Source organism: Corvus cornix, chromosome 6 (genome assembly GCF_000738735.6).
Source record: "Corvus cornix cornix isolate S_Up_H32 chromosome 6, ASM73873v5, whole genome shotgun sequence".
NCBI classification, from domain to species: Eukaryota; Metazoa; Chordata; class Aves; order Passeriformes; family Corvidae; genus Corvus; species Corvus cornix.
This window is the reverse complement of record NC_046336.1, coordinates 28,573,317-28,690,609: the sequence shown is the minus strand read 5'-3', so window position 1 is coordinate 28,690,609 and position 117,293 is coordinate 28,573,317. Positions and strand designations below refer to the sequence as shown.

Below are 117,293 nucleotides of genomic sequence, written 5' to 3'. Positions count from 1 at the left end.
TCTTGAGATGAAAGGAAATCTGCTCCATTAATTAATCTGACCTACTTCAGTAGATGGAAGTTCAAGTTTGAAACTATGATCAAAAAGGGAGGAGAATCCTGGTTTGAAATAAGAACATTTTAAATATACTGCAGGCAGGCACTTGTAATCTTTAACCTCTAATGTTTTATTTTGAGCTTCAAGATGGCCTTTGGAAATTTTCATGGGTTCTGAGGGTGGAAAGAACTCCTGAACAGGGTTTCCAAGCTCAAACACATGTTTTAGGTACCTCCTTAACCGAGGCCCAAGAAGGAAGGAAGGTAGTGGGAATGAATCCTCCTGCCTTGTAGTTCTCCTGGGTAATTGTGCTCTTCATTACTTGGTGGACCAGATTATGTTACCGTGATGTCTAATCCTTACCAATGTGATCATCAGATGTTAAACAGCTGATGCACTGTGCAGCTGATGACTATGGAAATAGTGTCCCTAAAAGCTGTCATTGACAGCTTCCCTGTCTTCCTCATCCAGAGGCAAAGGCTTCTTGGCCGTGGTGAGCAATCCTCTGCTCTCCAAACTCAGAGCAGTGGTCTCCTGAGCCTGGAGCAGAGTTGCTTTATTGCTGTTGGGCAGAATGTCACACGTGGGGAGAAAGTGAGACAGACAGGGTAAGACATTTCAGTCATTTCCCTTCCTTTGCAACCCAGAATCAACACCCCTGGCACCTTTCCTTTGACAGAAATGTCTGGAGGTTTTAAGAGCACAACTGAATACAGCTGAAGCACAAAAGTTAATATTGAAGTATTTGTAACATCAGCTGGATTTGTGCAGTTGCTGCTTGGCCTGGGTTATGGATATTAGCTGCTGTTTCAAACAGGAATTGGCTTGTAGCAGAAGGCACTAAACATAAATGCTCCAGCTCTAAAAATCAGTTACTCAGATATTTAGTGCTAATCAGTCAATCTGAAAGCTAAAACGGTGGGTTTCTGTTAGGATTTCCAGGAGTTTTCTCTGAAGCCACAGGCAGTAAGAGCCCTTGGGTCTTGTACAATACGTGGGCTGCCCTGCATGCTTGCTCCAAGTCCTCATGGAAAATACAGTATGAGTTCTTAGTAAGATGCTGAAGGCAGAAGTAATTGACCAGAAGCTCTGTTTTAAGAAGGATTCTGAATTCGATCATTCCAAAGGAGAGCACGATCTGAAAACTTCTGAGCTGTTTGAAGTGCTGCCCTCCCCCACAGCCTCTGAGAATCGCTTCAGTTGTTGAAAGCATTTCATGACACAGGTTGGCTTTTAAAGCCTGTTACAGTGCAAGCCCCTGAAATAGTCCAAGGTGAGAGGCATTTAAAACCAGTTGTAGACATGGGAAATTCCAACAGTTACTTCATTTGGGTTTGGTTTGGTTTGGTTTTTTTTCCGAAAATTCCATAGAAATGCACCAATTTGGGAGAAGCATTTAGATTTCAGTGGAGCTTCAGATTCTGACATGTTGTTGTCAGCACCTCTCCGATCAAAACACTTACTTAGATTTTATTCTGAAGAGACCTGATAACATTGTTATCTTGGGTGCTACAGTTAGAGGCACCCTTGAAAAGCAGCCCTCATTTCCACATGAGCATCAGAGTGCCTTTTGTGTACACAGTGGTCAGTCTAGGGGTGGTAAATATATTAATTTAGCTGTATCAGAAGCATGTGCATATTAAACCTATGAGCATTTAAGGATTTGGATCATTTGGTGTGATAGATTTCAGTGCTTAGTAATACAAAAGTCGAGCTATTCCCACAATTCCATTTTAATTGCTACTCAGTTTGACAAACTGTGCTAATTATCCCATGCTACCTTTAATCTCTCTGCCTTAGTTTCCTCATAAATAAAATAAGAATAGCACCAGTGTTAGCAAAGTCAAGGCTTGCAAGATTCTATGCTGACAGCATGAAAAAATTCCCTGAGGAAATGAATCCTCCCTTGTTTTCTTGAACACTATATTAATCTTCCTGCATTTGCCTGCTCAGGAGTCTTAAAATTTTTTTTTTAAATTCCTTGCATGCAAGTTTTGTGGACCTCGTTGAGACTCTTTTATTAGATCCAGTGAATTTCCATCTTGTAAGGGTTCTGTGGCAGTTATTTACAGGAATTCATGGCATGTAAATGAGAGGGAATGGTTTCTCTGTGTGAGTTAAATATGGCACAGTGAACGAGTTCTCTGAAGCTCTATAAGGAAATCCTCATGGAAATCTCTATCCCAAACAGTGCGCTGGCAGTCTCATGGGGTGGTAGGAACCTGTGGCCCCACCTTCCAGGAGGATCCCTAAGGTGTTCATCATGTTTATACCAACAGCTGTGTGTGGGATCCTTCCTTTTTAATTCCACTCACCTTTGGCTGAGTGATTGTGTGTCACTGAGACTGCTACAGGCAACCCTGAGCTCAGCCCTGGTTTATAACTCTCTGCTAGGTAGTTTCTGGGGTTGTTGCTGTGTTTTCCTGTCCCCCAGTGGCGAGGCAGCAGCCCGCAGTGACAGGGGACAGCCCGTCATGTGAGATGCTGGATCAGGCAGGAGTAGGGAAGCAAGAGACAGCAGAAGGTTGTCAGGCTGAGCTGATCTGCCAGGATCTGAGCTTATGTTTCTAGAAAGTCTGATGTTCAAACCATATGCTGATAAGCTGTTGCAGATTTGGTATTCTCATGCAGAGAAGCCTAATGATGCACAAGCTCTCTGCTAATCATGCTCCTGTGCGTTTTATCCTGGCATTTGATTCCCGACTTCAAAGGAATTAGTTAAGGTCTGTGTGTGAGCGTTATATCAACAGCTGTTAAAAGCTCTGTGTGTGGCATTTCTGGGACATGCAGGGCACTGAAAAAATACTGTATGTTTGGAGTTTGTATTTAGGCATGAAAAATGTGTATTTCCTTTAAAATGTGCTTCTAATTACACTTTTTTGAGCTGCTTTGAGAGTGTTCATTTTCTCAAGGGATTACCTTCACAAGTTATTTTTCTGTCATGTAATATAGTCTGATATCATAAAAATTTATTTGTTGTAAAGGAAAAAAAGGGTCATGGAAGTTATTTCACAGAGCTGCATTACACTCCTTATATTGCTGACACAAAAGAACACTGCATCATCATTTGTTTCATATGTTTTCTTGTGTCCCATCCTGGAATGTGCTAGTGCGGGAACAAACTAGCAAATTTGAGGAGGGGTGGGTGTTGGAAATACACGGATGACTTCATGATAAATGTTATAGAAGGGCCTTTCAGCAGCTACTGTGAGTAGGAGCGTGGGTCTCTGTGTTGTGCTAAGCGCTCTAAGCTCAGTACCAATTGCCCAGGCCTTAACAAACATGTTTTAGGCAGCGTCTGAAGGGTAAAACCCTAAATCTGATCGTAAACATTTTCTTGGTAAAGCACTTGGAGCCCTACTGACAGGAAAAGACAAGAATTAGGATTATTACTTTAATTGTAAATTCATAGCAGGCAGGTGGGTAAGAGCGAGCAAGACGAAACACTTTGTGTGGGAAAAATCCCGTGGGGAAATACTTGGGTCTATTCCCTTTCTCTGTAGGTCAGCTCAAAGCGAATCGGTGTTTTCGGGAGGTTCGTGCTCAGGCTCCTGTGACAGCAGAGGGCAGTGCAATGCAAGCAGCCGGCCCTGCCAGCTCCTGTCCCCGTGTGTCACACACCTTCCCAGGCATAGGTGGGGCTCTGGCGCTGCGACGAGCACGGAGCAGGCGTCTCCTCGCCCTGTCCTCCTTGCTCTGATGGGCCAGCCCCAAACTAAGCACTGCTGATTCACTGTTTGCAGCGAGCAGGAGCAACGATGCTCAGTGGAAAGAAGCAATCAACTGTTAGGAGGTGGAGGAGGTAAAACAGAGTTTGGAAGCCCCAGCTGAAGAATCTGTGTAATTTGAACTGGAATAAATTAGTTGTTTTCCCTGCTTGGTCTCTGTGACAGGCTTGTCTTGTTTCAGCCGGCTGTATTTATCATTCAGCTCACTGACGGCTCAGGTGGGAAATCCGCAAGGGAGATGTGAGATAAAGACTAAACTCTCAAATGTGTTGGCAACTCTAAGCCCTTGTAGAAATCTTTGACTGCTCTTTCAGTGCACAAACCCTGCCGAGCAAATCCTGCTGGGAAGAAGTGATCATTTCACTACACCAACACAATTTGTTGTGCTGGTGGTCACTGTTGGAAAATTACTCAAGGAGAACCTCTGTGTATTTACTTTCCTGTTTAATCGTGTGTAAACTTTCCTGTACATAAGCAGAAATCAGTCTCACTATTGGGTCCTGTTTTCATTGCATTTTAAATGAGCCTGATTTCTTGAGCATACTTCTGTTGTATCTTTAAACAGAAATAATTACTTGCTCATAAGTTTCCTTTAATTTTGTATCCAGTAGGTAACACTTCCTCCTCAGACCTTCAGCAACAGAAGTCATCACTTGTGCTTGGGCTCAAAACTTTATTTGGATTTTATTCCTGTGAAACATGAGGCCTGTTGTGATCAGATTTAATTTGAAGATAAGATTTCTACAAGTACAGCAAGTACTAATCAAGGTTAGAAAAACTTACAAATTCCACATTACTGCCCTGAATTAAGATACATGTAAGCAAGCAATTTTTCAGGGAATTCAATTACTAATATATTAGACCTGGGGCTTTACATTGGGAGTCTCTTGTTTGTTTGACTTGTAGCTCTGTGAAACCTTGGACTCAACCTTTTTTATTTTTCTAGCAGTTCCAGTACTCAAGGAAAAGATTCTTAATAACCCCTACAATGCAACTGTTTAAAAATGTCCTTCTGACCCTTCAGGTAAACTGAGTCCACATTAGCCTGTCCCCATGTTCACATATAATTTTTCCCTTATACTGTTTATTCAGAAAATCTTTCCTGGTCTCTCTTCTCAGATGGAATCCTTATTTTAACCAATAGCAAGCATATCACTCTTAAATGACAATTTATTTTAATTTTAGCAGTAAGCAGCCAGGCCTTTATACCTTGACTGTTAGCTCTGTGGAAATAAAACATGGTACTCAGCAAACATGCTGCTGCTGGATCTGTGTCATCTCTCAGGACAGTTGTGTTTTGTACCATTCTGTAGAATAATTCATTTTTTCAGACTGAATCCAGCAGAGGGAGTTGTTTGGGTTTTGGTTAGATTTTTTTAAAGTAGTGATGGCTTTTTTTCTCCTATGTTCCACAGACGCTATAGTATGAGTTACTGTTGGTACCTACCAGCAGCCTGAAGAGCAGGAAGCTGGTGCTGCCTTATGTCAGTGTAGAAGGCTGACTTCTCCTCAGTCATAGATTACATTTGGTTTTTGTACTTTGTAATTTGGTTATTGGTAGCTACTTCTTTGTCCCTCTCTTCCCCACTGAGCCGTGAGCATTACTGAGTTTATCTTTTCATTGCCTCACTACAGAGGACACAAACCTTTCAACAGCAGAGTGCAGACTGACAGGGAATTAACCTCTTACTTGTGGAACCAGGAAATGTCCCGAGTCTGCTCCTCAGAGATGTGTCCTTGCTGTCCAAAGCCCTATTGTCAGCCTCTGTGCTATCAAAGATGTGGGAATAATTAATTCTCAGCTTCGGGGTTTGGGTGGTTTTGTGGAAAAACAAAGCACACACTGTCTGAATTCATTTTAACTCAGCTATTTATGAGTCTCTTTGAAGCTGCAGCTTCAGTATGGATTCCACCTCTGTTTTCTTCCTTTAATTTGCTCCATTAAAACATGCCTGACCTCTCAGCATACCTTTGGCACTTGCTGTGTTCTGACTGGCTGCAGCTGAGCCTGCTGCCATAGCAGGGCATCTGAGTGAGATCTGGTGGAAATGCACAGCCCTGACTCCCAGAGCAGCTGGCCCAGCTGCTGACAGATCTGTACAGGGCTGTGCCTTCTCTATTGCTTTTGTTTTGGAAGCTAATGGCCCTGGCTCAAACAAGACCATTTCCCAGGATGGACCATTTATTCTGACATGGTCTTCATGGTTGGTTTTTTGGGGTTCCTTGGGTTCTTTTATTGTTTTGTTTGGGTTTTTACCTGCACAACACTAAGGTGCCTTCCTGCCATGATGGAAGGTACATGGAAATCTCTGGCCACTTGCCCGCGTTGGATGTCCCTCAGACTTTGTTACTTGCCTGTTCAGCAGTTGTTACGTTCAGGTTGGATGCACACTGGTGCCTTGGCTCTCTGGTGACCACGGTGACCACCTGTCATGACTGACCCGATGAATCTCGTGATGCTCAACGTGGCCAGCAGTACCAGTGCCAGGGATTAAGGAAACTCACTCCCTCAGCCCAGGGTCTCTCTTAATTTTGTGCTTCTCTGGCATGTTTTGTGGTCTGGGGCTGATGCTTTGCAGAGGCTGTGGCTTGGTGAAGGCAGCCCTGAGATTTCTGTGATCCCTGTTAGACCAGGAGGGAGCTGCACACTGCAGCCAGGTCAAGGCAGCACTGCTCTGGTGCAAAGATCCACATCTCGGGAGGTTTCTGGAAGGGGAATTGCCATTGGTAGGCATCATACCAGTGGGTGACAGCCCCCAACTCCCTCCTCGTTGGCCATTTCACATGTGTGACACAGGGCACTCCCAGGGGCAGGAGCCAGGGGTCTCTCTGGGTGCTTGGGAGAGTGGGGAGAACTCCCTGCACTGCACTGCAGAAAAGGCTGTGAATAACCAGCTGCTGGGGCAGTTTCTGGAAGAGGTGCTGTAGCCCTTTGGTCTTGAGGTGCAGAGGCTTTTAGCTAAAACATTGCAGCTGGAGCACCTGGTGTTGGACCAGATTCAAGGAAAGGATTAGTGATGTGTGTTATGGTACGTGGGTGTAATTCATGAGGAGTTTGAAAGGTACAGAGGGTTTCTTGGCACTTTGAAAGGGCTGTTACCTTTTCCCCCTAAATAAGGGGATTGAAGAAAATAGTTGCTCAGTTTTAAAAAAGGAAATGGTTTACCTTTTCTTGTCTTGGTGCCTCAGATACTCCATGGAAGCCAGTTCAGTCTCTATTTACCTTGCACAGCATCGGTCATTCAGGTGACATTTCCATTTGTTTCACTGCCAGCTGAACAGCACCTTATGGGCTCTCGAGGAGCTCAATGACATGAGTGCCCTGACTACAAGATGCTCCTTTTCCCTCTTTGGGTGCCAGAACTTTGAGCCAAGCAGATTGCTGAATGTCAGACTTGGTGGTAGATTTGGAGATTAGCTGGTGTATTCCTGAGGATGAAGCTGGGGACAAAATTCTGACCTGGCATCACCACTTGTGCTTTAGTGGATTTAATTCTGCAAGCAAGTGATCTGCTCTATGCAAATAGCTGATGCTGGGTGTCCTGCACCAAAGTGGAACGATTCCTGCCTAACATGAGCATTCAGTGGGCTTTCTGTCTTTATTTGTGAGTAAATGCTTTTGCATCATGCTAATGAGTCATGAATGGCCTCAGTTTTTTCCTCCTTTCCAGAAGGTTCTGCCACAGGAAAAAAAATGCATTTTATTTCTCAGGTACAATGAGCTTGCTCACTGCTCTTTGATAGCTTATTAATGAGTTATGGCTGTGAAAATTAGGGATGCAGCCACTTCCGGGCAGGTTCATGAGCTGTGGTGCTTTGCTAAAGCCCAAAAAGATGTTATTTTTGGCAGTGCTAGAGACATTTTGAAAGAACATCAAAGATACAAAGATGCATCTTTTGTAAACACTGTCTCTTACTAATCTCTGTGCTTCTGCTTCTGGCTGGATAAAAGTTGCCTGCTGAGATTCCTGCTTCAGCTGGTGCCCCTTTGGGGTCCGATGAGTGTGAGGCTTCTGAGCTGGTGCTCATTATTATTAATTAAGGAGCAACTCTGTTCTTGGCAACCTGAGGCATGGTTTCATGAATCAAATGCAAACTGTGCTGAGCTGATCAATAAGAGTCTGTTGCTTTCTAAAACTGGAACCACTGGTTTATACAGCAGTGATTTTGGGTTACTTTATTTGTAAGTTAATTGCTACATGATCAGCCATAAAAGGTGGTCCAGGAAGATCCACTTTCTCTTGACAATCATTGCCCTATAATTGTCCTTCACTTTCCATTTGACTGATTTGGAGGCAGGTGTGTAGTTTTTAGTTGGTTTTTAATTCTCCTCGGCTCTGGGAGGTGGTGACTGAACAGATCTCCAATTTATTTATTGATTTGAGTTCACAGCTCTAAATTATTCTTTTATCAGCCTTTATTGCTGGTTCTTCTCCTAGCTCATGCAGGAAGCTAACACTTTTTTTTTTCTTTTTTCAAGAAAGAATTAATAGAAAACAGTTAAGTAAAACAGCAACTGAGAGTTTTGAGCTGGTGCTCAGCTAAGTTCCCATCTGTCTTTTCCAGAAGCCAAACTCAGGACTGAGCACAGCTTGTATGAAGGAGCCAAGGGTGAGTCACTTCTGGAGCCAAGAATTGAAGGATCAGATCATAAATTCAGGCTGACTAAGTGTTTGCTGGAGTTCCTTTACCAGAAGGTCTTAATATCCTTCCTGATAGACTGTGGTGGCTTCTGTACACACTGTTTACCACGCTGCAGTTTGAGACCCATAAAGCTGCTATCTGAGGCTCACTTTGAACCCTTGCAGAGCAGGGTTTTCTCAACACAACTGCAGCTGGACTGGAGGCACTGTCCAGAGGGGCTGAGCAGTGCTGGGTCCCTGTTTCAATCCATCCTATCCCCTGCCTTTTGCTGCGAGGTTGTTACTGCTGGCTGGTGTTGCAGAGTGCAGGCTGTGCACATGCATGCTCTAAAGGTGAAAATACAATTGTTTGCATTGTTTCTGTTTTCTGCATGCCTTGCTGTGTTTGATGTGGACTTAGATGGTCCCTCTCCTCCACTATTTAACACTTTTAGGCTGTTTTGAGTCAGGGCAGCAGCTGGACCCACCAGGGATATTCATTCTTCTTCAGGGCTCTGGGCATGATCTCCTGTAGTGAAAGGGCTGGGGCCTGGGATGTGTGGGTTCCTGTCTGCCCCCTCCCAGGTGTAACTGCTTCCAGGCTGCTGAGCTCCCATCAGGATGTCTGGTCTTGCCCAAGTCCACTTTAGACACCAACCATGGGCGTGTTTCAGGAGGGGAACAGCAGACTCCTGGAACATTTGAACTTCCTACCCTACCTTTTGGGGAGTTAGAAGAAGAGAAATCTGAGAACTGGGGGAGAGAGCATCAATATGGACATTGCCCATCAGGAAAGTTGCAAGGATTTTCCTTGCCATCAGCAGCACTCCAGCTGTGGGGTGACCAGCTGTGCCAACCCCCTGCTTGAGCAGGAAGAGGAACAGGCAGAAAGACCTCTCTGCTTCCACCAGCAGCTGCTTTCCCGGGTTGAGTGCCACAGGATGACACTGCTGTGTCATTGAACAGCATTTTGTGAGAGCTCCTGCTGCAATGGCCAAGCTGGGTCACTCTTGGTGGGAGCCTGGTAATTAAATCTTGTTGTTTCCACCCCTCGCATGCATGTAGTAATTAAAAAAGCTTGTAATTAATGGGGACTGGGGAGGGAAATCAACTGGAACCTGTCAATTTGAGCTCTGCTCTGATGGTGAAGATTTACTCAGCCAAGTAGCTGGTTTTCTTTTACAGCTTTCTTGGGTCACAGCTGTACCTGGCCCTGTGAATAGCCAGTGAGGCTTGTCATACTCTGCCTGTCTGACCAGGGGAAAAAACCGGAACTCATTAAGGATTTTAACTATCCCAGACATTTCATTTTACCTGTAAGTATCTGAGACAGCAACTCTGATGGTATAAGAACATATATGTATGAATGTTGTGGGAGGGAATCCTTGATTTAAATACATGTATATTTCCTTTAGCAATAAGAAAAGCTACTAAAATAATAATTAAAATAAACTGCATTTGTATTCAAAAAGGGGTACATATATGTGACTCTGAATGGAGCCAAGAATCTTTAGAAATCACTGTAAAAAACCACCCAAAAGAATTTTTCTGCTGTAAAATAGCCATGAAACTTATGCCTAATTTTGCATATTTTGGTGGTTTTCTTCCCTTTTTGCAACAGAGACAAACAAATTCCCCGTATTTGTAGGAGCCATAGCTTGCAGGTTCCAATGGCTCCTGTGTTGGGAATCATTCCTGGCCTTCCCAGCAGTCCTTAAACAACTGAGAGAGTAACCAACCCTCTCAGCAGGAGTGGCCACAATGGGGTTTCTGCTGTGATCTTTCTAGGAACCTGCTGCTGCAACAACCACCTGAATTTGTACTTCAATGCAAATTTTACAGCATTGTTCCCAGCCCCCAGAAGCCTGCATCAATCAGGAGAATTGATTTACAACTAGGTTAAGAAAATAATTATCTGTACTGGCCAGAGACAAATCAGGCTCCAGGGCAGTGAGAGGAAGAATGTTGGTATTTCATGCGAGTGGACAGACTTGTCTGTATCTGAGATAATTACCTCACTGAAATGACGTGTCACCACTCTGGGATTTCGGAAGTGTTCTATTGGAAGGCATCCATCCTCCTTGCTCTAAGTAGTCCTGAGAACCAGTTCACAGGATGGCCTGAGCCATGACACGCATTGCAGGGCTTCCAGCTGCTGATCCTCCTGCCAGAGATGCTTGGAGGCTCCACCCTGCCCTGGAAGCTGCTGAGGCAGTTTTACAGGCTCAGTGTCAAAATGCAGGATGCAATGGGCAAAAAGCCCAAGTCAAACTGCAAAAGCCCAAATCAAACTGTCTTGGAAGAACAGAACAAACTGCTGCTTCAGAAGCCTCAGTAACTTTTCCCACATCTGGGAAGCTCCGCAGAAGAACAGTACCCGGTGTAATGAGGCACGAAGGGGAGCTGGCAGACTCTTCCTCAATGTCTTTTTAGAGCTGCTCGTTTCACAACAGCCAAACTCAGCTCATATATTCCTCCTGTCCCCTTTCCTACTCTAACTGCTCCCTCATTCCTCAGCCTGCCCTCCCTCCTGCCACCTGCTGACTTGCAGAGAGACACCTGAACATTTAGCGAGTAGCTTTCAAAGCCTTTTTGGGGGTTTTAACTGCTCACGTCCTGCTGTTCCTAGTGGAGCCAAGCAGTTAAATCCTGAACTTGAAAACCTGAGAAAGTCAAAGGAAGTTAAATTCCAGGTTAGTGGTGTTCCGAGGTTGTCCCTGTGCGCCGCAGGAGCAATGGTGACTGTGTTTAGTACACAAGCTGCCTGTCTGCTGAGCCTTTCCTTAAGCCTCTGTGGCACTGATATACCAGCAGGGCCATCAGTCATCATGCTGCTCAAAGTACCAAACTTGCCCTGATTGCTGTGGGAAGAGAATGCACAACACAAATTTATCCAGGTAGGCGTGGTTCTAGCAAGTACAACCTTTTGAAAACAACTCAATATGGACTTGCTTTCAGTTTTCTAACTGGAAAGTGTCTTAGCCAAATATGAAGTGAGCTGGAAAAACCTCAGCTGCTGGATGAATGGCAGAGAGGCTGTTTTGTGGTGTAAGCTGGAAAACAACTTTTCTACGGGAGGAATATTTACAGGCTAAATCTGTACCTTATTAGCGTGGAGTGACTTGATTGCAGAAGCACTTGAACAAATTCCCTAGGAATTTATGTGAAAGGGTCAAGTAAGACAGATGGCTTTAGTGAAGGATTTATGTCTTTAAGTATTTTAATTTGCTAAGTGTTTTTTAGAAGAATTGCCTTCAAATTCCAATCTTCCTATGGAATTTCTCTCCAAGGTTTTTACAAGTAGTAATGTTATCTCAATTTGGGCCAGCTGGCTGAAATGTGTATTGCCTTGTGATGTACTCCTTGTTTTGCAGTCCTAATTAGACTATTGAAAGAGTTAATAGATGCCCATTTCAGAGCCTGCTTTTGACATCTTAATTGCAGTATAACTAATTCAAGCCTGTTCGAGGTGTACTTATCGATGTAAGGTAATGAAAGCAGCTTGAAAAGTGCTAGTAAGTGTTTAAAGAATTCTCCCTCTCATTGATATTATGAATCTTTTCAGTTTGTGTAGGAGTCATCAGTGCTCAGTGTATTGGCAGGTCAAATATTGTGATTGACACTGTGTGACCTTCCTATCTCCAAAAGCTACTCAATGATTTCCTTCTGGATTTTGAATACTTGGCTACTTCCAGTGAAGTCTCTGTTTGATTTTATTATTCTTCTCTGTCCTGGAATGAAAACAACTGCTCAAAGCTTATTCCATCTTATTTGGTGTTATTTTTATGTGTTCTGTTTGTTTTGTTCATGGACTTCACAGAATTCAGTGGAAGTAAGATGATATATCCCCTCACAGATGAGGATATTTAAAGGAGGAGGATGCTGAAGCACTTTAGTTACTACCAGTATTTCAGACATTTTCAGATATTTTATCACTGAATTTCATTGCATATTTCTTGCCATTTTGAAATCATAAAGAGATCTTGTATAAAGAATGATAAGACAGGAGATAGCAGCTTTCTTTAGTCTTTCAACCATGCACATTCCTTCAAAGATAAAATGTGTTGCTGCTGGTTTTAGCTTTTACAAGCTTGATGGTGGGTACAAATAAGATAGAGATTTAATGCTGTGTCAAAGTAATATAACTGAAAAAGGTTAAAGGGTCAGAAGGAGAAATGTTAATTTCAATATTCTGTTAATCACCCCTTAACAGCAAGCTGATGATATGCTCTTTCATTCACAAGAAGAAATTGCTATTCACCTTGAGGGACTCAGAGCTGAGCATCCAACCAAACAAGAAGATGGGGCTTTACAACTCTGCCACTCTCACTGCATCACCCTGTGGAACAACTGGGTGTACCTTAGTCTGTGTGAACTGTCTATACATATGTTTCCCATTTGCCCATCTGCTTCTAGTCCTGCATTTGGCTCAAGGTACTGACTATGGCACAGATTGGTTGTTCTCCAGTCTGGGAGGTACCTGTTTCTGTGCTTTTAGCAGTTTCATGCTTTTAGCATGCTGTTGGCATGGCTGAACTGAGTCTCAGGGCTGACAGCACTGAGAATGGCTTCAGATGCATGGGTCTACTTTCCCTTTTCCAGATGTGTTTCACCAGCCCTCAGCCAGCGCTCCCTACTTTCCCCGAGTTTTGTTTCCACAAACCAAATTGACCAAATTATGCTCAGGGATGCAGGCTTGCTGATTAGTTTTAGATTGTGAAAAGCTGCCAACTCCATAAAAGCCTTAGCAGCATTTTGGACCATTCCCTTGAATTTAAATCTTAACTGTGGATTAGCTGCTTTAGAGGATTAGGACTGTGACACACCCAACTTGCCACCTTGAGATTCCTACCTTAAGTGGCTCTGAACTGAGCCTGGGTCACTGATGAATGTGTTTTGCTGCACGAGGCCTAGGTCCACATACTGATCTATCACCTGTGCCAATCCCTTCATGGACAGCTGTTCGCAGTTTAAACCTATCTTTCTGATCAGTGAAATTGCTGCCTAATGCACAGCGTCTCTCAGTCTGTGGCATTTATGCTGCTGTGATAAACAATGCCCTTAATTCTAAGTTAATGAATCGATGTTAATGAGCACTCATTGTCCACAGACGCCCACACTCCTTCAGAAGGGGGAGAGAACAGTCACTTAACATCCCAGCGGCCACAGGAGGCACAAGGGAGTTCTGTTTGTCTGCAGCTTTTGTTGGAAGCTTCTAAAAATACTCTCTTTCCTTGCCTTGAGCTGACTCTCCAGCATTTCTTTGTTGTGCCTTCCTTGCAGCAGCTTTCTGCTCCCATGGACACGTGGACATCTAACACACATCCAGCCTCTGTGCTTTGTGAGGTACTTCTGGCTGTGAGCCTGCTCTGTGCCTGAGGTTGGCTTTCTGACTCCTGCTGCAGGGTGATGATCCTGGTGAGGAGCTCTGCAGGGCAGTTCTGGGTTTGCTGGAGAGCTTTGTGTGGGAGTTTAAAGCTGCTTTCACAGCTTTGGTAATGGGACTGTGTGGGAGGGACTGCCAAAAGAGATGAGAAATCTGCACCCAGAGCTATCTCTGAAGGATTGGAAGGAGTGCCCCAGAAGATGTGAGCTTGTGGAGCTGAAGGTTCACGTGCCATGTGACAGTGTGGAAGGGAGCGACCCTCAGCATGTTTGAATCTCTTACAGCCTAATGTGTTGTACAGGAAAGCACTCTGAAGAAGTTAGAAGCACAATATATAAAACCAGAGAGCACTGTTTCTAGGCAGTATGAAACAGCATTCACAAGCCTTGTCTCATGGTTTGTGTGAAGGTTTAGTGCACATCTTAATCTGTGGTGCTGACAGTGCTGACTGTTTTAGACATTTGCATCTCCTTGTTTTGATAGTGAGCACATCCTGGAGTAGGGGTCATTTTTTCTCCACAGAAACAACACTTTCTCCAACAAAAGACTTCTGGATGCATGTTTATAAAAGGTAAATCTCCCTGGGTTTTATTCTGAAATATTCTGGGGTATGTGCTTTTCTGTCTTAATATCCTGAGTCAGGCTTGAAGAATGAGAGTCCTCGATCTGGTTTCACTGACTTGCATAGAAATAACTCTTCCCTATACCAATTTACCAGGTTAAAAAAAAAAAAAAAGAGATCTGTGAAGCTTTTTTTCTCCTTACTGAACTCTATTAGCAAGTCTCCGAGTAATTCTGCAGGTTTTGCCCCATTTTCTGTACCCCTGGATCTTTGCAAATCAGCTTAGAGGAGACTTCAGAGAGGCAAGGTTAAGAGCTGCCTGGTAAGTGAAAGTGTGTAGTCAAAGGCTGCCTCAGTCTGTTCACTCTTTCTTCTTTTTTGGGGAAAGAGAATGGAGCTGAGCTCCAGCAGTGATGGAAATGAACACTTCTAAATGAGGGGCCATTATGAACACCGGTGCTTAAAGGAAGATGGACAGTGAGACTTGACTACCTCTTCTAGACCACAATTTTGTAGGTTATTCAGAGTGTATTGATTGCCAAGAAGTAGTCTCTGAGCCAAGTGGATTTCTTTTTCTTTCTTATTTTCAGGTCCGTATTTATTATTGCAATAACAAAGATTGTGAGAACAGCTAATACACTTGTCACTGCACCAGAGTGAAGCCAGAAGGGGTCTTTATTGCTCTGTTTTTCTACTTGTTACTGTGGCAGGGAGGCTGTTTCTAGCAGGGCATGTCCATGACTGTCTATTTTCTCACTTAATGTTTAATGCAGTTATTAATTGTGAAATCACAATGTTTTTGCAATGTAAGGTAGGTCATGTATTGTTGTAGCTCTGCTGGTTAGACCTGAGGTTGTCTGAGCTGTCAAAAGGACCTACGTGTGCAGTGGAAAGGAGATACATGAGAGGCAAGATGGTGATGGGATGGCAGCCACGCCCTAAAGATGGAAGTGGCACTGTGGGTTCTTTCAGTCTGCCTTGCTATGGGCTCAACTGTGAAAAGATCATTTTGCAATGTAATGGCAGGGAGAGTGTACAAAGGACAGAACCAGCATCTTCCTGGAGCTGTTTAAGGAAAGAAAGAAAGGCATCAGAGACAAATTACAGCAAGGGAAATTCTCATTAGTTATTAGGGAAGAAAAATTGGTCATGACAGTGGTGAAATACTGAAATAGGTTATCCTAAGAGCAAGCTCAGCTGACTAACCTGACCTTAGAGCACCCTGCATTGAGGAGGTCTGGATTCCTCCTGCACTTACTTTTTCTATATTTTTTGCTTCTAAATCTGAGAGTTCCTGTGCCTTTTGAAGAAGTAATGTGAAAGCCCAGTTGAAAAAATCACGTATCTTTAATGAAGCCTGCTTGTGCCCTCTGAGCAATCCTGAGGGAATAGCCAGTGCAGAAAGCAAGGCCTGCTGCTGAGTCTGGTGTGAGCAGGCTCCAACTGTTCATTCCATAAGTATTTCAGTGATATTACAAGTTTTGCTGATATAAATCAAAGTGCTCCTTGAAACCCAGTAAATAACAAATCCAACCATATTTTTAGCCCCTACCAGCAAGAGACAATCACCCCCCACAGTTAAACACATCCCTGAGGCAGCTCCCCCAGCATTAAACACAACCCTTTGCTGCCTGGGCCTCACTCACTGCACGCTGTAAATCCAGGAGGAGAGGGAAGGTTTCTGATATTTGCAGATATGTAGTAAAATATGTCAGGACCACCATGGAACCATGCAAAAAGAAAATTGTGGCACAGAAACAATGTCTCTCACAAGCTTTCTGGATCTGCTGAAACTAACCTGGGCTGGGCATGCCAAGCAGAGAGGGGTGGTGTGGGTTAGTTCATGTTGCTGTCCCACAGCACTGCCTTGAGCATTCCTATAGGGAAATTAGTTTCAGATGACTGTTTTCTTTGTTCCCGTAGTGAAGGTAACATGGAAGTTGTCCCTCTGAACAAAGTTCCTCAGTAGCAGGTGACAGTCTCACTCTTGGGGCTGGAAGGAGCTGTGCTGCATCCGTGCCAGAAAGCAGCAGGACTTGAGGTAATACTACCAAATCTAACAGAAAGAGATGGAAACAAAACAAGCAGGAGGGGAAAAAAAGTGGCAATCAACAATTCCAAACCAGAGCCTAAATCAAAGAAAAAAAGGGTATATTAGTTGTGAACAAGCTCTGGTCTGTTGGAATTTCATTTTTGGACATGTTGGTATGGGTGGGGAAATGGATCATAAGGCAGAAACCATAACTTTAATATGGTTTCTATGATGCCAATTTTGAATTCAAATCACAGAGCACTTACTCATTGTCAGATATAGAGGACTGTTGACTTCCAGGCCATTAACAAAATGATATCATGTCCCAGACAGGAAATAAATCATCCTTTGGAACTTGTCAGGTTGGGTTAAACAGCTGAGGCTGGCTCTCCTGAAGGCTCCCTGCAGCTGTGAGGTAGCTGGGACTGGATTCAGAGTCCTCAGCTTCTAAATCAGCCATGGAGCAAGAGAGCTGGAGCACTGGCCCTGTCACTGTGTGCCTGGCAGGGGCTGCATGGCCCTGCCCACCCCTGGTGGAACAGAGGGCTGACAGCAGGGGCAGAACAGCCAAAAGCAGTGTTCCCTGGCCTGTCAGGCTTGTCTGCAAGCTAACATGGACTGTCTGTAGCAATCTTCTCCTAAATGCTGCACTTCCAATATTTTCAGCCATGTTCATTTACTTGTTTTGGCCTATGATGTATAAGAAGAAGTGTTGTCTTCCAGAGAGAAATGCATCCATCCTGGCTTCAGCTGGAATAGAGTTCATTTCTTCTCAGTAGCTGATACAGCGCTGTGTGTTGGACAATTTGTGTTTTAGACTTTATCAGCCTGTGATGTTTTACTTACTGTGGGAGTTGGAATGAGAACCAAACATAAAACTTTTCTTGACCCATTTTAAGCACAGCTGCAGTTTATCACCAGACAATGGTAAATAAATAATACGGGGCAGCAGGGCCGGGTGTATAGTGTGGTGATTCTCACCCATTTCTCAGGTTTCTCAGCACTCAGACACAAGCAGTGTTTTGGAAAGCTGATCAGTATTGTGTAGTGGGTTGAACCTGAGTTGATGGACAGTCTTTTAGATTAATGACGCTTCCCACAATTTCCATGTTTAAACCGCGTGGAAAGGCGGGAATTGCCTTTCGTTTGAGCTTGACTGCTGGAAGGTGGGGGGGTCTTTGGGCCCTGGCCCTTCCCTGCCCCCTTTCCCAACGCCATGGCATGGACCCTGGGTCGCTGCTGGGGGAACTGTCCCCAAGCTGCAGGCAGCTAAACCCAGCCATGGAGTGCCACACAGCTAAACCCAGCCATGGAGTGCCACACAGCTAAACCCAGCCATGGACTGCCACAGAGCTCAAACCAGCCATGGAGTGCCACACAGCTAAACCCAGGCATGGACTGCCACAGAGCTAAACCAGCCATGGACTGCCACAGAGCTCAACCCAGCCATGGACTGCCACAGAGCTCAACCCAGCCATGGACTGCCACACAGCTCAAACCAGCCATGGACTGTCACACGGCTAAACCCAGCCATGGACTGCTCACAGTTAACCCAGGCATGGACTGCCACACAGCTAAACCCAGGCATGGACTGCCACACAGCTAAACCCAGCCATGGACTGTCACACAGCTAAACCCAGCCATGGACTGCCACACAGCTCAAACCAGCCATGGACTGCCACACAGCTAAACCAGCCATGGACTGCCACACAGCTCAAACCAGCCATGGACTGCCACACAGCTAAACCCAGCCATGGACTGCCACAGAGCTAAACCCAGGCATGGACTGTCACACGGCTAAACCCAGCCATGGACTGTCACACAGCTAAACCCAGCCATGGACTGCCACAGAGCTAAACCCAGCCATGGACTGCCACACAGCTAAACCCAGCCATGGACTGCCACACAGCTAAACCCAGCCATGGACTGCCACAGAGCTCAACCCAGCCATGGACTGCCACACAGCTAAACCAGCCATGGACTGCCACACGGCTAAACCCATCCAGCGCGGCTTCCTGGGACCAACGGGTCCCTCTCCTCGCCACACGGAGCCCACGGGAGCCGCCGCAGCCTCCTGTCTGCAGCCAGCACACTTCACACTGAACTGAAGGAGACCCCATGCAGCCAGCAGCACAAAGGGAGAGAGGCTTTCTCTACCGTAAAGCCTGAACAAGAACACTCTTCAACATGGCAGCTTCAGAGTCAGAGAGAAAGAGAAGTGAGTCACGTGGGACGGAGCTGAGCATGGCGACGGGAGAAAAGAGGGCGGTGCCGCGATTCTCGCACGTAGCTTAAAAAACTTCTTGCAGTCCGTGGTAAGGAACTGTAATATCACAAACTGTTTGTCTCTTTAATCCATTTGAAGAACATGGGGGGATGGAGAATTCACGTGTGGCCCGTGAAGATTGTGAAGAGTGCCCGTACCAGGCTATATAGAAGCAGTGAGAGGCTTTTAGAGACTTGTGGCGAAGAAAGCCTTTGTGTGCAGGCCAAAATAACTCATCCTTAAAAAGATTAATAACCCCATGTGATGGCCCATGTTTTGCAGTGTGAAGGAACTGTAAGATTTTTCATGGGAGAGATGTTTTACACCACAGCAGATTGTTTCTTTCCGGGCAGATCTGCTGTTGGTGGCAGTTTGGGAACCATGTAAAGCAGAAGAAAACCCTTCTTTTTCCTTAAGCATAATAAAGATGCTTTTCAAGAACTGCAACACTGACTAACATCCCATGTTCTGTTATCCTTTGTATGAATTGGGTAAAAGGAGGAAAGTGCTGGAAGGGGGAGTGGGTTTGCTCTAATTTCTTGTTATTTCTTTCTACTTTTAATTCTATTAGTAATAAAACTCTTTCTTTGTATCGCAACCGTTTAAGTTAGAACCTGTTTTGCTTTCTCCTAATTCTTATCTCATAGAAGGGAAATAAGTAAGTAATGGATATTTCGAACCAAACCACTACATGTTCTTATTGGGTTTCCCCCCATCGTTTTAATAATAACACCTTATCTTCAAGCTTCCTGTCTTTGTCCCATCATCGTGCTGATAGTCTCAAACTATGTTAAGACCCCTCTGCTAATATTAATGGCAGGTTTCAGTTCTGTGGAACTGCTCTGGATGCTGGAAGAAATGAGGGTAGAAAATGGCAAAATTGGCTTTCCCAGCTACGTTCTGATGAGATGTGCACAAATTGTTTCTGTGGCACTTGGAATCAGGACTCAGTAGCAAAGAAAAGGAGTAGAAAGGTGTGTGCACACATGTGGGTTATGGGGGTGGGCCAAAATCTGAGGACGCCTGGAATTAAAATTTATATTTACAGAGCGTGGTCAGGTTTTGCTTTTAGATGTTTTGCTGCCTGCTCTTGCCTTTGCCTCAGGGAGTAGTGGAAGACACAATTCTTGTTACTTGAGAGGATGAATTTTTTTGTCTTAGTTTTGTCATTTGACATAATAACATGCAGCTAGAGACAGTAGCTTTCTGGGAAGGAATAAATAATTAGCAGAAATATGTGGGCTGTGCCTCTACAAAGCTTATTTGTATTTCAGACCAGGATGGGAGCAAGATCACAATTGTTCTTGCACCACAGCTGTCTTGTCTCCTTGTCAACAAAATTCCCATGTCTTTTCTTGGTCCTTCCTCTATTGTGTCTCTCCAACAGTTCCTCTGCTGGGGAAAAGAGAAACCTTGGACTTGTGTTTGCGTTAAAGATTTTGTTATACATTTGGAGCAGCTTTTCTGTACAGAATTCTTTACTCCCTCTGCTCTAAAATGCCAGCATTTCTCTTTCCTTGAACTTGTTTCTTTTGAAGAGCATTTTGCAATGTTACAGAGAAGAATGTGACACAAATTTAAACTGTATGGAATTTCCTCAGTGTATTGCTCATATTGCAGCTCAGACCAGGTTATATTCTGGCCAGGAACAAGGCAATCACATGAGAACCTAGTGCTGACTGTACAGTGTTATTTTTTATTATAGACAGAATAATAGGCTCAACCTTCTGCCAAATGCCCTTTCTTTGCCACACCCTTCTTACCTTCTTCTGTTTGTATAAGATTAGTGAAGTATAGAGAATGTTTAATTAAGTTTAATTGCATGACAGCTTAAAAGTGGGAAGGTAATTACTCATTTAATTATTGTGCTGCTTCGTGCTTGAAGTGTGTGTGTAATTGCTCTTTTTATAAGGACAGTCAACTTTGCAAGCTTGCATGAAATTATAACAGCCCCATACCTTTTTAAAATGAAACTAAGCAAGGAGAGAGGTGCATTCTGTTACCCCAGGCATTCCCCCTTCTGTCAGTTTTGCCCTCCCTCCATGACATTTCTGCACAGGGAAGGACTGTAACATTAATCACATAGCCCATTCTCTTTTGCCTATTTTTCATTAACAGTTGTAGAACATGCTGAGAACTTGGGATTCCAGACATGCCAGTGTAAATTATTATTTCCTGCACTGTCTTCCTTAATTATTTCTACCGTGGCAACCCAATATATCATGGAATTTGGCTCTGTTATACAGTCAAAGGTTAAGTGATTCCTAGTTATGAGTGCTAATAGGAAGAGACTTTTCCAGTGTGCATAAGGATTCTCAAAGGTGTCTAAACAACTGCCCTTCTTTGCAACAGTTCAATTCTCTTCTGCCCTGACTAGTACTAGCAGCGAGGCTGAGATACTGAGCTTTGGACAACCCAATAATGCCTGGAGCATCTACTCGTGATGTCCAAAGGATGATTTCCCTGTAGAAGTCACCAGAGTGGAAAGAAGCAGAGCAGTGAAGGAGAAAGCCAGCTACTCAAACACAATCACTTTTGTAATTGCAAGGGGACTCAGTCCAAGGTAGTTGCAGGCTCTAAAAGATTATTTTTTGTTTAAATAGCAAACAGTTAGATTATATGAAATCCCAGTGCAAAAAGTCCCTCTGTAGCCATTAGGCAAGCCAAAGAATTCCCCGCACTCTCTCAAGGTTACTGTCAAATTAATTTGTGTTGATGAGTTCTCTTCCCTTTCGCAAGTGAGAGGTGATGGGGGGTTGCCTGTTGTTGTGGTGAACCATGGCCAAAGCCAGGGTCAGAGGGATCAAGTGGACCCAAAGGTCCATTGGTTTGATGCTGCCACAGCCCAAAAGCCTTGAGCATTCATAAGGCTGTGAAAAATACATAAATCCGTGCCATACCATTGGCTACAGCCCTCCCCTCCCCTTATTTCTCATATTTGGTTGCTTTCCAGAGAGTTCTATGTTATTCGGTAGTTAATTGGTCCTCGTTATTCCTCCCCGCCTACCCCTTCTCCCATTTGCTGTAATTCCTTCTCCCCACCTTGGTAACACCCTGTGGCTGATGTTCCATTGGTTACTGTGTGTTTTCCCTGCCCATATTGTCGAAGTACAGGACCCCCTGCAAGCCATCTGGCTTTGGCTTTCTCTGTGGGTTTTTCCAGTCTGATAAACCCTCTCCCAGCACGTAGGAGTCCCTCCGCTCTTTCCTTCCTCCTTTGCGCGCCCTCGCCATTGGCGGGCAAGGCGAACCCGGCCCGAAGCTTCGCCTGCTGTCCCCACGCCGTGATTCGGCTCCCGGCCGCCCCTTCGGAGCAGGCCGAGGCTGCCCGGTGCCCAGGACAGCGGGCTAGCCGCATGGCACCGGGGCAGCCTGTGGCAGGAGGTCTTCATGGTGAGTTAGTGCTTTGCTGTGGCGACTCTGGTGTGACACAGCTGTCACAAGGCCAGTACTGTGTGAAAGCTCCTGCAGGAGCTGCAGACACCCAAAAGACGGTGAATGTCTGGACTGGGGCCCTGTCCGGCCTGCAGCTACCCTGGTCACTGTCCCGGTGCCTCCAGGCACTTTCCCTGCTTTTGACAGTGAGGTGGTCTGGAGTGATTCGGGCCTGTCCCCTTGGTGCAGTCCAGAGCCCCTGTGGGACCTCTCTGCTGTGCGGAAGAGAATATTCCTTGTCACTGGCAGCAGCTTTCAGCCTTTCCAGTCCCTCAGTCTGTATCCCTGACTCCTCTCCCACCCTTTGATACTCCACTTCACTGGAGTGCTTCTCCACTGCAGCACTCCTCCTGCAGCTCAGGCTTTTGTTTCTGAGTCAGTACATGAAGGAGGTGATTTGGCCTTTCAGTAGCTCTTCAGGAGCTGCTGGCATTCAGACCATATACTTCCCACTGTGAATCCTATGGATGTTATGGAAACTTTTGTCAGCAAGATAAGGTTTAGTGATAAGGCAGTAAGCACATTTGTGGCATGAGCACTAGGGTAAGAAAATTTTAGTTAAATACATCTCATCCTTTCTTGCCTCATTCTTTTACTACTGTCAGAGGGGAAAAATACTTGCTGTTTCCTGACAAGAAATTAAGAGAGCACCAGACTTGATGTTTGGATATTTCAGCTTTTGTCAGATACTTGAAAGATCTGTAGGAACATATTGCCCAGTGATAAGTAATTCCTACTAGTCTGTCTGCTGCAGGAGTGGAGAGGCAGGATTTAGAGGGTGGTGACCTGAGAAAGCAAGTTTCTTTGCATGGTCTGGAAAAGAGAGTGGGTAGTTGGCATTAAAAGTGGCATAGGGGAAGAGGAGGATTCCAGAATCAGTAGGACTCCTGATGTGTTTGTAGAGACGAGGAAAATTCTCCTTTGTGCAGGGCTGTGCCCGCCTCCGGTGAGGCCCAGCGCTCCTGGGAGAAGCACTCTTGATAAGGCAGCTCCATTTAAGCACTGGCTCCTGGCACCACAGGATATTGCCAGTTCTCCGCCCTCTACAAGTCAGCATCTCCCAGCTCTGGATGGGCTTGGAGCGAGCTGTTCTGGGAAATGTCCTCTCAAAGGCAGTAGGCTTCAGAGTTAGCAGAGCTGGAGCAGAAACTAAGGCCCAGAAGATCGTAATGTTTACAGCCTAGTACTGCTGTTAAATCTGTGTTAAATTTTTTTCTAGGAGAAACTGTGAAGAGGAATAGAGAGACTCTGCTGTAGAAAAATGAATTTTTTAGTTTTATTTTTGGTTACCTAGAATAAAACCATAACCACAGGGTGTGCAGAGGTGTGGGAGCAACAGAAATTGTGCTTAGTGAATGATTAGGTAATGAGGTAACTTCAGGCAGAATTGACCAAAATGAGTGACATGTGAATGTCATTAATGTCATTAATGTTGAATTAACCTCATATGAAGATTGTTTGGGTAATCAGCTGCTTCATTTGATGAGCACCAGGTGATCTTGATTTTCTTCCACTGCCACTTGAACCTCATCTGCTGATTTGGAACACCAGGTGATCAAGTGCTAATTTCATCAGCTGTGTGGCCTGGGCATTTATAGTCTCTGGAGGGTTCTGTTGACCATTTAGAGGCTGTGGTTCTCCAGATTTGGATGTTTTATTTGTACATGAGTGCTCTTTACTGTGTTTAAAAAGACTGTCTCCAGGTACAGCCATTTATCTAAGAGTGTTTCTGGAAAATAGGCATTGCCTGGTGTGGTGGGTACAGCATTACTGCAGAAACAATTAGAGGTAAAGATCAGCAGTTGGAATGTGCCTGAATGCTTTGCTTGAATCCTTAATTTGAATTGTTTGAACAAATGGGGTTTATTTTTTCAGAGGAAGAACAATCAAAATCTTTCTTAATGGGTGTATTGCAGATAGTAATAGTGTCACAGAGTCAATAAAGTTAATAAGGGTGTTCTACTCCTGAGATGCTTTTTGATCAGAAGCTCTGTTGGCAATTGTGATTTTAGATAAGCTGTGCTAATCCTATGCACTTTTTCTCTCCATTATTTTTTCATTTGGTGCAAAGAACAGATCCTCACCTCAGTCCAAGTAGCAACATGGCAACTAAGATTTTTTTTTTCTCCAAGAAAGGAAAATTTTCTCTTATGCTTCATGTTGAAAATACAAAAAGAAGTTGATAAATTTAATGCCAGTAATTTGCTTTCTTGGAAATGTCACACAGACTAACTAAAAAATCTTGAGTTGAAAGACCTATAGAAATAAGTCTTGATAGATGGTTTTTATTATTATTATATATGGTTTCTTTAAAAATGTAGAAATAACATGCTGGAAAAGGAAAGGTCAAGGGAAGGTGGTTCCATCTAATTTTGCTCTTGGAATGCATGAAGCATGACCGGAATTTAAAGCAATCTTCTGGAGGTGGGTCCAGTTACCTAGGGGTCTGAATGAGTATAAGAGATGGGATGTGTGATGACAGGCTCACTTTCCGGGAGAAAATAGATTAATCTTGCACAATGATTTCTGAGAAGTGAATTCACTTTATAATTTCAGTTCTTATTTTACTTTTTATTCGGAAAGATTTCAGGAACACCTGAAATTTTCTGCTGAAAAACTCTTCTATATGGGAGAATCACACAAGCATAAGAAGCTGAAAACAAATCGATTTATACTACAACTTATTGGATACAGTAGCTTAGCAAAATTAGCTGTTAGGTTTCTCAGATGCTGCTGGCCTGAAGGGTAAACATTATTTCTGTGTGGTCATTGGTGCTTGCCATCCCATGAAGTGTAGGTTTGTTGGCCGAGGTGGTGCAAATGCTGCCTTTATCTAGGAACAAAGCAGCTCTAGATCCCCTGAAGTAGCTTTTGTATTTCTAGGCTGGCCCGGGCGTTGTTTTGATCTCAACAACTATTTAGGCACTTTCCTTTGCCTTTAATGGCAACCATGCAGTTCTGCTGGGCAAGTTCTTGTTGCTTTTCCAGATGCAGTGCCCCTCGCCAGGAATGTGCCCAGGAAGGCCCTGGGCTCCCAGGGCTTTTATTTGTTGGAGGAAAGTTGATATTCCCCTCCCAGCAACTGCAGAGCAGAGAGGGGCTTGGAAGGAAAGCTCCCCAGCCAGGGAATAGGCAGGAGAAGCTGGCAGAAAGTGCTGTGCAGCAGGAACACAGGAGCTGATTTGTTGAGGGAAAGATGAGGGAAGGAGAGGTTTTCAAAGGGCAAGTACTTACAAAGATTAAATGTTACAGAGCTTGATCCGCAGCTGGTAAACAGGAAAATGCCAGGGTGATATTTCTGATGTGAATGTCTCTGCAGATTAACAGTAATTAAAGCTGGTTTTAGTCTTCTTGGGGTTTTCTTTTCCCTCACTGTCCACGTGCTTAGCCATTAATGTTAAGAATCAAGTATATTAATACCATTTTAAAATGTCTATATTTTTTTCCTCATATAAAAGCTCTAGTAGATTATGGATCAAGTCTGTACTGTGTAAGCCCAATTGCTCCAGAGCGATACTTCCTCTGTAATCATATTTCTTTTTAACTGCATTTCTCATTTATAATCCCATATATTTATGACATGACATCCTTAAACTTCCCCATACAAACCACTCAAAAATCAATAATATTAGCTAAACTGGTAACATGAGTTGCAGACAAGTTGGGTATCATTACTAAATTCTCCTTTGCTGTAAACAGGAGCAGATTTTTTTTTTTCTGTTTTGTTGGTTGGTTGCTTCTTTCCTCCCTTCTCCTGCTTTTGCCTCTTTTTTTTCTCTTTCCAAGAATATTTGCATTGAGGAAGAACACAGTGGTCTCTTGAAGATGCTCTTTTTATGCAGGATGGCTTGTTCTTGGGAACATAGAATCCATACAGCTGCAGGCTTGTTAAATGCGTGCAGAATTGTGCCCTGCATGTTCTCACTGAGCCATGTGGGGATGAGTTAATCTCCTTGACCTGGGCCCTGATGTGAGTCCAGCTGAGTGTTTCTCTGTGTTCACCCCCTGCAAAGCATGAGAAATATGATTCTGCCATCCTGGACACAGCTCTCTGTCTATATACAACAAGGCAATTGCATCAAATTCCAGGGACAAGGATTGCAGCTAAAGCCCTGTATTAGCATAGTATTGCATATGTACATATTCTAGCACCATCTAGCAGTTTTCCAAGGTAATGTCTGAAATAATAAACATAAAATAATAAAGCAATGCCTAATCAAAGTTCATATGTAGTCTGGAAAGAAAAGCCCACTGGGTTATCTCTCATGTCCAAGCTTATGTACAGATGTAATCTTACTGCTAGACTGGGACTGTTGGATCCTGTTTGTTTCCCGTTCAGGTGGCATTTGGAATCAAGCAGTTCCAATCTGCCTAAGCTGTTCTACGGATAAGCAAGGTCACACCACCAAAGTATTTGCACTTCTCAGAGTATCTGTTTGGCCACTTTGCTGTCTTCCACCTGAGAGCTGTGAAACATCATGTGAAAGATGAAGTGCTGTTCTGAGCCACAGCAGGGGGAAGCTGGAGTTTCAGCGACCGAGTCCTTCCAGGAGGTGCAGTGGAGTCTTCCTGAAGCCCTGTGTCTCTAATAAAGCTTTTGTGAGAGATGCAGATTGATGACACACCTGGTCTAATGCACAACTCTTCCCCCCTTCCCTCAGGTGGTATCCTGTCCTACATGTGCAGTGGGGCTCGCTTCCAAGAGCTAAACTGGCAGGATTTAACCTCACAGAAACAGTTTTAGCCTGTGAAGAATGTCAGTGTGCTCAGCAGCTATGCTCAGTGTATCAGACCCATTAGACCATAATTACCTGGTGGTGGGGAGGAGTGTCAGTGGATTATTCACTTTAGGCAGTTTTGAATCAAAAAATAAGAAATGCACAAATCATTGCATGTGACGTGATATGAAATGAGACCCATGACAGATTAAAACCTGTGATTTTTATTTTTTTTTACTGAGCATATACCTCTGGGATCCACCCTGTTCTCACTGCATGTAATAAAGTCAAGTAAAGGGCAGAGAGATAACTCAACAGTTGCTGATATAAAAGGTTAGGATATAAATGCTATAAATATTAGGTTGCAAGATTAGGCTGTGTAAAGCATAAGGTATGGCTGTCTTTTTTTTGGAGGCCAATCAAAGAAACAGACAAAAAAACTCCAGCCACAAGTATCAGATTTTTTTAAAAAAGCCCCAAACATTACTTTAAAATAACTAATAAAACTAAATTTCTACTGGCTTGAAACAAACTACCTAAAGCCAAACAAACAAAAATAGCAAATCAACAAAAAGATAAAACAAAGCCCAAGCAGGCAAGTTTTGGGATCTTTGTAAATCACAGCTTCCTCAACTTATTTCTAACAGGCAATTCAAGACCTCAGCAGTTGTCCTTCTGATGAGCCTTTAAATCACTAAGCCCTTATCAGTGCAGAGTAGAGCAACTTTTCTTCCAGCAGATCTATCCTGCCATTTCATTTGGATGCAGCAAGGCACAGCACAGAGTCACTCCCCTCAGAGTTACTGCAGCTGGTTTATATTTGTCTCTTTTTGGGGTGGGGGAGGCTTTACTCTGCTTCTCATAATCTTGTCTGTAATGTTGCCCTCATCCTTATAGGTTTATCCAAAAAAGCAGATTACAGGTGCTGTGCTCTGATTTGGGATGTCTGTTGGCCATTTTGGCTGAGTGTTAACAGGATTTTTGGTTTTGAAGGAAGCTGTTTGGATGTTTCTCTGCATTCTCCCAGTCAGTGTCTTGGATGAGGGTGGAAGCTCAGATGAAATATGGCAATGTGTGTTTTGATAAAAGGTGGGGGGGTTACGTAGAGGGCATAAAGTTTTACTTAGCTAGAAATAGTAGCAGCAGACTGAAGCACTTTGTTCAGCTTTGTCCTTTGGGCCGGGGTAGGAGCGTCTGAGTGATGTCTCTGAACTTTTTCTCAGGCTGAATTGTGATTACATGTTGAGGTATGCACCTTAGGGCTTTAGAACCTTGAGACTATCCCAAAACAAGGCCTGTGATCCCATTCATCACTGCAGAAGGGAGAAAACTTGTCACACTTGACCTTATTAGACTGCTCTGTGTCCCTGTAGTCCTAACAGGTATCCAGGAGCTGCCTTTCCTAACACACTGTCCTAAAGCAGTTTATTCTCAACAGTGGGAAGTGAAAGTCAAAACCTTCTGCTTCAAAACCATGATCTTTTCTTGTACTTCCAGGTTTTCACATCTGACCAAAGATCTCCTTACCTACCACTGCATCTTCCAAAATTACTCAAACCCACTGGATTTTAACTTGCTATTACTTCTAGTGCAAATGAAAATGTGGCAGGCTTCCAATTCCTAAATTCAAGTAGCGTTGGGAGACAGATGTCTTTTTTTTCCTGTGGTATCTTACATGGAAAAACAAAAAGTGTGTGTGTTAAATCTGAATGGGAATTGGAAACAGATTGTCACCTTAAGGTGTTCTGCCTTTGAGACCAGCTGGTTTTGTCACACCTGTGGTTAAATTCTGACATCAGGTTTAATTAGTTGTTGGGACTTTACAAGATTTCAAGAGGAGGAAAATATATTTCTTTCCATGAATTGTGAAATGACATAATGATGCCTTTTTGTAGATATTCTTCACTGGAAAGGGAATAGACTCAAAGATCCTCTAACCCTAAGCGTCTCGGCCAATAAACCTGCACACAGGTATCAGTTTTACCTGGGCTCTAGAAACAGCTCTGAGTATTTCTCTGCTGCCTTAGTCTGAGGAAAAGAAATGCAATTTCTGTAACACATTCTTAGTGTGTGTACACACTTGTAATGCTGTTCCATTTTACCTCCTGTCCCCTTTGTTGAGCTTTTGTGTGCAGGAGGGTCCTTTATCTGTCTCCTGTACAAGTTAAGGAATTGCTCAGTTGTTTTTTCAGAAGGCACTGGGAGAAGGAATTCCTTGGCGTCCTTTGAAAGAAAGACTCCTGAGGCTACCTGTGCTCAGTCTGAGCTCTTACCTAATCTGCCCTTGAGACTGTGCACTGGCCTGTGGTTGCTCCTCTGTGCCCTGAAAATTACCTCTGTAGCTGGAGTTGTCACAGTGGCTGCTCCTAAGTGCCATGACCTGTTGGTGAACATCATGTAAATGAGGTAAATGCTTCCTGCAGGTTTTCCACATGCCACTGAACTCTACAAACTTGCTATTCCTCATACTCCTCTAGCCCAGTTTTCTTGGTTTTACTGCCAGCTCCTCTGAAGCATTCCTCTGGTGCCTCTACTGCCTTTCCAGATAAAGAAGAAAGTCTGAAACTAGACATAATATCCTTTTGCTGTTGCTTAAACTGCAGATTTCAAGTGTTCAGGTAAATAACCTGTTTATCTGAAGTTGCATAGACAATGTACTACTTTCTCACCTTCTACTCTGCAGTTTAAAGGGAAACCAAAGAGGCAGAGCAAACTCTGAGGTTTAGAGTAGGAGCAGTGAGTAGAGTGAACATGAAGGAATGAAGTATTTCATGACACGGAGTCTCACCAATCACCTCTTTGTGATGATGTAAAATCACTTTGCCAGCCTTCCCAGCTCTTTCTTTTCTTCCCAGCTCTCCACAGGTCCTGTTTTGGTTGCTGCCTGGTTTACCTTTGCTCTCCTCCAGCTTAACAGGGTGAGTTTCTAACAACCAGCTCAGTGGAGAGGAGGAGAGCCACTGACCTGTGTCACTGCAATAACTTTGGTAGGCTGGCCATTGGCAGCATTACCCTTGCATTAACCATTTAGACACACAATTACATGCAATAGGAAGATCACTGTGTAAATGAGAATAAAATTGTTCAGGCAGTATCAGGAGAGGACAGAGGCGTCAGTGAAGCAGTCACTTCCTGTGAGAGCTTTCTGTTTCAGATAGCACATTAAAGTCAGCTTTGGAAGCTTGGAGGGACAGAGAGAAAGAGGGAAGAGGAGATGGCAGGGATTAATACAGGCATTTTCCAATGCAGACAGAAAAAGCACTCTTAAAATGAGCAAAGTAACTTCTGGCCCGAAGATTTTCTGGAGGTTTATAAATGACCCTGTAGTAGCTTAATGCCGAGAAGTGACTGGAAGGAGCCACAGGGAAAATCCCGTGGCAGATGAGTGAGCTGATCCATTGCAAATAGCAGAGTTTATTAATTTTCACTCTAAAATGAAAACAAAATAGGAGTAATGTATTTAGTGTCCAATACATCTGGGCCACAGCTTGGGGTAAAATGCTCTCTTATCACCTACTGAGCAGAAGTGAAAAGGCTCATCAGTGCTGCATTCTGAAGACATTTAGATGAACAGTTGCTGCGAGACTGCACAGATGGTTTCACAGTATCCGAGTGTTACAGCTGCACTTCAGCCTCTGCCTTCAGACACTTGGGCTCCAGGGGAACCTGAGGCTGGCAGTGCAGGATGAGCACCAGCCTGACTAGAGAGGAGGGATGGTTAAATCTTAGGAAGTCAGGCTGATTGGACACATGGGCAACAGAAGATCCATTAGGGTTCCGCCATGTGCCACAGGACTGTGGCTGCTGGTAGGGTTGGGAAAGATTGATTTCTCTTCCACTAAAAATCTGATCTTTGCATTTAGAATTTTTTTCCCCTGGGTTCATGCTCCTCATTGGGTAAATACATTTTAAAGGTACGAATATTTGACAAAATTTCTCTCCAGCTCTACAAAAACAAAAGGAGCTTGTTTCAATCTTGTATCAAGATAGGAGTTGTGTTCCCTAGAGTGGAACACTTAAATACACAACCCTGGTTTCTCTGAATACTATTGTAGAAATTCCTGTGCAAAGGGGGAGAGAAAAATATGCAAAATAAGCATAAGGCCTAATTTAGTTCAGTTAGAGATGAACACCTTTAAGCACAGAGGTGGGGTTGTTGGAATTGGTGGAATTATTGTGTTTCTAAATCATACATTCTTCCAGATCCAGCTGAGTGGGGTTTGGGTGGTTGATGAGAAATAGCTTCTTCGTGTGGGGAGGACACAAGCAAAAGGGAATAATCTGAATTATGTTTTGGAGTGGAATAGTTACTTCACACTAATCCTTCTGATAATTCTCTCAAACTTAATTAACTGCATTTTAATTCAGTTGGTGTCGATTCCCTTCCAAAGCCAGTTAAACTAAGCTAGAGATAAACTTTTACTAATGGCTGTAGCTCACATGTTTGTTTAGCAAATGCCTGTGTTGTGCTGTTGCCAAAGGCGACCATTCCTGTCCAGCACAGAGAAAACAAGTGTCTTGCAGCTCTATCAGTCCAGCAGCTGGAAGATGGGGTGATTTGCCCAGCCTGGTAAGATCTGCTGACACCTCAGCCTCAACTAAAAACCATTGAGATAAAACCATTATCAGTGGCTCACTTGCTCCTCAGCATCTATTTCACAAAGACTCTTCTGCAGCAGTTTATATGGATCCTTCAATTGGTGATATTAAAATGATGACTCATTCATTTAAGCATTGCATTCAGAATTGGAACAAAAAAAGGGAGACAGCATTTAAAGGAAGTTGGAAAACTTTACTGATACGTCAGATGTTCTCACTGGTATTTCGGGAAAAGAACAATAATCAGTTTTTCAGAGCCTTCCTTCTCTGACTTCTGTTGCACCCCAGAAAAAACCAAACCACATATCTCATGTCTGGGACTGTCTGATTCTCTGCATTTTATATGCTGACATGAATATTTTGAGTTAAACATAGATTTTAAAATCTAAGCAATAATTAAATGGGGACATGAACAATCTGTTCTGTGTCTTTTCTATTGCATCTTGAAGTGGATACTTCTCATTTAATCTTTAAGTGGAGTTGTACTGCTTGGGAGAGGTAATGTGCATCGTTCTTAAACTAATGGCAGAATAAATAAAATTAACTAATTACACAATTCCACTTCCATTCTACAGTAGTTAAGAGAAAAATAACATCTTTCAACATTCTTTAAGAGGTTGTTCATCAAAGACTGATAAGCAAGTACTAGCAAACTGAGGCTGCTTAATCACGTCATAAAAATACAGAGAGAGTTTCCAGATGTGTACAATAAACACATTTGCAGATAAATACATAATTTTAACATTAAAGTATCAATCTAGGAGGAGTAAATTTCTTCAGTCTCTTGTTCCTGTGAAGTTGTCCAGAATGATGTTCATTGTCAGATAGTTTGCAAATAGAGCCCACAGTGTATTTGGGTGAGACACTATTTGCAAGTACTATTGTTGTTGTCTCCGTTTCTGTGGAAACAGAGGGACAAATGTCGTCACCACTACTACAGGGAAGGCAACTGGATCCTTTCAAAGCTCTGCTATTCTGCCTTGGTCTATTACTTAAGATCAAAGTTTTGCCATGTCTAATGAACATCCAGTACATAAAACTGGAGCTGGGTTGAAGCTGTAGAGTAAAAGAAAACATTAGTGATTTACTTTTTTTTCCCCTTGTATAGCTTATGGAAGACTCTGTAATTCCTGTTTGGGTTTTTTCCCTTTAAGTGCTTGCAGTGCTTTCTCTTTCCTGGTTTTGTGGCTCTAGAGCTGCAGTCTCAGGTGCAAACTGAACCTGTATCAGTGCACATCAACTGTTGACCCTGTGACTAGAACCACTGACAAGGTTCTAAGGGAGATCACTGTGCAGAAACGGGCTCAATAGGAGGCAGAAATAGCATAATTTCTGAGAAGGGCAGTTAAGCCTCACAGATTCGTCAATTTTTATTATTTTTTTAGTAGCTGGAAAACAAATGGATTGGACATTCCCAATAATGCAGATTGCCTTAATATTGAAAAAGTGCTTTATCTTCACGAAAGGAGCTTCAAGAAAGAAGATTCCCCCTGATTTGCCATAAGTTGCATGTTCCTTCCATTGCATGGATACAAAATTGGAACGAACATAGAAATGGATGATCAGTTTTCAAGTGGAGAATATTGTTGTTAGAGAAAAGCTTGTATTTGAGTCAGTGCTGATCAACACATAGTCTTCAAAATGGTCACTGTCAAAATAATTCTGGAAGTGCAGTGAATAGACAGGAGACAGTTTGTTGACTGTCCTAAGAATGTCAATATATCAGTGACAAAGGCCAACCTGAAAGAAATGCAGAGAAATCCTATGAGCTGAGGCCATTGAGTGAAAGGAATGTCAGATGTAACTGTGTGTAGATAAATACAAAATGATGAACATAAGAGAACAATAATCTCATCTGTGCATATAAAATGATGGATTCTGAGCTGTCTCTTTCAATTAGGAATCAGATTTTAGCGCCCTGATGGATGGTATTAGCTAAATTCTCATTACTCTCCTAGAAAACATATATGTTAGATACATTGTGGAAAGAATAGAGCAAATCAAACCCATCCAGAATCCTATGCCTATTCCCGGTTTTCTCTGCTCAATAGGCTTCTGGCTGGAAAAGTTACATAGGAAGGTGTAAAGGAGGTTCTGAAACTTCTGCACAATCAGTGATCCAGAGGAAGAGCCTTTAGGTTAGAAAAGAGGTTGCTGAGAGAGAATATAATGGAGAGGCAGAAATACAGAACAGTTTGGTCATTTTTTTTCCCTCCTCCAATAGAAAAAGTAAGGGATATCAAATGAAATCAGCAGGTGGTCAGTTCAACACTGATAAAAAGCGATAGTAGATTACACAGCTTGCAGAATGTTCTGCATGCTAAAAGCTTGCATGAGTTCAGAAAAGCAATGGGACAATTCCTCTGAAGACTTGGAAATATCAAGACATTGTTTCTGGCTCCAGAAAGCTCCAAACTGCCGTTTTCTGGAGACTGAAAGGGCACTTGGGGGAAGTAACACTGCATTTGTCCTGAACATGTAGTGTGACCTGCTCCACTGTCAGATAGGCTGGGCTGGCTACTGGACATGAGGGGTCTTTGATCTGTTCAGGGGTTATATCTGGTTGTATATGAAAAAAAAAAAGAAACAAAGTTCCCTGTGTTCTGCTTTGTCCCTTCCCTTTGCAAAAAATCCCTATATATCAAAGACGAAGAAAAAAAGCAAAAACTTTGGCTCGTTTAAGGAGAACAGATTGTACAGCTTCTTATGCCAATTCCTTTTTGAAGTGTTGCCAAACAGAGAACTATGGGAACAATGGAAAAGGCTGAGTCCAGTGATTTTTCTCCTTTAAAAGACACACTTCGAAAGCTTGTAAGCATTCCTGATTTGCTGGCTATACTGGCAAATGCTATCTTTAATGGATCGTGGATTAGTGTTTCATAAATTTAAGCTTAAAATTAAAACCTGAAAAGGTAATTTCTCCTATCTAACCCACAAGGGAATGGTGTTTTGTTCAGCCTGCTGGAGCAGTCTTTTTGTGAAAGCATAGCTAATCTGAAATACAATAAGCTGTATTATTTCCCATTCCCTCTGCTAACCATTTTGTTAGGCTGTCCATCCTTTCACATTTCTTAGCAGGCTAAGAAAAAAGAGTTTAATTCTACAAGGGAGATCATTCGCACACAATTGCTTCTCCCAAGAAAATAAATCATTTCTCTTCTTCCTGATCATTTCTTCAAGCCTTTCTCCTTCGTGCAACAAGCCTTGTGTACATGTTGGATTTGAACTCCAGAGGTACCAGCCCTCTTGGCCGGTTACCTTGGGTACGAGCAAGGTGTGTTTGCCCCTCACTGCCACCTGATCCTCTGGGGACCAGGCAGCAATTTCTTGTGGTGTGTCAGTATTGAGCAGGGAGAGTTTTTGCTAACATGGCAGGATGGTTCCTCTTCATCCTCAGCCAAGAAGGTGTTACAGGTCAGCCAGGGAAGATTCTCATCAGAGAGAGGCACTGGCTGAACAGAAGTCTTGCAGCGGTAGGAAAAGCCTGGTTTTCCGTTAGATTTCGGTGGTACTTCCCAAGTTCCCTGTGCTTGTTACCATTTCTGTGAGACAGCTGTTCTCTAGCTCCTCCATTTGTATTTTGTGATTTGGCTTGAGGAATCACAGCAAATGAATTAATGAAGAGCTAAACATTTGTCTTCACTATTTCTAAGTTTGCAGAGCAAAAGAATAAGCCCAAGAAAGCCAGGGAATGGCTATAATTTATTGCTGTTGTTATTATCTTTGCTTTCCAGACTCTGCAAACATTTGTCCTACCACAGGGCCAGCCTGTCCCTGCCTTCTTTGAGCTGCTCCGTGGGATTTATGAATTTCATTAGAATTGATCCCACTTTCAGGGGGATTTCTTGTTTTTGTGAACAAGCAGGAATGCTTTCCAAGCTACCCAGCAACAAACAGTTTTATAGAAAGTGCTGTGAAGGGGCTTTTTGCTGAAGATTTTACTCTTTCAGTTTTTCTACATTTTCTCCATTTTCTCCATTTTTCTAGCTTCCTTTCATGTTTTCCTTTATCCGCCGCTGACTCACAGAACACACAGGAGAGGCAGCTTTTAAAATGCCTGTATGTACTTAAAGGGCCTTACTTTTTCCACAAAAATTCTAGCTGTATTTCAGCAAGGAATTAATAGAATGAAAAAGGAGTGAGGGGAAAGGTTGTCGAGTTTTGTTGCTGAAGTTGATTATACCTTACGTTTGGGTAATTTGTTGCAGTCTAAGAAGGCTGAAATGGACACTTTGTTCCTAGTTGTTTTTTTTTTTTCCCGCCATGGGCAAATAGTTGATTTCAATGACTGCAAGGGTAATTATTTCTTTGTTTGCAGGGAACATTCAAATTGCCATGGTTTCCACAGCAAATGTGCTCAGACTCCCTGAAAGTAAGTACACAATAGGCTATTACAGCTGCCTTTTCTACTGGAATTGTTTTAAACAAAAATGATGCACAGCAATTAACCCTTTGTGCACATCATAGTCTCAATCAATGGGCACTTAACAGAATAAAGGGACAGGATGAGAAATTTCAAGATTCACTGCTGAAAAGTGTCTACTTGAACTACTGGGAACTTCAATAATAGTAATCTTTCAATAGCATATTGGATTTCTCAGACAGCTGTCTCATGGATTACATCAATAAAATACTTTTTTTTTTTACTCACTTTGAAAAATGTGGAGGTGAAGTTATAACTTGGAAGATTGAGATGCCACATGTGCTACTGGAGACAATTCTCTTGTAAGTGTAGGCTTTCCTGACTTACAGCCTTTGCCTGAAACCTGGCGAAAACACAGGCCTCCACCTAACTCTGCTAAAATCAACCTCCCCTCTTCATTTGCCACAGAGATAATTTCTGTTCCCCTGAGAAAAGGGGACCACTTGAACAAACACCTTGCAAGTGTTATTTTTCACTTGAAAAAAATGAGACTGAGATGTTTCAATCCAAAGATGAAAATGGTTTTGAAAATTTCCAAGCAAGTGTATTAGGTTACTTCAGCAGTCCTGGATTAGAGAGCATGAAAAACTGGTGCTGAAATGCTCCTCTTCAGGGGTTTGAGGCAGGCAGAGAGTCCTGTGCTCTGCACAGGAATGCATCTGACATTGGTTAAGTTTTAAGTCCAAGTTAACTTGAGATAATGGAGAGATTTCCATGATTGGTTTCATGGGGATGGATGCAATATTTCCCTGCTTCTGGTACTGGTAAATAAGCAAGCAACTGAAAGGCAGTAGAGTCTCCTGGAAAATTCATCCTTCTTCAGTGTAGAAGTATCCTAATTTAAGGTATAATAAGGTATGTTAAAAAGATGCTTTCTATTACATTTTAATAGAATTCCTAAACCTGCAGAATTTTCTGTGGGTTTTTTTTAAAATCACTTTATGGTGCAAGAACCTGTAAAGAGACCTCCCTGTGATTGCACCTGCTTTATTAAGATCACAATGGATTTCTTCTTACCTGGTTAATTATGCTGAATGCAAAGAGAGAACCCCTCATTTTCCCTATTTATTGCAAATCACCGGTGGTGTTGGTAGTTGCACGTTCTTGTTTACACTTCAATTTCCTAGAGCACGTTTTTTACAGAGAAAGACTGAGTAAAGAAACACAAAGCCTGGTGGCTTGGCTGGAGTTTCTGCATTGTGTACACACGTGTTAAGTGTACTGACATTTTCACATCTGGTAACTGTAGACTTTAGGACTATGTTTGCAGTGACAGAATTTTTATTTTGATAAAAGAAAAGCACTAAGTTTAATGAATAGAGGGGGAAAAATGGGCAGGAAATGCAGCTGCTTTTGACAAGCATTTATCTTTTTAAGCTGAGTATATTTTCCTCTGTGCATCCCAATTCCTCAGCTCTGCAGTGAAATCTGACGCTGCTTTGACTGGTGAGGGAGAGAATAGGAACTGTACATTCATGGGCCCTGTCAAAATTAAACTATTAAATTACTTGATTGAATGTAGTGCAATGACAAAAAAAAAAAATCTTTGAAAGCCTTCTGTGCTGTTAAGGTGCAGGAAAATAGTCAGGGTTCTCTGCATTCAGTATTCCTGCCTCTTCAAATTTAACTAAGTGTTGGCAAAATATTTACTTGATACCTGAGATTGTTCTGTGTTGAGATATAAATTGTGAGGCTATTCCTACTGATGCTGTTTTCTTAAAGACTTGAAACTCTTCTTGATAAACAAACCCCTTTTACAGATCAGATGCGCCTTGCGCTTGACTGCATCAGTGATTCAGATAATGACTTTGATAGGGGATTTATTGTGTTTTAATGTAACTTACAGTTGGGGGTTCTTTTCCCTTCACTGGGTAATTTATACAGTGTAGTTGTAACTATTGTTGATTATCTGTCAGACAGGATCTTTGGTGATGATGGTGAGAGTGGGTTAGGAGAGAGCTTCTGTGAGAATATGTTGGTTTTCATGCTCTGTTGAGGGGGTTTGTTGTGTTTGATTCTGTTTGCGGCAGTGTGTGCTTGTGTTGGGGGAAGAGAGCAGGCAGAACAATCAGAACTCCTGTGATTAGGGCTTTCCCCTGGACAGTAAGGGATCCAGAAGGTCAAAAGCCTGTGGTAAGGACTGGAGAGACTTGCAGCTGGATCCTGAATAATACTGCGTATTCTTACTGGCTCTTCTAGAGTGTATACGGTTCTCTCATTATGAAAATGGAGAAAAGGTCTTGGGCTTACATGGAAAATTCAGTTTGTGCAGAAAAGCACTGAAAATATTAAACCTTTCTTGTCAGATCTAACACTCAGCACTCAGAAAATTGACTTGAATTGTAAGCAATAATCACTCCAGGCAAATCCTGGGAAGAGATGTGTTGGGGGAACCTCAAAAAGGTGTGCAGGCAGGATATCAAGAAGGTAGAGCCAGGCCATTTGTGCCTGGAAAGATGGAGGCCAGAGCCATGTGAAAAAGAAAGGCATGCAAGAAACTCCAGGTTCTGCTTGTCAGTGTGAGTGTTGCTGCTCTGGGGAGTCACTGTGAGGAGCAGCAGTGGAGGCACAGAAATCATGGAGACAGGAAGAGAGTAGGCAGGTGCTGAAGTACAAGTGCAGGTCCTGTAGCTGTGTAGCACATATGCCTTGGTGAAGAAGATAAAACACACCAGGATCTCACCAAGGTAACTTACTACAGCAAGAATTTCGAGGAAGAGGCTCAGAAGAAATGTTCCTGATAAAGCCTTTGTTTGTATCAGGTTTCTACCTGGGGTGCAGCAGATCAAAATGTGATGTGTTGGTGCAGCACAGAGACAGGGTAGTTCATGTGCTTGACGAGCAAGTTAGATTGCTCTTGGCATGTGTTTGTTACCTGGCATGTGTTTTACCAGACAGTCAGTGTTTTGCATGTGTAGTTACCTTAATTTCTGCATTTTGACTTACTTGCATTTCATTATCATGAACTGATGATAAAACTGAAGTTTTCTGAATATTTTACTGAGCCTGAATTGCCTATCTCTTTGCTACCTTTCCTTTGCTATATTCCTCTTTTCCATCTTTAGATTGTTTTCTAATAGTTTAGGTATTATATTGCCATTTCATCTCCTAATTTCTATTTTTAGTTCTCATTAGATTCTGTCTGATTTTCTATTACTTTCCCTCTTCTCATATAACCTTTTCCCTATTAGATCCCTTCCTTTTTTTCTAAAGCAGCCTTAAAACCAATTCTGTGTAATTGGGAGCATCTCAAAATGCATCACTATTCACTCAGTGCTCTCAAAGTTGTGGCTGCTGTTCTCAAAGAAAGATGACTGCTCTAAGCAGCATCGGTGCTTAGAGATGTTGGTGAGGATATGTTGGTGTTTGGATATGGATTTGGGCCTTGAGATGGTATTTTATATCAAAAGGTAGGGTAGAACAGGAATTGTGAGCTCTTCTGAAGTTCTGCTACAACACTGTGCAGTGTCCTTCATGAGGCACTTTGCTTTAATTAGTTCTGCTGTGCTTGTCTCTCTGCAGTAACTAATCTCTCCCTGTATTTGCTGGTTAATGAAGAACAGGCACCAAACCTCACAGCCCAGTGGGTTTGGTTATACAGGAGCAGTTGTACCCTGTAAACCTTCCTAATACTTGTGTGTCTGTCTTGCAGGGATTTACTGCAGGATAGAAAACTCTGTAGAGCAATAGCACTAGACAAACCTTGAATTTAGTTTTATGTGTGGGTATATATTTAAAGATGCAGCACCTTGATGCCCTGAACCAGCACTATCATGCAAGACCAGCCTTGCAGACAATGAACAGTGAATGAGCATAACCAGCAAAAACAGGGAAGCCACTAATGGTTGCATTTAATCTTTGATTCTGTGAATATGGCTCCGCTTAATGCCAATTGAAACTGGTTATAAATGCAAACCCCAGACTGCATACCTGATTAGAGACTGGGACTGCAAAGAAGTGAGAATGTGCACTAGAAAAGACATATTAAGGTTTGTAATTTGATTGGGGCTGGGTAATCCAATCTAAACGAGATTTTAAACCAAACAACAAACACAACCCTGATCAAAACAACAAAAATCCCAGCAGAATAAGGAAGGAAATAACCTCCCCAGGCCTAAAATGGGTAGAACTGACTGTGAGTTGTCTCTGAACATTGTAAGGGTTACGTTTTTCGTTCCATCATTTATGTAGCTGCCTGCCCAGACTGGAATGGAAGCAATGAAACAGACTGACCCTCTGGAGAGAAGCAAAGAGTTGTGCTTGAGAGATGGAAACCAAGGGACTTTTCTGACAAATAAATTCAGTAAAGTACCTGGAGGTATTGAAGGAGCAGAGAGATGCCCCAATAATGCCATCCAATAAAGCTGCTGCTCATCAGACTCCTATTTTGTCTCTGTGATCAATGTCTTCTCCTGGGAGGGGTGTTGCATTTAGGTATCTTTCTTTCCATGCACGGCTTTTTGCACAGCAGCCACTTAACCACGCCAGGTAGATAAGACAAGTCACTTTAAATGAACTGCTCTGTGTCTGAGGTATGAAAATAACTCACAGTGTCTCACAGGTAGATGCATTCAGGTAGTAGATAGTATGAAACGCATTATGGGCCAGCAGGAAGGCTTTCATTTCCCCTCTCTATGGATTAATCTGTGTGTGAAGACTCACCAGCTTCTGCACATTTTTTTTTTTAGGGATCTGGAACTTCCTACACAAAATACTCTAATTGTATTTTATGAAATAATAAGTTTTCACCTTGAAACCAACAAATACAGAAAAAAAGCAGCCCAAGTGTATATTTGGAGTTGACAAGATAGCTGATTGCTTAATCTCCCAAGAGTCCATGTGCTATTAAAGAATTTGTGTTTTGCTGTTCTTCTTTCAATTACAGAAATAATTCTCTCTTCCAGGCACAGAGCTTGAATCTTTTCCAGAGGTTTTTAATGACTCGAAGGCTGACAGAAATTATTTAACATTTTAAAGTCTCTTTCCAAAGCCAAGAGGGTCTTTTAAGAGCCCGTAATAATTTTTATGGTCATGGTATATTGCCTCTTGATTGAAAAATACTCTGGAAATGGAAGATTTAGGAAAGGAAGATACAGGCAGCAAAGGAGACATAATTTTTTGTATTTCCCTTGATTATAGAAGGGTTTTTATACTTTGGTACCTGGATAATTTAAAGATAATGGAACTGGTGTTGAGGAAGTGTCCTCTACCAGCCTGGGTGGCATTTTTGTACTTCTAAAGCTCTCTGCAGAAGAGAATGGATTTTTGCACGTCTTGAACATTTCTGTTTCTTGTGATATTTTATAATCTCACTGAAATGTGGTGAGAAATAACTTTGGGTGGTAATCTCTGCTGAATGGCATTTAAATATCTAGATACTTTGTTGGTATGGAGATTTATTCCATAAAACATTGTTCTGTGTGGATGTTTTGCTGATGATGTGAGTGGCAGGATACTGAGTGCTTAATCTGCTTTTATTACTATAATTTAAGTGATATTTTGAGATATCAAAGAGTTTTATCCCTGAAGTGTAATATTCTGGATATGGCACTTGCAATATGGAGATGTTTTTCAGGACTGATTCGTTGTGTGCTCAAGAAAATGCTGGCAACAAAAAAAATCTTGCTTTGAGACAAAACCATCAGAGGCTGTTTGTATGCTTATAGAATTTTTTCTCCTGTCTACTTTGCCTACTTACTTTAAGAGATGAAATTGGTTTTTTTCAGTTTTAATACTGGGGAATTTTATCAACCCTTTAGACAGCTACCAAAAGGAAAAAAAAGAAAGCTGAGCTGTAACATTTAAAAAGTGTTACCAGAGGAATGGCTGTATTTTGTTACCTCAGTGAGTATCACAGTGTTTTGCTTTTCCCTTGTCTCAGGCATGCTTAGAATAATAAATAATAATGATACTTTGCTCTTACACGGTGCTTTTGTCCAGATATACCAGAGAAGTTTATGAAAAAGAGGTTGGTGTTATTGCCCTGTTTCAAGATGGAGAAACACAGAGAAGAATTGAGTTTCTGAAGGTTATCCAATGTGAGAGAGCTGGCAGAGAAATTTCTGTCACTGTCATTTTTCATTAGGAAAAGCTGATTCACTATAACTGAAACCTTTCATGGAAATTCATTAGTGTCCAGGAAATTCTGCATCTCTAGAAGCCAAAGAAAATGTCGCATGCTGTAGCACAGGAGCAGCTAGAAGCCCGGTGGCAAGGACATCTGGTGTGGACAGGGGAGACCTGGGTTTCACTTTTAGAACTGTGGTGAAAAGGGACTTGAATCTGTCTCTCTCAAGGGAACATCCCTGGCTGCAGATGTGAAATGTTGCTTAGTCATCCCCCCATTGGGCTCAGCATGGCCTTTCTCAGACAGCTCAGCCAGCAGTGGGTCTGCTGAAGGGTTTCAGTCTTCTAAAATCTGCTTCGATGGTTGATCCTTGGTGGGGGTTGCATTTTCCATGTGTTAAGGAGTGAGTGGATTTTATAGCTTGTATATCTTTCGTGTGTAGGGAAGAAAAAAAAAATTCAGCTAAAACATGTACAGCCAAGAAACTTTTTGAAGGTGTTTATATTTCTACTTTGGTAATGGAAAGTTTTGGAAGAAAGGATGGAATGAGAGCAGAAGAATAGATGGGCACAAACATACTGTAAGGTCATGTATGATATTTTCCTCAAGGACCCCAGGCAGAGTCATCTCAGGGTATTGATTTTACCATGACTCTTCTAGGAAACTTTGGAAACAAAAACCAACCAAATGTTCCACTTTCCAGTCCACTAACTCCACCGATGATCTTGGACAAGGGATCATGTTTACAAGCAGAGAGGGTGGTTGTTTTTTGCCAAGGAAAAGCTGAAAATAAAAATCCAGACTGAACCTCTCAGGCTGAGTTTTCATATTTTATGTGTCAAATTCAGTCAGACTTGAAAATACAAAGTTCAGACTGAATGTAAAGTTACTTTTGCATTTCATGCATGTAAGCCTGAAGACAAGAGAATCTGTTTTGCTCAAAAATGCTGGAGCAGCCATTGAGCTTTGGGATAGACAGCTGGAGGCAGCTTGGCTCAGCAGAGAACAAGAAGATAAATAAAAAATAGCAACTTATTTTCAATAATTTAGACTGAAATACTGAAGAAGGGCTTTATTTTTGTGCAAGTCTTTTGAAGAAGTGTTGGCAGTGTCACATAAGGAAATTGTCCTCCAAGAATTTTTAGCAACAGGTTCCCATCACAGGAAAATGCTGCTGACCCCTCTGCCTTTTAAGAGATCCTTGCTAGTACCTAAGTCAGTAATAAACTGCCCAAGATTCAGTCAGTGTAACAGCCTCCCTGACTGTGGCTGGGAACCTCATTATAACTTTTTTCCCCATACTGAAAGTCCACCTCTTCTTCATCTTTTTCATATATTTGTAAATCAATTCCTGTCATGGGAGAGTATTACACAAATTTTCAAAAAAAAAAAATTGTGCAGCTGCATTAATCAAAGGAGTAGTGTGCTGAAGGAAATGTCAGGCCTATTAGCTTGTCAGTGATCAGTGGCAGAAAAGCTGCTTTCAGCTAGTTTGCATTGTATCTTTGACACTAATTAACAGACTTGCTATCTTTTAAAATACAATAAAAGGGAGAGGAGGGAAGGCCCCAAGATGTGTGTTGCTGTAGTGGGAGTGAACAACAGGTCTGGCACACGTGAGGATCTTTAAGATGGATGTCCTGTGTCTTTTTTTGTTTGCAGTATGTGTGATTCTTAGGAAGTCAAAATCTTAGGCAAGTTATCAGACAGGTGTCACTTTTTGCTCAAAGAGGAATTTTGGGTTGCCTGGACAGATGGGGACAGCAGCAAAGGTTCACGACTTGCTATGATTAAGCCATGTGGTAGCATCTGGCTGTGCTGTCCATGTGGACACTGTGCCATAGGCCTGGTCTCTGCTGTGCCCAAGCAGCAGACAAGAGAATGCTCTTTGATTCCTGTTCTCACCCAGCCTCACCCCTGTGTGAATGGTCTGTTCGGTGCATGCAAGGTGCTGTCTATAATCATCTCATCTAAGCAGACTAGAAACCTTTCTGTGATCCCGGGTGTTCTCTACGCTTCCTATTATCAGAAAACACCTGAGAAAGGTAAACTTTCCACCCTTTGTCCATCCCTGCAGTGGTTCATTCTCTAAGCAAAGACAGAATCATGCCTGGTTTCCTGAGCCCTGTGAGGAAAAAGAAATTCATGAGCTGTTTGGGTTTAGTGAGTTACTAGGGAAGCACTGAGCACCTCATCCATCATGGGGCTCTTCCCTCAGCCACTGTTTAAATAAGATATCCACACACCTTCTCCCCAGTACTTCATCCAGTAATTCTATCCCAGCAAAGCAAAAGAGATGCTTGGTGCTTTACTTGGCTCTGGGGAAAGGCAGTGGCTGTAGCAAACCACAGCTGAACAGGACCATGCTGACAAACAAACCAGCTTTTTCCCAGGAGAGCTGATACAGGAGAAGAAGCCAGGGGTGTCAGTGAGTGGACTTTAAGGTGACTTAGAATCAGAATTAGGAACGTACTTGAGAAAGATAATTACGAAATACTTTTATCACTCATTTTGTGGCCACTCAGGAGTCTCTTGTAATCCATGCCTCACTTTCCAGAAACTCTGGTGTTTTCAACATGTGAGTAAATGGGCTCAAGAATGAATATTTTTTGTATTTTTTGTTCTCTTTCACTGAGATACATACACACACACTGAAACTAATAGTTCAGAGATGAGGCAAATAATTTCAACCGTGAGAAAGTCACAAGGAAATCCTTCTTTTGCCTCAGTTAGGACATTCAGTTGTATAAATATTCCTTCAGAGAGAGAATTTTGTTCATGATTACTGCTTACTTTTTAGATGTTGTAGATTCCTGTGGGATTACTTAAAGCTAAGTATGTATTTAATTGCTTTTGCTGGATAAGGATATTCTCAACTCTGGAACTACACCTGAGCTATGGTGTGTACAGAATGGCTGTTATATTTTCCCATTCAGTTACTGCATTTATTCTTCACTCTGACAACTCATAAACCCACCATGAGTCACAAGAAGTTTCTACCATTAAGTTCCCCATTTTTCTGATATATTTCAGGGTGGAAATAGTTAGAAGTTGCATTACACATTACATACCTTGTAGCCTTGTAGTCCCTGTAAAGATAATTACCAGTTGAAATTCAATGGGAAATGAATCAACATATTTTTTATTACTTCCTAAGAAAGGACAGTATGTGTTGATACATATTTAAAGCTATTTAGCATTTTTAGTAAAGATTGTACCTTTTCAAAGAGTATTGAAATGAGTCCTTCCCACCTTTTGGTGGTCTTTATGTGCCAGGCATTGTGAAGGGTGCTGAAAGTGTGACTGTGCTGACAGGTTTTCATTGCCTCTGCTCATGAGAACTCCATACTGCTCATAAAAAATGCTTCACCTCCGGGGCTGGCAATTTGGCACTTCTAGCTAGTTATTTTCAAATGGGCTTTTAATGCAAATAGACTGGGTTTGATTGAATTCAAGTATAAAAAAATCAGGAAAAGCTTCAGACCCCAAAATGTTCCGTAAGAAGATACTGAAATAGCTTGATTTAAGGGACATACTTTAAGAAGCCAGCCTTTCTCCTCTCCCTGGTTCCTCAGTGGGGAGAAAGAGCTTTATCAGAAGTGATACTCTGAGGGCCTGGTTACGGGTCCTGCTCTGAGCTACCCTCCAGGAGAATTCCTTTCTTTGCTTTAGCTGCATGGATATTAGTCTTTTCACAGAAGCTACCTTCTGGCACTGTAAATCCAAGGCAGCAGGAATACCTCCCAAGGGTGGTGAATAAAGTTGGGCAGATAGGCTCGCTTGCCTGAAAATAAAGAAAAAAATGAATGTCCACATCTGCTTCTGACTTGCACCTGGGCTTAAAGGGATGCCATGTGAAAGTAACCAGTGGTGTTACATGTAGTGCATTTTAGAAGCCTTCTCTAAAATCGTGCAGATTGTGAGTTACATTAAAACAAACACACATGGAGGTTTGTGTGAACTTTGTTATAGATACCAAAATGAGAAAATAGAGCTGGCATCCTTATTTTGCTCCATATGGTGCATTCCATGTGACCTTTCATTTTGGACATTTGCAAAAAACAAGAGTAGATTTGTTGGAAGTTTTTCCACCTGTGCAGCACATAGAAATGTAGAGTGTGTTCTCTCTTGAGAAGGCTGGGCTAAAGATGACCAGTCTCAAAATTCACCTTAGGCCCCTGATGCTAACACCAGTTAGGGATCAGACAGGGGTTGTATTTGAAGGCAGAAGAGCTTGTGTGTGAGCAGGAAATGTGCACCTTATAGGAATACCTAAATGAGTCTTGTATAGAAGGTGGCAGGACAAGCATTGCCCTATTTATCTCTTGGAATTAATATCTTTTTCCCAGCTTAGTGGCTACTACAGTTTTAATTTCCACTCAGCAGCAGACTTCTCTAGTGTCTGTCTCTAAAGCGTGAAGGGAAGCTTGTGTCCTGCTGCAAGGAGCAGCATGGGACTAAAGTAGATAAGCGTTGTCATGGAAAAGATGGTCTTGTGACTCTTGATGGGTAGATAGAAAATGGCTGTAATTTGGGGATGTTTTATCCTGGACAGTGGCTGCTGCCATTGTCCAGTAAGTGCTGAGTCAAGTGCTGTAGGTTGTCCAGCAAGTGCTGCTCGTGATTGCTGCCAGGGTTTGGGAGTGCAATCCAATCAATGCTGCGCTTCCAGCTCAGCACTTTCAGCCAGCTTCTCTTAGGGTCAGTTTTGTGATGGCCAAAGCATCGAGCCTCAGTGGCAGAAAAGCAGGTTTGACAACTTCCTCTGCTCCTGTCTCAGTAGGAGATTAACTGGTGGCCCGGTGCCCTGTTCCTGTAGCTCTGGCTTCTCAGCTGGATGAATGCTGATTCCTGGTAATCCTTGGTGAGCCTGCTGGGAGTGCAGGTTAGTCCTTGGCTCTCGAGGAGAATTTAAGATTTTCCTCAAGTACAGGGAGTCAAATCCATTGGCATGACTGAAGCCAACTGTTTGGGATAATCCATTAATGTAAAACCAGTCAGCCCCACATCCCAGGGAGGAGTTCCTGAGTTGCTGCCCATGCTAACATGTATCTCCTATAATGGGCGTCGTTTCAGTAAAAAGGCAGAGAAACCCTTTGGCTACCTGCTGTATGAAATTAAGGGGCAGATAAACCCCTTTCTTGTAGAGCAGCTATGAAGGATCTCTGTGTTGTAAATTATGACTTAACGTTTCGGTGAAAGAAAGAAACATTTATTGCTTTTTTATTTGTCAGCCTTGCAGATTCAGCCCAGCTGTAGATGAGTGAGCTGGAGTCTGCTTGCAGGTAGCTCCCAGGATCGTTAACTATTTGTGCTCTTCACTGAGAATCATTAACTATTTCCTTGTCTTTACTGTTGCTGAGACTGCACAGACTCAGAGTCTCAGAAAACTCCAAGAGTTTTCAGGGCTGGGAATTAGGAAAAACATCTTTTCTTTGCTTCTAAATCAAGCAAGGTTGATTTGGAAGGCAGGGAAATAAACACGTCCCTGATTTTTCACAAGGTCATCCTAGAGAGTCTAATCATATTTTAATTTGGAGCAGTGCCCTTTGGAGGGTGGCAGGCAGCACTTTATGGTACAGTAAAGGGTGATTCCCTTTCATCAATGGCTTTGACTTAAAAAAAAAATCAATGAAGGAATGCTTTCATGAAGTCAAGACATGAAAGAAAAGTAAATAGTAGAAGTTCTCCACACCAATAATCTGTATTACTTTCCCTTTCAGAGTAAGGAAGAATGCCTGTAGAAGTAGCATTTGCTCTCACTCACAGGTGTTGTGTTGCTGAATGGAATGAGAGCAGCTTTCTGAAAGTCTGTGTTTTGTTCCAGGGTGCTAAACAGGTTGGCAAAGGATAAATCAATGACAAGTTCTCCTATACAACTTCCATAAATGTATCCAGCACTTATGCAGTTTATCTGTAATTGTAATGGATTGCATTACTGGTGAATTAAAGCTTGGCCTCTGCCAAGATTTCAGTGGTGACTTTGGCTCTCAGAGTTCCAAGGAGACCAGTGGAAGCAGGAAATCAAACTCAGATGTAGTCTGTTACTGAAAACAGTGCAAAGCTGAAGAGGAACAAGGAGCAGATGCACACTGGCAATCCTATTGTAAAAGGTATATTCCAGAGATCTCCTGCTAGTTAGAATCAGAATATGAATGTCTCACAAAATGCCATGTCTCCTTTGGATAAAGCTGGGGATAAGCAGCTAATTTTTAAAATCTTAACATGCTGAAGAGGAGGTGTAAGGAAGGTAAGAGATTTGCTGATAGACTTCAGCTTTGTCCTGCAGACAGTGTGGTACTTGAATTTTTTAGGGTAAAGCACAGCAGTTTTTGTTTTCAGAGTCGTCTAATAATTTGTTTCCTTTAGCTCAGAGTGCCAATTCTGAGTGCTCTGGTGGAGCCTGTCCTCAAAGCACTCGAAACATGGTACCCTTATAAGGCATACATCTTTCCAACTCGCCTTATTTCCCATTTCTGCTAGTAAGGAAAATGAGCTCTGTCTGCTTATCAGTCCTCACCCCCAAGTTCTCAGCAGATCCGTGAGCCAGGTGTAGTGATTTGGTGTCATCTCTTTCCTTACAGTGGGAGACTGCTTTCTTTAAGCTTTCTTGAAGTCTTAATCCAGGAGAAGCAGCAGAAGCTCAATTGCTCCAGTTCTTTTTAATGACAGGAGATGTTTTACCTGGGATAGTTGCTCAGATGATGTCCAGGTGGGGTTGGCCACGTCATGTGCTTATCTTAATGAGCCTGAACCATCCATCAGAGCAAGCAGCTCTCAATTCTGAGCCAGCACTGGCTGATGGAGCAGGGAAGGCTCTTCTCAGTTTCCATGTGTGCACACACTGGAGCACTCAGTGCTGAGCTGCACAGCAATTACCTGCCTGTTGCCATTAAAATTCCTGCTGGGCTGCTGTCACACATGGGCAGGACTCTCAAACCAGGCTTTTTTCCTTCTCTGTGTTGCCAGCCTTATGCTCTCATCAGGCAGTCTCTTCTGACAGTGAAAGGGTTTCAAAAGAGTTTTCATCTCCAACTTCTGATGGAATAGGGAGAGAACTGTACGTGTGAAAATCCATATGAACAACTGGCACCACTGGAGGAAACTAATATGTGGGAAATTAGGAGCCTTTGAGAAAGAGAACAATTGGCTTACAGCATAGTATTGCAAAGAAATGTGTTTTTCAATAAATATAAGGACTTCTATTATGTTGCAGAGCATTTCTGTCTGTCCTGGATGGTGCCAATGGTGTTCTGTTCTCCTGTGCTTGTCATCTGAATGCAGCACTGACCTCACTCTGACATTTTGCTTATCATCAGGGCATGCTCAGAGTTTTGTTTCAAAAGGGGATGGGAGTTGCAGGTCTTTACAGCAAAGCATTTTGACTCAGAGGCAGCAGGTGTAATGCCTCTCTGCTGGAGATACAAGACTTCCCTTTTTTTTTTAATTTCAGTTGTGATTTTTCATGGGGTTTGTCTCTGTTTTATTATCCCACACCTTTGATTTGGTAATAGAGACAATTAGCACATAGCATTAAAAACTGTTAAAGCATTAATGTATTTACCTTCTTTGCCAATTTTTTTTCACAGTCAAACAGATGGGCCATCTGTGTAAGGAAAAGAAATGGCTAGGGTTAAACCATGGAATCACAATTTTGAATGAGTTTTGACTGACTTTCAAAGCCATTCAAGTCCTTTTATGTCTTTGCAGGCATTTTCTGTGGTGGACGTCTTCAGTGAGTGTATTCTTTTTGAAGTTATCAAGCATTCTGATTGTCAGATGTCTTTCCTGAAATGCCTGGTAAGTATTTCTGTAGATCTGTGGGTTTTTTCACAGTGTCCTAGACCTTGGATGCCTTTCCTTATGTAAAGCAACCTGAAGCACTGATCCTGAAGGAACAATCTATATAGTTTAATGGATTTCCTGAGTACCTACATGGTGTTCAATTATAGATTAGCATTAGCTGATGGACATGTTGAAGTGTTATGTTGTGATTTGGGCAGTTTTGTGTGGTTCTGTATTTCCCCCTGCCAATAGGAATACCAATAACAGTAATTTAAGAAGAAGAAAGTGAATATGTGTTTTCTAGAGAGCACATAAACATTTCTGGGTAATGAATTCCCCCAACATAAAAATAAATATTAAATTAGGACCCTGTCACTTAATACGAGTGCAGACTTTGATGTCATAATTTATTCATTTCTTGGCTCACAGTTCAAGTCACTTAAAGTATCACTGATGGACTTTCTGCTAGAGCTTCTGACTTTTGCCCTTCCTCCTGTTTGCTCTGAGCTCCTGTCTGGGCTGATACCAGCAGAGATGTTCCCTTGGCACAGGTGTGAAGGTTTTTCAAGAACGCTCTTGATTGCCAAGTTTTTATCTTGTTCCTTTGCTGCAGTACCTTTATTTTCACTATGGGATAACAGTCCAGGCTGCCCAGCCCACTGGTAGGTGCAGCTGGTGCTGTGTGATCCTTTCCCTGCTCACTGTCAGAACAGGGCCTGTGAAGCTGTAGAGTGTTCTGGTTCCTCAGACACACTGGAAAATCCCAGTGATGTAAAACCACTTTTCCTCTGATCTCTAGTTGGAGTAATAGCTGAAGTCTTTGAATTTTCTTGGATTGATCTTCTCATTAGCCTTAATTTTCTCTTCATTACATTGGTCAAGAGGATTGATCTTCCTTCAAGCAATGTCTCTGTGATATTGTTCCTCTGCATGAATGTGCAGCAGTGCATGTTCATCGAGTGCTATACAATTTCTGCATTCTACATATGGATTATAAATAATTGTGCTGCTGTTCTGTGCACTTGCAGAGGTTTAAATGGGAACGATTATGAGCTGCGGATTTTAAAAATTTATGTATAAAAACACTTAGTGAGGGAAACTTGGATGGGTAGCTGTATGAAAATCTACCTTTTGCCCATAATTTGTGGAAAGACAGTAGTGATCATATTATCATGCACATATAACACCCAATGACTTTGTCTGCAGCTCAGCACTTCTCAGTAATCAGCCCCATGTTTCATGATGATTATGCCTTTGAGGCTTTCTCATCTCAATTTTTCTCTAACTAATATAATCCAAACTATATTATCCTATTAGGAGGCTCATTTTTTAACTCCAACAAGCAGCATGCACCTGTCTGCTTACCATGAGGGAAGCAGTGGCAGTGTTCTCCCTCTATTGTTTCAGTGTTAAAGGAGATAATTTAGGCTGTAAACAGAGAAGATTGAGCTTGTTGAGTTAAAATGAGCACATTAATTCTTGAACAGAGCCATGTTTTATGTTTTTCCCCTTCATTACTCATTTTACATATCTTGGCTATCTCTGTGGTGGATGGGGAGAGAGGCTGCCTCAGACTACGATTTGGAGCATCTCTCTGAGGCCCCTGTTTGGAATAAACAGGCTGTGCACCAGCTGGGGAACACCGCCCCAGAGCTCGGTGGTGGCATCTCCACTTAGGCACGTCAGCTCCTCAGGGTAGAGTGGAGAGAGAGCAGTAAAGAGGAGCTGCTGTGATTTAAAAAGTGCTCCTACTTTACAGTAAGTAATGAATTGCCAGTCAGGCACAATGCCAAGTTTGAGCTGATGGGAACTCTCATCACAAGTAGATATAAATGCAGCTGTGTTGTCAAAACTTGGAGGTGTCACACAGCCTTTTGAACAAGGAGTAGTGTGTTACAACAAAGCAGTTCTTCTTCTCTCCTTTCCCACCTCCAAGATTACATCCTTTCTATTCCTTCAGAGCCAGGCAGCTTGAAATACTCTGCACTATTTCCATCTACATCATAGCAAGTTAAACTTGCAAAGAGAAACAATGCTTGGGAGGTCAGAATTTAGACAATTGAAAAAGCTGAGAGACAAAAATGTTAATTTTAGCTAACATGATGTGCATCCCAGAGCAAACGTTGTTCAGGTTTTCACAGAAGGACTCTGAAAACAGGTCTTTTTCAGGTGTCTAAATAGCCCAGTGTCAGGTTGACAGATGACTTGCCAATCAACAGCATCATTTAATGAACTCCTATAGTGTCTGCATTTCTTCCTCATCTTTTTATGTGAACGGTTAAGCGATCCTGATCTTTGGGCTTTGGATGTTTCTGCTAAACAGAGCACAGGCTGCTCAGATAAACCTCTGACTGAGAGACTGAAACACCCCTGTTGAAAACTGTCTGCTTGCACTGGCCATCTGCTCTCTACCTCTGTGTATGAAAACTTAATGTAGAGATAGAGCTGGTGCCTGAGGCAAAGAACTTTTGAAACAGGTTTGGATGTTTTCACCTTGCAAATTGTTCACAGAAATCTTTAAATACCTTCTTGAACACCCTTGGAAGCATGGATGGTGTTTGAGTTTGTTCTGTGTATAATTTAAACACACATTTCAGCTGCAGCTTATAGCCAACATTATACTGTGTATTTGTTTGGTCAGCAGTGACCAGGTTTTTTAAAGATTTCATCCTTCACAAGCAGGACTACAACTTAAAAGGACTGATACTGTTTTCCCTGCTTGCTGAGGTGGAAAAGTTACAACCAGGCTGTTACCTTGTGAATTGGGCACCTGGTGCTGAGGGTTAACACCTGAGAATCTGTTTCTCTGCACAGTCTTAAGAAGTGGTCTTGAATTTTTTTCCCCCCTCCCCTTTCTCACAGGTCAGTGCCCCAGTGCTGTAGAGAAAGCTACCCTGGATTTTGCCTGTTGACCAAGTTTATTGCCTTGGCTTGATTTTACAAACCAGAGTTGTATGTCTGCAGCATCCTTCGTGTGACATTCCAGGCGGGTGTTCCTTGGGGCTTGAGAATAGTTGTGAGTCATCTAATGAGACTTCAGATAAAAATCTCCTGAGTGAAATAGTTGGTTTTGAAGTTTGTTGTTTTCTAATAGACTTCATCTTCCTTAAATTTACCTCTACACAGTGTCTAGTAAAAGTGTGTGTCCCACTGAAAGTTTCAAGCTAAGGTTAATGAGAGCCTCATAAAAACTTACACATCAGCTCCTGAACAGAAAATTTCACCTTCAGAGTCCAGGATCAAAAGCGCCATGGAAATCATTCCTCTGATGTCTCCATCAAAAAGACAGTATCATTAGTGCATTTTTCTAAGTGCTATTTCTCTCTAGTGTACATTACCATTAAAACTTCCAGTACTAAAATGTATATTACTTTCCTTTTGAAATGAGGTTTCCCTCAGCGCCATCCCTGGTTGCTTGAACTGTGAATGATTGGCTCTGCATGGAGCATTTTGTAACCCTCCTCATGGAGAGAGCCACATAAAAATAAGCATTACCATCAAGTCTGTTTTGCATACTGTAGCTTGCCGGAATTCCTGAGCCTGGAATTCACCATTCTGCTGACCCTGACTGCCCCAGCCTGCTCTGGGCAAGTTTTGTGACAGTTTAAACAAATGTAGTGTCAAAGGATTGCAAAGGTTGCAGTTGTTATTTCTGTTATGCAAGACAGAAGAACAGGAAACCGCTATATAATATATACACTGTTATTAAAGTGCGTCCTTCTTTGAAGGACAATCACTTAAGGGCCTGTCCTTATGAAGTTATTAACTCATCATTTTCAGATTATTCTCTATGGATCCCTGTTGGTCTATTAGCTGCTTCTAAGAGATCTGAGAAAGGTAATTAAGAAAGGCAAGAATATTAATATTGTGCTGACATTGGGGGATCCAAAGGGAAATGCTTAAGGGTCTGCAAATCAGCAGAGAGGAAAAATAAACCCTGAAACCCACTGAATGAGAATTTCGAGGGAATACATGGGCATACCCTGTATTTTTCAGGTCATTCTAACATGAAATATTTCATCTGCCTCAGCAGATTTCAAATTTTGTAATCCCATCATAGCTTGGAGGCATCTTAAGGGCAGATGTTGTAAAAGGTCATATTAACTTGTATATTCCTGGCAGAAAATAACACTGAATGACTGAAATACTGGCCTGGTAACTTATATAGGCTTTTGTGAATAATGAAAACTGGTTTTTTTAGTAATGCTCCTTATAACTGTTCTACAAAGCACAGGCATCTCAACAAGGTGCCTGGTATGTCAGTGGTAAGGATGCATAAGGGGAAGAAAGAAACAGTGTCATATGCCCATCTGACATAAATCTGCTCTTCTTTGGTGGGGCTTTGTAGTGAAGTGTACAGATATACTCCAGCAGGATTTAAGCAGGCAGACTGGAGATTTTTGATTTCTGTTTGTGTGTTGAGAATGTCTGTAAAGAACAGGTCTTACAGAGACTTTGGTTACATCATGTACTGAAGCAGGAAAGTATCAAATTGCTGACCTTGGTTGTGATCCGTGGTGTTGTCTGCCTAACCCAGAGCAGGTTAGGTGTGGTGGTTTGTAGCTCTGGCAGTGGGATTCCCAGTGATTCCTGAGAACAGTCTTGTTATTTCTATGGGTAATTTCATGAGGGTCTGCAGTTGGTGTATCCTGTGGGCATTCCTGTGTGTAGGTGGAAACAGCATGGCTGTGGTTGCTCCCTGTTCTGCACTGCTCATGTTAATGAGTGGCAGAAATGGTCTGGACTTCTCCCAGTCAGCATCAGTCTGGGCTCCTCTGTGGCCTTGGGAAAAAGGTAGATGGAAGTACAGCACACACAGGAGCCATCTGTTTCCAGATTTATAAAAGACTCCCTCCCGCCAAATTTAAACTCCTTGTGTTCTAGGGAGGCTGAGCAGTTTGTGTAGCCCCTTAGTGTGCTTTGCTGGCACAGCTGAACCCTCCTCAGCTTTGTCCTCTCTGTGTTTGCTGTTCTGCACAGGGCACATTTACCAAGAATCTCAGCTGGGGCTGGGAGTAACTCCTCTGACTTGGAAAATGCCTCTGAATAAATTACCTACTGTGAAAGAACAATATATATTCTGCCCAAGAGCCAGAAAAGTGAGACAATAAAGGATATTCTTAGAATAGTTCTTAGGAACCTGGGTACTCCAAAGGGAAATGGGACTTCTGGAGGGTGTTACAGAGAATCCATGTTAGGAACCTGCCTCTCTTTTCAGTAACTGTACATGGAGGTATCAAACTGGGAATGTCTGAAGTTAAATGGTGTGAACACCTATCAGTGCACAGCTTTCAGGGTGTTGAGCAGCACAGGGACACCTCTTTGGATAATTTTTGGATGATTATCATCTCTTCTTGTTCTCTTCTGAGAGCAAGAGCATTCCCAGGAGCTCAACGCTTCTTCCACTGCTTGGGCCATGGAAAGGGCTGTAACATTTCATTTGTTTCCCTCTGTTGTTGTTACAACATTTGTGTAGCTGGATTCAAGCCTGTTTCAGTGCTGAATGCATATGTGTGTTTCTACTCAAAACCCAAGAAATGTTCTGAGGAATGCAAGCACTTGTGGTGAAATTTGTATCATTTTTATCCAGGAAACAAGACTAGATGTTCATAGGAGCATCTTTCGGCCCTGCAGCCAACAGATATGTAGGATTATCAACTCAACCCTGCAAATAAATAGTTCATTTTTTGAGACTGATACTGAAAACTCCAAATTAAGATGCTGAAAACAAGATCTTTATTTTGGGCTATTTAGAAGTCTGCCTCATAGAAAGCTGACTATTGCCAAATGTCACGGGAATGAGGGACTTAAACACGTCATTGAAGTGTGTGCTGCAAGTTCCTTCATGATGAAGTCTCAGATAAATTGGAAACATCTCAAACGTACATCTTGGGAAAGCCAAACAAATTTCAGATGAAAATGAATGGAAATTAATTCAGGGTGTAAACTTAAACCCAGCCTCTAGGGGCACAGTAATTGTGCCTTTTAGGAAATGTCCTCCTGCTCTTTGCATTTTAACTGTCTGTAATTACTTTTGTGGTTTGTTGGTTGTGGAAGAGCTTGACAAGCTGGGAATTGGCAGATTCAGTGTTGCCTTTATTTACAGTGCCTTTGCCAAGTTATTAAGTCAGCTATAGGAGGTTTTGTCCTGACAAAACTAATCCCTCGGTATGGCCAGACACCACATTTTCCTTTTAACTTTGTGGTACCATTCAAAACTATTTTGGCTGAGGTTTGGGTTGACACGAATTGTAAGAAAACCACCAAAATCAGCATGGATAAACCAGGTTTTCTCTCCTCCATTCGTGTCATATTTTGTCTTCTCTCACAATGCAAAGCTGATTATGTCTCGGGCATTCTGTGGCCCTGGCTGACTGGAGTTGCTCCAGTGAGGGTATTCTGATAGTGCCAAAGGGACAGAGGGCAGGAAGTCGGTCCTGCAGGAGGCTTAGAGAAAGCCAGGTAGCCCCAGGAGCTTTCAGAGGCTGTTGGATTCTCTTGCCCCATAAATGCTGCAGTGTTGCACCCTGACCACTCCTTGTGGTATGCCTGGCTCTGCCAGTGCTGCCTGGGAAGGAGGAGGAAGGGCAGATGCACAAAGTGCTGCTGACCTCCAGGATTGCTGGATGACCACGGTGGGGCAGAGATGGGCTTTGTGAAGTGCTATGGGGTACTTTGACACTAAGTGTGATACAAATGCTAATCGCTGCTATAATTCTTCCTTAAGAAATCAGGGCATGTTTTTATCATTTATTCTTTAGGTCTCAGTGTCCTTGTACAATTAGGCCCTGACCTCATCAGAATAACATTTGAATTGGTAACGAGCAAATATCCAACATCCTTACACTGGAATTTCCCCAATTTTATTGACCCTGGATACATTAAAAACCGGCATTAATGGTGATTCTCTGGCACCAGCAGAATCTAAAAGTGCTTTACACTTTCTGCAAAGTGACTTTTAAACTCTGGGATAAAACCTGTACAGGCTGCTGCAACTGTGCCTCTTGTCCTTTCTGCCACAGATCATAGAATCAGTTAAGCTTCAGACTGGGTCCAGGCTGAGTTAGGGAGAGGAGGAGCTTGCTGAAGAACTTTCCTGTCTTCAGGACTAAGCAGTCTTCATGAGTTTCATACAGACCCAGTTCTGAAGCCTATCCAGGTCCCTCTGGATGGCATCCCTCCCCTCCAGTGTGTTGACCACACCTCACAGCTTTGGTCATCAACAAATCTGAGGGTGCACTGAGCACACTGTCCATGTCACCAACAAAGATATCAGTGCTCTGCTCCCAGTGCCAATCCATGTGGAATGGATTTGTCACTGCTCTCCTCTTGGACTTTGAGTCATTGAGCAAAACTCCTGGAGTATGACCATCCAGCCAATTCCTTTTCCACACATCAAATCTATGTGGGTGTGAATCAACACATAGAGCCAATCTGGTTGAGCACCAAGCCCCAGGTGCAATGCAAAGAGCAGATTTATTTTGTTGCCTCACCAACACCACCAGGAGGCAGAGGCATACAGGGACACAGGATCTCTCAGGCTTAGTTTGTCCTAGCAAATACTAGTTTTCCCACACTGATATTCTTAGCATTCCCAGATGCAAGGTCACTTCCAGTGAAACTGTTCCCTCCTCGCCAAATCTTCAGGTTTTAATCCTTTTCTCCCAGCAATGTCTCTCTCTGTTTCAGACACGAAGACATCAAACAAGACAGTGTCAAATGCTTTGCACAAGCCCAAGTAGATGACATCAGTTGCTCTTCCCTTATCCACTAACACGATAACTCTGTCACAGTTTGCCATCCAATTTGTCAGGCACCACTTGCCCTTAGTGAAGCCATGGTGGCTGTCACCAGTTACATTCCCATTACGTTCCCATTACCACTGACGTGCCTTAGCATGATCTTGCTGGGCACCAAGGTGAGACTGTAGTCCCCCAGGTTTTCCTTTTTTCCCCTTTTTAAAAGTGGGGTTATATTTCCCCTTTTAAAGTCAGTAACTGTAAAACTGCCATGGCTTCTCAGATATGATGGACTGTGGCTTGGCCACATCCTCTGCCAGCTCCCTCAGGACCTGCAGATGCATCTCACCAGGTTCCAGAAGAGATTTCCATGATGCAGCTCCCATTAGCTTGGCTTGTATCTCAGTGGTAAACCAGTGTTTAAGAACAAATTCGTTTTGATTGATATTTAAATAACCCACAGTTTTATCCCTGACTTGGGGATCTTGCACTCTGGGGTAGATTACTTCTGTGAATATTTGATCCTCATTTTCTCAGTGAAATAAAGCTTTGTTCATGCAGCTATGAAGCATTATTAGGTGGTAATCCCACACAGAGTGGTCTTCATTAGAGAGCACGGTTAATTACGAATGCTGGGCAATTTGCAGACCATCTATTCTGATGGTAATTATGATGTCGCTTGCACACCTGTGTCTTGAGAGTATTTTCCTCTCTAACAAGAGCTCATTCTTTTGACTCAGCAAGGAGCCTCTCCTGATTGTGGAAACAGCTCGTTTGTTGTCTCCATGGGCAGAGAATAAGAAGGGAAGGAAAATTTGGGAAACAGCCAGCAGCTGAAGCAGGCAGTGAGCCCTAAGTGACTGTGTGGGCCTACACAACAGAGGGAGCATGTCTTGAAATGTAATATGATTTAAAAATAGGGTAAGAACAGGCCTGTTTGCTGGTGTGCTTTTTGCTCAGTGCAACTCATGTTAATTAGAGCTTTAGCACAGCTTCCCAGTAAACAGCATTTTCCTTCAAAGAGAGAAAAACAAGGAGAGGGAAAATTCTGATGCTGGGAATAAGGTACTATGAATATGAATCAGGAACAATGGGTTTAGTTTAAACTGAACTGGAATTTATTGCAGCTTTATGTTTTTATAAAAAGGAAACCTGTGTGTCAGCTTCTAGTGGTGACAGGGATGCTGAGAGTTGGCATGTGAGGATAATGTGATAATACAGAGACACCAGGGAGCATGTTTACACAAAAATGCATCTCAGCCAGCCAGAAGGCCATGCTGTGATTTCAGTAAAGAGTTGTGACAGAAAATCAATAGCTTTGAGAAAGGCCCGTGGTAAGGCAACAGCATTATCGGTGCTTTCTGCATTCTGCTTCCCCCTTCCTTCCCTTCACAGAGACAGAGCTGCATGAACTCATGTTTGAGTTTTGTTAACTCTGTGCCTGTGTAGCTCAAGCAGCAAGGCAATTCAGGGAATACAAAGTATCTGCAAACCAGGTGGTGGGGATGGAGAATAGGGAGGGAAGGGTATGGCTGGGTATTGGTTTATTGACGGGCTCTGATTGCCTGGCAGGCAGGCTGGGGACTGCAATCTCCTGCTCAGTGCTTCCAGCACAGCTGTGTTCTGGTCTTTAGAAAAACTTCCCACTACCTCAGAGCAGCTTCACTCTGCTCTGTATTTTGATGTGTGGATCAACAGCAAGTCCCTTTTCCAGGTTTCCATACGGGGCAGGGCGTTCTGGAAGGATGATCTGGCCATGTAGTCCCACGTTACAGAGTTTACATTAGGCACCAATGTCAAGTGAAGTTTTCTAGGATTCCTTTTTTTTTTTTCCCTAGTTCTTCTCCAACTCCTTTTTCATCTAAAAAGGTAGAGTACGAATTGTTAATGAAAAGTAGAGCTAAGAGTGGACTGCTCAGCATTAGCTGAGACGTAGTTTGTAATCATGTTATTGTATTTCAGTTTGTGATACTACCTCTGTATTTTGTCCAAAGGCATGCAGTACACTCAGAGGGGATGCTGACCTTTGGGCAAAAAAAGTCCACCAGTAACATTCAAAGAGAGGAGACTTTTATTTAAATGCATGTAAGCCAGAATGTGACGTACAGGAAGTCTGCAGGAGAGGGGAAGTGAAAGGGATGAATCTGTTACCTGATTGGTGAATAGGGCATCGACAGGATTGAATCTTCTTTTCATTGAAGATGATACAATATCTCACTTGTAGATGATGTTATAAAGCCAGGAAAACTTTAAGATTTCATTATTCTTAAATATTTCCATGTGCTTGGGTATATAAGCATTTTTGGACTAGGAGACCATTTCCACGTTGGCACAGAGAGGTAATGTTAGCAATCCCATAGCATTAACTAATAATCCACTTGGTTTCTTTTGCTAACTGATAATACTGAGAAATGTGTGGTTTTCCAGAATTAAACTGACACGGCAGCTAGGAGAAAGTGTGTTGTTTTTGCTGACACTTCTGATTGCTTCTCACCTCATCCAAGAACTTGGTTCTTCCTCTATGGAAAACGATGAGAAACAGCCATAGACACAGGCTCATTAAAAAGAGATGATTCTAATTTGATTTTTTCCATGAAGCCTTCTTTTTGTCAGAGCTTAGTATTTCAATACCCCAGAGCATAAAAGATTATTCAAAGAGCTCCACAGTGAAAAACTCAGAGGAAGGAGGGGGCATTCTCTCGCATCTAGGAAAATCTTCCATAAGTAAATAGAACTTAATGACTGCTTTTTGCTAGTCTATGAACACTGAAGCTGAGGCAGGTATTTGTTAGCTGCAAAACGTACTTGTAAGCCAAAGTTTGTTAGGGTTTTGCCCTTAGTGCAGCTGAGCTGCATAAAACACATGAAGTACAAGAAAGTAAGAATATACTATGTATTTAATCACTGAGCTTTCAGGGGTGCTGGGGTTAGCTGGTATCTTAATCGCCCTCCAGTCATAGTTATACCATAGTGTGGGTCACAAATACTTGGAGAAGTGTTTGAGAGACAGAAACACCTTCACAGTACACCCTACAAAAGGGTAGGGCTGGGCCTGTGTGACTATAAATTACTGATCAGTGCCACATTCAGGTTTGCTTGGGCACTAACTGAGCAACTTTTCCAGTCTCCTAAATGCTCTGAAGTGCCCCTGCATCCTAGCTGGGAGAATGGAGCCTGCTCGATTGACTGATCATTTCCCTCCTCAGCCTCCAGACATCATAACTCACTGCTCTTGAGCAGCAGTGGCATGAGGAAAATTAGAACTTGGGAATTATTGTAGCAGGGGAGAAGCACTGTGTGAAAAGTCTTCCTCAGAGATCCCATCACCACAGGCTGCATCACAGCTCAGGGGAATGCCAGCTATAGCAGCCATGAGAGCTTCCTTTGGGAAATGGAGCGCTGAGGATTAAATGCACAGAGAGGCAGCATACAAATCCTCGATTTAACTGTCATGGAAGCCTCAGGGCATTGGAGCATGGCATGCCAGCAGGGTTTAGAGGTCAGGAGGTACTGTGGTGGGACACTGCTCCCTGAGGATGCCCACAGTCCCCTTGAAGGTCCCTTGGGTTTGTTTCCCTGGTCTGTGCTTGTTCATTCATGTTCGTGGCTGAAAGCAGGGACAACTTCTACTGCATGAAATCAATCACAACTTCTGCAAGCTGTCCTAAAACTTAATGTTTTATTTCTTTTCTTATTTCTCCTCTTTCTGGATTCCTAAACGTTCCGTAATTCTTATCCTTGTCCCTGGTATCTTGCTGCTTCAGACTTTTAAAATAACTTGAAGTTAATATAGATGTATGAAGTTAATATATACCTAGGTTATGTTATGTTGTTATTAATTTAAATAATACACTCTTGTGCGTTTCAAGGCAAATGATTTCTAAACAAGGAATGCCAAGCTGAAATCTGAGGCTGGTTCTTTAATAACAGCCCAACACTTTTAGAATCAGTGGCAGTTCTGAAACACTTATATTTCTCAAAATAGAAAATGTATCAAAGTGGATTGTGCCCTTGGGGGAAAATTACTTTTGACAATTTGGTTTCTGCCAGCTCACCAGAAAGCTCTGCCAGTGAGCACTTTCTACAACAGCACTAAATAGCATGGGTAGGAGTTGCAAAATCTTGCACTAATTGGCTCGCCAAGGCCCCAGCTCACTCAGTACAGAAAACTTGCTTTCATTAGGTGAGCAGAGCACTTCATTAATACTTAAAAAGTGAGTGAGTTTGTTCAGAGACTGCAGGCTGGAAAGGAAAGGCTGTCATTTCTGTAGCTGCAGAGCTCCTGAAACCATCTGTGGGGTCTGAGGTAATGTACCTGCTGGCTGGATACCAATACTGAGCTGCCAGTGTCCTTCCTTTGTAGTGGTTACACAGACAGAAGGAGCTGTTGAAATTCCCCATCATTTGGGTTTTTTCACCTATATTGTGAAGGTGGAGGCAAAGCCACAGCACTACCATCCTTGCTGATTCTAAAAATAGAGGTGAAGGGGTGCAGGGGCATTGCAACAGCTTCTTTTGATGTGTCACCACGTTTGACTCCACATCCAGAGCAGGTCCGACACATCCAGGTGGATCTGCCCCAGCATGGCCCCACATCAGTGATGTACAGCCAAGGAGAGCCATGCATGGTAATCACTCTGGTTTTATTATGGATGTGAGGGTTTCCTAGGAGGTGGAATCTTCAGGTCACTTATGCCAAGTTCATCACTTGCATAAGTTAACTGCTGAGCTGCAGTTTTCTGGAACTGTGCTGTCTTTGCTAATTTGATACTCTGCCTCTTAGTGGAAACATAGATTTCCTGTCAAAGTTGGCATTATATATTCAGCAGAACTCACCTTTCTTCTTGATGAGTCACAAATTCCTCTGTGCAAAACAATCTCTTCACGGATGTTGTCATCTTATGCTGTACATGGCACGTGTTGGGTGAAATATGTCTTAGGGAAACAAAAAAAATACAGTCTGCCCCATGTTTTATCAGTTTGAGGAAGACCCCAACCAGGAATGTACAGCCACCAGAAAATGGGGCTGTGCTGTTGGCCAGCTTGCCTACAGATTTTTGGTTGTACATGCAGGCACTATCTCATCTCAGACATCCTGATGTGCTGCTGTTCAGGTGGAGGACCTGCAGCCACAGCCAAATGATCAAATTAGAGTCCCCTAACTGAATCCATCCTGGAAGCTTTGGCTTGACACTGAATTTGCATTATGGCAGTGAAAAATGTTGCTTAGAAATCTACACTGCAACGTCAAGTCTTTGAACTGCATTCCATTTACCAAGGGTCAGGCAGGGTCTGACTGCAGGAAATATCAGCCACTTGCTCACAAACAAGAATGGACTTACTGAAGCATATTAATTTACTGGTCTAAGGAATTCTCTCTCCCTCAGAGTTCAATGCTGTAGGTCTTTATCCATGCCTTGCAAAAGTTGTTAGATCTAATTGCAATATAATCTGCTTAAAATGAGCTTTACTTGAAGTCAAGCAGTCAAAAAATAATAAACAAAATAGTTTTTTATCAGAAAAATCCTGTTGTGTTTAAAAAAGCCAACTGTGAGGAGCTGGCAGCTTTCAAAGAATTTTTCAAACAAACTGTTTGGAATGCTAACTGACCTAACTAGAGGTTTCTCATTTCTGTGATTTCTTCCTTTTTTCTTTTCCATTTCTGAAATATTTCATTTTGATTCATTATATTTTACAATAAAATGAAATTTGAGATGGCAGATTTTCATATACAGTGTGTTTTAAATTATGAAAGGCAGGAATAAACAGAGGCAAGTACTTCAAGAAGTTTATGATGATATTTTTGACTCGTGGAGTTTTTATTCTCAGGCATTTTTGAGACCTGGAAGTTGAAGACAATGACATTCTCTCTGTGTCTCTGTATCCTTCCTTATCCCGGCAGATGTGTTGCTTTTTTTGTACCATGATTTCATTTGGTCTGTCTTTAGTTGTGTTCTTACCTACACACTGTTCTGATCCCTGTTTCCATCTGCTTCTCTCTAAATAACAAAGATCATCATATTTGTTTATATAGTTAAAAATTCAGAACATCACCTGAGGCCTTTAGATGATAATGCTGTGTTTTTAGTAGGAACTTCCTAAGTACATTTTAGTTCCTGTCCAGGCTGCCATAAACCAGTGCACAAAGTGCCTGGAATTGCTCACTGGGAGTATGAAGGGCTTGGATGTGGTTTGTATCTCTTGTACATATGATGGGCAGTGATTTTTTGACTTCCCTGCACTGTAATTGCACTGAGTTACATCCCTTTGAAAAGGAGGTGACCAGGCGGCAGAGGAAATACTTGCCTGTTTTTTTTTTTCTCCTTCAGCTTCTGCACTTTTGGCTCACTGGGGTCTCAGAATGGAGGAGATTGCTCTTCCACAATGAACAGCTTTTTGGTGGCTGGGAGGAAAAAACCTAACTCCCCTGGAATTTTATGAACTTTTGAAATCTCAGGCAGTGCTTGTTGTTAAGAGATATGTGGATAGTTCCACTTAATTCTCGCCTATTTATGTCACAGCTGTGTTTTGGTGGCTGCTTGCAGAGTGTCTGATGGGAAAGAAGAGCCCAAACATTGGTAAAATATCCACCCATGGTGTGTGCTGAGGGTCCTGCATGGTGTGAGACATGTCAGCCCCAGAACACATCCCACCTACTGCCCTCTCCAAACCCCTCATCCTGGTCAGACCTGTTCCATTTGGCTAACCCAGCCATTTCTTCTGAAGCAAGAAGGGCTCTTCCAAGCAGCTCTGCCAGGAAAAGTGAGGTCCCCCCAGTTCAGCAACAGCTCAGAGATGGTGGCAAGAAGCTGAGGGCTGAGAGCACTAGATGAAATACCCTCTTTTGTGGTAGCTGATGGTACATCTGCAAATAAAACAATGGCACAAAACAAAAGCACATCTGGATCACAGAGCTGTCACGTATTTTGACTGTTCCTGTGTAGAAGATGCCCAGGACCAGTGTGTGTTCAAACCAGTTGTAGGAGAAACAGGTTCAGAACAAGAGACAGCCTGCCATGATTCTGCAAGTTTGGTTTGAAACAAAAGGCTTTTGCCCTATGAATGACTCCTTTGTTTATTGTCAGGCCCTGCACTTCCACATGCAATCAACTCCCTCAAACTTAAATCAAATATGAAAATGAGTGGCTCATAAGCCATTCAAGTGTTAACTGAGCAGAATCTTTTAGCTTGCCCATTTTAACAAACTGTCATCCTGATGCTCCTGGGTTTGACACCTCCATGACAAGTAATTCCAGAAGATAGATGTGTGAGTCCAGGGACCCTGGAGCACTTAAGTTGCCACTGTTACGTTATAAATATAGAAATTCCCAGTACTAAATAGCTCTAATGTGATTCACCTGAACACACACAGCTCTGGTCCATTGCCATGGAGGTGGCTGCAGGGCAGGTTTTGGATACAGCAAAGCCTGGAGCTGCCCAAGGCACTGGGCTGCCTTCCCTGCCTCAGCTGGGGTAGGGAGAACAGCTGGGAGAGCAGCACAGGGATAAGCCACCCATCCCTGCCCACCCCTGTCCAGGAAAAGCTCCACACGTGGGCTGGGGCATTCCTGCAGTACCAGTTCCTCCTGCCCTTGCCTACAGCAGGAAATGGCAGAGTCAACTTTTCCCTTTTGTGCAGTGGGAGAGGGAGTCTGCATCACCCTGGGGGCAGGGAGGAGGAAAAAGGGGTCCATAGGAGAAGCTGGGCTGTTGGAAAAAAAGATGCTTTCAAAAAGATTCTTTTGTCCTGCTTCCCACAGATCTTTTCAAATCTTTATCCTTTTTACAGTGTTCAGTCTGTTCAGAGTAGCAAGGAGACAATAACAAGGCATCTTTCATCACGAGCATATGCAGTGTGGAGGGAAAACTGAAGAAAATTAAAGAGCTTTTGTATTTATTATGGAAAGATGTCTGTGCACCACAGAATGAAGGTGTGATGGCAGATTGTGTTGGGACTTGTGGGCCAGAGCGCCCTAGCCAGGGCAGGTGGTGGTTGTGATTGAAGAAGTGTTGGCACAAGTTGTGACACATGTGGTAGCTGCAGCACAAACACCTTCCAGGCACTAGCAGAAATTGGAGTAGGAGCAATGTTTGTGCCTTTTTTTTGATGGTGTAGAAGTATCAGGCAGTGTACCAGAAAGGTGCCTCCAGTTTCTATCCATTTTTGTAGAGAAAAATTACTGCCAGTCCTTACAAACTTTGCCTGGATGTAACGCAAGATAAAACAAAGTCTGCTCTCTACATGTTGGATGCCAAAGAAAACTGAACATAAGGGACACATTTTAATTAACTGCTACAGTAATTTATTGAGGAAAGTGATTTGTTGATCACTACTCACAGTCTTTAAATAAGAAATTGCTTTCTAAGAGGAGTGCTTTTAGTTCAGCCACATTTTATTCCTTTTGGTGTAGGAGTTGCTGGGCACCATTCCACATACACAAGCAGATCTGATTAGGTGATTGCCACAGTTCTTCCTGCCCTTAAAATTAAAAATTGTTAGCATCTCCTGCTCATGTATTTCTGGCTAAAATTAAAAGATAAAGGATGGCATGTTTAATGAGTTATTGTGTTTTATTTTAAAATCTGTTTGTTCATTTCTTGTTGGAGAGGCAGGTAAGGCATCTCCCAGTTTCAGTAGAGAGTTGAGCTTCTCAGCTAAAATCAGAACTTTTTGATCTTTCTGCAAGAGAAATAAAACTTGGTGGGACCAGTTTTAACACCCCTGACCTCCCTAGTTCCCCAACACTGGACTTGTATTTCCAAAATCTCTTTCTAATAATGCAACTTGGGTGGTAGAAATGTGGATGTCTAGAAAAAGGAGGCTAATAACTGGCTGATGATGTCATTTAGACTTACCCAGAGGAATCACTGCTGTTCATGTCTTTAAAATAGTTGGGATGATTTTGCCAGTATTTTTGTCTGATTCTGCTCCTGCAGAATGATGCCAGTTGTAGGTTAAGTGCTTGTATAGATGATGTATTAATAGGTTATTGAATGGGGCTTGATGTTGATCAGACCATTTATTTCATATGCACTGCTTCAGTTATGTTATTACTGTAAGATTTCCTATTGTTTAGCTTAGGAGGAGTAATTTCCCAACAGATTATAGGAGCCAGCATGTAATGAATGTTTCTGACATTAAAAAACCTTATTGATGGAGATAATCTATGTTAGATATCATCTGGAATAAAATACAGACATTACAGATTACAGATATACCTTTTGATCAGCTTGTAATAAATAATGAAAAAATATTTATCACATCCTGTCACTTTTATTTGATAAGTTTGCTTAAAATATGTAGAAGTTTGTCTCCATATGCATGAACAAACTCGACTTGTTTGAGGTGAACTATTTTTTGTTGAGCCAAGACAAAAGAAGAAAAAAACAGAAGAAGAAATGCTACTTAAATTTATTCTTATGAGAAATTATTTTTATATTACTCTGTGAAAAAGATCTGGATTTGGATGGATTTGAGAAAAGAGAAGCCTGCTGTTTATTGGTTACTCTATGCAAGCTGGTAGTTCTATTGCATATGGATTTTGCTAATAGGTGGGTATGATTTTTTTGGGTCACACGGATTGCCTTTTCACGAATTCTGGTTTTTTTGAGTTGAGTGAGCCTACAGAGGTTTTCAAATTTGTGACTGGAAGCTTTTCCCAAACAGTTTTCTTCTCAGCTGGAGAAAGTTGTGTGTTGTTATTTCAAAGTCTTACTGGCAAGGCACTTTGGTCAGTACAGCATGATTCTGCTCTCCTTTGAAAGAGAATTTTTCACCAGATGGGAGCATACTTGTCATTTGAATGTTTTGAGCTCTCTTTGAAATTCTGAGGCAGCTAATTTGCAAACGCAGGGATGCACAGCTCCCATGCATTCAGTGAGCTATTAGAGCCTCTCATTTTTGGCTGTCTCCCTCCTGTCTGTGTCACCAGGTTACTCTGGACATGTTTGGGGACACGTTGAAGCTGTTTGGCTGCCTGTGCCTGGTGAAGCAGTTTGGCTGCTCAGACATGTACAGTGGGTCAAGGCTGCTGTGCGGTGGAACGTGCCCTGAGGTAGGGCATGCACCCAACAGAGTGAAAAGGGATGATAATGCAGGTGTGATTGAATAGCCATTGCCTTGCATGGGCAAGGGATGCTGCTACACCTCTGTTGCAGATGTCCATGGCAGCTTTCTGTGCTGAAGTTCTGAGCAGTGAATGTACCTGGCACATCAGAGGGTTCAGGGTACTGTTATTTTAATCATGTGAGGAAACTGCTTTTAGCTGTTTTATGTATCAAAAAGACCTCAATGGATTTTCTCATAATTGTTACCTTTTAGAAGAGACAGGAATTAGAAATAATGATCCATAAAATTCTGCCTTTTCTCAGAATCATTTTGAATAATCCAGTATAGTAGAAATCACTTAGTAGATACGGTCTCACAAACAAAAATCACATTTATAATCTAATAGTTCCTGGTATAGACTTGCTTGAGTTTGCATTATCTGTGTAAAAGACTAGGGTGTGCAAAAATAAATGTGGACTTATGGAATTGTAGATATTTATATCTTGGCATTCTAACAAACCACACATAAATGCAGTCATGTTCCTCCTAGATACTGACCTGTAAACTTATGATACCTGAGAAGGCTTTACTGGTCTTGGTTATCCTAGAGAACTTTTCTGCACTTGTTGCACACTGACCCTTAGGTGTGTGTACAAGTAAGTAGCCTCTAGAATATGAGAGGGAGGAGCTAGAATAATGGAACATGATGCTCTCACATCCTAAAAGTCAGTGAGACTGGATCCTCTCTACATTTCCTCCTCACAGTGAAGAGGATGTTCTTCACTCCCACTGTCTTTATCTTGAGATTCTTTTTCCCTGTGGTGGCCTGGACAACAAAGGAACTTTCCTGGAGAAAAGGAGACTCAGAGGTGACCTTATCACTCTCTACAACTTCCTGAAAGGCGGCTGTAGTCAGGTGGGGGTGTGTCTCTTTCTCCAGGCACCATCTGACAGAACGAGAGGACACTGTCTTAAGCTGCACCAGGAAAAATATAGGTTGGATATTAGGAAAAAGTTTTTCATGGAAAGAGTGGTGAAATACTGGAATTGTCTGCCCAGGGAGGTAGTGGAATCACCATGCCTGGATGTGTTTAAAAAAGATTGGATGTGGCACTCGGTGCCATGGTTTAATTGAGGTGTTAGGGCATGGGTTGGACTCTTAGAAGATGTGATGCGATCTTAGAATTCTCTTTCAACCTGGTGATTCTGTGATTCTGTAACTTTACCTAGAACTCCAGACATTCACACAGCTGATCTTTCAGTAAACCCAAGCTGCTGGAATGCAGAGGGAAAGGTGTGGAAGTAACCATCTGTCTGCAGCAACCCATCCAGACTGAACGTGGGCAAGAGCTGAGGTGTTTGATGGATCTGACATTCTGTAGGCCCCTGATACAAATCTCTCAGTGCACCTATAACAAAAGAGAGGATCAGAGCACAGTCCTGACATCCCCCTGTTAAAAAGTTTCTCTCCCTTTCTTTTCAGCAAGTTTAAGCTTTTGTCTGCATCTTTTTTCAATAGGATCTGGAGAAATGGTTTTTCTCCCCCATGGTAGGGTGGTTTGGTGAAGCAGCACTATTCTGTGTTCATGGAAACTGGGAAGGTGATATTTTTCCTTAATTTCATCTGAGGGGTTAATTTGTCTGGATACATCACTGGCTCCTTCCAGCAATGGCAAGTGACAGATGCAATAAAAACTGGGTCTTATGTCCTGTTACAAAGATCCAGGGATATGTAAACTCGCCATTTTGCCAGGCCTCTGGTGAAGAGGGGACTGGTTGCTGTGCTTTGTAAACACTGGCTCTCATTACACACGTCATAACCTTCACACCCAGTTCATAGGAGCTACATTCTCACCACATTAGAAAGGTGGTAGAGTTTTCAGGAGCTGTAGATTAATTGCAAAACAACCCTTGATACAATAAATCTAATGTGAGCCAAGAAATAAATAATGTCTTTGGGCTGCTTGCTCAGTGCTCAGGTGCTACTTCAAGCATAGTTGTAGCTGTTATTAATAATAATCATCACAGCACAGCTGTCAGTGGGTACAGAAATGTCTGCAACCTGGAACTTCTCATCCTTGTGACAAGATGGTGAATTTACTTAGAAAAGCTTTTGTTTTGTTTGTATTTATGTATTGTGAAAAAAGGTAAAGGAATGAAAATAGTGTGATTGGGGTGGTGAACAGGAACTCTTCTCCTCTGGGCACTGCAGTGGCTTTATTTTGGGAGAGCAGCCTTGTGAAATGGGTAGGAACTGCTGACCTTGTGCCCTGTGTTAGTCCAAGTCCTGTTTGGGCTTCAAGCTGGTTGTTGTAAGCAGCAGCAAGACCAAAGTTCCCCAAAATTGCCTTCTAGCGATCCCAGACTTTGTATTTGGTGTAAAGCAGGAGGGGGAGGAGAGCTGGCATTTATTCACACACAGGTTTTTGATGGTTTTTTGCTCCACCACTGAGCACACCTGAGGCTTGAGCAGAGCAATCTGTATGCAATCCCACAGACAGCACTGACAGAATCCTTTAGGCCAGTCTGCTAATTCTCATCCACCAGCACCACCTTTCCTGAGGATGTTCAAACAGCCTATTCACACGTGGGGCCTTCAGCTGGGAGAAAAACAACAATAAAGTAGGTTAAAAAATGTTTGTTCAGTTTTAGTTGGGAAGAATGTGGAAAGGATGAGAGGGGTTGAAATATTATGGGTTGTCAGAAACTCAGCAGGAACCTGGGAAGGAAGAGAGGAGGATGTGGATTGAAGAAACTGGAGCCCTGAGGGCAATCCTCTAAAAATATATTAGAACAGCACTGTCAGTAATAGTATTCTCAAGACATGCAAGTCCTGCACTCTTAATTGAAAAGTGCCAGGGGTAAGGTGCTCACCTTGAAACTCATTATCTGTTTAAAATAATTTCTTTCATTTTCTACTGCTAAGGATTTGTTTTAAACTGAAGTAAGAGTTTGAGTCTGAAATGCCCTTTTCTTTTTGTTCTGAGGGGCAGTTCTTTCAAAGGGAATGGTAGAGTACAGCTAATAGAACCTGGTTTATTTAGGGTATATATTTATGGTTTACCAGTTATTTAGTGCCTCTGAGTTTAATAATATTCCTCTTCTCATCCCAAAATATGAGAGATTTAACCATAAATCTAGTTTAAAGTGCCATCTTTATGTGTGTGTATATATGTATTTATCTTTGCATGTATCTTTGGGCACTACTGTGGTTTGGGGGCTGCTTTAGGGACCTTGTGCTGGAGTGGTTGAGGTCTAACTAAACAAAAAAAGCAGAAAAAGAGAGAACTATAACTTCTCAGAACAGACTGAGAACAGAAGCATAAAAAAATCCACTGACTTACGTAAAGTCACACACAGAATCTTATACACGCACAAGGCTTATTGAATATGATTATTGATTACTAAATTTTTCCCTGATTATTATGAAATGAGAGAAGATTTTGTGCTAGGATTAGGAGTCTGATATTCTGTCCTTAAAGTTCAGAACAAATAGTTGAAAAACTAGAAAAAGGACAGTTTACTCCCAGGACAGCGATAAAGTCTCTCTGTCAGTTGAAGGCTGAAGCCCAGGGCATGCAGTGATTATTGAGTAATTCATATCAATGTGTTGCAGAGCAGAAGAGAAAGAGAAATTGAAGACTGGGAGGAGCAATAGGGTGTTCCAGCTTTAAGGGCTACTTTACTTATCTCTGGGCTCACACTTAATCCAGAGTTCAATTCAGCAGTTTGCAAAATCAATCTCTCTGTTCCCGATTCACCTTGAGATCCTTCGGCATCTCTCATTAACCCTGTGATTCGGGAATAAGGCAGCCATGTGTGTCTGAAGACAGCAACCTGTCGTAGAGTGCTGCTCTGATTTCTTCTGGGCTCTATTTGCACAGTTATCTTAGTCCCACAAAGCAGGAGCTGAGTGAGCCATGAGCTGAGTGACCCTTCTGCAGCTCTGTGCACGGCTGGGAGTAGCAGCACTCATCTGACAGGCTGCTCTTGAGACTGGTAAAGTAATTGGCTCACTCAAACTGATAAATACTTCATGCTTCCTGAGCCATACAGTGGCAACAGGAATTAGTTTGGCCTTTTTTTGCCTTCCCTTCAGACTCACCAGAAGGCAGGAAGGTAACTGCCCCACCAAAGGCTGTGGATGCTGAGGCAGGATGCTCCCTGCTTGGCAGCGGACCAAAACCTGACAGCATCCAGCCATGAGCTCAGCAAGGATGGGGCTGGGGCAAACCACTGAGCATCTCTGATGGTTTTGTAACACCCCTTATGCAGGGAGACAAACAGCAATACATGGAGCTTGCTGTTCCCTCTAGCTTTTCCCATGTTTCATTTAGTATTTAAGTTACAAATCCAAAGTTTGTTTTGTTGTTTATTTCTTTTTTTCTTGGTGGTATTGAGCAGTGTGGCAGTGTCTGTGTGAAACAAACGGACAAAAAAGAATCCTGACTCATTCTGGGAGGAAGGGAGATGGTGGCTGCTTGATTTCACCAGTGGGAGCTGCTCTCCAGACTTCACTAATCCTTAATCCTGTCAGCCTGGGACAGAAGGAATCATACAGCTCTTTTAGGAACACAAAAGTCATGTAATCCATCACCTCAATACCAGGTGTTGGGCTGAGGAAAAGGGTTCATTACTGGTCCAGAACATGCTGAATTCCACAACAAGTTCTTTCACCTAAGCCGTCCCTGTGTCACGTCCTCACTTGTGTCAGCGCTTTTCAGAACAAAACCTGTCCCTGGCACTGAGCTACAGGTCTAGGACCAAGACATGTCTGGAATCCTAAGGTTCATTTCTCCCCATCTCACTACACTTCTTCTTTGTCTTTTAGACCTGTTCATGGCAGGAGGAAGTTACTCTTTAAGGCCACTTTCATGAGCAGCTTCAAGCTGCGCTCACGAGGAGCTACCATTCAAGTCTATGTTCTGTGACTGCTTTATACTTCAAAATCAGTCCTCAGTAAGTCTTTTGAAATCTGTTTTTATGCAGAAATTTCCAATATACTTGAAAGCTTTGGAAAGACCTGATTTTGTGGGATGTAGAGTTGCCTCAGGAAAGCACTAAAGAAAGTTTCAGGCACTTTCTTTGTGCCTCCTTAGCTTCTATTCACACCAAAATATTTTGTGTGGTTTATGTAGTTTTTCTGAAGAACAAGACAATCTAATTTACTTAAATATTTAAATAAGCTTCTGCATGTTTACTTCCAAGGGCTTGAAGGTAAATAACTCATCACTTTCTAGATCAGTGACTGTTCAGCAAAGAGTGACTGCATATGTAGAGGATGGGCTAGTGGTCAGACATATAACAGGATTAAACACTGGACAATGGATATATCTGTGTGGTTGAGAGCTTACACACACATTTTTTAGCCATGCTCCAAGCTGGCTGAGTCCTGCTGTGGAGGCTTGGTGCTGCTCTTCAGCAGCTGGAAATGCAATTCCATCCTGTTGCCAAAAGCACCTCAAGAACCCTTGGCTTGATATAGTTAGTCATTGCTGTGGAGGTATATAAAAAGTCACCCAAATTAAATATGCCCTAGTTTATCAGTTTTTTTCTTTTTATTTTTTGGTTGGTTGGGTTTTGTGAGGTTTTTTTTCACCTACATTGAAAATCTCAATCATGGCATCGTCAGTTTACATTTCAAATTAGAGCCATGATTTTCTTCTCTTGTTAAAGAGAAATGTTAAAAGGTTTGACCAGAGGTATTTATAGAAAACCTTGCATGTTTTTAGTGGAATAATAGGAATGTAACTCTCTCATAATATTCAAATTATGTGATTTACCTTGGGGCAAGCAGTGTGAGAAAGAAAGAAGCAGGGAGCTGGCATAGTGAAAACTTACCAATACTTGTCTTCTGTGAGGAGGAACAAACATTCCTTTAGCCCTACGCATTTCTAAGTGCTCATCCCAGGTTCTGGGAGCTAGTGGTCTGGGGGACATCCTATTTGCAGCATTGTGATAAGCAGCTGTTTCCTTGGCGAATTCATTTCTGAAAGTGAGATAATCCGATTTGAATGGAGCTGCAGACACACACCCATTCAGCCAAGCCAGGAGAAAAGGGGGAAAAGAAAGATTTTTTTTCCTCTGTGTCTTCTTTCACACTGCCATGATTCAAGGAGAGATAAAAATCTTGGCCTTGTTTCTCTCTGTCTTGTTTGTGGCCCTTGATAGCTTTGTAAGTCTGTTATTTTGCTGGAAAATACAGACTCACTTCATTCTCCTTGGTAAAATTCTTGCATCTGTAAAGCTGAGACTGTGCCAACACACAGGATTTTCATTCTGATTCAGCAAGGAATGTAGGCAAATGTTTTAAATTAAAGCATATTTTAAGCCCACCTGTATTCAGCAGAGCTCTCAGGCTATTTGTATTGAGGACTTGCAGTGCCCAAGAGTGGGAAAAACTCCTCACAGTATTGGAAATGTGTGTGCATATGAGTGCTGTACACCTCCAGGAGCCCATCTCTGATTTATCAGATGCCACAATTGTTCAGAAATTTCACAAGAAGTTTTTGGATGTTTTTCACCTTCATGTAGAAGGAAAAAAAGCTTTTGTATTTCACTATATCTTTCCTCCTACCCCTTCTCTATTTTTACATTTTCTCAAGCTGTCACAACATGCAAGAACTTGAGTGACCCTTTCTCTGGGTGCAGATTTCTCGTACAAGCTGCCTGAGCAGTTTGGTGTGCAAGCCACACTGCTCTTTTATCAGGTTCCCCCAGGCCCTGATCCATCAGCAGTCCCTGGGTTGTTGTGGTTTCTCCTCCCTGCACTCCCCACAGTGCTGTACGTGGATGTAAACTGAGGTCTGAGTGAGTCTGAGCCTTGCTTGGTATGAACTTGGAACTATCCAGTGAGGAACAGACATGGAAATGGTACTAAACAATGGGTCAGAGGCAGAGGCTTTATGGAAGGTAGACAGAAGAAATTCCTTTTCTTTTCTTTTTTTTTTTTTTTAAATGACAAATGGTTCAGAATGTTGTTGGCATACAAGAGAGAGCAGGAGGATGGGCTGGCAGCTGGCCAGGCCCAGCTGCTTTACACCAGGACCAGAAGGAGCACAGGATCAAGGTGCACTCACAAAATACTGAGGCCCACTCTGGGAAATGCACATCCTGGTAAAGAAAAGTGTTTGAAAAAGTTTATGGCTAAGACCTGGTTTACTGTCATTTAGGTGGGATGTTAGGAAAAGGTTCTTTCCCCAGAGGGTGGTTGGGCACTGGAAAGGCTCCCCAGGGAATTGATCACAGTGCCAGCCTGACAGAGCTCTGGGAGTGTTTGGACAACGCTCTCAGGCACATGGTGTGATCTTGGGGTGTGCTGTGCAGGGCCAGGAGTTGGACTAAGATGATCCTTGTGGGACCCTTCCAACTCAGGATATTCCCTGATTCTATGATTCTTGATGAAAGAGGCAGTAACCAAACACAACCCATCTGACACAGGCTCTGCCATGTGACCTTCACAGATTTGCTCCTCCAGAGTCCCATTTTTTGGGGGGAATGGTCTTGATCATCGTGAGGGCACTGTGCTTATATTTGCCTGACTGTGCTGGAAGCCTTTTCAGAGCCTTTGTGCCTGTCACTCCTGTATGTCTTATCTCTCTGATTTTAATGTTATAAGCTCTCTTCTGTCATAGACACGTTTTTTAGATTAAGGAAAGTAACATTCCACCCTCCCTGCAGCATGTACAGTGTATTTACCATTAGATAACAGCATCCCAAAGGCAGGATTCACCCAAGCCTCTGTCTGTAAAATTATATCCTAGCCTTCCTAGAACATGTCTCTGCTGTGAAAAAGAAGCTGCTTCAGTAATGTGAACCCATGCCAGGAGCAGTGAGTGTCTCTACAGTAGAAAAATACATTTGTCTTGCCTGCTTAGATGAGGAACTGTCTGCCTGAGACAGAGTAACATTTCCAGATTTAGAAGTATGCTGATTTTTTGTACTTGTAAAGTATTTATTAGCTATAAGTGATTGAATCTTCTCTCTGGGGACTGAGTGGGTTAGACTTCATGGGAGTAGGATAGGTCTCTCCCAGCTGTAGCTTTGACCACTTAAATGTTTCACATGGATGCTTTTGTAGCTGTGTAGCAGTGGCAGTCCAAAGGTTAAATGACTGCCTTTCAGCTTCTGCACAGCAGTTACAGGGGATTAGGTTTTCTCAGTGGGTTTCTAGGTACTCATGTATCAGAGTTCCCTTGCTATGATTTCTTCCTTTTTCTGTAATCTTTCCAAGGAAGCCAGTGACCTCTTCTCACCAAGATTGTTGCAGATGATGATATTTTTCCCTGTAGCAAGCCACAAAACTTTTCTGTTGTGTTCTTAGAAGGTTATTGTTGGGGGGTTAAAATATCCCGATGCTATCTCATGAGAGAGAAAGGTGGTAACTCACTGATTGATGAGAGTCCCTGTTGCTCTCCATGTTCTCCTGGCCCACACGTCCCTTCGAAGTATTTGGTTGAGCCCTTCTTCCCAGCACAGTTTCTTTGTTTACTTTCTGAATTTCCTTCTGGAAATACCAGAGTTTCTTTTTGTATAATAAAAAGGATTGAGCAGTTTATATGTGTATGAGAAGGAGCATGGCAAAGGGCAGTGAATAAAGTATGTGCCTTTAGCCAGCAGCTGGTGTGACTCTGCTGGGTGGTCTGGCTGCACTTCATTTGTTATGCTCCTGTGAAAGGATCAGCAGATTTAACACTTAGTTAAATAATTAGTTCACAGTTATGCTTTTTACAGGACACTTCTCAGCACCTGTCAGGGGTGGTTTGAAAGTGGAATACGCTGGATCGAGTCCAGCCAGTTTACAAGAGATTTTTATTATGTTCAGCCCATGCTCTCCTCTTGGAGCATTATTAATCTGGTAATGATACTAGAGGAGATTCTGAAAGAGAATGTTGCTTCCCTGCCTGATATGTGTGGAAGTGGGAACTAGAGGGCAGAACTGGACTGGCATCATGTTTGTGGACTTAGACTTGAGCCTGAGAAAAATCTTTAAGGCTCTAGGCTGAATGGTTCCTAAGGGAATGGAAGAGCTAAGGTTTAAAATTCAGAGGCTGAAGAAAGAAGTTGGCAGCCTGGGCACTTACCTTGGAGGTGGCTGGGAATGCAGGTGGTTCCATGGCTGGGATGTGCAGATTGACAGCATGTATTTGACAGTTAAGGCTTGCCTTAATTTGTCTGCCATGGCCTGGGATTGCCTTGGATTCTGAAAGCTGGAAATTCTTTGAGAAAGTGTTTATTTCTTGGGAAAAAGCATATTTGTTAAGTCTAATGTATATCACAGAAATCTGCTGGTTTTGAGGAGCTTCTGACAAACCACGCACAGGGATTGCTGGAAATGAACCTGGTTTGCTGCCATTAAAACTGGAGCTGGGCTCTGGAGCAGGGAATTTTGGAGTCCCTGGAGTTCTGCTGACTCCTCTTTGGGCACCAGCTGGTCTGCAGGTGGCTCCTGCTATAATCTGGTGAGCAGGCTGTTTGTCACAGGTTTATTTTATTTTATTAAGGTGGTGTGGCATCCAGGGACTAAGAGGTGACATTCGGGTGCAGTTCCTGTTGATTTGGGTTCTGGAAGCAGAATGTAAACCAGAGAGGACCTGTGATACCAAGCTGCAGGAGGGGTGATGGGAAAGCTGTCATGGGTCAGCAGATTCCTCAGATTCCTGCCCAAAAACCAGGTGGGTGTGACCCACCCAGAAGTCACCAAGGCTGGATGGTAACTTTGGGACATAGATGGATGTCTGATGCTTGCTGGAGGAATTGCAAGGCACCTAGGCATAGAAACCAGAGATGAGGTCTGGGAGTAGTTTCTCCTTTAAAAGGAGAGGAAATAGTGGGCATGATGGTAAATCATGTCTTTCCTGATTTGAGGCAGCACTAAATCACTTAACTGAAATTATTGTCAAATACCAAAATTGTATATGACAAGTAATGGATTGAAGAGTTAACAATAAATGCTGAAAAAGTCAGAGAGGAAAGAACAAAATAACATCTTTCTGGGAAATAAAGATTATTATTTAAGGCACAATAATCTGCATGAACTGATCTTTTTTTGTAACAGCAACTTTAAAAAGAGGTCACAGACCTCAGTCTTTAGAATTAATTAGCTCTCAGGCTGAAAGCTCCCATAATCAAGAGAATAAAAGAAAGCAGATCAGCTTTCTCGAGCTATAATACAGAAAACTGCTGCCAGGCAAGTAAATTGATCTCAGAAAGGAAGGAACAACAGAATCTGAAAGTGCAATAAAAAATGTGATCATAAAACACAACATAAAAACATATGTTTAATGCATTTTTATTCTTTATTTTCCATTTAGGGCCGTGATTATGCCGTAGCTAACATCAGCCATTACACAAATCAGTGGCAGACAGGCTGAAATACTGTTTCAATTACCCTGCTCACAGCAGCTCACCCTAGCCCTGTTACAAATAACTAGCAGATCCTCCATGGCTCCCTGGATTAAGATTAAAGATATGCAGATAATTTTAACCCTCAACATGGATTCCTCCACGGCAGAACGTAGTTTGCAGCCAGCTGCTTGTGTCCCCCAAAAGAGAGCACACTGCTGCGAGGCTCCCATGGAATGAAGCATTAGGCTAATAGTGTTTTATGACAAGGTAATGATAGACTAAAGCAAAGCAATTCATCTCTCTCTCTCTGTGTTGCGTTGTGTTAGATAGGTGGAAATGTGTTTTCTCTTCTCCAAACCTTTCCAGGCTCCTGGGGAAACGAGGCAGTCTGTGCCTGTGTCATGCTGTCTCCACAGAAGGGAGCTATATTCCACCAGCTAGGCTGCAGGGAAGCTTGTTCCTCAAAATTCTAGTGTGTTTAATCTGTTTCAGTTAAGAGGATAACTCATACAAACACAAACATATCTCCTCTGATCCCACTTTCTCTATTTCTGGAGAACCGGTGTGGTACCTGTAGGACACCCAAATGACAAGAGAAGCTAAATTATGCATGGAACAGCATCCCCCAAAAAGTTTTCTTATTGTTTGAATACCTCTGGGCTTAAAAGAAACTGGATTGTGAGCTGTGGAAGGGGAAGGAAAGATGAGCCATTCTGGGAGCTGAGTCAGATGTGAAGCCAGGCTGCTGAGCTGTGTGCTGTGAGCGCTTTGCTCGGGGCGAGCGCTGCCTCAGTGACAGAGAGCATGGAATTGTCCTGGATGGAGCTGGGCAATTCAGGGCAGGATATTGCAGTGTCTACTTTGAGCTGACCAAGCCCTCCTCAGGTCCTTGGCCTTGGCTCTAACTTTAGCTTGGGATTTATATTGATGAACAATTTGCTATGAACAGGTCCTTGAAACAGCTCTTTCTTACTAGGCAAGGGAAAGAAGAGCAAAGCTATTTTCTTCCTACTCTTCAGATTTCACTGAATATATCAGTGTTAAGAGCTTATATGCAGGATGTGAGAGACGTGACTTTGCTGCCCTTAACCTGACAGGACCGCTGCCTGCATGTTGTATGGGCTGGTGAAGTGCCCTAGCCATCGGTCTGCTGAGATTTTTGGTTTTCAGTGAACAGCAAAATATTGATTGAAGCCAAGTAAGTAAGAGTGAGAAGTAACGTGGTAGTTAACTCCTTTGTTTAGCTGCAAATTCATGGATTTCAGACTTATTTATCTCACAGTAAATGTCCTCAGATTTAGCTTCTTTCTCTTCCAGATGGAACTTGCAGTCAGCATGCAATGCAGTAATTAATTTTCCTTTTTTTCTTTTTGTTTTCTGTGATTCAGGGAGTATTTTACAACTTTAACAGGGAGGTCAGATAAAACATTTTGGTTTAAATTTTAGGGAATTTAACTGGGATCTTGTTTATAGTCCCCACAAAAGGGAATGTTGAATCTAAATCTGCCACATTTTACATAAATTTGCCAGTCACTATGCTAAGAGGTAAGAGAGGAAGATTGGAGGAGAGCCGTGCTGAGGTGTAAAAAGCAGTGAATTAGTGAATTTGTGAGCTTTGACCATGACCTTCTCAAGGTGTTGTGGATCCTCAGAGAGGCAACATCTATCACAAGTGAAGAACTTAGATAACTGGGAAAATCCAGTTCCTAGGTTAGATGGGCTAACTCTGACCCTCAGTAGATGTCCTTTTCCTTCATTCCCACCCTGCTCTGTACTACTTGGGTATAATATGTTGTTGAAAGTTCTAAATGCTTTATAAATCCTAAAGGAGTTTGAAATGTCTACACCATTTACTAATGCACTGATTAATTAATCCTGTGTATTAGCGAAGGTAATTTGCTCAAACATTTCAGCACACATGTGCTGTGTCTGTGAATACTTTCATTCCCAGGGAGTAGGTTTAGATTGGATATCAGGAAGGAATTCTTTCCTGTGAGGGGTGCCAAGGCTCTGGCAGAGTTGCCCAGAGAAGATGTGGATGTCTCATCCCTGGGAGTGCTCAAGGCCAGGCTGGAAGAGGCTCTCAGTAACCTGGGATAGTGGAAGGTGTCCCTGCCCATGGCAGGGGGTTGGAACTGGACAATGTTTAAAGTCCCTTCTTTCTCCTTTTGCAGAGAAGTTGTGGTTATTTATATGGTGTGACCAGATGAGTGTGTGTGTGCACAGCAGGGAAACGCAGTGAGTAAAGGAAGAAGAGGAAAACAGCGTCATAGGAATGGATTTGACTCTGGTTGTTTTTCAGTGAGTAAAGGAACCCCCTCAGATACGGCACTGCCTTGTGGGGGTGCGAAATGGTCAATTAGACATAATCTGCTGGAGGACATCTGTGACATTTTACTCCTTTCTTGTCAGCATGCTTGCCAGAATGATGGATGAGACGTTTGCAGGAAGGGAAAGTCTGTTCTCTTGTGTTGGCTTTTGTTGTGTTTTTGCAAGACAAAACCCTTCCCCTGTTTTGGGTTGCAATGTTGAGACATCACATTAGAGACACCAGCCCTGTTAGTGGGACAACAAAAGTACAGCATGTGGTAAATAGTTCAGGAGTGAGAGAGGATATTGGTAACCATGACAAGGAATACATCTATGAGGAAAAGAACCAGCACTCTCAGAGAGACCTGAGAGATTTAGGGACCTCACGCTGCTGAAGTTCCTGAAAAAGGCAGTTATGGGCAGCTCCACAATTGCATAGGTGGGTTGGTGTGTGTTTAGACACACAGATTTACTTGATTATCAGATGTGGAAGTGTCACACTCACAGATCATTAAGCCAAGGCTCCAATACATTGCCTTGTGATGAAATAATTTGCTGTAAAGAGTAACTGTAACTCCTGTACTTAAGACATAAGTGTAACAGCCCTCCAGATGAGGTCAGAAAGTTCTTTTCTGTGCTGCAGCTGGTTTTGTAGTAAAAATAATGCTGTGAAACAGCTATTTACTTTTGTTCCAAATGTGACTTTTAAATGAAAGGGAACTTGTTTCAAAAATAATGACAAGAGGGGTTTTTTTTTCCAGAAACACAGCCCCGAACCTTTTGTTGTGGTAGGACTGAGCAGAGCCCAATCTAAAAATATGCTTATCACCTGAAAGTCCCAGTGATTACTGAAAAGTCTGAGCCCACGAGGAAACTCAGTACTCTTGTACTCTTGGCAAACTGAGAATTAACTCCGGTTCTGTGAAGAGGAAAGACCACATCTGCCCCCTTCAAGGAGTACAGCTTTCCCCCAGCTGAAGCAAATCCTTGCAGCTCCCAGGCAAAGCAGTAAGGGAGAGGCACCTGAGCTGCTCTGTTTTCCATGTGCAGAGGGACAGCTGGGAAGGAGTCACAGCAGCCACAGTACAAGGCAGGGAGAGAAGCAGCAGTCAGGTCTTGCTGAGAGTTCTCTGAACAGCTCAAGATTTTGGCTGCCTCTAGGAAAGGGTTGGTATTACCTCTGGGTAGATACAGTGAGGGAATAATTCCTGTGGTGGGAAAGCTTAGGTGCCAGAGGGCTCTTTGAAGGGAGTGGTTGAATGACCTTGAACAAAGACAGGCAAGGCAAGTTCCCTCTATTCCAGCTCCCACCGTGCATTAATCTCCTGACAATGCAGTTAAGTGAGAGAATTCTCTCTAGTCCCTGAAAACACTAGCAGACAGTTACCACAGTGGAAAGTGCAGAGACTTAAGAAGCCAAAGGGAAACTGACAGAGCTTTGCAAAGCACTTTTTTTTCCCCTAAATTTTGTAGGGCTGAGGAGGTGTTGAGAGTTATGAAAGCTCTCAGTTTCTTTTCTGCCAGGGTTTTAAAATCACATGAAGCAGACACAATTGATGAAGTTTTCCATTACAAAAACGAAGATCTGCCATGTACAGAGAACCTGGCTTCCTTTTAGAACAGCAAGCTAAAGAGGCTGGATACAAAGTGCTCCTTGCTTATCTATATCGAGGACTTAGCTGCTCCATCCTAAGTGCTGTCACCCACTCCTAATGGCCACTAATGGCTCTGGACCAGATGTAGAAACCATTTGAAAACCAGTCATCTTTCTGACAGATGTCTCTTTTCATCATTTCCTTGAATCCGCTCAGACTGTTGCATCTTTTAATTTCAGGGAACAGAGTAAGGTGGGGTCTGTGCCCATGCGAGGGAATGTTTTGAAAGTCAAACAGCAGACAGAGAAGCCACAGTCTGTGCCTGTCTCTGCTTGGGTGAGCAGAGCCTGCTGTCACCAGCATTTCTGACCTGAATGCAAATTCAAGATTCAGTTCCTGCAAATAGCCTCTACTTGAGCTTATTATTCACTGTTCATTTGCCCGATTGCTGCCAACAGTCACATTCTCTGGTGTGTTCAGCTGGAGAGAACACGCAATGGGTGTAAATACTGCTGATGTGAATTCACTAAGGGATCCAAGTGACTGTTTCTGTTAGTTTTGCGGCATTCCCCAGTTCTGTTTGTTGCCATGCAGTCAGTTCTCAGCCATTGCTCCCTGGAGATATACACCAAGGCTCAAAACATTGTAATTTAATGCAAAGGAAGAATAGGAATAAGTTCCTATCACAAGTCAAATCACTCATTGCTCAGCTGGTGACTGATAAAAGTTTTTAAGTCCTGGCTTTCTCAGCTCCTCATTTTATCTGAGCTGGAAGACTCTCATTTATTCTGCGCACATGCCATGAAAGCTTTTGCTCCTTTCACCCCCTTTTTACCCATTGTCTGCTCAGAAGTCTGATGCTGTCCTTCAGTTTGTGGTTTTCCTCCCTCAAAGCAAACCAATAAGGGAAGTGGGGTTCTTCCAATGCCTGCTCCACTGCCTGGTACCCATATCAGACAGACTGTTTGCTTCCAGTTGTACCTGGCAGGATGTAAGCAGTGACCATGAGCTTGTAAAATGGGGACCTAAGTGCCTTTTTAAGTAACTGGTACCATTACCTTATTACTTTTGTTTCTTATACGCTTAGTTTTGAGCTGAAAGCCTGTTCTCTTCTCTTGTTTTCCATACAAGAAACCAATAGTTCTCATCCCTCTGCCCCGAGGCTGTGAGTAAAGAAGTCTCTAGTTTCGTTTAACGGTTGAGTTGTTTGGCAGGTTCCCTTGTGCTGTAATGAATTAGAGTCATTGCAAGGTTGTTTCTCTTTGGTATATCTGGACCTTGAGAGAATGAAGCCACCTGGTTTAGATGCTTTTTAGCCGGTTTCTCAGTTGACACTCTTCTCCCCAGTCCAGAGAACAGACAGTTCTGCCATTGCCTGAACTCTCTGTCTTTCACTTTTGACAGCAGCAGCACTGTGGGTCAGTTCTCCTGGGATACCATATTTCCACAGCACTGATTTCCTTCTGGTCACTGCAAGTTCTTTAACCAGAACAGGACTACAGGACTGGGAGCCTTTTTTTTTTTTAATCTGGCCACATCCACTGAAGTTGTCCCAGATCAAAAGATTGTGTAGCAACAGAGGAGTTCAATGCTGATCATCTCAGGCAATTGGTGCGGGGATGGGGTTAGATCAGGCAATAGCACTGCAGTTGGAATTCTGATGAGAACATGATGCCACTGGAAAATGCCAACCCAGTCAGTAAAATGTGGAATGGCAAATGTTTTTCTTTATGAATGCACTTCCCCACCCAGAACAAGCGCTTTTCATTGTGGAGTTACTCTTCTGCACAGTGATTAATGTCGTTATCTGCAACTTTTTAAAAGTAATTGAAGGAAATTCAAGCTGACATCAAGCTGCCAAAAGCCAACTGTAAGTAGGTCTGGGGCCTGTGCTGGTTGTATTGCTGCTTTCCCTGTGCATGTGTCATTCACAGCATACAGTGAAGGCAGAGGTCCCTAAGCTGTTCTTTTCCAGCTTACATGCTGAGATGGGATCAAGTGGTTCTTCCCTTCCAGAAGCACAGACACGCCATGGATAAGTCCAGAAAATGAGATCAAAGTCTGGCTGCATTCTTGATAGTTATTCTGAAAGAAACCCATTCATGCTTTTGCCATTTCATCTGCAGCTGAAAAAAGTTTGAAGAACAAGTGCCTGTAATGATGCTTTTAATTGTGGCTAATGCATTGTGTGTTATGGCATGGAGTTAGGAAACGTGGCTCTTCTCTGGGAATTCCTCTGTCAAACAGGCTCTGGATGAACAAGAAGCAACACATGGAATTCTCCTCCAAGGGCTGCAGCAACTGTGGCCATCTGCCGAGAAATAGTGATTCCTACAGCAGTGAACTATTTCTGAAGCAGCTTCAGTGAGCTGCAGGAGCTTCATTTCCACGGAATCCATTCCCAGGAGGTTTCTCTGGATCTCAGGTGGCTGCGGTGTCGCTCCAAAGCAATGAGCCTTGTGAAGAAGCTCAGCAGGAACAGCTGCTGCGTGGAGGGAGAGGGTGTGGGGCAGAGGACCTGCAGTGGTCACCACATCAGAACATGTCCAGCACCCGGGAACGTGTGCGGTCCTGGCTGTAGCTCATGTGAGAAGAGGAAGGAACCCAAGGGCTCCTTGTCTGTCATCACAGGTACCTGATTCTTGAAACCTCTTACAGCTCTGGGATTTGATTCCACTGTTGATGTAACCAGAGTCTGAGTTGGGTGCCCATCTGCATTTAGATCTCTGCATGCCTGGCCCTCCTGCCCCACTGAATTCCTTTGTGAACATTGATTGCTTCATCAGAGCACACTCTCCCCAGCTGCCTTTGGGCTCCTTTCAGATTTTTCACAGTATTAAGATCCGTTGCTTTGTGGGAAGAGATCAGTGGATGTCTTCTGTTCCATCAGGAAGCTCAGACTTCAGGATTTTCTCATTTGCAAGCAGTATCAAGATGTCACCATTGCATACACAGGTTGTTGCAACCCTTCATACCACTTTTTTAAGATGCCTGTGCAAGGGCAAAGCAGGAATCTGGAGGAGACCCCACAGTTTGCTGGGGCCAGAGATGCAGCCCTTGTGCTAACAGCAAACACACCTCTAAATTAGGAGTGTTGTCTCTGCCAGGCACCTCACATCAACACTTTCCTGCCAAAAGCAGCACAGGGGAGTGGTGTCTAATAACAGCTGGAGCAGTGGCAATGAAAAGGTGCTTCTGCCTTGTGCTCAGTAAACTGAACAAAGCCTGAGCAACTGTGCTTTTGGGAGAGAAAAGTGAATCAATAACTCGATGAGGACTGTCAAGTAATGCTGTTGTCTGCAGTGCCTTTAATGGCTTTGGTCAATAAACTGCAATTATTTTACAAATATGTGTTGTGTTCTCTTCTAAATCTATCTCTCAGCTTCCTATATGAATTTTTTAAATGAGAAATATCCTAAGAGCTTGCATTGTGTAAAATCTGTACTTAAAATCAATTGGTGTATAACAAAAGGCCTGGGTTTGCTGTTCCAAAAAGCACACATATAAAGTACCATGTCTTCTGTAGTACATTTTCTTCTTTTTTTAAAAGGAAAGTTCATAATATATCATCATTGATAAATTTTCAGAAACACTTCAGACATATATATTTTTTCTGTATCTGTTTTCTTTAGAGGCTGGAATTTGTCTAAGTACCACAATACATTTTGCTTCACAAAATTTAAAAGAAGAAAGTAGTCTCCACACACCTCTACTGTATGAATTTCTCTGTCTGAATAATTTTTACTTTTGCTGTGCTGTAAGCTGTAGTCTGTACCTGCCTTTATTTTAGAGTAATAACAATATAAAGATTCTTCTTACTATACCTAGAACTTAGTTGCTTAAGGGGAAATTGCTTTTCCCTTTAAATATTAAAAAGAAGCAACGGAGAGGTAGAAGAAAAGGACACAATTTATTCAAAACAGAAACCAAGCTCAGCATAGGAGGCTGCGTTTTGCTGTCTGCTCTTCAAAGCATATCAAGATGATAGCTTTCAAATATTTAAAGGTGTGCTATTTACTCAAATGTGCAGGTGTCTGTAAAAAAAAATCCAGCAAGAATGATCTTATCCTTAGATAGCAGTGTTCCCCCTCAGTCCTACCAGAGGATCAGCAAGAGCAAGGAAAAGCAAAAGATTATTGACAACGAGATGATCAGAACATTTTCAAAGATGAAGAAAGGTGCTAGGGGTTGTTTCAAATTTCCTGGGCATCCAGCTCCTCTGTAGATTGGAATATTTCTCCTGTTTTATTTACCTTTAGTTAAGTGAGTAGTGTACACAAGCCCCTGGCCTTACTGAAAGAAAATATTCTGGTAACAGTCATTGAAGCCTTTTTGCTTTTTTTCTGCACAATGTGTTGATTTCCTAAAGTGTATTTCAGTGGGAGCAAGATCTTCTTGAATATTCTTGACATTTTATCTTTGAAGAACCACTAAAATCTGATCCCATTTGCCCAAATGGGCTAATCTGGTTAAAGTGGGAGGGGGAAGAAAATAGAGAACCATTGCAATAGGCAGCAGCATTGAAATTCTATTGGAAAAGGAGGAGTGCTGGCCCCCTGGGGCATCCAGCCTCTCCCAGCCAGCTCCTTTATGTAGGAACTGGCATCTCTGCATCCAGCCAGCCCTCCCTGGGGCTCTGGCACTGGGGGTTAATCTCACTGAGGAGAAGGTGCTGACAACAATGCAGAGACTCAGGAGTTCTCAGAGAAGGACAGCATTGTTGCTTCAGAACAAAATGTCTCTCCCCAGCAGCCTCTGCTCCAGCAAACGTGTCCCAGCACATGCTTGTCTCCATCAGCTGATGGGTCTAAGCTGCAGCACGCTTACCTTTCTGCTTTAATAGCCTGGTAATGCCACTCTAAATTAACAGTGTTCACTCCAAGTAACCTCTGTGTTTCACACACTGCTCAGACTGTTGCAGGAAATGTAAAGATCTGCTGAGGTAAATAAATTTAAGATTAGCTACTGTGTATTTTGTAGCTATTGTATGTTTTTACATAATATGGAAAAATAACTTGATACCACTTGATACATCAGGTTTTATTCTGTTTGCAAAAGCAGTCTTGAAAATGTGTGGTATATTTTTAGCATGGACCTTTTGCTTCTTTGCTGGGGAGAAAAAAATAGTATCTACCTACCTTACAACTCAAAGGGTAAGAAATTTGAGAAATGATGATAGAGTTCAGAGTGCATGCCTGCCTGTCATGAGCTCAATCACAGGCTTTTCCCTGTTCAGTTTCTTTCCCAACATCTGGCAACAGTGCTGTGAGTTCTGTAGTTCTTTGATATTACTACAGATACCCTTTCACAAAGCCGATAGTTCAGTGGCAGGAGAGGTGGGAGCACCTAGAGACCCCATTTCACTTGGCAATGGAATGGTAATGTATTTCTGGGACTGCTTTTCTGGAGTTAGGAAACATAGGGTGTACAGAAAGGCATTTGCAGGTGTCTGCTCTTGGAGTATATTCATGTGTGCAACCTGAAAATGCAGCATCAAATTGCATCTTGAGATAGGTAAAGGTGGGAGATTGACTGTCCAGAGGCACAAGGACAAAAAGGACCCCACATCAAATCATCCCTGTTTCCAGAATGCATGATGTGTTTATGGATCCATAGGATATAGGCATTGCTATTTGAAAACAACAGCTTAGAGGGTTTTTTCCTTATACCCTGTTAATGACATATTCAAGCTTTGCATTAACCACCTGAGAGACAAAATTAAGGAAGCTTTTTTTCAATGGAAAGGAATTCTCCTCATGTTTAGCACTTGTTTGATAGCTTCTTCATGGGTTTCCTCTGAGATAATTTAGAATATGGTTACATAGGTCCTAGAGATGTACTAGGACCATGCTCTAAGGATAGGAAGGGCTGGATATTGCCGTTCTCTTTGTGGTCAGTGGGAATTTTGTTAAAGCTGAGGCTTTCCTGGAACAAATCAAGACTATTGAATTTTTACTGCAGCTTTTAATATTTTAATATTAATTATAATTTAATAATTAATTAATTATTTAATAATTTAATATTTTAATACTTTTCCATATTATGTAAAAACATACAATAGATACAAAAGATTTTGTAGTTGCTTCAGGGTGTTCGAAGAGTTCAACGATTGCAGTACTGGACTTGCAGGCTTTGGGAAGGTAGCAAATTGATTCACAGAAGAGGAGTGGGAGAGCACAGGGCCCAGTGACTGCCTTCCCTAGAGCCCAGGCTGTGCTTTGGTATTTAGGAATTCTCATGATTCATTCCTTCTTGTACACCTAGTCTCTTTAAAAGATGATGGGATAATATTCTTCTCTTTCCAAAAGCTGCATAGAGAGGCAATGATGCTTTCACACGTGCCAGCACCGACAGAGAATGGAGAAGGCTTGAAAATGGTAAGAAGAGGCACATCAGAATAGGCTGAACCATTTTCAGAAGCCTTTTGAAAATGACAGTCCTATTTGACTCCTTTCCAAACTAGAGGAAACTTTCGCACGGTTTTCTGGCAGGATTCGCAGGTGCCCTCAGTATTCACTGGGTACAAATAAAAGACTGAAGGGGGACTTATGGCTCCCTGGTTTGAGCCTGACTTTGTTCTGGTCTTGGCCCAGACTAGAACAGCTTGAGTGCAATCCATTAGGTACGGGCCACCAGAGGCCAGCTGGGACATGCTGTGGCCACGCCTGAATGTGCTCAATGGCTCCATGGACAATCGCTTTCATAAAGCAAGACATTTTTTCACATGGAATGAATAATGCTGTCTCTTCTTTACCAGTAAGTGTTGTATGTGTGTGTACACCCGCAGGAATGTTTACCTTCCATGTATTTGAGATGCCCTTTCTGTGTGATGCAGAGGCCAGCGACACCAGTCACTCTCTCTGGACCCTCTTTATTCCCCTCAGTAACTCAGCTGGCATCATGGTGCCTGTTTCTCTACAGTGATCCTGGGGCACAAAAAAGGAGCTGATGCAAATGCCATGGCTTTTTCATCATAGCAGAAATGTGGAGAGGAAAAACAAAAATCAATGTTGTCAAGTGAGCAGAATCAATAGGGAAAGCAGAGTTAGCATCAGGCTGCTTGGAGAACGTTACCAGCAATATGAGGTCGCTTGTATCCCACAGAACAGCCACAATAAGGTGACTTAAAAACTTGCTAATGAGTCTGGCAGCCCGTAAGGGAGAGGCAGTGTGTTGAATTCACATTTGTGTCGGTTTCATCAGGCTTTACAAGCCCTGGGAGGCTTTTTAAAGGGAAGATAATGTTTTGGCTCTGTGCACTATTTGCAGCTGAGGAATAATCAGAACAGAGAAGTATGACTTGCCTTAGTGCCTGTGCCTTGCAAAGGTGCAGGCAGACACTGCAAACCCTGATCTTCTTAGTAGCTGTGTTTATATGCCATTTTCATGTTGTGCAAAGGGCACAGTTCTTAAGAGCTGACCTTTTGAACAGAATAGGAGGGCAATAACCCCTCTGGCTTGTGAGCAGAGGTCTGCAAGGAGGGGAGAGGGGTGAGCCACCAGGAGCAGCACTCCAGTGCAAACACTGTGATGCTGCTTTCACAAATTTCTGCTGGGAATTCTTTGGTGTAATTGCAAGAGTTTTGTCATAGAGAAATAGGCCATATGTTCCCTCGTTGTCTGCCTGTGTGAGTAAAAAATGACAGTCTTAACAGCAAGAAAGAGGAGGAGATGTAATATTCTAGAAAACATGGCTGGTTTTATTCAGAGGACAGAAGGTGAGTGAAATTAAGCAAAAGCTTTCTGCCTCACCAGTTTCCTCCTTTTAAGTAAAAACTTATAGACTGCTGACAACTGTTATGCAAAACCAGAATCAATAGCTCATACTAGGGCTGAAATTTCTAAAGACTGCCAACTTGATTCATTTTTAAGTACTGTATCTGAACCGCTTGTGCTGATTCAAGGTCAAAATTCGTAGATCGTATGCAGCATATGGTGAGAACCTTTGAATTGTTCCTAAAGCTCAGTGTCTTGTCCAAGCACAATGATAGCACAAATTCACTACTAGTGGTACTCTTTTTATTTGCATCTGCTCATTCAGATGACAAGTGTAGGATCAAAGTGGCTGCTGAGGCAAACTTTGTAGCATAATGATGTTTAAGTCCATAAATCTGTGTTCAAGAAGACTGTGGGCTTAAATACTTTTTTTTCAAGGATTCCTCATAACTGGTGAGTGGTCAGTTGAAAGGAAAGAATTGTTTTCCTGGAGAAAGATGACCCTGGGCAGGTCTTTTCTTTGGACTTGTGCATTCATAGTCTAAAATCCAAACATCAGTATTATGCTTTTGTAGCACTTTGTGGATTGCATCTCTTCTTTACTAGCTGAATAGACCCTCGTAGATATTGTTGCAATGGGCAGCCTGAAATGTGAGAGAGAAACGTGCGGCATTGCTGTGCATCATATTTGTCCTGCCCTGCTGTCAAGTTTGAGCCTAACAATGAGGACATCTGATTCCAGTGTGTGAACATATGTGCTGGCCATTTAGCTCCATGAACAGCAGTGTTTGCAAATACTAATTTGGTGTTGAATCTTGTAATATCAAGGCCACTTCTGACTGCAGACACCTTTGATATATCTTCCAATTTAATGAAATAGGACAAAAAGCAGAAATTGCTCTTCTTGTCAGACTGAGAATTAGTTTGAATGGTGTTAGGTCAAGCCAGACACAAAAAATGTCAATAGCTCCTGTTCCCCAAAAACATGGACAGAGTGGTACATCTGAACATCAATGCATTGGGGTTATTTTGGATTAACATGAGAAGCAAACCCCAAATTTACACTTTGGTTATGGGAATTCTTCGCTAGCCTGTTGATGTCTGTCCACAGGAGCAGAAACTCTGGTTCATGGCACAGACATTGGAGTCATCTGAAGGATTTAGGCAAATAAATCTGTACAAGCTGCTGACTGCAGAAGAGAGGCTGCTTGCCATCTTGTGCCTCACAGTATACTGGACTTCCATTCTCTTGCCAGCTTTATTTTGATTGTGTTCTGCTCAATGGCAGCACTGAGGAGGAAGAATCCCCTTACAGAACTGTGTTTTAATTTCTGCCACAGGGACACAACAAAATTCCTTATGAAATGAGCAAGAAGGGAATATGTTAGCCTGCCTTACTGGAGGCCACTGTCCATCGTTCCTGCACAGTCCTGAACCTGCTTATTCCAGTCCTCCCGCATGGTGAGTTTCTGTGGCTTTTCTCTGGATCTGTCCACGCCCACTTGCCTCTTCTGAGTCCACATATGTTTTGCTGATTTCCAGCAGCTATTCCTCTGTGTGGGACTTCAGTCAGGGGTTCCTGTCCTCTCTCTGTGTTAGTAGGTGGGGGGGACAGATATTCCAGGGAAACTCTCAACTTTTAATTTGTCAGTAACTGCACAGGCCAAAGTCTTTGATGATTCTAATTCAAGCACAGGTTCCCAAGTTTCCCTGGAATTTAATGGCATTTGAGACGGGGAAATGCAGACTTGGCTATAGGCACAATGCATGCTTGAAAGTTTTGAAAATAACTTTTCTCTGCCTTTGTGTCTTCACTGTTATATTCCTCTCTGTGGAAAGCTCTGCCTTTCTTAACCAACCCTTAGCTGGAAATTGATACACTTCTCTTCTAGAAAATTTGCTCTGTGGGGATTGGAATATATTAGCTCTGAAAGTTGTCGGAAATGTTTTCCATTATTATGGGAGCTTGTCAAATTCACAGTCCATGTGGAATGCAGATGCAGCAGAAACATCGACTCTTGTGTTGATGGCAGTGCATTCCAATTATCCTGGTGTGGTGCAGGGGAGGGTATTTTTGGTCCTTGGGAAGCACAGTGGCATGATGCCACATGTTACAGGATCAAGCCTCTTCCCTGATTTCAGCTGTAAGTGTGAGGGTAAGTGATACATGAAATCTCAGCCTGAAGGAGTCCAGGAGCGAGCAGTGAAAGGAAACTGATGGAATTACAATAGCATATGGAGACAGAATTACAAGACCGAATTTCAATTTCAGCTACGCCTTTCCAGCCACTCAGGAGTCAATCAGGCATTTTTCATAAGCTAGGGCTCTGTATGGATTGATTTGTTATTGTTGCAAAGCCTTTTGTGCTGGGCTCAAAAGTTTTAACCCCTGCTGTGGGAACAGACCATCTCCCATCCCAGAAGCTGGGGATATTCCCAGATTTCTGCAGCAGAGCTTTGCCAGGGATGGTAACCCTCCTCTGGTCTTGTCATCGCTTGAAGGCAGGACCACGACACTGTCCCTGGCAATTACATCCCCATATAGGAGGAGCTGTGTTCCTAAGAATGAGTTCTGCTCCTAAAAAGTACTTTTGGAACACTGTGGGATAATGTTCAGTTTTTGGAATTCACCAGAGTTCATAAAGCATTCACTGGATGTTTTACTTCCAGTCATTCTGACTCTTTTCCTTTTGTTTTTTCCACAAAGGCAATGCAATTTACAATCTGTAAAGGAGATTTCTGGGGCTGCATTGCAACTGCCTGTCAATCACAGTTCAGATCTCACTGAAATACTTACATTTGGGTGCCAAAAGCCAGAGATTTCCAAAATCATTGCTTCATTCTGACAACTGAGTACCCCAGATTTGCGGTGAGTGAGGAGGCAATCCAATATTTTTATTATAGTGTTGGAAATCTTTTATTAATTTAAAATGATAGTGGCAAATAAGTTTTGTGTGAAATGTCTGTTCTGACAGGTCTGAAAAGGAAAGATGTCAGAAATATGTGTAACTAGAGGATAACTTTCCTAAACTCAGATTTGTCAACAGCAAACCAGAAGGCAGAAACAATGTGAAAATGTCATTTCCCAGTGGAACCAGTTCCTAATTGACACTTGTAGTCTGCAATGCCTGTTTCTCATTCAACAGCTTTCACAGCAGAGGTACTTAAACTTTACTCCATGTTTTCTTGTTTAGTCTCAATTTCTTACTTTGACACACAGCAGAATCCTAAGGGGAAATGAAACAACAACCCTGCTGCTTGTAAGCTGATGAAACCTTTCCGGGAGAATCAGTCCAGAAGAAAACTTGATATGATAGACTGCAGCTGGTTCTATGCAAGGTTTACAGAGCAGTGTCTTGAAACATGTTGATTTTTTCTTCCCCTGGAAAATCCTCCAAGTAGAGTATGCAGTTCATTTTCAGACTGTGACTCGAAAATCTGGTGAATCCTTGCATGTTTTCAAAAGACATTACTGTTTCTCTCCCTCCCCGTTAAAAAAACTGCAGATGTTGGATGAGCTGGTGACAGTAAATGAAACTATATTTTTTGTAAGAATTTTAAACACTCAGATACTAGAAAGGAAGATAGTGGTGCTTTTTGAAAAGAAGGAAGGAGAAGATTTCCCTCAGCTTTTGAAAAATGTGGTTAAGGGAAGTGGTTTTGTGGAGAGGGAGCAGGGGCAAGGCTCCTCAAAGCAGGTGTATTACTCAAGCTTTTATTTCTGGCAAAGGTGAGATTTTAGGTTTGTCCTCAGGAAATCCCTGCTGGCTCAGTGAGATGCCTCTCTGCTTGGCTGACTCTCTTGGCTCCCAGTTTGTTATCTGGCTTCTGTGGTTCAATTCTGGGATTATGGCAGTCAGGGGAAGAGCCTGGAGGCAACTGTGTGGGGACAATTCCATTGAACACCTGTCCTGACAGCAATGAACCTCACCTCAGACCTGGGATGACATTGCTTAGGTCAGAGCAGATTCCTTCTTCAAGGGGACTCGTCAGATAGTCATGGTTTTCCCTGGGCTCTGTAGGGTTTTCCTGGGATATCGTACCTTTAGTTCTCCTCGTAGGGAGCACACACATCCCAGGCAGCTGAACTGGGGCTCCCCTGGACTTCCTGCTTGGCAAAAGTTTGTGACACCCAAAGGTGCTGGCAAGTCTGCACCTTTGATTTCTAGGCCTTAATTCAGTAGACAATTGCATGAATGATTTAACATGAATCAGCTCCTCAGAAACCTGTTCTTGATGATGAATGTAATTATTTGCCTTTCTTCTGCTCTTCACCTGGCCACTGTAGGGTTTCAAATTATTAATATTTTGTGATCATTTTTTCTCTTCTTTCCTGCCTCTTTCCTTCATCATACTACTTTCTTCCTTTGGTCGAAGGTGCTGTAGAGGGTTATCTGGTTTTTATACTGCCATGCAGCACTCTGCTGCCTCATATGTTTGTTTGTTTGCCATTAAACTACTCATGTGTTTCATGTGGGCTATTTCCCTGTGTCTTTCAACTCCTGTTTTTTAAATAGACAAGGCAGAAAAGTCAGTGCTAGGTTTTTTCCTGCTTACAGATTCAAAGAGTGAAGATTCAGTTGGTCATCTAAAATGCAAAGTTACTTGCAGGTCTTTTCATGTAACTATGTGGGTCTTAAATCCACATGTCATAGAGGAATTTAAAGAGGGTTTTTTCCTAACAATATAAGATATAAGTAGTGCCATTAGTTTGTTTAGATGAATACCAGATCAAACTAGGAAAACATCTCCAAACTCATCTTCCACACTGAAGTAATTTTGTGTGTGACAGCTCTGTTTTTTCTGTTTACCAAAATATCTTTCATCTTTTTTTTACTTCTTTTACTGAAAGACATTTCAGTTGTTTGAAGGTCCTTGATCACCACATTCAAACTTCAGTAGTGACAGCTTCTGTGCACAGGACTCTTGTCATGTCCTTGTGTGTTTGCTTTGAGGCTCACCTAATTTAAGGTGAAAAAGAGTTTTGGGCTGCACCACATTTGTCTCTAAACTTCCAGAGCTTGTGTTGTGTGCATTCCTGGAAGCTGGAAGGCAGCAGTGGATAAGATACATGTAGGATGTTTTGGCACAAACTAAGTCCACTCAGCACCAAAGAGAGAAGTCTCGCCTTTTTTGGTTGGCTTTTAGCCCATGTTTCAAATTCTCCCAGCTGTCAGTGCCTGCCCTCACACATCTGGCTGAAAGATAATCTGTTTCTTTGAAGTTTAGCAGTTTAATCCAGGTTTTAGATTACATTATCTGACCTAAATTTTCATGTTGATTTGGATGTTCCCTTTTAAGGGCTGACCTCAAATGCTGAAGTGGTATGTGCAGCAGGGGCTGGCCTGTGTTTCAGTAAGGCCCCGGCCCTAGGAAAGCCGAGGTGTGTGTTTGACCACCCCTGACTTTGGCAGGACTCACAAGATTCAGGCAGAAGGGCAAAGCATGTAGAATCAGTCCCTAAATTTCACTTGGGGTTTGTCAGAGTGTTTAGCTCAGCTGCCTGCTATTACACAAATCTTTAAAAATACCAGTTCTGCTTTGGTAAGAGGGAAAAAAGTTCTGCAGTGCCACCTTTCATGTGGGAACATCCCCAGTCCTTTTAGAATCATAGCTACCTTTAAGAGGGCTCCCTGTGCTGCAGGGAGTCCCAGCAGCAGGCAGGCCTTTTAGCAAATGTATTTTCTGTTAGTCTGAAAGGAGCATGCCAGTTATTCACTTCCTTTTATCAGCTCTTTCGTTTTGTTTTGTTTCCCTTGTAAAGTTTAGCACGTTTTCATCCCCACATCTTACACTTAGTTATTTCTCTTCACAGCTGCCTTGTTTCCCCTTTCAAATTGATTTTGCATGAAATCTGGTCTGTAGGTGGCCACAATTGGAACTGTTAAGAATTTGTCTTAAAAACAAGAAGCTCCCTCCTGCTGTGAAGACAATTTGTTAAAATAATATGCACAATTGAATATGACCTGGTCCTTTTTTTAGGCAGCCAAAGTTTCTAAACAGAAGGGAAACTGGCCTCTCTTATCCTGAAACAAGGGCATTTTCCAAGGTTGTCTTCTCTGTAGTGTGAAATGTCTTGAATTTCACTGAAATGCAGTCAATTTCAGGTGGAATTCCTTTATACTTTATTTTGACAACCACTGAGGGAAAAGGCTTGAGGCTAAATCTGAGATCTGTATCTTGTGCATTTTAGAACTAAAAGCTCAGTGAATATACTCTTCAGGGAACTTATCCATGTGTGAGTAACACATGAGCAATTAAAAAATGAAATGATTGGCTTCATTTGGTTTGCCTGAGACTAAAAAAGGACTAGCCTTAGCAAGCAGATGTGATGTCTTAAAGTGCCACACAGGTCTTACAAATATTTCTCTGGTTCATGATCCTTGAAAAAAATATACAGGATGGCTGTTGCAGAAGTCATTGGAAAAAGTAAAGAAATAACACTGAAATTTGAGATACTCCTTCTGTCTTGGTTTGAAAGACAGTTGTCTGCTAAGGAAGGCAGGAGCCTCCCTTGGAATGGCAGATGCGACCCCCTTTCCCTCTGAGTTATTATAATTTTGAAATCAAGGGGCTTTTAGGCAAAGATGTGGGAAATAGGAATAACAGTTCTTTACTATGATATATCTATATTTGTATAACCAGTCAAACAAACAGCAATAACCATGGCAGTAACAGCAAACAATCACAAACCCAGTGCCAGCCTTCTCGGCTGTCGGGCCCTTTCCCCTCGGGTGCAGTTCCGCTCGCAGCCGGCAGGGGCGCTGGCGGCTCCCGGTGAGCAGGGCAGGTGCGATGGTTCCCCCGCGGCTGCAGGGGGCGCTCCGGAGCGAGCTCGGGGAGCACGTGGCACTGGTGCCCCGGGATCCCGGGAAGGGATGGGACAAAGGCTTCACAAACCGCTGGGCAGCCGATCCCGGTGTCCGGCCGGACCCTCGGGAACAGCAGGCTGGAGCGGCAGGCTAGAACAGCAGGGACAAGCACAAATCCCGGGTGGCAGATGCGATGCATCCAAACGGGGAACCCCCCGGGGGTTGGGGCAGGCAGGGCGAGCACGGCTACAACGCAGCGAAGGCTCGAAGCAACGGTGAGGCACGGCGGCCACGGCCCAGCTCCCAGCGGGGCAGGGAAGGCGGGCTGGGGATCCTGGGGTTTTCTCCGCAGAAGGATAAAACAGTCGATGAAAACCAGCCTCCCTCTCCGGTGTTCGGGACTGACTGCCCCGCACACCCGGATGAAACAAAGGAGTACCCAGATGCACCCCACCCCCATAGGCACCTCTCTTGTTTTCTTAAGTACCCAGCCATTTGTCCCCCTAGCAACACGTATGGGGAAAATTCCTTTAACAGGAAAAAAAAAACCAACCAGGAGAGCTCCTAAAACCCCAACACCTTCTCTCAATCTTCAATACAGATATAACTCAAACCAAGACTTTGATTTGTTGATGTGAACAGAGTGGCTCATTTAATTGTTGAAACAACTGACTAACCAAGCAGCTCCCTGCCCCAGCTATCCTGTGAGGGGAAGTTTTACACCCTGTGCTCTTTCAGTTTTCCAGAGTTAAATAACACTGCTGGAAAAACAGAGCCAAGAGCGTTCACATTGTGTATATAAATCAGTGATTTGCATCTGATTTGCCAGGTTCTGATTTACTAATTAGCAAATGCTATTTAAATGTGTCTAAACCACAATTTCAAATTAGTACGTGTGGTAAAATAAACAAGCTAATTAAAAACAGGCAAATTAAAGTTCACATGAAACCGTATCTATTGCAAAAAAATCTGTTCTCTCAGTCATAGAATCCCTCACCATTTGCCTGAGTACAGAGTCATTTCTGAAGGGGGCGGCAGTGGTGCTGCAAGTCACAGCTCCTGCCTGCATTGGGAATTTCTGGTCCATGGTATCGGTATGAAATGCACCAGTACAGTTGTGTAATACACTCTCGGTATCTGGGTTACAACCAGCTGGGCTTTGCCTTTGAAGTATGCTTGGAAACACTTTCAGTCATTTTCATATATTGAATTCTCAGAGAATATTAATACCATGCTTAATGTTTTACTTACTCATATTATGAAGTGAAGTGCTCAAGTTAATTAGAAAATGTCATGAATTTTCTGCTTTCTGTCACTCGGGAGTAGCATCGAGTGTCAAAGAATGTATCAACCTTTATTATCACACCCAAATGGGATTATGGAGCTACTGAGATGCACCTTAGAATTCTGATTTCCTTTTTATTCTAAGTTTTCAACAATAACTGTAGACATGCCATTCTGGCTTGTACATTACATTTACAAATTATCTGTTACAAGAGTACTACAAATATAAGACCATCATTTAAAGAGTCATTTTGATCAGATGTCAAAGACCCAGCCCAAAACTGTCTTACAAAAATAATGAACAAATTAGGACAGTTCAGTTTGGTATGAAATCTCAATTAATATCCAATCAACTCTTGTAGGCAAGATTCAGCAGAAGCATGTATATATATTCAGGCTGAAGCCCTGTAATCATCAAGTTCAGGGGAAATCACAGTCCCTCAGTATATTTAATAATAAGGTCTTTTCCTCATGAACTGATGATGCCAGCAAAAAAAGGAGGTGTTGGGTCATTGAAAAGAGAGTGGGGAGGACACTAGGTCTCAGCCAAAGCCAGGAATGATATGCTTGCCTAATTCAGGAAAAAGAAAAGGAGTAAAGGAACCGTCTTCCCTGCTTGCTCTGCAAGTTCACAGCTTGTGTTATTCACTCTTGTGAAGGAACCAAGAATGAAAACATCCAGCAGCACCAAGAAGAAACAGGTACTTAAGGTTTTCTTTCCTTGGAGCTTTAACCAAGAAGATGAGGGCAAGAACCTCAGCAGCCTGAGACTGCTGCTCACTTTTTTTCTCAGCAGTGATGAGAAGGGATTTGCTATTGCAGTTTGAACACTTCCCAGGTTAAACATGGGACACTGTGTTTCTGGGAAGGGAGCACCGAGCCACTGGTAAACGGTGGTATAAGTTTGATTGATAGATTTAGCACTCATCATGTTTGTGTTCATCTTGTGACACCATACATGGCACTTTTTAGGGATGTGGAGAGGCTTCCTTGGAGTCTGGAGGGTCTTGATCTCATTGATGTTTCCCCCTCTCAGACTTCTTGCACAGTTCTACTGCAAAAAGGGGAGCTTTGCTCTTTTGTCTTTCTTTATTGCAAGGAACAGGTTTAAGAACTTTTGGCTAAAAATTCTTCCTGTTTTAAATTTTAGGACCATCTGTATTTGCCACAGGTCTGTTGGAGTCCCTGTAGAAGCAGAAAATCTGAAAGCAAGAATCTCAAGAAATCTCTATTGAGCACTGGACCCATTTCTTCTTTCCAAGCCCTAAGTTCTATAACTGCAAAATTCAAAAGTTTCGCAGAGTTGATGCATGGGGAAGCTATGTGTTTGCCACATGTTTTTTTTTTTTTTAGTTGAATGTTCTCATCCTAAGGAAAGTAGGAAGACGTTGTTATTTTCATAGCAAAACTAGTGCTTTTTCCCTACCCATGGGGACAGCATTTTAGTCTTGGAGATAGTATGAAACAAGACTTAAAATACTTGGTTAATGCTGGAAGTTAATTGTGAATATGGAACCCCTGCATTTGATTATAGTTGATTGGAATATGTGGCTCCTGACTAGCCTGGTTTACAAACTTTGTTTCTCCCAGAGGCTTGGTACTTCTGGGCCAAATTGTGATTTAATTTTTTTTCAGTGTAGACTTCACATGACTTCCCCCAATTCTTTCCACCTCCACAGTGAACTGAAAATCCAAGGACTGATACAGGCCAAGAAATATGAGGTTTTCACATCAATCTCCATGTTTTATTGATTTTTCTGTTGCCTCAAGCAAAAAGTAATTGTATTAAGAACTTTTACAAAGCCTGGGTGTTATTTCCATCCACTATTGCGTGTCATGGGGACAAGTCAGAGTAACTCAATTCTCCTACTGCAGAAGTGAACTACCATGAAGGGAAACACCTGTAATGAATGTCAATGAAAGAGGGTCTTCGCCCCTGAGACTGTACCAGAGCAATCAATGAAAAACATGTTCTCAGGGCCTACTAATACTGCTAAGTTAAAATTAAAAGCACCAAAGTCCTGGTGTTTGGGACACCAAGAGAAGAAACTTACAGTGCTTCATACAGTGCGACCCTAGAATAAATCCCCAAAATAAATTTATTCCTTTTTTTTTACCAACTTGTCTTCGAAGCTTTACTTTGATTCTGTAGCTTGCCCTTTTTAGCTTCACACTTATTTTCCTTTTTCCTTCCTAGTTTTGCCTCTTTAGTTACTGCTGGCTGTGGCCCTGGTTAAAAGAGCAAGTTTTCTTTTGCCTCTTGCAGACCTCTCCAAGATCCTGTAATCCAGGCTGTATGGCTTCTTGTGATTCCCAAGGGAAGCCTGCTTAGAACTGACATTGAATGGAGTGTAGTGTGAGACACCAGCTTAGGAAAATTTCCAGAAGGAGAGTCATGAGGTCTGTTGCAAATGGTGTCAGGGCTTAGAAAAATACCTGCTGCCTGCAAAATCCCAGAAAATAGGTGTTGGAACTCTCCAGCTGTCATTGGGATTTCCATCAATGCACAAAGGCATCTGGATGTACCTATATATAGATATATATATATATTCACACAATATATACACAATTTACCTGAATAATTTTCTTTTGCACCAATGTCAGCAAGTGTTAGCATGACAAGGAATTCACCTTTAGACTTCATCAGGGTTTGAGGCCATCTGTCCTTGATTTGCAGAAGTGTTTCTGATTCAGGGCACTGTTGAACAAAACTTTCACCATGATTTTCTCTCCTGGGCTTTGTGGTCCTTGGAAGGATCACAGCTTAGGAAGTTAAACTTCCAGATGTTTTCCAGTCACAGCCTTCTCCTGTCAACAAGATTCATCTCCCTGCAAACGAATTTAGATGTCCTTAGAAGGAGGAAAAGCCTTTGGCATAACCTTGAACTGTCTGGCAGCGCAAGGTTGACTTATGTGGAGGATGGTCTAATCTGTTCAGTGTTTCATCTCAAAAGCTGTCAGAGCTGTGAGTGTTCTGACGTGTAACTAAACCCAGCAGTGATTTGCAGATTTCTTAGCTACAAAGCAGTTTAGGTTTGAAGGCAAGACAGACTTGAGGACTGCAGTGTGGACTGCTGTGAGTTAGCTGAAGGTCTGTCACATGTCCATGTTTCTGCTTTGAGCAGCGAATTGTGTACACACGTTCCGCAGGTATTCTCCAGCAGCTTAGGGATGCTTCATCTCTCCTATCTCCCTTGTAGCCATGTCCACTTTCACTTTCATTAGTCCTGTTCTTTTAACTGAAAACTCAGTCTCTGTCTTCTTGAGATGCCTCCAAGAAGTACTCTGGAGCTCCAAGAAGCCGTAATGTAACTCACTAAAGGACACCGTTCATTTCCTCTGTGATTGCTGCTGAAGTGACAACGGATCACCTGCACAGAGGTGGTTTTGGGTAGAATACATGCTTTTTCTTTAATGGAGGTGGTAGAAAGAGAAATAGCAACTTGCTAATATTATATTTTCAACCCTCTAGGAATGGCACTGAGTGTTTGGGAAGAGTTTCTTACCGGGTATCATTTAGAAAATGTGCTGTAATGGCCCTTTCACTATGAAGGGTATTTCTTGAGTATGTAGCTTCCAGCCTCAAATCAATCACTGGCTGGCATGAGCTGTCACAATGATAAAGAATTGAGCACTAAAATAAAACACATATGTATAAAGGCAAGTGAACAGCCTTGATTTCTGTATATATATTACCTTGCAGTACCAATAGAATTCTTTACATCTCTTATTCTCCCTTATTTACCTCCCTCACCACAACAAGTACATCAGGGATTTTATTAATTCAAAAGTAGAAAGAAATGTTCTCAGAGCTTTCTGTCCTTAAACAGAGAGACATAAATTGCTCCTGGTTGATCCAGGCTTGACTTTGTCCTGCTCACGGAAAGGAGCCAAGGTATCTGTGTCACCCTGGCCACTAAGCTTGTCAAGTGTAGGAAAGTAACACAGAAACATAAGGAGTCCAGAATACTCTGATTGACCCAGAAACATATTTCCTCATCTTTGTATATTGAGTACAAACTATTTTTGTGATACTCATGTTTCAGAATTGGACAACTTTTTAAAACTTTAACTTTTGTGCAAGAAGAAAAACGTATTTTCCACCCAGATTTAACTTTTTTATGTGCCATTTAACTTACTACTGGAGGAGGGGGGAACCTTTCCTTGCCCTGTTCAGAAGCACTGCGAGAATCTGAGCATTCTCTTACAGAGAAATGTTTCTCAGGGGCTTGTCTGAACACCAGGTAAGGTCAGTCATCTGTGCATGGAGGGAGCAGAATATGATACAGCAGGAAATATAAAGATGCAAGATGCTGCTTATGGCAACTGAATTTCAGAAGGTAAAAGTGAAATTGTGAACTTTGGGTTGAAGTAAAGAGAGTCCAATAACCTTTTCACAAAATTGGATTTTTTTTTTCTGTTGTGCCAAGCAAAATCTTCGACTTTTAATAACTGGTTTATTTTGATTGCAAACTGTGGTACAATGTTTAATAAAACCCTGAGATGAGCTCAGCTGGTCAGAGCATGGTGCTGGTAACACCAAGGTCATAAGTTTGACCCCGGTACAGGCTATTCGCTTAAGAGTTGGACTTGATGATCCTTGTGGGTCCCTTCCAACTCAGAATATTCTGTGAAATTATGCAGCAGAGAAATAAGGAGTAGTGATTGAGCCACATGGAATAAATTAGATGTCAGAGGAGCTGCTCTGCTATCAGCAGGTTTCTGTAATGTTATCACATCCTTATTCATCAGGTTATGCTTCTCACAGCTGTAAGCACTACGGATAGAATGATAAAGAACCTTCAGCTGTACTTCAGGCTTGGAAAACAGTGGTGCTGTTGCAATGATGCTTTTGTTCTGCATGTTTACTGGACAAAATGTACTGTATTTAATTTTTTTTTTTTGCAGGATAGTACAGTTGTTTTTTTCAAATATCAGGGAAGTTATCAAAAGGAAGTGGTGCTCGCTCAGATGTAAGCTGCACAAATGAAACCTAGGGGTTCTTTTAATGGCATACCTATTTTCAAGATGTTTCTTGCTGTTTCTGTGATCTTATTTGAATAACCTCACAAGGTATTGGAGGGAAAGGCTATTTCATTCTCCCATCTCCACCACCTCTTCTGACACACGCAAACTGTGAACTGTGGTACTGAAGTGTTGGAAACGTTTTAGGTTGTTTAGAGGACAGAAGAGAGTCCACATTTCCTCTATAAATGGAGGTCCTGGAAAGTAAGAACAAAAGCAAGTTTACAATCCAAATGTAAACTTGTCTGGCTTTCTAGCAAGAACCAGCTGCCTGATCCAGCAGTCTCTCTGCTCTCCAGACAGTTCTGTTATCACTTGCATGGTTAAACATGCCTTACCAGAGAGCCAACAAAGCCACTCTCTTTCAGAAGCAATCACTATTATGCTGCGGGAGGTGAAATGCAGTTCACTGCCCTGGCCATTCTGGGTGAGTGCATAAGGTGCTCTTGTGATGGCCACAAGAACCTGGGCAGTTTCTTCTCCTCCTTTCAAGAGTTGTTTTAGTTTAAACTGCTTTTATATTTGAGCTGTGAACTCCAAGTCACATTTTTGCTTTTTTTCTAGCCTAGGACTCATGGAAGGTGTCTTACCCTGCCTGTGTTAATGCCTCTGACATTACTGAGAATATTCCAGAAGTGACACAGACAGAATAGTCCTGAGCACCAGATAACAGATCCATGGGAAGAGTGCCAAGACACAAAGGGATGTGTTCTTCACTGGAGGTAATTTCTTTTTCATTTTCACATTTCTTTACCTGCCAATTCCAATTGTCTTGCAGCATGTTTGGAAAGATATTTTACAAAATATGGCCCCAGCCCTGAAGTCAGAAAGAAGTGTGTGACCTTTCTGTCTGTGTGAGGATCCTTTTTATTCCAGTGACCCTCTGCAATGGTATTGGGGTCCTTTCTCACATGTCAGACTGACATAGGTGAAACAGAGAACTTGTGAAGATGGCACATTCAGTCTTGTGCTGCCTAGATTCTTTTGGGAAGGCTTCCAAACAAAATTCGTAACAAGGAGTTGAGAAAAGTAGGTTGTTCCATCCTGAAAACAACTAGGGATTGCCAGCTTATTGAGGCTACAAAACAGGCACAAATGAAATTCACTATTCTTGTGCCTCTTTTTCCTTTGTGCAAGGGTCATGTGAAGCAGGGAACGGTTCTCCCTCCCTGTTGGGGAATTCTTTAGACAAGGGGAAGGAAAGTTTGCTGCAAAAAGAAAATTCCTCTGAAGAATAGCTTGGTTACTTTGACAGTAGAGTATTGCTGGTGGAGACACAGCCTAGGGCTGATCTAGGCTGCAGCTGGATTTCATTTGCCTGAAGAACTACCAGTGGAAAGAGCAGTTCCCTAGCTGAAATATAAAGAAACTGTGGAGAAGGACTTCTGGAGGGAAATATAACATATTTAAAATGAAGAATAAACCCATGTGAAAGAAAGAACTCTCTTTTCTCCCCTTCCCTACTGTTCCTACAAGGGACATGTCTGTTCTTTGTTCAGCTTTTCTTCTTTCCTTCATTGCATTGTCTCTTCTGCCTTCACAGCTGTGTTCTCCAAAGGGTTTGTTGCTGCAGAATTACAAGGAGTTCCTATAAATCTCACAGCTGCCATTCATCTAGGCTCTGCTGGTCTCACAAATTGCTAAGATTTAGATGCCTTGTCAGAAGGTGTCCTGTGTGGCTGGGTCAGCATTCTGCCAGACTCTCCTCCCTTCCCCTGTTGCCACCATGCTGAGCCCTGAAATTTCCATGCTGTGCTGGGACAGTGCTCAGCACTTCTCTGCGCAGGAGACAGACTCCAGGGAAAAGGCCTTTTATCTACATATAGGAAATTAAATAGCACATCACCCCACCCATCCAAATACAGTCTGTTTTCTGAAATGAAGTTCAGAGGTGTTAAGCAGACTGCATTAGAGAATCAGCAGCCCTACGTCAGCCCAAACTTGTTGATCAGACTCCAAAGGCTTCTGATTAGTCCATAAAATGGGAGCTGCTCCTCGGAATCAAGCCTTATTTTGTCTTCCAGTCAGGTCAGGAAGCCAAACCCTTTCTGTCTGTCACATCAAAAACCTACGTGTGAAGCCTCAGTTCATTGAAAAGTTTCACTGAGCAGCTTTTCTCACCATAGAGTATTCCTTACTACCTACACACCTTTACTGGATACTTGAAAGTTATAGATCTTCTCTTTGGGTCTGAGAAAGAAGTAGACTTGGAAATAATGCCAATCAATGTTTTCTTGTAGCAGCATAAGATAAGGTCATGCCAGGGAATAGACAATACAAAGATAATAGGCAGGCTGGTTTTTATCTCATTGAGAAGTTATAAGGGCAGTTAAACTTTCTAGGGATTTTCTCATAAACCCCAGAAAATGCCACTAATCTCATAATGACTCACATAAAGATAATGTAGAGAGAAGTCTCCTGCAAAAAAAAAAAACAAAAGTAAGCTCAGAGCAACACACAGGAGCTTATATTTGGATTGAAATTGGCGTAATTCAACACTGAAGGCCAAACTTTCTGCTGGGAAAATTCAATCTAAAATACAGTGCAAAGTCCATCAGGCTCATTTGGAAGCTGTAAATTAATTCAGTTTTTCATACTGAAAGGGGGTGTGGAGGGAAAAACTTTTCCAAACATGAGTGATGTTGCTGCAGATATGTAAAACTCACTTGGTGTGTATAACACTCTTTGGATAATGACTTAAAACATTTAAAACAAGGCCACAGGCAGCAGGTTCAAATTCATTACAAGAAGAGACAGTGTGCAAATTCCTTTTGAAAGGTAGTACTGCCATCATTAGGGTCACACATGAGAAGATTATTTAGAGCTTTTACCTCCTGCTGAGACCTGGTCTTTGTAGCTGATCAATGAGCAGAAACTCTGAATTAGAGAGAGGGAAATGCTGATCTGCTTTGTGCTATTTAAGGGGCTTGGAAAGGTTTAACCTACTGAGTAACTTAAACAAATGCCTTGAGACTTTTCAGATTCAAGCAAACATCAGTCAGTCAATCAAACCCTCAAATTTGCCAACCAACGGTGCAAAATTCACCATTAAAATACCTTCAATACTTGAGTGAATATGCAGTCAGCTACTTTTGCTATTTGTATGTTATCTTTCTTCCATTTCTTTTATTTCATTGGTCCTTGAAATTCCCTTTATCTTATTATGAAAGCTGACAATACTAAGTAGCTTTATTAATCCTTTCCCCCCAGCTTTCCCAGTAGTTTAATCAGATGTTTACTAGAAAATAAGCACAGATTGAAAGCTTCCTAATCCATATGATACAGCTATCCCTGTCAGAAACACAAAACCTAGCCGGTAAAAGCAAAACCAATGATTCCCTATGGAATCAACTCCGTTGAAATTCCAGGTCCTACTTTTGAGAACTTTTATACAAAATCCTGGTTTTCTGCTTGTGCAGCGAAGGATTTCAAGAGCTCATTTGAGACCAAATGAGTGGCAGCCCTCCCTTCTTTCCCCTTGGTCATGCCAACCATCAAGTGGTGGCCATCAAGAGTCCTGGCTGTTCCATACCACAAGGGATGCGAGCTGGGAGGAGAAAAATTGCTCCTCATAGATCACCTGATTTCTGCAACTGGAACCTAAGGGTGAAATCTGGAAGGCTACAGAGGGCAGAACAGGAACAGACATTTACAAAGAGATGTGAAAAGAACCATAACAACCCTAAACACTCACATTTACACAAAAATTCTCTTGCCTGCAGGCACAGGTAGAGTCATATTTCCAGGAATTCACATACAGTGAACTACAGCACTGAAATATGACGCTAACTTTGAATAAATTGGTGGTTCCAATCTCATCTTTCATAAAGGTTAATGACAAAACCCTTTTGAACATCTCAGATTATCTGCATTCTTGGATCTGAAGCTTAGGAAGTGACATTTATGAGATTTTGGCTTGTGCTTGCCATATAAATGACAGAATTCAGTTGGCACAAGGTACCAAGATGCAGAAATGCTTTTAATAGTGAATAAACAAGTCATGCCTGGGATATACACTGCTTTTCATGTGGCTTTGTGAATCTTCAAATGTTATTGATATATAATTGCCAGGTAAGGCTGCAGGCTCTCCAGGGTATGGCAGTCACCATTTTACTGGCTGGTTGTTCTCATTTCTCTGCAAAAATTGTGTGACAGAGACAAACGTAAGAGCAGAGGGAAAAAAAATGGGTGGTAGAAACTGATAGTGAAAGCAGCAATTAAAAAAAAAATAGTAAGAGTTTTCATGCGCATCTCCACAAAGGTTATACATCATTGATGACAAAAATTGAAAGAAATTGCAGCAAAACCACAAAAATAACCACCTTCCAACATCATATTTGCTTGGTGGTGTTGCATGTTTAATCATATTTTTCATCATCCTCTATTGTCATGACTAGGAAGAAATGAGCTTGTGTGGCAGCAGAGCGATCAGGACAGATGGGGTGTGGACTCAAAATACTTATTGTGTATGGGGGATGAGTCAGGTATTTTGCACTGTTGTTATGGCAAGAAGATCATATAAACCTTAGAGGGTCTTAGCACAGAGATGAGTGTGGTAGCAAAAGTTGGAAAAAATCTTCAGTTATTTCAAAGTTTTTCCTGCAGCTACCATCAGGAACTGAAGGGCAATTGGGTTTGATTTTTCATTTAGCAATCATGTTTTGAGCAGGAGCTGACTTTGCCCAGCTTTCCTATTTCTGCAGCAAAATATTCCCATTTCTAATGATGCAGAGCTATGTGGGCACAAGCACTTGGCCAGTGCATCAGGTTCCTTGCCAAACTCTGAGCCTGCACACAACTCTTCAAAGACAGCTTAGTTGCACAATGGAGGTGAAGCATTTCTGTGTGTTAGACAAACAGTCATGGCATTGTGGCCATGAGATCTCTACCAGAAGTAGTTTACAGTTGGAGTAAGTCACAGGAAGGGAAAGCATAGTGCAATTTTAGTGTATGTTTTCTATATGCCAGGTTAGATACAAACTCTGTATAAAAATGTCCTTGTGATTTCCTTTGCTTTGTTTGTTTGTTTGTTTGCTCCAGAAGATGCACAGGACCAATTGGAGTTCTAATGGTCTGGTATTGATCTGGAAGTCCTTGTTCAAAATCCCTTCAGACACAGCCTTTGCGGTCTGCTGACACCGCAGCCCCTCCGAGGGCAGGAATGAGCGTTACAGAAGCAGAGCATGCAAATATCATCTGCAATTTCTCCAGCGTCCTGCAGCCCTGGCTTCAGGCTCCACCTAGGAATCGAGCATCCACCACCCAGATGTTCAGCCTCAGTTGGCTGCTAGGGATATTGCCTTTAAGCAATTTCTTGCAGAGTTTGGAGAATCAAGGTTTAATGTGTTCCCAGAAGCTTGCACACTGTCCTGCAGGGTATTTTTGCAATATTGCTATGCCAAGGGAACATGTTAACAAATACATCTGGGGTTTTTTGTTTTTAGGTAATTTCTTCTGTCTGTTCTTTCCCTTTTGAAAGAGAAACGAACTCTGTGCATGTTTGCAGGTTTCTGCCAGCAAGAGAACCTTTTGAAAGTGAGTGGACAGGAGCTGCACAAACATTAAAATACACTGCTCTCCATCAAAGTTAAGAACCTGTATCTGAACTTGGCCAGGTTTGTTCATCACTGCTACTGACCCCTGAGCAAATTTGCTTTGGCAGGTGCTTTCACGTGTACTGAAAGCTTGAAAATTACTGTAACTGTCCTTTGTTTCATGCATGTGACCTGTTGTATCTGCTTATTTTTGTAGGTACTTACGTTTTGCCACAGCTTGGCAGTGTAATTGTTAAAAAGAGCTTCTTCTAATTACAGCAGGAGAAAAAAACCCCTCAGACTATGCTAAATCCGTATGTTTGCCTGTCTGACCTCAGCAGTGCAGTCCCTGGTTGCTTCCCTTGAACTATTTTTTGGCATTCATTCCCTCCCCATCCTGGTCCTATGAATATTTCAGTCCTCCTTTCTGTATTTATTCTGTTCTTTGCTTCTCCTCCCTCTTTCATACTTTTGCCCAAATGATTGAATACTAATTTTTTTTATGCACTAAACTAATGTTTAACACTCACTTTGCAGGCTTATCTCTCTTTTTAATGCAATCTAATGATTTTCTCTGCTTCCTTTGTTCTCACCTTTCCACTTAACTCTCTCTGATACCACACCTCTTAGTTCCTCTTCTCAAATATCTCTAGAAATGAAAAGACTTTTGACTTCTTGTCGTAGCAAACCAAGATGTCATACATGAAATCCCTATTTGTGCTTGGTCTTTGCATATTAAGTGCTTTAATTAATTAATTTTGAGTTAAATATTTTTAGATTAAATCTTAAAATTAACCCATCAGCCCAGGTACAAAAATCCAGCAGTGTTTTCAATTGTTCAAAGTAGTTTATTAAGAGAGTTGCACCCTTCCCAGTTAAAAATTCCCCAGTTAAAAATCACTAACTTGCCCCTTTCAAACTTCAAACCACCAGTACACCATAAGAGTTACCTTTCCTGTGTTTACTGTACACTTTTACAAGTGTTTTAAGATGTGTTGGATGTATTTTAAGACCTTCCTTTTTTTAAGTGTTTTCACTTGCATTCTGATTCCAAGGCCAAAAAACCCCAGTTCTAATAGCCAGCAGCTGTTTTTAGCCACAGAGCCATTACTCTGCAGGCAAGCTCCATGGCAACCTGAATACCTGAATTTTAATGAAGGCATTGTAGCTCCCTTATCTCAACCAATACCACGCCTCTGACAACGATGAGCCATTGGTGGACGGAGATGATCCATCAAAGGGAAAGCACCAATCACTTACAACCGAAGGGGCGGGCTGTGGGCGGACTGGGGGGTGGGGGGGGCGGAGCAAAGACACTATAAAAAGAACGAGGCAGAGAGGCAGGGTCTCTTCTTCCTCTCTCTCTCTGCGGGCTACCTGTAGTAGATGTCGGTGCTGGGCATTCAAAGCCTTACTCCTTTTAAGGGGCCTTTAGTAATTTTTTTTAAGTCAGCCCAGCACTGCAAGTTCTTTTTCTCTACCTGAGGTCTAGTGCTGTCTCAGCCAGAAGATCTCAAATCCCTGCGCTCCTGGGGCATACCATCTACTGAGCCATAGGATCCCAAATTTTTATATTTTTCTAATTTCTGTAATTTTTCAATTTTTCTGTTTTCAATAAATTAATCTTTTTAAGAGTTGTCTCATTTCTCACACAAGACTTCTCCCTTTTCTGATGTGAGACCTGCAGCCCAAAAGATTCCCTCGCTTGTCCTGCTGAGTCTGGAAAGTCTGTTTAGAGACTAACAGGTGAAGAGAAATAATGGTGCCGTTTCTTTGCTTGTCTGTATTGGATTTACAGAGGAATCTGGGATGATTTTGGTTTGCACATACCTTACCAGTGAGGGAACAGCTCCAGCCACACAGGGATGACCTCCTTAGTCACTCAGTCTGGATTAAGGCAATTGCAATCACACCTCATCCAGAACTGTCACACCTTTCTTAGCTCTCATTTTCCTTCCACAGTGTGCAGTAATCAATATCCTTTCACTGCATATGGTGTTCCTCTGAAGTTTAAGTGCTAATGGTGCCATTTAGCAAGGTGAGCTGCATCAGCTATATACAATATAAGTGTAAATTGGAAATTGTTTAAGCTTTCAAATTTGTTTTATGCCATTAGATTTGCTCATGATTCATTTGTCATTCTAATTGGATTCTAACATGTACTTTACATTTCAAAACTTGAAATTATGAAGACTGCATAACAAAGAATGCTTAAGAACAGGCAGCTCTCCAAGCTGTGTTTAATTTACAACAGATGAGTAAATGAGGAAGGTGAAGAGTCACAAAAATACTGAGTAACAAAGTGATGCTGCCTTAGAAATCCAGTGATTAATTGTGATGATAATAAGAAGAGCGATTAAGTTGATTTATTTAAATCCTCCTGTAGTATTGGAATAGCTCAATTGAACAGGATGCAAGGATGATTTTTACCCTTGGTCTTCCAACTTTTTAGATCTTTCATCTACTCTTGATTGACTTGACTTTGCACAGGATTACCTGAGGAGTAAATGGAAAACTGTTTCTGCTAGAAATAGAGCAGGACAATAACTTGTTGATTCTCCTTCTGGAAAACAGCAGAAGAGCTGTAAGTCCATGTGAGAAGGGTGTGTTTCTGACTGTGGGAATCTGGCTGACCACATTAACTTACAGCAAAGTTCTTTAGAGGATCCTGAGGTCTCCATGGGCCTGAGCCTGTTCCCAACCATGGGCAGTATCTTCGTGTACCCTGGCAGACTTCAGACTTCATAGACTTTATGTCTCCTTTTCAATGCAGTCACTGCAGTTGCATAATCATGAAAACTCAAAGTGTATTTTATTCTAGTGCTTTGAGACCTTAAAACACAAAACCGTATATGTATCACAGTAGCATTTCATGCTGTATCTTGAAAACAGATAATTGAATCATAAGCTGTTTTTTCAGCCAGCTAGGAAATGGGCAAGTTTGCACTGGTGGCCTGCTAATAGCAGACTGGGGCGTGGATGGAGTTTGTTTCCATTGCCCAGGGTGTTGTGCCAGTGACCGTAACACCATCTGTTCATTTTTTCCCAGTCTTGTATTCTGAAGTGTAGAAGTCAAATCTTAGAGAACAATGTTTCGCTGCACTTCTCTGACAGTTAAAAGTACACCACTGAAAAAACCCTATCCCTTGTTTGGGATAGTCCTTTGTCCATTTTTTGATCTTTTTGTTTTCTCTCCTCTGTCCAGCACACCCATCTTTGTGTGAAAACCCTTTCCTTGAAGAACCCAGCAAAGGCGTGTACACTGAAGTCAAGGGTACATCAACAGGCAAGCATATTAAAAAATAAATTCCCTTTATTATCTATGACGTATTTTTACAACAAAGAATATTTAGCACTTCAAGTATGAATACAGAAAAATTTACATAGGTGCTGCATGTTTTTAGACCAGATGGGCCTTTTAGGCAAGAGACAAGAACATACTGGATATAGCAAAGCAAATTTGCATTAAGGTTCTTTTTTTTTTTCCCCAGTGCGTTATTTCCCATGAATACATCAACAGAGAGTTGTGCTTCTCTTTCTCAACCAAGTGTAATCCAGGCAGCAGATGTGCTGATATCCCCATGTTGCTCTGCCAAAGCAGTGCTCACCGAGCCATATGGATGGATTGATATTTCTGAGGTACCAGCTCCAGAGGTATCCAGGCCTTTCCCTATCAGCTGTAACATGACAGAGGAGCAACTGTTTATGGTGGTGATTTGAATAACTCTGGTGTTCATTCCCAGGAGTTGGAATGTGACTTCTGAGCAGTTCTTAGTGAGCAGCAGCTCCTTACCTGGGCTCATCTCAAATCACTGACTCCCTAGTGAAGAATCCCTGCAGTGAGTGATGGAAAGCAGCTGAGTAATTCGAAAATAACAGTTCTGGGTAACATTAGTCACAATTGGTATTATAATGATTTCCAGATGAAGGTTCACCATTGTGCAATGTGCTATATAGACCATGTGAGAAATCACAGTCATCTTCTGTTGCATGAGGGCCTTGCTGCCTTTGTACAATCATGGCTCGGGCCTGTCACTTCGGCTAAGTAGAGAAGGACTATGGGAAAGAGACAGTTGAATTAGGGGTAGAAAAACATGCTGTGTGTTCACATCGTGGTGTGTGGTGGTTGGTTGAGTTATGTTTGTTGTGCTTTAAAACTGTGTAACCTGATAACAGTGCTTTAAAGTGCTTTAAAAGGCCGGGTTTTTGCAATAAAGGGCTCTCCTTTGCACCTGCCTGGGGACTCTGCGTCGCTCATTATTGCACCAATCTTCCGCTTTGGAAGATGGCTTTCTGAGAGGACCACTCATTCCCAGAAACTTGGGATTTTATGGAATCCTAAAATGTTCCCCTACATTCATAATGTTCCCCCCACCACCCAGTATTCCCAGCTGCAAAAGTCTTTATTACAGGAAGGAGCAATTTAGTTTCATTTTTTGTCCAGAAGGACATCACGTCTGCTTTCCCTGGTACTGTGGTTCCCTGATCAGCCAGACAGTTTGTTACAGGGCTGTGTGCTGAGGGAGTTTTTCCAAGGAAAATGTAAACACAAACCAGGCCAGAACATTTTTTATCTTCATTTGCCTTACAAATTGTCAGCTCCTCATCAGAGAATGTGAAGAGCTTAATTTAAAAAGAAGTTATTGAACAGATTTTTTAGGAACATATAATATATACCACGAGAAAGACAAATTTCATGAAATGTTTTGTTTTGTCAGAAACTCATTTTTCCCTGACAAATGGATTTCAGGGGGAATTTTCCAGAAGGCCCTACTCATTGGTCTGTGTGACTGGAAAAAAAAATGAAAAGCCTGAACCAAGAGAAACAGAGACACAAAAAATTTTGTCAGAGAAGTTAATGTCTGATGGCAGCTGGTAAGGGACATAGTTGGAGTTCCTAGATCTGTTATTTTCCAAGGAAAGCTGTCATAGGTTAGCAAGCATAGTCCCGGAAGGGATGTCCATGCTAAGAGGTGCTTACAGCTTCCTCTGGGACCTGATAGAACCTATCAGCTGGCCAGTTTGAATATGGACAATTCTCTAAGCCACTTAAAGTTGTGACCGCCTCTGTGATCCACATTTAAGAATAGGCAAACTTCCCCCCAAGCTCTCTCTCGTTTCCGGCGCTGGGACAGGTGGCTGCGGGCCCCGTGTGGGGGCCAGCGGGCCTGGCCAGGCCCTGCTCAGGCCAGGCCGGGCCGGGCCACGGCCACCCTGGAGCCGATGGACCTGTTCCAGCCATGGAACCCCCCCACTGCCTTGCCGTCGGCAGCCAGAGCGGCTCGGCTCTCTCCCCTCTCCACTGCGATAAGAAAAATTCAACATTCCAGCTGCAAAGCTGCAAGGCGAGGTGAGAGTAACCCTTTTTACTGCTGTGAAGAGCTGAAAACCTGAGGGAAGAGAGAGAGGAGATGCTTAAAGCTGAAATTCTGTTGTGAAGCTATGATATATCAGGGTACCCCGCTGTAATTTCATGAAGATATGGGGGGTGGAGTGTTCACCTCGTGAGCAAAAGCACCTGCGCTGAGATAGGCAGATGCTGACGCAGCTGTAATTTCATGAGAAGTTTGGACAGGGAGAGATGGACCAGATGAGGACTTTTGCTCCAAACAGGAAAGGAGAAAACCTCAGTCCCTAGAGATGCTCCCAGAGATAGTCCTAACGATGAAGATGATGAAGACCCTTTGCTCCCAGGGAAGGAGAAGGGCCTCTGTTTTTGTTTCTGAACAGCGCAACCTTAAAATTGTACCCCAAAAACCTTCAAGAGTGGACCCTCGAAAGCAGTTGTGGGAAAAGCTGCAAGTTGGGGGAAGGGACTCACATGCGAGCAGAGAGACTCCTCTTCCTAAATGGACTGAACAATATTTGGAAGTGGGCGGCTGTCTTGTTGTGATAATGTTTTCATAGCATGAGCAAGAAGAGACTTCTCTTTCTAAATGGACTGAACAAGGTTATTATGGAAGTGGTAAACAGACTGAACATCTTAAGGGTTGTCTTTTTACATTGTTAGTGGGAGAAGGGAGGAAGGTGGGGGGAGGAGGAGAGTTCTGAAGGTAGTATAATTTTTTTTTTTTTTCTTCTTCTTTTAGGTCTGTTAATAAACTTCTTTATATTCTTTCAAGTTTGGTGCCTGCTTTGCATTTCTCCTAATTCTTATCTCACAGAAGATAAACAGTAATGAGTATTTCAGACCAAACCACTACAAAAGCTTACACAGGCACTTACTGCTCTACAACAGTCATGTCTGGTTTTAGGCATTGCTGGAGTCCAGCACATTTCTACAGACTCTTTTAACATCTCACTTGTAATTTTAACTGGAGAAGCAACACCTACAGTCTTTGGTTTCTAAAAAGCATAAACCACAGTCAGGAGTTAAGCCAGGTAATTCTTGACCTGTTGAGGCAATTCATTTAACCTGTTTTAAAAACCCAAAACCCCCCAAAAAAACAACTTTCTGCAAATCCTTTTGACCAATCTTTGGCTCCTATGTGAAGAAAGGCATACCTTGAAATTTTGAAGTGTTTTTAAAAGCATCTGTGTTTTGACTCTGTGTATCTGCTTACCACTTTATTTTGCAAGAGGACACCTACTATTTGTTTTCTTCATGGGAGACTCCTGCAGCTCTGCTGTGCTGTTGGGAACTAGACTCCAGTCTGTTTATCTCTTTGATGAAGTAAATTTAAAAAGAATGAGAGGCTCTCTTGATGTATGCACAGATGTGATCAGAGATTTGGAGAATGCTCTTGATATCTGTTTGATCACATGTGGGTTCTTTGCACACTCCTAAAAAGTAAAAGCAGCAGCAGAGCTAACTCAAAAGAGAGCACCATAATGGCTCAGATTTAAAGACATGTTATTTTCCTTACATAATGAAACCATCCCACTCTAACATCAGTCCTTTTATTTCCCCAGGAGGACTTGAGGAGGATGTAACAGAGGTGATTGTTGCCTGTTGCCATGAAACACAGCTGTTTACAAGGCAGATACCTCTCTGATGAAGGGATTTAATTTTTCTGTATATGGACGGGATGAAGCACTCCCCTGCATGTGTCAGAAAGGGCTCTGTGTGTGTGTGTGTGTGTGTGTGTGTGTGTGTGTGTAGGAGGCTCCCTCAGTCATGTTAAATTCATATTAGGTAGCACTTCCAGAAATGACTGGAAAGTAGAGCTGTTGTTGATGCAAAAGGTCACAGACATTAATAGCCTGCAGAACAATTCCAGGGTGCAGAATTATTCACAGCTGCCAAAACACAAAGGAAAAGAATAAAAAAAGAGTGAGGGAAATAAAACGTTTGAAACAATGGCATCTCTCTGTTATTACTGCTGTTATACTTTGGGTTTTTTAAAAACACTCATCTTGGAGGGGAACCAGGGGGTTAATTCTGAACTGTTTTCTGCTTTCATCTTTTAAACAGCAACAGGAAATGTGTGTCTTTTTTCTCTGCTTTTGTTGCATTTAGAAGTTTTTGTGGAAATATGAACAGCAGTGAGTCTTGATGAAATGCATGTTCTTCTGACTGAGAATGGCCTTTAAAGGGGGTCCAGTCTTTTTTTTTTCAAAGGCTCCAGACCAAGACAGAAGAGGTGGAAGGTCAGAAAAGGGAAAGGATGGAAGGGAAGAGGAGGAAAGCAGTGAAAAGGAAGGTAGGTTGTTGAAGGTTCAAACAAGAATATAGGCTGTTCTTTAGGACTGAGAATATCTTGCTGCTCAAAGAAAATCAAATTCATCTCTTTTTAAGGCTGGTTGTGTTCTTGTGGCAGAGGCACAGAAGGGAAATGCGTAGCTTTTGAAAGCCTTTCCAAAAAAAAAAAAGGAATGAAAAGCACCAAGAATTTCAAATGGTAAAGTTATGTCTGTGCTGGTCTCCCTCCCTCCCGTTCACCAAGGCTCACAACCCCTCTTATTTTCCTCACAACCCCTTGCAGACGGTCAGGGGTTCCAAGCAGGAGAGACAATAACAAAACATCTGTGTTTACAGTCCGATATATAGCTGGTAAGATTTGATAGCCCACATAGCTGGTAGCCAGTGCTAGGCATGATCCTCTTCTATGTACACTGGCATTTATTATGCCAACAAAGTCACAGATCAATCATTTTCACCCCTGCTGCTGACAGATCAGGTGTAGGCTTACAGCAAGGGAGGAATCAGGCAGATTAGGAGCAAGGTCTATTGTTTTGATTACGAATCACAAAGTCTTTGATTTGCTGAGTGAAATAGGAACAGACATTTTCTCTTTTTCCTTTCTGACTGAAAAATGGAATTACTGTTATATTTTTAGCCACCCTTTCCCTTCCCACCAGAATTGCTGATCAATAGTTCTGTCCTTTCCAGCAGGTATTTTCAAAACTCCACCAGTCTGCACTCACCCTGTAAAAGGAGAAAGCCCTGGTCCTTATCTTCATTCTCTTAATCTGACAAGTGCGCTCCCTGACTGTCTTTATCTGTATTCCTCCACTGTTCCTCCTACAAAGAAATCTTTGCAGGGATGGTTCAGGAGACAGCCAATGGTCTGTAACACCTTTCCCTTCTACATTTGCTTCCAGCAGTGATTACTGTCTTGTGCTGTTCTGGAGAAATGAGCTCTCTTCATGCTCTTGGCAGGTAAGTGTCTAAAGAATAGGATTCATGGAACTCACGGATGGTAGTTAATGGTAATACGTAGAACTGGAACTGATATTAGCTGTCTAATGCTCTGAGATATGTAGGGACCAAGTGCCCCTTCCTGGAAATATTTGGGTTGCATAAAACTCGGTAGGTAATGGAAAATGATTGTATTAATTTTATACTTTTTTTTCTATCCTTACACCATACCTGCTGTGTTTGAGGTGTCTGTGAATTGGCAGACTGTGGTGTGCTGTTACTAATCCCAGCACATATGAAAGCATGAACTGGCCTCTAATGAGTGTAGAAAAGTCTTACCATATTTGTGCAGAGACTGAATCATCTGGTGTATGGACACTTAATCAAGAACTTTTCCCAGGAACTTGCAATCAGGTGCCTACACAAAAAAAATCCAAAACACAAAAACCCAAGCAACTCCTCCAAGCTAAAATAGCTAAAATAGATGTTACTATTGATAAGAAAATGCAATAGCTCCTAATAGTTTAGCCAGTGTTCCTGCTATAAATACGGCCCAAGCAGTGTACATTGGTTTGTCCAAACTATTGACATGACACACAGAATCAAATAACTGTCACTCTGAATGAAAAGGGGAAGGAGATGA

At 42.4% G+C, this 117,293-nt stretch overlaps 2 long non-coding RNA genes across 2 annotated transcripts; both read left to right on the top strand.

The window, feature by feature from the left end:
* The first annotated feature begins 13,540 nt into the window (after nucleotides 1-13,540).
* On the top strand, nucleotides 13,541-111,375 carry LOC104690182. Its single transcript, XR_005602139.1, has 8 exons — nucleotides 13,541-14,343; nucleotides 49,585-49,674; nucleotides 90,755-90,875; nucleotides 92,122-92,283; nucleotides 103,100-103,257; nucleotides 108,042-108,150; nucleotides 110,032-110,107; nucleotides 111,275-111,375. It is a non-coding gene; the product is annotated as an uncharacterized LOC104690182 (long non-coding RNA).
* Nucleotides 111,376-111,526: 151 nt separating this feature from the next.
* On the top strand, nucleotides 111,527-112,305 carry LOC109144752. Its single transcript, XR_002045689.2, has 2 exons — nucleotides 111,527-111,723; nucleotides 111,813-112,305. It is a non-coding gene; the product is annotated as an uncharacterized LOC109144752 (long non-coding RNA).
* Nucleotides 112,306-117,293: the final 4,988 nt, after the last annotated feature.